Genomic DNA, 144,179 nt, shown 5'->3' on the forward strand with positions numbered 1-144,179 from the left:
GATTCCAAGTGAGGGATAGATACTCCCATAGATTTCTCCTTGGTACAGGCAACTGGGAGAGAAATGCCTCATTAGCTGTTCACAACGCAGCCTGAGGCACTAGTGTCCAATTCACATGAGAATCAGCCCTATGCAACATTTGGCAAAGTCTTTTAAATTGAAGAGTCTCAGCCTTAATGAAAAAAAATTTTTCTGGGGGCGCCTGGGTGGCTCAGTTGGTTAGGGGTCCAACTTTGGCTCAGGTCATGATCTCATGGTTCATGGGTTCGAGCCCCGCGTCGGGCTCTGTGCTGACATCTAGCTCAGAGCCTGGAGCCTGTCTTCAGATTCTGTGTCTCCCTCTCTCTCTGACTTTCCCCTGCTCACGCTGTCTCTATCTCTCTCTCAAAAATAAATAAAACATTTTAAAAAATTGTTTTTTGTAATCTAAAAACTAAAGTGAACTCTTATACAATAATTACTATAAAATATACCAGACTTATTTTTATCTGTAATAAACACCTAGATTTAATTAATACTAGTGGAAGAAAGAACTAGCAATTAACCAAAGAAATACTAATTAAGAAAAGATGGTAGAAAAAGTTCTTTAAAAATACTTCTAGTTGGGGCGACTGGGTGGCTCAGTCAGTTAAGCACCAGACTTTGGCTCAGGTCATGATCTCATGGTTTGTGGGTTCAAGCCCCGTGTCGGGCTCTGTGCTGACAGCTCAGAGCCTGGAGCCTGCTTCAGATTCTGCGTCTCCCTCTCTCTGCCCCTTACCCACTTGCTTGCTCTCTCTCAAAAATAAACATACATTAAAAATTAAAAAAAAACCAAACTTCTAGGGGCACCTGGGTGCCTCAGTTATCCATCCAACTCAATCTTGGCTCAGATCATGATCTCATGGTTTGTGAGTTTGAGCCCTCACCAGGCTCTGTGTTGACAGTGCGGAGCCTGCTTGGGATTCTTTCTTAGCTGCTACCCTGCTCATGCTCTCTCTCAAAATAAATAAATAAATAAAGTAAAAAAAAAAAGCTTCCATTGGTCTGGTTTAAACTAATGTCAACTAAGAAAGTCATTTCTTACAGTTATGGTCGAAGTAAAAATGAACCAAAATGAACTAATTTGTTTAGACAGCCTCCAACTTCTTTATCACAGTGGTATAATTTATGACTAGTTGCCTCTGGCTTTCTTGAGAGGTTAGTTGTCTGGGGTTTATTTCCTTTACACACTGTCCCAAAAATAAAGATTTCCTAAAACAGCACTGGAAAGCTCTTACTTGAGATGGCTGCAGAGATTAACCTTAATTTTGGCCAGAGTCTAATCTTGTCTGGATTTGGCTCAATAGGACAACAGCTGTGCTTATAAGAAACATCAAAGTTTTGTGTTTAACCACTACTAGGAACAAACATACCAGAAGTATTTATAGTCTTTTACTATAAAGAAAGGAAATAGGCACTCAAGTCAGCATAGTACTAAAAATGCAGTTGGCAAAAATGCTTTATTTCATACATCTTTAAATCTACTGGGTTACTCAAATTGTTTTCAACGGTAGAGAAACTTGGTACCATTGTTCCTATGGATTTTATAAGCTTATATAAGTGTTACAAGTTCAAAAACAGAGTGTTCTGTTAAAAATTAGTTGAGAAGGCAAATAGCTATATAACAAACATATACGTTAAACAGAAATATGCTGATCCAAAGAAATTTCCAGGCAAATTTAACTTGATCCTATATACGGGCAACAACTGTTTTTACTAAGGTAGTTCAAAGAAAAGTAGAAAGGTCAGAAAGGAAATTCAGTGCTTTCGATTTCTCATGTCCATACATGCAAAAGAAATTGGTTATGTTGAGTTTGAGTAATGGATATGTCACCAAATGTGTGTTTTTCCTTTTGTGAAAGGAAATCTTCAAAGCCTGATATCCTAATTACTTTGTTGTGTTATTGTGCTTAGTTGACGAATGGGTTGCTATAAAGTCATGTTAGTAACAACAAAAGAAAACTACCTATGTTTAAAAGGCATATTTCTTTAAATGTATAATTAGAAATGGATGTTAGCTGTTTTGAAATTCTTTTCCAATGCCTGTTAAAATAAATGTTTTTGAATCAGCAAGGTGTTAGATTAAAGAAACAGAGTGTTCTCTCCTGTCTGTGTTACTAAGCACACCGACAGCTTGATAAAGATATATTGGAACAGAATGCTGCTTCTGGGGACTGGACCATGCTCTCATGAGGAATATGTGGAAATAGACCATCATAATGGTGATTTTTATTTTTGCACATTTTATTTGGGCTCAAATTTAAGGCAATATATTACTGGTATCATATAAAGTTGGGTTGAGTTTAACTTTTTGAGCACAGAAACATGAGGAATAATCTGGAGCAAACACATGTTCTCTCCAAAGAAGTCAGTCTTGGGCATAATACCGTCTCATAACTTCCCAATCAGCATTTCTGGGATAATGTCGGATTTTGGACAATTACAAAAAACCAGACACAAATGTGCAAACCAGATTTCATTTTCTTCTCCACTGACATGAGATTTAAAACAGCAACAGGAACATTTCTAGGTCAGTGTCAATATGTAGTCACAAATTACCAAAGAAACAAATTGGAGAGCATGGGTGTATGGTTTTGTGTTTTGGCATGGGAGAGACACTGAAATATTTACAATGTACAAGCCAAATCATAAAAATAAAATGGGACTTATGATTCCATCATTTTGAAAGAGTAGGACTGAGTTCTGACATCTTACAGATTTGTGATATCCTGACTTTTCCTTCAACAGCTCTAAATAATATGAATTTTAGAAAACAAGTACTACTTTTTTTTCCTTTCTACAATTTTTGTAAGTGAAGCAATCCTCAGAAAAACTTATTTTCAACAGAAGAAAAACCCTCTTAGAATAAACAAACATGGAAACACTAAAACTAAATGGGACACACACACACACACAAAATCAGAATTCATGTTATTTATCAGGAATTAGAAGTGATGAGCAATAACTCATTCTCCATTAAACACTGCTTCCTGTGTTAGTCTAATTTAAACATAGTTTACTAAGAACAAAGTTTCCCATGGAAAAAGAATATCATTATACCATTTAAAGTCATTGAACATAGAAAGTTTAACAATGCTTACTCAGGATAACATACCACTACTGAAGCTAAGGAATAAAAAAATTCCTCTCATTTCTTGAGACTTGAGTCTTACAGTTACTGTATTAATTTACTAATGAAACAACCATTTTCTCTCTTTAAGGATAACACTTCCTGCCTCTTGGCATAAATAGCATAAATTTAGTATTTACATGACCACCATGGGTTCTCTTTCCCCCAAGACAGCATCCCCTAACAGGCAGTAGTCCTACTGGGTAATTTCATTAGATAACTTATATTTAGGTAAGCCCTCATTCCAAAGAACCTATTTCTAAAACACCCAAATATCCAAGGCCAACCTACCAATCTCCACCCCACTCCCCACCTTTTTAAAGTTCACTTATTTATTTTGAGAAAGAGACAGCGTGAGTATTGGAGGGGCAGAGAGAGAAGGAGAGAGAAGAGAGAATCCCAAGAAGGCTCTGTGCTGGAAGCACAGAGCCCAACGGGAGACTCTAACTCCTGGAACTGTGAGATCATGACATGAGCCAAAACCAAGAGTCGCTTAACCAACTGTGCCACCCAGGCTCCCCTCAATCTCCACCCTTAATAACAACCCATTCAATTCCTAAGTCAACTTCCCTAAGTATAAGGCAATTTTCAAATGTACTGGCTCAATCTGACATTTCAGTATGTATTCCTTATTTTGAGGACACATCTTGAAATGTGAAATTCTTACAAATTCTTTGATCTATCCTAATGCTTTTATGGTTCTCTGTCCCATCACAGAGATTGTTAAAAGGAAACATGTCCAAATTCCCTGCTCTTTGCCTTTCTAAGTTATAATCTGCTTATTAAGGGGTAAAGGAAATCACTTCTACTTCTACTATTTTGTAATAATTTATTATATCAAATAATTGACTTAGAAATTGCTATGCTATTTTTCATCTATACTTTAAAGCATGTTAATATTTATACTAAGTATCTACATGATTAAAATGTTTCATTACATTAAACAAATTACTCCCAACATTTCTTTGTCTCTTAGAGCTAATTTTTTTTCTTTTTTCTTTGAGAGAGAAAGAGAGGGAAGGAGGGAGAGAAAGAGAGAGGGAGGGAGAAGGGATAGCAGGGGGGAAGGTCAGAGAAAGACAGCAGGCTCTGTGCTGTCAGTGATGTTTTACTGCCGCTAGGTGACATCTCAAAAACATCTCAGTTTCTTGATAAAAATGGTGAAGATTCATAAGAGTCAGAGGCTGTTAAAGATATTAATTATAATTAATTTTTCAAGGTAAGCTTTATCCCATACAACAGATGTTCTAAGAATGTTGAGATCTAGTCAAAAGAAATCTGTATATAGTCAACAGGATTGAGTCAATCAGTCACATTTTTAAGAAAGTGAAAATCATTCTTTATATTTAGTTGAATGACAATCTTTTATAATTACTGAGTAAGTTGTAAGACCCTTACACATAGAGACTGCTAACAAAGATGCATATACCCACACATATCATTTGATAACCTCCAGAGTAACACTGCAAGGAAAGACCTTTTCTTACTTTTGTAAATGTTAGTGTCTCTGAGAATTAGGAAAACAGCATATACTTAAAGTATAGAGGACAGGATATACTTTAGATAATTTGTGATAAAATCATCTCTGTTCTGGAGCTGCTGAGTCAATTATAGTCTTGAAAGATGATTTTAAAAAATATTCTGTTTGTGTATGTGTACATATATATACGTATACATAAACACACATACATGCACATACAGAACAGAGCTAGAAAATGATTTTTCAAACCATTAACATTTTATTTAACAAAACCAACAACTGGGACATTTCTAGAGCTTATAGTATATTTGATATAAAAATAGGGAGTTCTCCAAAATATGTATTAAAAGTACAAAGTTTATGGATCTAAGGTACGCAGAAAATTTGTTTTACATTTCAGTTACCCAAAACAATAGCTTGTGGTCTCCTCCAATTGCACACAGTGGGAGAGTTCTATGCCAGGAAAGGCCAGATCCAACGGCTACAGAACCAATGAGGACAGGCTACAAAATATGTGAAAGATTAGAGAAACTCAATAAATCACCAAAATTAATAGGTAAAAACCACCCTTCAAAAATAAGAAATGCAGTGCGAATTTGTCTTTGTTTAATGTAGCAGAAACAGAATTAAAAATATGCTCCCTCATAGGTGAAATACACATTATTTGTTTGCAGCTGGCTAGAATGAAGGATACAAACAATCTACAAATAACTGGAGCAGCTGAGATTCAATCATTTTTGTAGCCTAAACCAAGCAAGCAAGCAAAATTACTATATTTAAATGAAGAGGGAAATAAAACAGAAGAAGTAAAATTCTTCTTACATGAATACTGGCAAAACGTCTGTTACTAGTGGTGGTTTAAAAATCAAAAAATGCTTTCTCTTTCCAACTATTTTGAGCAGATAAGACATTCACAAATGTCTTTAGTTACACATTACAAACTTGGGGGTTATAAGTAGAAAAGTAAGAAACACAAATGTAAAAACATATATGCCACAAAACAACTCCATATTACCTGAGGGTGTCCTAAATGATGAATTTGAAACTGGCTTGTCATTTTGCCAGGATAACCAGTGGTTGCAAACAAATTTTCGTTAACTGTAGACCACCTAAGAAAAGACAAAAAAGAAGTAGAGTATTCTACAGATAACTACAAGCTTTTCTAAAACAAGTTATTTCTTTTTGCATAAAACCAATAATTTTTAAGTCTAAATTTGTTAATACAGCTTCACAGACTGGAAATTCCAGGGAAGTTAGCTATAAATATTTTCTCATTTTGTGAATATTTATTAAGTGCTTACATGTGCCACCTTATTAAGTTCCAAAGTTACACAAAGTTAGCAGTTTCTTTCTTGTAACCAAAGGGCTGACGGTGTGGTACGAGATACAAATACGGCATCAGAGATATAAAATATTTCGCAGTGCAATATATTCAAAAAAACATTTACTGTTCTTACTGACATTTGCTGTAAAATTATCAATAAACTCATGCATTTAAACTCCTTAGGATGATACAAACACCTATTTAGATGTTTAAGCATTAAAGTTTTAAGATCTCATAGACACTGAAATATAATGAATTAATGAATCGACAAGTATTCCAGCAACATGTCCAGTACTACCGTTAAGGGCACTAGGGAAGATATAAGAAAAAAGAAAGAGTTTGTTGATAAACAACAATAACAGCAAAAATCAAAAGGCTAGTTAGTATTTTCATATGGGCAGACATTATTAGTTGCTTGCCCTACAGCCTTTCTGCCCTTTTCCCATGCTAACTGAACCCCAACTACATTCTGGCAGTGTGTCCGACCCCAAGGGATGAGGCACAACTGAGTGAGGGTAATGACAGTAATCCCTCGTAAAAGAGGAGTGCTCTTTCCTCTCCTCTTTGGACAAGCATGTATGAGGCCCTGATGTTGGAGCCCTGGTGTTCATCTTGTGACTGTGAAGCAACAAGCCCAAAGCCCTGCCCTTGCAGAAGGCAGAGGGAAAGGTCTGAACTCTCAGTTGGCGCTGATGAGCTACTAAGCTCATCGCAAGCTGCCTCCTTCCGAAGCATCACCTCTCTGTGATGTGCTCACATTTCTGAAATCAGACTGCGTCTTATAATCTATGGCATTTTTACATTTTGTTGAATGTAGTTTTTTCTAAGGTGTACAAAAAATAATGGTGTCCCTAAGTTCTAGAATTTTATTGAGGGTATTTTAGATTTGATGAAATACAGCATATAATGAATGTTCTACTGGCTTTATTCTCTTTTAGTAAGTCTTCATGTCACTTGAAACTAAAAGCACCCTAATGGAATCATGGAATGGAATATATAAACATAATACATATTAACATTAACATAATAAATACACAATGGAATATATTATTATTACATAATAGTAATATTATTATTTAATAAATATATTTTATTACTAATTTTAATTGATTTTATTTAATTTTATTAATAGTAAATATGACAATATACATAAACACACATAAATACACATAAAACATAATAAATATACAATGGAATATTATGTAAAAATCAATAAGAAAGAACAAGGTAGACATATATTAATTTAAGTAGAGAAAAAGTCACAGATATATAATATAGTGTGTTCTCATTTGAAGCACAGCAATGAAGTTTATATGCATAAACATGGGTCCACCTACATTTTATATCTTTATTAGAACAAACAATAAGGACGCATATACTCCAAATCATTGGAGTGGTATTAGTGGAGTGGCAATGTGTTTTGTATTTTATAAAATTTTTCAAAGAAAATATTGGGAAAACAAATCACTTTCTCACCCAGACAAAAAGACAAAAGCAAAGAGTTAGTTAGGAAAGCAAAATAACCATTTATAAAATAGTCAGAAAATAAAACCAAAAACACCCCCAAACAACTCAGAACAAAGGATAGGACTGGGAAAGTATTCCAGGTGGGGTCACGGCATGCAACAAAGTAACCAAACTAAAAATATCAAATACAGCTCCAACAAAAATGGTACATTACCTGAATAAGCAGGCTTGGTCCATGTGGACAGGTCTCTTATCTTGAGGATAACTAAAAGGTAACATTTTGCATTTTATGGATTTACATGCTTGTCTCAAGTAGAGGAACTTAAACCAAGATTTAAAAAGTATTCTCTCTTTAGAGGACACAATACCCAATGTACTTAAACTGTTATAAAATTTCAAATAAGCACTGGATTAACAAACGAAATACATTAGAGACACAGACATAATTTAGAACTGTTACAGAATGCCGTCATTCAACAGAGTCAGTGTTTTTCTGTTGTTGTTCTTTTTTAACATAAGTAAATATTGCCCAGGTCTAAGAATTCTTCCTTTGCAATGTTCTTTCTGGGTTACTCTCAAAGGAATCTGTAAAGCATGGGCATCTATCTCTGTTATGTGAAAACCCATAGCTCTGCTCCTTCTACAAGAGGGACTTATTTTTGATTACAGTGAGGCTTGGGTATACAAGAATGGCTCAATGGATCCTTTAGCAATAGTGACTGACTTTTTGGGTAAGCAGCAGATGAATAATATGCTAAGGAAGTACCTGGATCGAGTAATATCCCAAATTAACCAGTCATTTCCTGCGACAGCTCCAACTTTGAAGGTGTTTTTTAAGCACCAGTGGGCTGACATTAATGGCATCTGTTCTGATTCAAGAGATAAAATAGCCTGTTGAGCCAAAAGATCATAAAACCGGATTGTTCCATTCTTCTCTGCAACCATCAGCTGTAAGACAGAAAAAAAATCACCTAATTCACTAGCCAAATCTGAGGCAGAAATATTATATAGTGATATGCAAACATTTGCATATATTACAAACAGGACATCAAATGCAAATAAAACGGGAGAAGCCTATGTAAGAGTCTCTATCAAATATAAAAAAGCTTACAGAAAATCGGCAAAAGAAAGATTCAAGAACATTGGCTACAATTTTAAATGATGATGTATGGTTACCAGGAAAAAATAAGCCCAAAGAATCATTCTGGAAAAAGTTATACCTTTAAGTTATATTGCCTATAAAGGATAGCTAAGTGCGTATTTTGCAACAGAGATGCGTATGTGTTACATATCCTTATGTGATGTGAGTTTCTTTCCAGAATGGAACGCAGAGCACATATAGGCCTGGGGAGCAAGGCTGTTTCCCTCACCTAAAAGCTGAATGACTGGCCAAGTTACAAGTCTTTGATTGGCAACTTTCTCATCTCCAAAATGTATATGTGAGGATAAGAACAGTTACAGCATTGCTGTGTTGATTAAATGAGTAATATCTCTAGCTGTAGCATCCAGTACAGTGCCTGACACCTACTAGCCACTCACTCAATAAATAGTAGTTACTCTTACTTCAATATTTCCTTCATTCTAAAATACTACTGATTTAAGATGTTGGGTAATGAGTTTGCTTGCTTGCTTCCCCTATCCCTCCTTCCTAAGAAATACTTTATCAATGCAAAAAGTTATAAATATCAATTTTATAAAATATTAAAATGTGAAAAAATCTGTTTCTTAGACTTAAAAGAAGGGCATTTGGATACCATTTGTGGGAATTAAGGTAAACAGACTGCTATGAATATATAAGTGCATAAGCAGTTGTTGCCCAAACGAAATAGTTTAAAAACTCTCTACATTTTCTGTAAAGTTCTCACTTTTACAAAATGTTCTTGTAATTCTAATTATGTTAAGGTGAAAACCTCCCTGAAGATGTGAAGTAGCAGCGGTAGCCTGGAAAGAATGAGAGACTTAGTGTCAATAATCCTAGGTTCTACTAATCTGTTGAGTGACCTGGAGTTTGCTCTTATCTATAAAATGCGGGATAATTACATCAGACTCAAAAAGTTACCATGTAGTATGGTATTGGCACAAAAACAGACACATAGACCAATGGAATAGAATAGAGAACTCAGAATTGGACCCACAAATGTATGGCCAACTAATCTTTGACAAAGCAGGAAAGAGTATCCAATGGAAAGAAGACAGCCTCTTTAACAGATGGTGCTGGGAGAACTGGACAGCAACATGCAAATGAATGAAATTAGATCACTTACTTTTTATTTATTTAATTTAATTTTATTTTTTTATATGTATCCCTATGTAATCACTTACTTTAAAAAAAACATTTTTTAATGTTTTATTTATTTCTGAGAGAGAGAGAGAAAGAGACAGACAGACAGACAGACAGTGTGAGCAGGGGAGGGTCAGAGAGAGAGGGAAACACAGAATCCGAAGCAGGCTCCAGGATCTGAGCTAGCTGTCAGCACAGAGCCTGACACAGGGGCTCGAACCCACGAACCGTGAGATCATGACCTGAGCTGAAGTCGGACGCTTAACCGACTGAGCCACTCAGGTGCCCTGAAACTAGATCACTTTCTTATACCATATGCAAAAATAAAATCAAAATGGATGAAGTACCTGAATGTAAGACAGGAAACTATCAAAACCCTAGAGGAGAAAGCAGGCAACTGACAGAATGGGAAAAGATAGTTTCAAATGATGCACCGGGTAAAGGGCTAGTATCCAAAATACATAAGGAACTCATCAAGCTCCACACCCGAAAAACAAATAATCCAGTGAAGAAATGGGCAGAAGACATGAACAGACACTTCTCCAAAGAGGACATCCAGATGGCCAAAAGACACATGAAACGATATAGTCACTCATCAACAGGGAAATACAAATCAAAACCACACTGAGATACCACCTCACGCCGGTCAGAGTGGCTAAAATGAACAAATAAGGAGACTATAGATTCTGGTGAGGATGTGGAGAAACGGGGACCCTCCCTACACTGTTGGTGGGAATGTAAACTGGTGCAGCCCCTCTGGAAAACAGTGAGGAGGTTCCTCAAAAAATTAACAATAGAACTACCTTATGACCCAGCGATAGCATTGCTAGGGATTTACCCAAGGGATACAGGAGTGCTGATGCATAGAAGCACATGTACTCCAATGTTCACAGCAGCACTCTCAACAATAGCGAAATCATGGAAACAGCCTAAGTGTCCATCAACTGACGAATGGATCAAGAAGATGTGGTTTATCTATACAATGGAATACTACATGGTAATGAGAAAGAATGAAATCTGGCCATTTGTAGCAACATGGATGGAACTTGAGGGTGTTCTATTGAGTGAAATAAGTCAGTCAGAGAAAGACCATATGTTTTCATTTACAGGTGGATTAGGAGAAACTTAATGGAGGACCATGGGGGAGGAGAAGGGGAAAAATAGCTGGGGAGAGGAGGGAGGCAAACCATTAGAGACTCTTTGAATACTGAGAACAAATTGAGGGCTGATGGGAGGGGGGAGAGGGGAAAGGAGGTGATGGGCATGGAGGAGGGCACTTGTTGGGATGAGCACTGGGTGTTATACGGAAACCAACTTGACAGTAAACTATAAAAGAAATAAAAAGTTAGCATATAGCTAAAACATGATACTGTATATACAAGTACTTTCCTAAACCCATAAAATACTATAAAAGTATTGTTACCATTTCTAATAAAAACATAATGTCTAATAAGACACACATGCTCAGGACTATTGGCAGTCATTCTATTATTTATCTAAGAGACCTTTACCAAGCATCTACCCCAGCTCATCTGCTGCTGACACACAGTTGAGTCTCATTATTCATGTTACTTAGAATCTATAAAGTTGCTGCAAACAAATTAGTGAATACCGAACATTGATCCTAGAGAAAATAAAGGGTTGGGTTCTAGTGAGTCTCTGGGCATAACATTTTTGTCAACTGATCAATATGTAATCTTGTCTTAGGTATGTTTAAAGATACCTTATTTCATATATATGCTTCATTAACATAGAACTCACAGCCAACAGCACTATAACTCACTCCTGAACAAAACTTACCTAATACATGTATTTTTTCCATAGAGCACATCACAGTCTTCTGACACTTAGGAACCCTAGACGGTACTTCAGTGCTTATGCTTGGGGGACTGTTTTACATGGTGAAATTACAAACAAAAACACAAAAATGTGGCACTAAACAGACCACAAACAGGACACCTGTTTACAGTATGAGAGCTAAAACAAGAAAGCAGATCACTAGCCTCTTTCACCCTTAGGTGGAAATATGCACATTAGCTGCCTCAAATTTCTTGTTGCTCTGAGCAGGTCTGTGACTGAAATGCCACTGAGTATTGACTTTGGGGTTATAAATAAATTTTGATGAGCAGACAAACTTGCAAATATGGAACTGTGAATAATGAAGATTACATACACATGTGTATGCAAAATACTATGCTAATTCCTAAAGAAAGTAGAAGACATGATCCTTGATATCAAGAAATTTCCACCTCAAGATGAGAATTATGAAAAAAGACTAAACATAGAATATAGGTAGAATATTGGTAGTCTTTGCAGTTATAGGATTCTTAATAGAAAAAGTGGAATTTAAAATTATTCTTTAATAGGCAGAATGTTTAAATAATACTAACAATAACATGAGGTCAATGACATATACAACAAAACCAAATGCAACAATGATCTTTATATGCCCTGCCTTATTGAATCCTTTTAAGCACTGGATGACATAATTACTATCATTAATTCCATTTTTCAGAAAGGAGACTGAAGCGTAGTGTCAAGAGTAACTTGTTTAAGTCTCACTGCTAGCCTGTGGCAAAGCCTCCATTTGAACTCCGGTCTTGAACCCAGGTCCGACTGACTATAGAGTACATGTATTTCTTACTATGAGCTAGACTGTGAAGACTGGTGAATGGTCAAGTGTGTGGGAATGGTGAGGATTGGGAAGAAGCAGTAGAAATGAGAGGAGACCAAGGAAGCCTTAACAGGACCTAAAAAAAATATTTGGGATTTTGAGCCTGACTCTAAAAATCTTAAGGATTTCAGATGTAAATTATGCACTGTGGATGGGCAAAGTCTATCTGGGCTTAGGTCCTAAATTAGGAGGGGCAATAAAGTAGTTGGGTTTAAAATGGGGCCTTTGTTAGCGAGACTACTTGGGTGGGTCCTAGTTCTGCTCTATGATCTTGAGCAAATGACCTCGCTGTGCATCAGGTCATCATCAGTAAAAGTGGAGATAATTATAGCACTTACTTCCTAGTATAAAGATGGTATGAGTTAACACATGACAAGCACTCAGAACTGTCTTAGCACAGAACAGGCACTCAGAAAACATTAGCTATTACTATAGGTTAAAGTCAGATTTAAAACTCATCTCTGTTATTTATCCTTAAAAAATTTTTATTTTAATGTTTATTTTTGAGAGAGAGAGACAGAGCAAGATCAGGAAAGGGCCAAAGAGAGGGAGACAAAGAATCCAAAGCAGGCTCCAGGCTCTGAGCGGCCAGTGCAGAGTCCAATGTGGGTCTTGAACTCAGGAATGGTGAGATCATGACCTGAACGAAAGTAGGATACTTAACCAGTGACTGAGAGCCACCCAGGTGCCCCTTATTTATCCTTTTAAAACTGTGCTCAATTATGATGATAGTGTTTGGGGTTTTTTGTTTGTTTGTTTGTTTGTTTTTTTGGTTGAAAGCAGATAGAGTAAAAAAATTAAATAAGTTTGGGAACTGCTGGAGCTAAAATGTACAGAGGAATTTTTCCTTTAGGACTTCTCAGAACCTTAAACAGAATATGTACTGAATTTTCACAGAGGAAATATCTTTTGCAGCACAGAACATGAGTACTTGAACCAGAATGAGGTCAAATCTGTGCCTGTGTGGCCTTGGAAAAATTACTTATTAACCTTTTGGTGCTTCAGTTTTCTTATCTATGAAATGGACAGAATAATGTTATCAACTTCAGAGTGCTTTGTGAGAATTACAAGAGAACACATATAAAATGCTCAGCACAATTCCTGGCACTCAGCATTCAACAAATGTCGGTTGTCACACCTCATTTCATTTAGCAGTTCTCTATTCTCTCAGAGTCAGAGACTGAGATGTCCTTAGTCCCAATTCTCTGACTGCATGACATCTTAAACTCTGGTTTCTGTTATTACTACCTAGTAAAATCCTAGTTCCAATTGTGGTTAATTGGATTTAAGATCTTAATTTCTCATGATCTTTTGACTTTTGTATCTTTTACTATTAAACACTAGAATTGCATTTTTTTTTTTTTTTAACATTTATTTTTGAGAGACAGTGTGATCAGGGGAGGGGCAGAAAGAGAGGCAGACACAGAATCTGAAGCAGGTTCCAGGCTCTGAGCTGTTAGCACAGAGCTCGATGCGGGACTTGAACCCACGAACTGTGAGATCATGACCTGAGCCGAAGTTGGATGCTTAACCGACAGAGCCACCCAGGCAGCCCTAGAATTTGCTTTGTACTTTCCAGATTACATGGCTCTTTAAAAAAATATTTTTTAATGTTTTTGAGAGAGAGAGCGAGAGAGAGAGAGAAAGCGAGCATGAGTGTGAGAAGGGGTAGAGAGGGAGACAAAGAAACCAAAGCAGGCTCCAGGCTCTGAGCTGTCAGCACATAGCCAGACACTGGGCTCAAACTCATCAACTGTGATATGATGACCTGAGTTGGACACTTAACCCACTGAGTCACCCAGGCGCCCCAACATGGCTCTTTCTGCATAGTTCACACCTCATATGATTTTCCTATGCATCCTATGAGTCAGGTAATCATGGACCTATCTCTCTTGTCTGGCTGCTTCATTTTCATCCAGGCTAAGCATATCCAAACAAAAAATCTGGGCTTGAATGGATATGGTAGCCCCCAGAGAACCACTAGCTTTAGTAGTAATGGTGTCAATAATGACAAGCAGCTAAAATTGACTGAGTGCTTATTATGTGCCAGGTTCTCTTTTAAGGACTTTATAAGGGTTCACTCATTTAGTCTTTATGAGCTTCCACTTTACAAGAGGAGGAAGTAAAGGCAGTTGAGAGCTTTTGTAACTTACCAGAGATCACACAGCCAGTAAGTGGTGAAACTGGGGTTTGACTCCAGGCAGTTATCTTAAGAGTCCATATTCTTAATCACTTCTGTGTTGTTTTTCTGTATTTTAGGTTTTTGAGTTTAGGGGTGATATGATGAAACTGATATTTTAAGATTAGTCTAACTAAAGTAGGCAAGAAAATCAAAGAGTGGAGAGCCAAAATTTTTAAAACAAGCTAAGCCGTGGCAAGAGTTACATATGAAAACAGAATGGTGAAGAATGTACCTTAATGATGGAGGAATGTGTTTTAGTAACAGGGAAGGAAACATTAAAAACCTGGAAATTTTTGCATATAAGGGCAGGAAGACATCAAAAGTGATTTCAGAATTTTGAGTTTATGTACTTTACAACAGGGATTTCTAAACATTCTGAAGTCATGGAAACAATAAAAAAAGGAGATGAGGTGGGTTGGAGTTTTAATGATATACAGAAGAAAAACAGAAATTAACTTAAAGCATATGAAGGAAAGGGATCTGAATCACAAGCATTAAGCTGTAAGTTTTGGGACAGAGGTTGTAAGAAAAATTCTCATTTCTCATCTAAGTCATATATTTTATTTTTTAAATTTTTAAATATTTTTTTGGAAGAGTGCAAGTGGGGGAAGGGCAGAGAGAGGGGAAGAGAGGATCTGAAGCAAGGTCTGTGCTGATAGGCTGACAGCAATGAGCTTAAACTCACGAACCACAAGATCATGACCTGAGCCAAAGTTGGATGTTCAACTGAGCTACCCAGGTGTCCCAGGTCACAGATTTTAAAAAGTTACCTATTGTATTTATACATGATGATATTAACATTTAGGTAGGATCCCTAATTATAATCCAAGTAGACTTACTACTACAGGGGAGAAATTTGGCATAAAATAAATATGGGACCTAGCTTCAAGAATAATACTTCTACATGGAATAATCCCTACATATGTAATATGAATAAATTGGAAAATTTTATTCATGTACATAAACAGTATATAGTTGTATTGATGAAAGATCCAATAGGCCTGAAACAAGTTTTCATGGCATCCCAAAGTTCAAAGAACACAGTTATATAGTCTGGGGTATCTCAGCTCAGGATTACCTTCTCTGTTAAGGCTATGAGCAGATCTGATTAATCCTTTTTTAATGTCATCATTCTACTTATTAGGTTTTTTTATTCAAACACTTAAAATGTGTTATTGTGTTTACCTACATGTTTTTTTTTCCTCATGTGTCAGTCATTGTGTAACTTAAGGGCAAGGGCTTTATTCATTCTTTTATACTCTCTTACAACAAAGGGCACAGGATAGGTGAGAATTACCTCTTGCAACAATTCACAAATACATGGTAAAAGAAGAGTTGTCAGAGAAGAAAGAAAAAGGGAAGATACATGTAGAGATGCTCAAGAGGACTAGAATAATACAGCTTTAAAGATCAAGTGAGCAGAGTTTTAAGACAGAAGTGGTCTCCTTATCTGTAAAATGAGGATCATACTTGTTTGCTATCCCATAAGGTTGCCATGAGGATTAAGTAAGGTAACATGAAATGCTGACAAAGGGCCAAGTACATACAAATACTGTGTAAGTGTTTGCCATAATTAAGTGGGCTTATATTTCTTTTCAAGTATGAGGACAGAAAAGAGCCAATGGAGAAGCACGAAGACATTAGAGAGATATAAAATCAAGATACCTAAGGAACTGGCATGAGCTCTACACAGCTAGAGAATTAAGTTTAAGAAGATGAACAAGGGAACTTCTATGGTTCTAGGGAAAGATAAAATAGAGTGATGCCCAAGAGAAGATACTGGGAAATGAGAGAATTCTTACTGAATGTAGCTGATCTTCTCAATGAAATAATAACTAAGGTCAACAGATAATAACTTGCAATATATTTTTAGAAGTTTAGAAAGCTCTGCTTTGAATAAGAATTGAATACCGCTGCAGCTAGGTCAAATTTGCCTTACGCCACTGATGCTTTCTGATTACACGTTATGGCTCACAAGAATGGATTTTAACTTTTTTTTTCCCTAATGAATACTGCTACTAGACAGTCCAGGCATCAGTGTTTTTTATTGCAATCTATCAAATGTACTCTGAAAAAAATGCTATTTATGGATGATGGCTGTAAAATAAAAAACTTAATTACAGAGCTTTTAAGTTACAGAATTCTGGACTAGTCCAAATGCATTTATGACAAGTAGAGTTCCTGAGGTGGAAAAAGTAATTGATTTTTCTCTTCTATGTATGCATGTAATGATAGGGAAAAATCTGTTATAAGATGGCCGGCAGGACTGATAAGGAAATACGTGTCCCTGATCAAAGGCTCCCTCTTCTGGGTTCTTCTTCCCACACTGCTTGTCTCATGCATTAATGACGAATGGAGAAGTTAAAAGGCTATAAATTACTCCCTCTGCTGATGCTCTGGGGTCAGACCTCTGGAGAATGATCTCCTCTGAGCCCACAGGTGTACGATAAACCTCCTCCCTTCCAAGGATCTCTCAGTACCGCTTGATTCTTCCAATAGTGATCCAGACCAGATTTCTGCAAAAGCATTATACATGTATATGTCTTTTCAACTTGATAAAAGAAAGCTAAGTTGTAAATAACAACCTTAAATGTTTCCTCAGGATGCCAGCACACACTCATTCCAGGGGAATGAAGAACAAAATGAGCTGTCTGCATTCCTTCCAAGTTCCAAATCCTAATAAAAGAATATGAGTACAAAGTTAAATATTTTTGCTATATCACCACTAAAAAAATGAAACCTCCATGAATTCAAAGCTATTAACCAGAGATTATAAGGTCGACATTTATACCTAAAGTATACATTTTTTTTAAAACCGTAACATAATTATAATTGTTTTAGAAAATGTGAAAGTAGTATGAAGGATTTGCGCTTTACAATATTCAATCACAGAAAAATTTAACACAGCAACACTGAAACACAGTAACCAAATTATTTTGTGGCAGGAATCTTCAAGTTTCCAGTTCACTAAACAGGTTGCATTCTTACTTCAGTAGTCATTTAAATAACAATAATTTCTACTGAGGGTGCTTAACACACACCAGACATACCCAATACCACCATTTAGGTGGCTTTGAATTAAAAATTACCAGATTAAAGGGTGGTTCAAGGAACAGATTCGTGGCTCCTCCCACTCTTTCTAAGACTTAGAAATCTATAGTAACAAGGGCAAAGTTACTCTGTGAGATGGCTTTCTATCTCCATTTCTTTTCTTTCCCCATAGTATAGAGATCAAGCCTTAGAAATCTCAGTAATGGCACTCTGTTGTTAAGAAGTGTGACTCCCCCACTCAGATCATCCTACACACTCGGCCATGCTTATATCTCCCTGGTACAGAGTGCAGCAGAGACAGCATGACACTTGGCAGAAGTGGTGAGTGGTTGGCAAAGTATTCACAGAATTCTGGTCTTTAAGAATTGAACTTACTCATTAGAATGCCTTAGACCTTTTCTTTTAGGGATTATGGTTCATATCTCACTGAGGATGATAAAATAATTTTAACAAACTTAAGGAATATATGTTTAAAGTCTAGGGAAAGATTTGCTTCAAAAAAAGTAGGCATATTTATTGGGCAATGCTCTTTTCTGTGCCAAATCACATTTTTTCAATTATTTTTACTTTCTTGTAGAAATTATAGGGTCTCCAATCATGAAATATTATAGTCACATATAAACATAAATGTTTTTCAAAATGACTACCTACTTGATTAAATACTTTAGAAGCATACTCTTCTCTTGCCAAAGCAACACTTTTCGTCTATATTTACTATACAAGGGCAACAACTATAATATAATTTAAGAGGGGAGTCACATTTACTAATGGTTTATGCAATTGTGTTTCATTCCCCACAATGAATAAGATTATTAATTATGGCAACTGAATATTTCTTTCTTCTCTATTGCTTCTTGCATAATAAAGTGCTGGGCTAGCATATATTTTTTACCACTACTGAAATAATATGAAGGTCTTGCAAATTCAGTGAGTCTCATGAGAGAATGGTTTAAAGGCTTCTTTTGATCTTATTCTAATATGTATTTGATTTTAGTTTGCCATTATGTAAATTGAATAAATGTGTACCAGAATATTTTCATGATTTCTTCCTTTGAAATGAGGAAAATCAGAGGTAAAAATTGTCAATAAAGACATTCTAGTTAATGAAGTTAATGAAGTGTATTTCTGTCCAGTGAACCAAATTTCAATCTAATTTTTAAATAGTATTTTATCCTGAACAGAACTTAACACTTAAAAAAAATGACTTAAAAAGGAGGAGGGCAATCCAGATTACTTTACAGGACTAGGATAAAGTGATTTATGGTTTATATTTATCTGCTTATTAAATAATTCTCAGTGGTTGCATAATTCACATACTAAGTATGCAAAATACAACAAATTGGCCTGAAATGAGTTATCGTAACTAAATAAGCTACAGATGGTACACTTTAAGTTGTTAACTCTTATTTCCCTTTTTGATAGATTCCATAATTTAGCTCTTCTCAAATCCCTTTGTAGAGTTCAACTCATTTTTGTTATTACTTCATGGTTCATCTAGTTAATATTATTTCCATCAGATAAAATCATATTCTTTTATTTTTTTTTGCAGCTCACCATACATAATAAAAACACATATATCTTCAGCATACAGCTCAAAGAGAATAGCACCCAAATTAAGAGAGAGTATTTCCAGAACTCCAAAAGTCATCTTGCACTTCCTTCTATTCACTACCTCCTTGTTCTCTCACAAAAAGCACACCATAGCTTACTTTTGCCAGGTCTGAACATCATACAAATGGAATCATACAGTATGTATTTTCTTGGTCAGGCATTTTTCACTTACAGTTAGATTTTGTGAGATTTACCAACATTACTGCATGTTGTTGTATTTTGTCCACTCTCATTGTTGCAGATAGTATTCCACTAAGTACTGTAATGTGTTTATTCATTTACTGCTGACACTTGGGCTGTTTCCAGTTTTAGCCATCAGCAATAATGTAGCCATAAATCTTCTTGCATATTTTTTAGTTAATATAGACATCTACATGCCCACCCCCCTTGCATACACATACACATACACACATGCACACACACCTCGGCGGGGGGGGGGGGAGTATTGACAGATTATAGTTTACAAATAGTTGAACTCTAGCAGGTGTTGTCAAATGGCTTTCCAGATTGCCTGTACCTTATTTTTCTTTTTTCTTCTCATATTTTTTTAAATTACCAACTGAAAAAAACCTGTATTGTCTCTGACAAATTTTCTGACAAAAACAATTTTAACAATCATCTGACTGGCAAAAGGTACTTTCAGTTATTTGTAAGAGATTTTTTCAAATCATCCCTTTTATCTTGCATGTTATTTTCATGTACCTATATATGGAAAAATTTGCATCAGTTTTAAAACGTAGTGAATACAGTATATAGAAAAAGGTCTTAACTGACTTCCTTCTGACAGGCTCTTCTTTTTTACCTCTGTAGTATTGACAGGAACAGGAAGTCTACTTTCTAATAGGCTTACACATGCATTTGTTGTAGACTTACCAAGGGGGATTATTTTGCTTAGCAAACCACTGTTTGTAAGTGGTGTAGACACATGCTTAATTATTAGTGTAATTACATAATTAGTATTATGTAAGCTGATGAAATATGAATGTGAAAGAGCTGTTACAATGAAATTAAGTTGAAGGTCACTTACTAAAGGCAAATTTATAACTTAAAAAAATGATCTTAAATTAGGCAAGTATGTCAGTAACAAAAGATTAAGCAATAAAAGTGAAAAGTCTAGATAATTTTGAATTAAGAATGCCTAGCAAATGTTTTCATTGTAGACGCTGTATTATGGGTATGGTTCATGCCAAAAAGAGGTCCAGTGCTAATCAACAGACTCAGAAATTAAGGGGGGGAAAGGTCTTGGCCTAATACAAAAAAAAATTGGCAACTAGCAAATTGGCAAATTTTCACATATATAGTATATTAAAAAAAGGTAGGTAGACCATCTCTTAAAATGATTTCCTGAGTTTACTCACTTTTTGAGACTAGCTTAGTTTAATCAATTAATTAAATTTAAATTCTAGTGTAGTTAACATACAGTATTACATTAGTTTCAGGTGTACAATATAGTGATTCAATACTTCCATATATTACTCAGTGCTCATTACAAGAAGTGTACTTTTAATGCCCATCACCTATTTCATCCATCCCCCACTCACCTCGCCTCTGGTAACCATTAGTTCATTCGCAATTTTAAGAGTCTATTTCTTGGTTTCTTTCTCATCTCTCTTTCTCACTTTTTTTCCTTTGTTGATTTGTTTTGTTTCTAAAATTCCATATGAGTGAAATCATATGGCATTTGTCTTTCTCTTACTGCTCCATCCATGTTGTTGCAAATGGCAAGAGTTCATTCTTTTTATGGTTGAATAATATTTGCTTACTTTATCCATTCATCTATTGATGGACACTTGGGCTGTTCCCATGGTTTGGCTATTATAAATAATGATGCGATAAACACAGGGGTGCATATATCTTTTCAAACTAGTGTTTTTATATTCTTTGGATAAATATCCAATAATACAATTCTTGGATTGTACGACAGTTCTATTTTTAATATTTTGAGGAATCTCCATATTCTTTCACAGTGGCTGTAACAGTTTGCACTGCTACCCACAGTGCACTAGGGTTCCTTTTTCCCCACATCCTCACCAACACTGTTTCTTAAATTTTTTATTTTAGTCATTCTGATAGGAGTAAAGTGATAGATAACTCATTGTGGTTCTGATTTCCATTTACTTGATGATGAGTGATGCCGAACATCTTTTCATGTGTCTGTTGGCCACTGTATGTCTTCTTTGGTGAAGTATCTCTTCATATCTTCTGCCCATTTTTTAATTGGATTTTTTTAGTAACCCTTTATCAGATATATCACTTGCAAATATCTTCTCCCGTTCAGTAGTTGTCTTTTAGTTTTGTTGGTTGAGTTTACTGGCTTTTTCATTGTTTAACAAACTACAGGTTTAGACCATGTCAGATAAGGGAGTTTCTATTGTAACAGGAAAAAATTCATAAATTTGAAAGTTCATATTAATATTTCAAAACTTATTGCTATTAAGTTTGTTTTTAATGAATAAAATTACTTAAAGTTAATTATAACCACAGATGCATACTTTTCAGGAAAGTGGTGCATCACAATAAAAGTTGTAAGGGTTCATAGGCTTTTTAGTTTTTTAATTAATTATTAGTGTAATTAGTGTAATTATTTGTTTTTGAGCAGGAGAAGGTGCAAAAAGGGTGAGGGGAAGAGAGTAGAGAGAATCTTAAGCAGGCTCCACACCCAGTGTGGAGCCCAATGTCATGACTGTGAGATCATGACCTGAGCTGAAATCAAGAGTTGGATGCTTAACTGACTAAGCCACCCAGGTGCCCCTCATAGAGTTTTTAATACACATAATCAAGTACATGGAAAGATAATGGACTATTTATAAAAACATAAAAATGTAACGTTACCAAGTTAAACTAATGAGCAAAAATCAACAGCTATATGAAATATATTGTATACTTATTTAAATGTTTGCAAGGGAAATTTCAAAGAAAAAGTTTTTAAAGTAAAATTAATTTACTGACATATTAAGAAGCCAATACTACAGATTAAATCAAAGGGCACTGGAGTATAGATAGCATCACTCTTCAAGGAAAATAAAATAAATGACTATAATTGTAACAAACACCTCCACCCCTCCCAACGCTGTGGACCTCAGTTGAGCTCTTAGATTTTAGCTGTAACATGTACAGATGGAGAGCTGTCCAGCTCTAAGGTTATGAATTATACTTACTTTACTTTTGGCAGTTTATTCTTAAAATTATTACCTCATTTCAGGCTGTGCTTTTTAGCTGAACATTAAGTATCCCTATTAAATTAATAAAAAGATCCCATAAATTGGGTGTTGGCATATTGCAGATATCCTAGATACTCTCAAGGGTCTTTTAAATTACAATTAATAGAGGGAGATGTTCCCTCTGAGATTCTGAAAGGAAATTTCCTGGGTAATACTCTGTTCTTTTATTTGTTTGTTCTCCATTTTGAATTGGCAGCTCATTGTGTGTTAAGGAGTTCATTATGGGAGGAAATTTCTGCTACCAAATGTTTCTGACAACACAGACAAAAGAAGGAATGGATGACATTAAATGACACATCTGTATGCATTTGGCTTTCTCTAAGTAGTAAAGTAAAAAATACTAACCGCAATCTTTCTAAAAGACTTGACTGGATCACATGAATCGCTGTGCTGATTAATATGAAAGCAAGAAAAAAAAAAAGGAATGCTGAGATGTAGTTATGAGGAGGAGAAGATACTTTACATGTTACTGGGTGCAAGAAAGGGACTTCAAATATTCTTTGACAACAAACACTTGTTTCATTGAGTTTTGTGATAACAAAATGAAGATTTTCACCTACCATTTCCAAATAATCACTAAGTTACTCATCACACTATGGATAATTTAAAAACGGGAAAAACATAGTAAAATTCCTTAGTAAGTGAATGCAGAATTAGGAAGAAGTGAAACAAATTACAAAGTAACTTAGTGCTAAAATGTCTGGTTTTACGTGCAAAAGGAGTTCGGAAGGGGGAATCCATATTAACTGAAAGCACAAATCTAGGGATAAGATGGGCCAATCTCCATATTGGGTATGGCAGGTTAGAATGGTGAATAAATAAACTGTCATCTGGGCAAAAAGCCTTTAACAGTGGAGGCAACCAAAAGGCATGATACAAAAAAATAAGAATTTTGTACAGGGTAATTTCAGTATTTGTCTATGTTTCAAATATAATCAGAAATAAGATTAGACTAATTCTAATTAGTCTAATTTTTCTTTTTAATGTTAGAGACTACTAAGCAAGTAGTATTAAAGTACTAGTAAGTATTAATGATAAAATAAATGGATAACCAGAAATTTTATTGACTTGAGAGTAAGAAGAATTTTAAGGGTGAAAATAAGAGATACTTGCATATGCTTATTTTACCCTTCAATAACAAAAACTAATGAGTCAAAAACAGAGTCAATAATCAAAGACTGTGTGTTTTGGAGGGGAGACAAAGGTGGCCTGTTTCAAACATAATACTAATAAACCAACTACACCATACATAAAATAATCTATCTTTGTAAATTTTTACGAAGCCTTGGAAGAGTTAAATATTACAAGCTCACATGTCGCTTCATTTTGTTTTCTTGAAATTACAAATTCAGGGGAAACTACAGGTTTATCATCACAGAGGTGAGAAACTAGACGAGGCTGCCCCAAGGGAGAATTAACATCTTATTTAACTTACATAGACAGATTTTTGAAGGATAGGAATTCTGAGAAATTTTGTCACATTTAAAAATAAATTCAAAATTAAACTCTCAACTGCGAAGAAATACCATATGGTAGTTTTCAAACAGATCATACAGACTGATTTCATCTTCAAGGAATTCAGAATAAAAGAACTTTTCCTTTAACTAACATAAACACCAGTCATACCATCCAGGAAACATTAGCATTTCATTATTTCCAAGAAAAATTTTTATATACTTTACAACCTTAAACTTAACTATACATTATAACTAAGGGAAAGTACTCTTTTTTAGTGACATAAATGGACTTTCAAAACAAATCTGAAAAATGTTTATGGATCTGATTCTCATTTATAAACTCCACTTCCTGCAACCACACGAGGGCCACATAAACCAGCTTACATTCCTGCAGTCACTGACATGGTCATACATCTTATGAAGTACTGGTTTTGGATTTCATGTACGAGGGCACATGAGAGACAACAAAGAGTTGAATATTAAGAGAGAGAGGTGACCAGTACCTGTTCATATAAAAGTTTAGAAAAGTCTTATATCACTTTCTAACTTTTACTCTATTATAATCTTGCATACTATTTCACTGCACTGAATTGAAAAAGGTCTGCAAATGTGATCAGCAGGTTTTAGTATGACTTTTGGATAGTTCTTATAGAGAAACAGATCCTTATCAAGGATCCACAGTTCCACACAAGGGAGGTAAACTATTACCAAACCCAAAACAAACTGTTTATTTTATCCCATTCTTAAAGCTCTTGTTGTAACTGTGCAATAATTGATTTTGATTTAAAATGTTACAAAAAATTACATGGAATTTTGGAAGGCAAGCAGGGAACTTTACTTCTGGACTTATTTAACCATAACATTATAGTAAATAATAAAAATTCTCCTGATTTCACTTTATACCCGGAATTACTTAGGCAAAGTTTATTTGCTCCTGAATAGGGATTCATTGAAGGCTCTCAGTCCCCTTCTTTCTGTTTCCTGCAAGGACTATTTTTAAATAGATTGCATATTCTGTCATCCTGGTTGGGGTAGGGGAGGAGGGGTGGGTAGGAACACTGCATCGTAACTATGGATTATGAAGATTCTCAAATGTACATGAACAGAAGTAATATGGAAAGAACTTGGCTGGCATGGGGTTCACAGAAGACATTTGATAGACATTCTTTTTCCTCTTGTATAACTTTTCAAAAAACAATACAATTGGTGTGAATATCTTAGGTAATTTAGTATTCCCTTGTCCCATGATTTAGTTACAGTCCTAAAAAAATCTTATTTATTTTTTATATGCTACCCCTTCTCCCATTCTTTTTTTTAATAATTAAAAAAAAATTTTTAACATTTATTTATTTTTGAGAGACAGAGAGACAGAACACAAGCAGGGGAGGGACAAAGAGAGAGGGAGACCCAGAATCTGAAGCATGCTCCAGGCTCTGAGCTGTCAGCACAGAGCCCAACGTGGGGCTCGAACCCACAAACTGCGAGATCATGACCTGAGCTAAAGTAGGCCACTCAACCGACTAAGCCACCCAGGCGCCCCTTCCCATTCTTTTTAAAAATGATGACAGCTAGAACATGACAACTACTAATATCCCATGTTTTATAGACAAAGAATGGCACATTACATGCTTCTATTATTTTAGTCTTAAACTAAGAATTCCTTGGTTTCTAGAAGCCAATTTTCCTTCACCATAAATTTTATCTAATATTTAAAAAGACTGTTGTGAGGGGAGTGGAGGAGGAAAGAGATTTACTTCTGACATCCTTTGTAGTTACAGTGAGTACTGGGTCTTCTATTTCTTTTGTATCCCCCAAAGTACTAAATGTTGGCTATACTAAACGTGTTTAATAAATACTTGTTGATCTGACTTGTTCTTACAGAACGGTACTGTTTTTAATATACAAGAACATCTGTTATTTGGCACTGACTGGGAATGAGATGTTCTGTATTAGTGAGTTTTTAAAATAATAAGCTTAACCCATTAAATACTTAAAGACCATTTTTACCTTTTTTTAGAGGTATGGGATAATAAGTCCTTCTAAATGAATATGTACTCATTTACTTCTCAAATATAATAATAATTTTAACCTTCTTTTGATAATGCTGGGTCCTAATTATGAACACCAGTATTGACATTTTCCTGTGCATATCCATACACGTATATACATGTATATGTATACATATATATATACACACACAAGTATGTGTATATATGTACATATTTACACACAGTGGACATGATAAGGGCCATAAAGGAAATGGTACCGAACAGCAGGCTGAATGCTACAACCCACGGGTTACTTGGGAATTTCTTTTCTTAAACACATCTGTTAGATGCTTTGTTTGGTGGTGGCAAGATGCTGTGACAGGTACAGAGTTGTATTCATTCCTCACATACTCACTCACTGAGTACTGCCACAAGGGCATTCAGATGCTATGATGACTCTAAGGTAGTAAAGCATGGCTGACTCTGAAAAATAACTTATTAGTGCAAAGTCCATAGCAATCTCCTCGAGAATAATTTTCCTTATCCTCTAGAAAAGTCTGTTTCTCTTTACTCTTCCTCATCTGAAAACTGCAGTAGGAAGTAAGAAGAAGGACCATGACATCTTCTTTTCAAGAGCTGGTATAGAATGTTTTAGCAAAGGTACTTTTTAAAAATTATAAATTCTATATAAGCAGAAGATAACATTTCTGTAGACATGACAATTCTGTCAGTTTTGTTAAGCTCTACAGAATGCTCGATTTTGAGCAGAATACACAGGTTATTTGAACACTTGCTTTTTCAATAATATAAAAAGACTAAAACTTAAAAAGCATTCAAGTAGAAATAGTGTCATGTAGTGAGCCAGGATCTGGGATTCCCCTCTATAAAACAACAAAAGCAAAGAAACCTTCCACATAAGGTTTTTGAGGATTAAATGAGTTAATCCATTAAATGAGAATGAAATTTAGAAATCCCACAAAAGGTGGGAGCATTTCAAGAGAGAAGACAGAGTTTTTGCAATGTTAGTATTCCATCCCATGGCATAACAGTGATTTTGTTATTATCCACATAAAAACTGACTGATTCCAAGAATGTTATCCTTCCTTAGTTTTTCAACTTGACATCCTATAATTTTTCTTATGTTATTTTTACTTTGAAAACCTTATTTCCTTCTTTCACTGTTTTCTATTAATACCAACGTGAGTTTTAGTCTAATACGGTAGTTTCACTCAGACACACTGAGCTATGACACTGCAGAACTCCAGATGGCACTATTTACATTGTACTTGATACAAACCATAACCCTGAAATCCTGAAATTTGGCAACCTTGCCTCTGCATTACATTTTCCTATCATGTTATTTTTCTGATATTCAGTATTATTCATTGTAAAGAGGGACAAAGACTACCTGAGTATCTACACACTGCACTGTTATTCTGTACCAATTAGTTCTCTTTTTTACAGAAATGTATAGTACAATTAAGGCACTAAAATAATTTTTTTATGAATATATATTTTGATAGCTTATATTTTCTATGAGCTAAAATAAATAAAATATTTATTTTAAAAAGGAGGTATTGGGACTGATAAGGAACTGCTGACTTAAATGAGAATTCAATTTTCTTATAAACCTACATAGATCATAGAATATTAAAGCTAGATGAAATCTTAGGTTACAGTATAATCTCTCACATTCTATAATAACATTTAAGATTATGAGTAGCCCTGTGGTTCACTGTTTAAATAAAGTTGTATCACAGAATGTAGAGAAGTCAGAAAGAGCTAACATAGTTTTAGATACAAATACATCTTCTCAGGATAAATGTAAAAACCGTCACTCAGACAGGTGAATATGAATGCAGGTACTAGGGTCAGACTGCCTGATATTCCTGTTCCTCTACTTAACAGCTCTGTTCCTTTCCACAAATTACTTAGCCTCTCTTTCTTATATTCCCATCATGTAAATGGGCATAAAAATAGTACTTATCTCAGAGTTGTTGTAAAAATTAATTAAATTTACATAGGTAAGGTAAACTTAGAGTGGTGGTTAACATACAGTAAAGCACTCAATAAAATATTTAGTAATATTTTTGCTTATTAATATTATAATTCATTTATAGAAAATAAAATACCTTTGTCAGTCTTGGAGAAGCCTGAAATGGCTTCCTGTGAAATTATTTACATCATGATTATTAAAAATAAGTCAATGATTACCCATCACTGCCCCCCCCCCCCCCCACTTCCCTCTCTCTCAACCCCTCAAAGAAAAAAAAAGTCAGTGCTTGCCAAGTACCTAGCATGGTGCCTGGCACAGTATACACTTGATACTTGTCAACTGAATGTACTAGTCTATACATTAATTGATTCTCAATACATTTATTTGTTCTTTATAACAAGTGACAACTTTTCAACAGATTGACATGCTAGTACAAGTAAGAAGTATCTTTATTTTGTCTGATACAGAATTTGGCAATTTTCAATATAATACATAAACTTTATGAACCTGTTCAGGGGATGTATTGTTTTGAAATGATGTCCCTAAGGCCATAAATCTAGCTAATTATAATACTGTCTCTCTCTTGGAAATGACAACAAACAGTAGAAAATATGCATAGATCAAAACACTTATTTTAAAAATTATTTAAGTTGGCACTGAGTCAGGGCGAAATATTCATTCTACTCTTTATAGTACAAAATGTTATTTTTAAGAGTTTTCTAGTTTTAGCTAGATATTATTGAGGACTTTTGCGTCAATATCTGTAAGGGATATTGGTTTGCAGTTCTCTTGTAATGCCTTTGGTATCAGGATAATACTGGCATCACAGAATGAGTTAGAAAATGTTCCCTTCTTTTCTATTATCTATAAGCATTTGAGACACTGGTGTTGAATCTTCACTAAATGTTTAATAGAATTCACCAGTGAAGCATCCTGTCCTGGGCTTTCTGTGCTGGGAAGTTTCTGACTACTGATTTGATCTCTTTGTTACAGGTCTATTCAGATTTTCTCTTGGAGTTTTGGGAATTTTGTGTTTCTGGGAATTTACCAGAATTTTATCTATGTTAATTTGTTGGTGTGTAACTGTTCATAGTATACTCCTAAATCCTTTTTATTACTGTAAGGTTGGTAGTAATGTCCCACTTTTTCTGATTTTTCTAATTGGAGTATTCTCTTGGTCTAGCCAAAGGTTTGTCAATTTTGCTCTATCTTTTCCAAGAACCAACTTATGGTGTCACTGATTCTCTATGGTTTTCTATTCTCTGTATATCTCTGCTATAATCTTTATTTTATTTATTTTTTTAATGTTTTTTATTTATTTCTAGGAGAGAGAGAGAGAGAGACAGCGTGAGCAGGGGAGGGTCAGAGAGAGAGGGAGTCACAGACTCTGAAACAGGCTCCAGGCTCTGAGCTGGCAGTCAGCACAGAGCCCGATGCGGGGCTCAAACCCACGAACCGCAAGATCATGACCTCAGCGAAAGTCGGACACTTAACCGCCTAAGCCACCCAGGCGCCCCAATCTTTATTTTCTTCCTTCTGCTATCTTTGCATTTCCTTTGTTCTTTTTCCTTTTTTTAAGATATAAACTTAGGTTACTGATTTCTTATTTTTTTTTAAGGTTTATTTATTTTTGAGAGAGAGAGACAGAGCGTGAGCAGGGGAGGGGCAGAGAGAGAGGGGGACACAGAATCTAAAGCAGACTCCAGGCTCTGAGCTGTCAGGGCAGAGCTAGATGTGGGGTTTGAACTTGTGTACCATGAGATCATGACCTGAGCAAAGATCAAGAGTCAGATGCATAACCACCTGAGCCACCCAGGCACCCCTGAGAAGTTTTTCTATTGTAGTCCTCTCAGAATTCCTTCTTTCCTCTGTGACTATAAAGTGTATAATAACTACTAATCTTCTTACTTTAAACTTCTTGATTTATGCTGTTTCTTTTAAAAGTTTTAATCTATATTGCTTAGCTTTTGGCCCAAGAGGTCTGACTTTAATAGCCAATTGGAATTACCCTTTAATTCTGATTGAATTAAGCTGATTAATTCTAAATTTGGGTCCCTAGCTATTCCTAAAATAGTGTTATCAACCCCCAAATCTCAATGGCTTACAAAAATAAGCATACATTTCTCGCTCATGAATCTGTGGGAAGCTCTATTTCATAATGCCACATGGGTCCATATTTGTTCTGTGTGTTTTTTATTCTAGGACCAGTAGCTATTTATGCCACTCTCATAGAAGACAGAGGACAGTAGGTCAAGACAAACCAGGTACATCATCTAAAGTGTCTGCTGGTATCATACCTGCTAACATTGCATTGGCTTAAACAAGTCACACAGCTAAGCCCAATGGAGTGGGAAAATCTCCTCCTTCCATGGGAAGAGGGGCGGGAGCGTATTTGTTGAACAATAACATCACTGACCACACTCAATAACATCACTGACCACAATCTAGCAAAATAAGGCAATTAGGTACAACACAGCAAGTTTTTTTTTTTAAGTTAAATTTATTTAAAGGGGTTACTTTGAAGTTAAGTCTTTCTCCTTTTTAGAGCAATAATGTTCTTACTTTCAGAAAATGATGGTAATAATAGAAGGCAGTAGACCTTTTAAAATTCTTATTACTTGACAAAATAAGAATTTGGCAACCCTTTTTCAGTCCCCAAAATTTTAGGACAATTTTACTAGTTTACAAAAACCCCAAATTCTACAATAAGAAAAAAAAGTAATCACAGACCACTGGATGTAATCCCAGGTCTTTGGCTATTGTTCACTACTCAGATGCTATTCCTTGGCGTGCAAAGACACTCATTTTCCCGCTTCTCAGGTTTCATTATTCCAAATGCTTGTGATTAGGAAAGTCCATGTGTTAGAGAACTAAAATGTCATTATTTATATCTAGTGATCTATTCTAACTTTTACCTTAAATATAGTCCCATTTAGTCTTCAGCTCTCTATACAAACTTGGTTTTGTTAACACTTGAGGCCCTAAAATCTTAATGGCATGTAAATCTTTCATGTCCTTGACATAAAAATTTTAACAGGCAGTACATAAAGAATAATGGGCTATGACTCTGTAACTTTAAAAGGATGAGCTGTTATGATTAAAATTAACACGTACCTAGTGGCTTTACTTCCAATGTGAAAGGACACATTTAATGGTTTTATATGTATACAAGTGTTTACGAATACTAATGATTTTGTTCTAGCCTTATCAAACATTAAAATACCATGCAAAATAAGCTGTGGGGTATTTTTCCTCATAGTACTGTTAAAGCAAATGAAGCGATTGGCACTCCTATTGAATTCCCTCATTTAACTCCTTACTCCTCAGCTTATTTCCACCTCCTACTCTTCATCTTGTTCTTTACTTGTGATAATCTCCAGCTTTAGGCACTATTAAAAAATGTTATAGCTATCTCATCCATTCCAAACTTGGGGTGAGGTGGAAGAATGTGATATTTAAACACATTATATCTATAGAAAACCTTTACCTTTTATCTTAAAACAATTTTTTTACTGTTTATTCTTGAGAGAGATGGAGAAAGAGCGAGTGCGAGCGAGCGCACAAGGAGGGGAGGGGCTGAGAGGGACGGAGACACAGAATCTGAAGCAGGCTCCAGGCTCTGGTGTCAGCACAGAGTCTGAGTTGGGGCTTGAACTTATGAACTATGAGACCATAGATGAACCATGAGCTGAAGTTGGTTGCTTAACGGACGGCGCCACCCAGGTGTCCTTACAGAAAGCCTTTAATATAGAGACTTAAATTTGTCAAAATAGGAAATTTCCCATGAGTCTTAGTTTAGCAAATGACATTTGCAATCCATTACTAAACATTAACTTATCAGACAGGATCTGTGAAATAACTTCATACTATAGCAATTGCCTTTTAGTATCCTAGTCATCTTACCCATTATTGGAGAATTTGACCCATTAAACATTTAAATTTCCAGAGTGTACACATCTAAAATAAGAGGCATAGAGGCATCCATGAGTCAGCAAGGGAGAGTTTCCAGTAACTGGGATGAGAACTCAACTTACCAGTTACGAAACTCATGTTTGTGTCATGCTTATAGTTTAAACCCAGTATACTTATTTTACATTTTATGGAGTATATATACAAGTTACATTTTCTCTAATTTTTCTAAGGTAATTCTCATTAAAATAAGATGAATATTTAAAAACGTGGCTTTAACATAAGCAACATACCTGCAGGTATGATCATCACTCACACTTGCAAGTTCTTGGCCCTCTTTGGGCTCAAACACCAAACCATTAATGAAATCTGAATGGCCCTCTAAAACCTGACAAGAGGGGAAAAGTTAATAAGTACACAGGAAAATAACCTACAATATTCCTACCTAATATTTTTACTTCACCGCCTTAAAAGCTTTCACTGCATGCTTCCTTTTTCTATAAATATTTCTTAAGCAATTTGCTATTTTTAAAGCATGATTTATACACCCACTTTTCTGGAAGGTTTATCTTGGAAAGAAGCTGATCATTCAACACACAGCTATTAGCTTGATCTTTCTTTTCTAGTATGCATTTCTTACAAAAACACACACACATACTTTTTTTTTTTTTTACTGTACCTGTCCTCGTATCACCTCCTCTTATTACATAAAGCTTAAGCAAAAATTAAAGCTAAGAACTTGAATTGAAGAACTTTCTAGTGGCACTGATATAGAGTCCCCCTCAACTTTTTAACTCACACCTACTACTCTGCACGCTCACTATCTAATAAACACATATGGATTTCACCTTCTAATGTCTTTATTCACTTCCTCAATGTGACTGCCATCACTGGAGACAGCATTAGAAGCCCATAATTACAACAACCCAGAAATCCAGTTTTATTTTGTGGCGAGAACATTTAAGATCTACTCTCTTTTTAAAAAAAAAAACTTTTTTTGTTTTTAAATGTTTGCCTTTTTTTTTTTTTTTTTTTTTGAGAAAGAGAGATGGAGCATGAGCAGGGGAGGGCAAAGAGAGTGGGAGACACAGAACCCGAAGTAGGCTCTAGGCTCTGAGCTATCTGCCCAGAGCCTGATGCGGGGCTCAAACTCATGAACCATGAGAAGATCATGACCTGAGCCAAAGTTGGACACTTATCTGACTGAAACGCCCAGGAGCCCCTAAGATCTACTCTCTTAGCAACTTACAAGTACGTTAACACATACTGTTTATTATATTCATTATGCTGTATGTTAGATCCCCAGAACTTATTCATCTTATAACTGGAAGTTTGTACCCTTTGACAAATATCTCCCCATTTCCCTCACCCCCAGCAACCACAATTATACTTTCTGTTTCTGTGAATTCGGCTTTTTAAAATTCTACATATAACTGAGATCATACAGTATTTTTCTTTGTCTTATTTTACACGCTTATTTATTATACTAATATAAAACATATACATAGGGCTTACTATGCACAAAGTATTGTTCTAAATGTTTTACGTGAATTAGCTCAGTCAATGCTAATAGTCCTATGAGGCAGATGCTATGATTATCCCCATTTTACAGATAAGGAACTGAGCACAAAGAAATTGGGAACTTGAACAGTCACACTGTTATTAAAGTGGTAGAATTGGGCTTCAAACCCTGGTAGTCTGGCTCCTGTATCTGTGCTCTTAGATACCTTGTAATCTCACCTTGCCCTATGCTGTGCTGATTCTGGTTCTCCTCAAGTCTGACTCTCAACTCTATGTGTGTTCATATCTATTATACTCCTACTATACCCAAATGTGAATTTCTAATTTTCATTCATTTGCTGTGCCTATGTAATATTTTAATAAATGCTATCATATATATAACCTATAGTCTTTACCATACCTAAAACAGAGTAAAATAGAGTAAGATGACCAGTAAATGTCATTTTAAATTGAGATAAATTCAATTAAGAAAGCAAAAATAAAAAATGTTTTCAAATAAGAATTACGAATTATACTTGTCAACATACCTTGTATTCATTTTTATCTTGAAGATCTGAAGTAAATAATCTTATTTTCATATCAGCAGCTGAAGTACAAAATCTGGAAGTAAAAAAACAAAAACCAACACAAATCAGTAATTAGAGCTACAAGTAGAAACAAGGACGTATCTCACATATATAACATCAAGTGAACACAGCAGGGTAAAAGAAGGATATTATTATTCCATTTGTATGAAAGTTCTTACGTAGGAAAAAATAAACTATATTGTTTTAGAGATATATACATAGCTGATAAAACTACAGGGAAACAAAGCAAGAAAATAAATGATTGCCATAATAATCATGAGAATAATTATGTTTAAGAGGAAGGGAGGGTAATTTAGGAGGGACAGTGGGAGACCTTGGGTACTGGCAATGTTTTTTATTTCTTTCCCTGGATGATCATTACATGGGTGTTTCTTTTGTCATACTAATGTTAAACTGCATATGAATTTTTTTCCTTTTGCACTTTTGGGCATGTATGCTATATTTTATAACATACAAATTAAAGAAAAAAAAAACCAACCAAGCTTATAGTACCTAATTCTTCTTCTTTGAATTTGTCCCATTATTGTTTTGGGTATTCATATTTTCCCACTCAGAGGAAATTCTAGGACAGACTTACTATAACAACATTACTACTGTGAGGGTCTCCTAAAGTAGATTTCCTTATAGTGATGTCATAAGAAAGCATTTAAAAATCTCTCACCAAAATATCACTTCTAAAATAGAAAAAGGCTATTTTAGAAGGTTTTTAAAAGAAACATCCCAAGCAAAACAGTTTATAAAGAAGGTATTAGTAAGAGAATAAGGTCAAGTTCAATAAAAACATCAGAAAATAGAGGCCTTAGAGGGATCAAAGGTTATTTACTTAAAAAAGAATTAATGAAAGAATCTCATTAAGATTAAAAGAGGAGGCGCTTCGATGGCTCAGTCAGTTGAGCATTTGACTCTTGACTCTAGCTTGGGTCATGACCCCAGGGCTGTGGAATCGAGCCTGGCAGTGGGCTCTATGCCCAGGATGAAGCCTGCTTGAGATTCTTTCTCTTTCTCCTTCTGCCCCTCTCCCCAAATTGTGCGTGTGCTCTCTAAAAAAAAAATTAAGAAATAAATAAAACTAAAAGATAAAACACACACATACAAAACTTTATGGCAAATCTTGTGGTGTTCTACTTTTCTCCAAACTTTGCTGCTTAAGTTTATACATGGTACGTATATTTACATCATCCTTTAATTAAACCATAAAGACTGAGAGAACAGAGGTAAGGTGAAAGAAAAGCAAGTGGGGATGAACAGAGACAGAGAGAGAGAGAGGCAGAGAAAGAACTGAAAGTAACTAAATGCTGAAGATAAAACATTAGGAATGGGTTCTTTCTAACTGTAAGTTAACAATGGTAGGACAGACACAAAGTTATATACCTCAGTCATTTTGATAGACCACTGTTCAGTCATGAAAAAAATGGTATTTACCTTGGATTATAAATATAAAAAAGTAAAGTTAAAATATATCAAAACTTACAAATACAGTTTAATCACAATTGTGCAAAACTATTTATGAAAAAATAGGGTCCTAGGTGTGTAGATGGCGTTTAAAAATGTTTTTGTATATTCCAAATTTGATATAGTAAATGTGTATTATTTTTATAATAAAAATAATTTATTTATTTAAAAACAAAATTATGCTGTCTACCTGCTCTAAAAATACTGTCTTTAAAATTAATGGCTGGTTAATGTGCTGAATTTATTATACTATTTGTAGAGTTCTCCCCAAAATTTGAGGCTGCTTATCAAAAAGCAACAAAAAAGATGAAACAATATAGCATATCCATTAAAAGGAGGACAGGAAAACAGGCACCAAGGAGAACCATGGGAAGAAGACAGTTTCTACAGCTTTAAAAATGTGCTAGCAAATGCAAAGAGACTGCCTGACTTTTATTTAGCTTCAGATTCTGTGAATACTTCTTTTTAATATAAAAAGAAATAAACAGCAAACTGGCTGCTGACAATGACCTATGTATATTAACAAATGCTGTTGTGTGGATTATTTAAAATTCAGTTAGCTAAAACCTGTAAAGCTTCTAGAAGAAAATAAACATCTTTGTTGCAGGCAAGCATTCTTTAGTTAGGAAACAGGACGCATATGAAAAGGTGCTCAACCTCTTGAGTCGTCAGGGAAATGTTGTGATACTAACCAAATTAAAGACTGACAACAACTAAATGTTGAAGAGTTGGTAGAGGAAGTTGAACATCTTTAGATTATCGGTGGGCATAAAAAATGGTAGAACCACTATGGAGATCGGTACTTTTTTAAAAATGTTAACTTACGTCTACCCTCTGATTCTACTGATTCTCTTAGGAGTAGGAGCAATTCTACTCCTAAGAGAAATAAAACCATGTATCTACTAAAAGCTATATATAGGGATGCTCATAGCAACTTTAGTCATAATAACTAAAAACTGGACACTGTCCTGGTGTCTATTTACAGAAAAAGTTACAAATAGTGGTATTTACACAGTGTAATGGAATACATTACAAAGTAATAAAATAAATAAAAAGAAAACCACTGGTATTCCTAACATGGATAAATTTCAAAAACATTACACTAGACTCAAAAAATACATTCTATACAACTCCATTTATATGAAGTTCTAGAATAGGCAAAACTAATTTCTGAAAATTAGATCAATGGTTGCTTTGGCAGAGGATGGGGTACATGGATTGACTGGGAAGAAGCACAAAGAACCGTTTGAAGTGATGAAAATGCTATGTATTACCAGCATATGGTTATACAAGTGTATGCATGTCAACACTGATCACAGTACCCTCAGAAATTGAGAATTCCATTGTATTTAAATTATCCTTTAATTAAAAAAAATTAGGTTAGCTCAGTAAGAGCTAATCTGGCTGCTAAGCTGTTTACTAAAAGAAGACATATCTTTTAGATTAGATAGCTGCAGAAGCAAGGTTAGCGTTTTGTGATAAGCATTAAATAATCTGACATATTATTATTGCCTTTGTGAAGAAGGCCTAAGCAGGTAGTGTCAAGATTTTTCTCAAAAAGCAACTGTTCCTTTCAAATATTTTCATAAAAACTGAAGCTCAACTATTAGAACTGTAGTTTTAAATACTGTTAAACATGTACATGTGACATTGGCCTGTGTGTGCAGCAGTAAGTTTGATTAATGACTCAACCACATTTACTTATTTCAACAGGGTTGTACTTTCAGTAAGTAGTGAACTCAGTGAAGAATCTGTGAAGACCACAAATGATTTAGGTGAAGCTCAAGTAAAAATTTATACAGTCAGGCCCAAACATATACTCAAGGCACCACTACCATGTTGCATATTTAAATCACATATTCAGATATCAAGAATAATTACAAAATAATGGCCGATGGGGAAAAAGGGAATGGGGGAAAAAGGTCCTTGTGATCAAACACTTCAGATCACTTAAGACAAAGGACATTAATAAATACTGCATTTAATAGTTTTAAACTTACTTGATTACTGGAGGCAATGAATCAAGTCTAGTTTCTGGGCTCCAAGCTATGCCATCGACCCTGACTCCATGCTGAAATGTACGTAGTGTTTTATACTGAATTCCGGCAATGTCTGCTTCTTCCTCCTAAACATACATAGTAAATGATTTAATAAGTTATGAGAACAAACACTATAACACTTTGATTTCATTATGATGAAGAATTCATCAGGAGGCCATATATATTCTTTTGTAAGTTCAAAAACAGATTAGATACTGAGATTTAAGTGGTTTACTGAACAACAATGACAAAAATCGCTATAACTTTCTAAGCCTCATAGAGTATCTCTCTAGAGCAACTAAAACCAGACAGTAAACATGTTATACTTTATCTTGCTTAGAAGACATTTAAAAAAAACTTTTTCTTAACATTTATTCATTTTTGAGAGACAAAGACAGAGCACAAGTGGCGAAGGGGAACAGAAAGAGGGAGACACAGAATCTGAAGCAGGCTCCAGGCTCTGATCTGTCAGCACAGAGCCTTATGTGGAGCTCAGACTCATGAACCATGAGATCATGACCTGAGCTGAAGTCAGATACTTAACCGAATGAGCCATCCAGGTGCCCTAAGACATTTTATTCCTAACAGTAAACATATTTCACAGTAAATGCAATGAGAATGGAATGCTCTAAGAATCAAAATATTCTAGATAAATGAATTACCACACATAGATTATCAACTGACAATATTAAAAAATACATACCAAATATAAAGTTTTGATTATGTTGCCTCAGTCATTACAATGAATATCAATAATTTTCACATAGTATTATATATGGCACTATACATGTCTAAGATGTTACAAATTGTTCATCTAATACTATTACAGTCTATGAATAGTGGATATGTTGATACAATCTGGTTAATTTAGCCTTTCAGATATTGGATGCTTAATTAAAGTCAGCTTATTTACCTGCTCGGTACTAGTAACATGATTTCAGTTTATCTTCATGGGAAGATGAGGAAGAAAAAATGAATTTTGAAAAACCAAGTCATCTAGGTCTGGCAATATGGATATTCACCTGAAAAGCTTTCCCATTACAAAAATAATGTAAAAGTCCAAATCCAGGGAGGCAACTGAGCACTGAGGCATGCAGCTATCTTAAGTATTTCTGCCCACATCCAAGAACTAATGGCTTCAGTTTACAGGGCAAAAAGACAAAGCTTAGTGTCTGCAGAAGAAAGGATGATTAGAGACTTCTGCATATATCCAGGACTTTTAAAGGTGAAGTAGGAGTAAAACCAGAAAACCAAAACTACTCTGCAAAATATCTACCGTGAGTGAAGGCTAAGAAAGAGAAATGCCACTTACAAGAAAATCTCAACCATAAACTGGTCTTCACATGAGTTTGGGGCCTGAATTCACACTAACTATGCGCTTCAGAAAATGACATTTTAAAATGGTCATATGTTGGTAGTGGCCCTGAGCGCTTGACAGACAAAGGTACATTCTCTTTGGATGAACTACCTCTATCCAGGTTTCAAAAAGTTCCGCCATAGTTCAATCAAATATGACTTTACACGCGTGCACTCATATATGTGGGAAAAAAAGTATCACAAACACAAGTATGAGTAAGCAGCAAGAGATTACCAAAAACGATTAGGCATTTAAAAAAGAACCAAACAAAACTTTTAGATGAAAATACCATAAAGGAAAAAACCCCAATGCTTAGAGCAGCTGGAAGACAGACTTGAAAAAATTACTCAGAATGGAGCAGTGAAGAGAAGAGGGATTCAATGAAAAATTCCACCACATATCTAATTGAGGTTGTAGAGGAGTGAATAGAAGGAAGAGGCAATATTTGAAGAGATAATGTCAAAGGATTCTCCACTTGATGACAGGCACCAATATGCACATTTAGAAAGAACAATACATCCCAGGTAGCTTAAATAAAAAAAAATCTGCAGGCAGATACAACATAGTGAAGCTTCAGAATATACACACAAATCTCATGATATGTGTATATGTGTATATACATATTGAGGGAGAGAATGGTGGGGAGGCAGAAGGCCGGGTGTGTGTAGGGGGTGAGGGGAGGTGTAAGCAACAGGAGCCAGAAGAAAAGACAGGTTTCCTACACAAGAGATTTCCTATAAAAGGACAACCATAGACTTCTCAGCAGAAACAACAAATGTATGAAGACAGTAGAATAAGATCTTCAAAATGATGACAGAAAAAACTCTAGAACACTTCATTTTAAGAATGAAGCTGTATTAAGGATATTTTCAGAAAAAAAAAAAACCAAGACTTAGCATCAATAAACTCTCGCTAAAAGATCTCTTAAAGCAGAGGGTGGCAACCAAGGACAGGCAAAATTTGACCTATGGCTTGGTTTTGTTGGCCCATGAGCTGAGAATCATTTTTAGATTTTAAAGGAGTTGTAAACAACATAGAGTAACTTGTAACAGACCCTTAGAGTGGCTGGAAAAATCTAATATATTAGAAATTATTTAGTAGTAAAAATTTAGTAGTAAAGTTTTTCTTATAGTAGAGAATGTACTTCCAGGTGAAGAAAAATGACCCTAGAAGAAAGGCCTGAGATACAAGGAAAAGTGAGTAAAAAAATCAAATGCAAGCAGGTGGATTAATCTAAACAAATGTTAGCCACAGAAAACACTTAAATTCATGTGTTAAATTGTAAAGAAAAATGACAGAAATAAAATATGACAGTAATGTAAGTCTGAAGGGAGTGGTAATAGTTCAAGAGTCAAAGATCCTTATTTTGCTCAAGAAGTTAAAGATATTAATTTTGACTTTGTCTAATTAAGTGTGTATGTTAAAGTGTTTTTGGTAACCATTAAAATAAACAGTATATACAACCAAATTATCAGGGAAGAAAACAATTAAAGGAGGAGGTAACAAAACACAAACAGAAGACATAAAAATATGCATATTGGCAAGGTTTTCAAGAGTAAAAAACAAAAAGTAAGCTAAATCGCCAACAGAATACATTAATCATGCTATATTTGTATATCATATAACAATGAAAGTAAATGAACTCTGACAGGAGGAATCTAACAAATACATTGGTAATAGGAACATACTGTAGAAGAAATTTCCATTGAAATAAAGGTTAAAACATGAAAAATATACTAATTTGCAACACCTACATATACGGTAACTCTATAAAGAAAAACAAAGAATCTCCAACACAAAATTTCAGATATGGTTACCTCGTTGGTGTGAGAAGGAAAGGCGGTAAGGGGAGAACACCCAGAGGGCTTTGAAGTAATTGCTAATGATCCATTGCCTAAGCCAGGTTTTGGGCATAAAGGAACTTATTATTATTATTATTATTTTAAAATATTCGTTTAAGAGAGAGGGGGGAGGTGCAGACAGAGGAGAGAGAATCCCAAGCAGGCTTTGCACTCATAGCCCCGATGCAGGGTTTGATCTTACCATGAGATCGTGACCTGAACTGAAATCAAACACTGGATGCTCAACTGATTGAGCCACCCAGGTGCCCCTATTTTATTATTCTTTACACCTTTTACAGACAATACATATTTTAAAATAATTTTTATAAGCTTAAGATATTATAATTTAAAAATAAGTAAATTCTTGTCTTCTTATTTAAATCAATACTGAGTCTAGAAACCATAGCAAAAATTTTCATGACAGATTTGCCCAAGGAATCCTCTGTATTAAGTGGCTATAGTTATCTTTTATAAGTTATCCTTTATAACACTTTTATAAGTTTATAAAGTTATATCATCAGGGAAAAAATCTGGAGCAGGTGAAACTTATTATTTAATGGAATACTTATGTCTACATAGATAGAAATATTACCTAAAGGCCTGTTTTAATAATTCCCTTCATTCTGAATCTAAGTACAAAGTTTTAGAATGAGTACTTTAACTGAATCCTATGGGATGTGTAGATTTTTCCAGGATAGCCTTCGGGATCCTAGAAAAGCCATTTCACAGATAGATTACACAGGGCTTTCTCCACATTATTCAGATGGCCCTTGAAAATAACTTTAAATTTCAGATGAACTTAGAGTTAACAGCAAAAAATTTTTCCATAGATGAAAAAAAGGAAATAGAAATGCACTTATCAAGGAAAGAAAAACACTGTCAACTTTTATTACTTCATAATCTGTGCGTATAATAACTGTATAGTTAACAGCCAGATGTGCCAAGGCAGCAACCACTAAGCAATTTTAAAATAAGGTTAAGAGCCTAATCATAGCTGACTTCATAGTTTGGGTTACGTCTATTTTTCCACACTGGACAAATCAATCTTCTAAAAATGAAGTTTTCACCATCAAAACACACATTACTTTGCTACTGTAACAACAGTGTTGACAATTGGGTCCTACAGTTTGTTACCCAAAGTATATACAGAGTTTTTGGGTGGCGGATGGAGATAAAGAAGTTCTAGGGACTGTATAGCCTGAGCTTTATGTATTACCAGTGAAACCTTTTTTCCTGGCAGCAATGTCTGCCATGGAGCCAACTAAAAGGCAAGGGTGTGTGTGTGGTATAGGCAGAGACGAATGCTATTTTAAGTTTAGTTTCGGGTGTAGGCAGTATTGTATAGACAGGAAATTAAGATACTTTGGAAAACTTGCTACAATACAAATCATTATATAAGGCTCTGGCGTATTTGAGGTTGGGGCAAAGCCAGGTTGGTTGAAAGGGCTATTCTAAGGGTTTGAAATTGGCAGGCCTTCCCACCACACCCTTTTAAGGCCAAATACAGAATTTTAGTCAGATGAGACTTTGGGTAACAATTTAAGTCCACTTCTTTCATCTCACACTTGAATTTATAGAACATCTGAAGAGTCTGCAGACAGTGACAGGAAATTAGCTACTTTTGGGGGGGACCTTATTCAACTCAGGGGTAGTTCTAATTAGAAGAGTTCTCTTTAACATTAAACCTAAATCTGTTTCCCTATAAATTCTACTCACTGCTCCTGCTTTCTGAAAACATATGGATGAAGCCAACTTCAGTGATGGTGTCTGACCACAGCTGATCTCTCCTTAGGTGAACACACTCAAAGAGCAGACTCAGCATCAGTCTTAAAGCACTATTAAGCCATAACTCCACTCAGACAGATTTGACAAGTAACACACAATACGTTTACCATTCAAAGTCTAATTTCTCTTTCACATGACAATTTTAAACATTTTAATAACATTCTGAAATCCGTCTTTGAATACATCATCTCCTTTGCACCATAATATACACTGCTGAGAACTGAAGGAAACATTAAACAACCCTGACAATTTATACAGGAGAATATAGAGCTACACTGTCCAGTATGGTAGCCACCAGCACATGGGGTGATTAAATATCTGAAATACAGCTAGTTCAAACTGTGTATACTATATAAAGTGCAAAATCCACATCAGATTTCAGACTTAGTATAAAAAGCATATAAAATATCTCTTATTTTATATCTCTTAAAATATAGAATATTAATTTAAAAACACCCCCTTTTTAAAAATGTTTGTTTTTGAGAGAGGGAGAGGCAGAGCATGAGCGGGGGAGGGGGCAGAGAGTGAGAGACAGAATGGAAAGTAGGCTCTAGGGGCTGACAAGGGGCTTGAACTCACAAACCGCGAGATCATGACCTGAGCTGAAGTCAGATGCTTAACCAACTGAGCACCCAGGTGCTCCTCATTAATTTTTTATATTGGTCACACATGAAATATTTTGGCTACCAAATGGGTTAAAAAAACCCCACATTATTAAAATTAACTTCTCCTGGTTTTTACTTTTAATAATGTGGTTACTATAACACTTAAATTTATATATTTGTGGCTCACATTGTATTTCTACTGGACAGCATTGAATTTGGCAGTTAATCATTGCACTGATTCATGGTGAACATCCAGGCGACTAAAAACTGTAAGTCACAATTGTCTCTTCTAGCTTTAGGAGACTATCATTTCAAGACTTTATTAAATTTTAGCTTGTTCAACTTGGCCCATTAATCCAATCTATTAAATAATAGTTGAATTCTAAGTACACTGTCTGGCATACAACAGGTGCTTAATAAATACTTGTTAAATGTAGTTTATCATCCAAAGCAATAGGTATCCTTCTCAGCTTCATGTTCTATATAAATTCAATGAGCTTGCTTAAATCAAATGTTTTCATTCAAATCCCAGTAAGGGCCCCAGTGCACTACTGGTGACCATTTGAATAGACTTAGAAACTTTCATGTTTCCTCTATCCTTTGCACAGAGAACTTTTTATAGCAGTTTTCTTGCTGCATTGTTTTATGTTTAACCATCTTGAGGTCAGGGTCCTTGCTTTTTTAACATGTATTACCAGTTCCCAGCACCTGACTTGCAGTTAATACTTGACAAATATATGACATCAATTAACAGTACTATCATTCAGCTCAAATTTCCACCATATTCAAAAGAACACCAGAAGATTCTGAAAAATGCTTTGTTGAAATTTAAACCTACTACATTGACTGTTTTCCTACGAGTCTTAGAATGAGGACTGCCTTTCCAACAGGAATGTGGAAAACCTTTAATTCAATTTACCTTTACTTCACTTTCTCTCAGACGAGAGGGAGGCAGGAAATTGGATACTATGGGACTTGAGGATTCTAACATAAGAAAATAGAATCAATGTTTAATAGTGTTTAATTAGAGTTAAAAAAAACTTAAAAGGGAAGCAATTATTTATTCTGAATCCTCAAATGCAGATTATTGGGACTCAATTTTCATGCAAAAATATTTGAAATATGGTTGCAACCTGTCTGATTGGCAGCACAGAAGGAAAAGAACAGGGGTTTAGAAACAAGGTCTAGATCTTGTTTTTTCATTTACCAGTCATACAAATCCCTGAAACTCTTTGAAGTAAAATCGAAACTCTATGAGGTCAAGGACAGTTGTTTAATTATATCTCCAATACTTGGCACAGAATATTTGTGTTCACTACTTGCCAAATTGATAAAATCCAATTCTTTCTTAAGGTAACTTGGCCTAGACTGCCAATCTGACAGGTCTGAGGATCAACAAGGACAATGTGCAAGACATGACAAAGCAATACAAATGTTTTTGTTAGTTCTCATTTTCTGTCTTTTGCTTCCATTTTCTCTCTGCCACTCATCACCTCTGCTTTTTAAAAAATTTTTCTCCCTTCTTGACTTTCTCATTTCCTAGCTGAACAAAAGAGAGAAAGTATATTTTTTCAATATTTTTTAAACACAATTCTATGTTCACAGCTATTTTAAAAATAATGAAGTAAAAAGTTCATCTGTAGGGAGCTGCTTTATTCTTTTGTAGGTTAGTAGCCTGCACTAGATAGTTTTTTCCTTTTTCAAGAGTATGTTATATTATTTCTCCTAATCATGTGAACTTTTTTTGATCCTAACCAAGAAGTCCAGCTAAAGTCAGGCCAAGGGTCACTTAGTCTGCAAGCTAGCAATTCCTATCTCAACCTTAAGAGACAACGTGGGACAATGTAAGAGTTCCTGTATTCGACTCGGACACCAAAAAACTAAAGCCTTTAATTCATACTTTATAAGGATAGGATAAAAATTCATGCAGTCTAACTTTGTATAACTTTATATATTTACTGTACTGTAAAATGCTAAATTGCATTTATGATGACCAAATACTGTAAGATATTGAACTGCCTCCTGAGTCAAAGAGGAAATCATGTTTAAAAACAGTATGTTAGTGGTAAAGTTACTTTAAATCTTTGAAAACTGGTCACTGCCAAATCACTTCATTGATTAATCTTGAGAAATATTGTCCTATGAATAATATTCTGGTAAATAAAGGATTAGCCAAGATTTCTGAGGGTTGAACTCTCATTGTTTAGACTCTTCCACACGTGGAACTAGCTTTTCTGTGAGAAAACATGATGTGTGCTCACCGCAAACAATTTTGCTTTGGTGATTAAATATGCGCCTGTGCTAGGGGGCAATGCTGACCAAATCAACAACAGGTAAAACATGCATATATGCACATGATGCATTAAATGTGCCAGATGCCTTCTAGAAATTTCACATGTACTAACTCACTACATTCTCATAACACCCCATTAAGTATTATTTTCCTCATTTTTAAAGAAGAGAAGTACCTGGTCAAGCTATTAAGAGGTAAAGCAATGCAGGAGTAAAAATCTGGGAATTTTGGTGCCAGAGGTGTCTTAATGACTGTGCTAAATTGTCTTTTCAATATGGGCTCATACTTTGTATACTCTGGATATATGCTTTAGATGTATGAGAAGCAAGACAGCATATGAATAGAAAAGCTGAATATCCTGACAGGCTGTGAAATCTCCTGGAGGATCATTTTTAAGGCTTGTTTCCCACGTCAAAGTAGAATGAAGAAAAATTGGATTACTTAGAACTCATGTTTCCCTATATATACCTAATGTTCAGTTAATCACAACCTTCAATTACTAGAATATTCCACTTCTAAACATGAGGCAAAAGAGAAGCCTTATAGTCTTTTTTTCACTACTTATTTAATGTTTTCACAAATCTCAGGCATATAATACTGGGAATATCTTCCTCTGTAGTTCTTCATATTTTTCCTTATATTCAAACTCAATATGCTTTCCAAATTTAGCCAAAGTTTACCAAAGTTTTTTTTAACCAGTGAAATAGCTGCACTGTCATTCACTGAGTTTTGTACACTAACCTGAAATGTACACGTGCCAATGACCACATAATTACTGCCACCGTATGCAATTAGGTTTCCTGAATCCCCACTCTCAAAGGGATTAAATTCTACCACATGCACATAATCTTCACAATCCACAGTGTAGGCAGCATTTCTTGTGGCATCTTGCTTCATCTTGTATGTCAATATTTGAACACTTGGAAAAATAAAATAGTCTTCTACTGGACAAGGTCACGAAACTGTGGATGACAGCACAGACAGATAGAAACCATCAAAGTGTTAGTCACTTTCAGCAAATAAATCAAAATAAGGACATGGTGTTTCAGATGCCAGAGACAGCTAAAAAAAAATGTCAAGTACTTCTTTAAATACTTTAAGAGTGATACCTGCAGAATAAATCATCATATCCTGTTTAGATGAACTAAAAAATATAGTAAGTACATGGAAGATGTAACCACTGTAGTAGTAAATACATTCATAAAAAATTAATGATACTAAATATTTACAAGGCACCACTTGTAGGTTCCATGTTAAGGATTTTACTTACACCAGGACACCTAGTATTTCCAAACTTAAGAGTAAGGTACTACTTATGGTTCCCATTTTACAGACAAAGAAATAGAGATTTAATATGTTAGCTGCCAAGATCATAAGACGAGACAGCATTTGAAATACTTTACTATGTGTTGGACACCAGTGCTAGAGAAGTAAAATACAGCCCTCCGCCTTGAAGATTACAATATTCGGTAACAGTCATGATTCAGTGCTCATGAAAGGAGCAATAACATAAGCAGATCCAAAATAGAGGATCTGGAGGAAGGAGTGCCGAAATGTGTGATACAAATATTCAAAAAACCAGGCATAAAACTTCAACCAGCCTGTCACAGCCTGGTGTGCACTGTGGAAGTAGTATTCCCAGATGAGACTTAGGGAGCTAAAGAGGTCTTTTTTTTTTTTTCTACCTTAATTGGATGCAGTCGTCCTGAGAACAGTTGGGCTCAGTAACACATCAAGAACCTGGGAAGTATTTACTGAGAATCAGATGAATCTCACCTCAGGGAGCCTATAAACTAGGCTAGTAACTAGAGGAGAGGGGATCCGGGACTGGGCGTTTGTTAAAGGTGACTAGCAGGTGGATGCCCTCAGAGGCAGCGCGGTGTGGGAAGTGGAAGATTCGAGGTCCGGAAACTCGGTCCCCTATTCCTCATTAAACTAGTGCCCAGTTTCATTATATTCTCAGGATTTTACAGTACAACGCGGGCTGGACTTGCTCTCTAAAACCGGAGGGGAGAAGAGGGAAGGAACAACCGAAGTCTTCTTAAAGAGCCCCAACACCTCTCCTCAACCAGGCAAGTCCCGCGAGACCCCGCTACCACCTCCGAAGCCCTAGGTCAGAAGGAGGAGAGGTGGAGCACGGCCCGGGGAGAAAAGGAACTCGCACGAAAAGGATGGGAGCGCGGGGCGGCCAGGAGCAAAGCAGCGCGTCCCCCTGATTTTCCGTGTGATACGCACCGGGGACGTCGGGAAGTGGCCAGAAGGAATCTGGTCTCCGTTAGGGGCTGCTGCGGCGCGCTCGGATTTGCTTCCGGGTCAGAGGGCGGAAGCAGCCATTGGCTCCCGAGCCTTCCCGCGAGATTTAAAATTAAAATGGACAACTTCGAGACTGCGGCGCGGCAGGACTTCGCTTCTGTTGGGTCGGCACCTACCGGGGTCTACTTTGAGCCAGGTGAGTCTCGTCTCTTCCTTACCCTACTGTCGTACTTAATTTGTGATTCAGGCTGCGGCTGGTGAGGGGTTTTCGGTGACAGCTAAGTAACCGTCTAGGGTATTATTTGTTCAGTGGCTTTGCGTCTGGGGGTGTTGAACAGAGTTCACAATATCTGGTGATGAATAGAGCTAGAAGGTCCTGAGGGATCATCTGCAGACTGGAAGACTGAACCCAGTAGAGGCGTATTTAGGTTCATTAGGCTGGCAGGAAACCAGGTCCTAGTACCAAGACATGCGCAGGCTCCAGTTCTGAGTCTTTTCGCCCTCTCCCTATTATATTCTCCTAAGGAATATTTAAGATCTGCGTTCTGACGATGATAGCACCGACTGCCTTCTTTTTTTTCTTTTTTCAATTGAGCACCTATTAAGTGCGCAGGAACCAGGTGGGTTGTCTCATAGTTTTATGAGGTAGGAGATCTCTTAACTTCTACATTTAAGGAAATTTATGTTCATCAGTGATTTTTAAATACTGAAGGACATACATCTCATAAATTGGGGAACCTGGTTGTGGACCCTGAAATGTCTGACTCAAAATTTCTTTTACCATCTTACACTCTCTCTAGTGAGCTACAGTGCGGTTTGGAATCCAGTTTTTAAAAAATGGGTATTTATCATCTCTGGCACCTTCTACTACTGTTTTTGTATAGTGCAACCTGACATTCATAGTGCTTGCATATTCATTGTCTCATTGACTTCTCATAACTGGCTGGAAGGTACAGGTAGTCAGTTGTAAAACTTATTGCCTAGGCCCAAACAGCCAGCTAGTTGCTGAAAAAACGGAGACTAGACCAGAGTTGGCAAACTAGGACATTACTTGTTTTTGTGCAGTCAGTTCCTGAGCTAAGAATAGATTTTACATGTTTGAATAGTTGAAACAAAAACAAGAGAATAGTATTTTGTGACATGTGAAAGTTATATGAAATTTAATTTTAGTTTCCATAAAGTTTTGTTGAAGCATAGCTATGCCCATTTGTTTATGTATTGTCTATGGCTATTTTTGCACAGCAAGGTCAAGTTGAGTAGTTGTGACAGACTGTATGCCTTGCACTCCTTAAATATTTACTATTTGGTCCTTTTCAGCTTTTATATGTGCCAGACACTGCTAAAAGCTGAGCTTGTATTTATGTCATTTATTTTTCACAAAATCCTGTGAGATAGAAATTATTATTTTCATTTTCAGTACAAGGAGGCTGAGGCAGGAGCGGTGACGTAACTTGGCATAGATCTCATAGCTAGTAAGTTAATTCTTGACTAGTTTGCTTTCTTAGCAAACTAAGAAACTTGGCAGAGCCCGGTAATTGCATAAAACTTAAACCTTTACTATCAGAGGTACAACTCCTCCAGATGCCAGGTATAGTTCCAGTATAGAAAATCTGAACTTCTACTTTTATTTTTATTTTTTTTTAATGTTTTAGTTATTTCTAGGAGAGAGAGAGACAGTGTGAGCAGGGGAGCGTCAGAGAGAGAGGGAGTCACAGACTGAAACAGGCTCCAGGCTCTGAGCTGGCAGTCAGCACAGAGCCCGACGCGGGGCTCGAACCCACGAACCGCGAGATCATGACCTTAGCGAAAGTCGGACGCTTAACCGACTAAGCCACCCAGGTGTCCCTGAACTTCAACTTTTAAATAATACCCTAAATAATTTAATACTGAAGATTTATTTCATGCCAACTGATATCACTGAAAATTTACTTTTTCATTTTCTTTTTTTTTTTTTTTCTTTTAAGAAATGAGAGTGATGGGGCACCTGAGTAACTCAGTTGAGCATCTGAGTTCAGCTCAGGTCATGATCTCTTGGTTTGTGAGTTCGAGTCCTGCATTGGGTTCTCTGCTGTTAGTGCAAAGCCTGCTTTGGATCCTCCGACCCCCTCTCTTTTTGCCCCTCCCTGGCACGCTCTCTCTTCCCCCTACCCAATAAGCTATAAAAAAAAAATGAGGATGATATTTTGAAGAGAAACATAACTTTTAGCTATTTATTAGTATTTGTATAGATGTAGATATTTTATAGTTTTTTACCTGTATCTTTAAATTGCATCACTGATGCAACTATGAATTATTGCTTTGTAAATATTATGTACCCATTTTCTTGATTGTATGAACCCAGATACCTAGTAAATATCTAGAATTCTATTTATGCCACATAAAAAAAGAAAAAACGTAACTGAAAGCTAATAAATGGGATATATACAGTAAAATATACCCAAAATAAAATAATGGCATATGAATATGTTAGAAATGAGCATACTTAAAAGAAACTAGGAAAAAAACATCTTTTAGTGGGCATAACTGTAAACTCAAGAGAAAGGAATTGCTTCCTTATTTAGACTTGGGTATATAAAACATTGGAACTACATATGATTATTTTGAAAGACTTTTGTCTATCAGGAGAAGTTATGTAATACAGTGTATTATGTAATACAGCATAGCTTATGGAGTTAAGCATCTTGGGTTTAAGTCTGTTTTGCCATTTACTGCCTGCGTGACATAAGGCATCACATTCTTCAGAGGTAAAATGAAGGTAATAATAGACCTTCCTCATAGGAGTCTTGCAAAGATTAAATGAGGTAATAAATATTAAGCTTTTGAAAAGTTTCTGGCACCAAGCAACTGCTGAATATTAGATATTGGTTATCTACTGCTGTGTAACAAACTGTTCCAAAACTTAGTGGATTTAAAACAGCAACCACTTTGTTTGCTTGTGATACTATGGACCAGCAATTTGGGCTGGATTCACCTAGGTGGTTCTGCTAGTCATGCCTGGGCTCACTAATAGGGCTACAGTTCATCTGGCAGGTTGATGGTGGCTGGAAAGTCTAATATAGCCCCACATGTCTTTAAGTTGGTATTGTCTTTAAGTTGGTTGGTATTGTCAGCTGGAGTGCATTGGTTCTCTTCTATGGCCTCTTGAACAGGCAAGCTTGGACTTTTTCATAAGTAGCAAGAGAGTAAGAACTAAAGCTCCAAAGCCTTGTATCAGGAGGTCCCTAAGACCACTTTCAGGTTGGATGTTTGCTAAGGCTCAGAGGACCCAGCATCTAGTTGTGCCCATACCTCTAATTTATTACAGCAACAAGATGCTAAACAAAATCAACCAAGAGAGAAGCTACATGGAGAGAAGGTGTATAACAGAGTCACACAGGATATGCTTAAGTCCTCCAGCAAAAAGTCGTGACAACTCATGTGAAATATTGTCTATCAGGAAACTCTTTAGAGACTCAGTGGCCAGGGTACTGATGTAAGCATCCTCTGTCTATGTTCTAAAATTTCAAACTCAGAAAGAAAGCATTGTGTTGAGCATAAACTATATTATTTGTATAAACAGTTTAGTCATAGTAAGCCACTCTTACTGGAAACCCTCCTGAATTCTAAGTTCCCAGGTGCAGCCAAGGGCCAGCCTTGTAGGCAGGACTTTCAAAAGATAGATATCAGGCCTGCTGTAGTAACTCTTTTCTGCATGAGCCTTTTGAGATCTTTGCTTTGAACTCCCAGGACGTCATTCTTGCCATATTCACTTGGTAAATTAAGTCACTAGACTGACCCATATTTAAAAGGGTGGAAAAATAGACTATTTCTTTTGGGACAATGTAGGAACAGGAGGAAATTGGCCTTTTTTAAAGAGCTCTTTTTACTACACATTTAGCATCTATCTCAAAACAAATATAACAAATATTTTGAAACTCCTGCTTTAATTAGCTATGTCCGTACCTATAATTATGTTTGTAGAATTTACATATTTGTTTTGTATGAGTTATCAGATTGAAGGTTGGATTTTGTTATTTCAAAAGATTTGGCTTAAGAAAACTAAAGGAGAGGAAAATATGATTGGGCAGAAGTTGTGTTATTCTGTTTTCCTAAATTTAATTAAAAGCAATCTTAGTAAACATGAAATGACCTCTCATTCACTACTTATTTTTCTCTAACTCTGCTTTCTTACACATGTTAAGTATTAGTTTCCAATTAAAATAAAGCTTTTTAACATTGCATTCTGTCCTACTTTCAGAGGATGGCTGTGCTTAATCAAAAGTCTGTCTTGGATATGATTAAAGAGTTCAGAAGGAGTTGGCGCATTTTTTGTGACTCCGAGAGAACTACTGTATGTGGTGCAGACTCCATGCTTTTGGCATTGCAGCTTTCCATGGCGGAGAACAACAAACAGGTTAGTAGACTATATTTAGGTCTACTTATTTTTTAAGTGAATTTTGGTAATTGCTCATTTTAATTATATTAATTTCTTTCCAGTATATGCTTTCCTATGATAATATGAATATACTGTTTTCAAAAATGCCTCTGCATATGTAAAAATGCTTCTGTATATGTATGTCAAAATATTACAGTTGGATTTGAAATGGCTTGCTTCAAAATTGAGGCCTTCATATGTATAATTTAACGTAGGACATGCACATTCAATGTTTAATTTGAAATCATGAGATCAACATGTGACTATTATTATTAAAAATATTTTTATTTATGACTTATTTAAAAAGTTGTAGAAGGTATACATGAATAATGTTTATTTTAATATAATTGAAGTATTTTATGACTAATTTCAGACTCTCTGGTATAGATTGATTATTCTAAGCCAGGTTATGAATCAGAATCACTTGGGAATGTTTTTAAACAATACTGGCTTCTGTACTCCAGTCTTGGAAATTCTGATTTTCTAATCTACACTGAAATTCTGAAAATTGTCATTTTAAAATCTTTTCTTAATCTGGTTCTTATGTAGTTGGCTTGGAACAAACTAGTGTTTGGAACGAGCTGTGCTTAAAGGTGTTCAGATGAGAGAAGGATGAATATAGGATGGAGTGGTAAGAAAATGATTTAAAAATTTTGGATTTTAGGTAGTAAAACTTAAAGGAGAGGGAAGTCTTTGGATGGGAAGGTTTTAAAGAAGGGATGAAGGAAGGGAGAAGTTAGGAAGTATCCAGAGGGATCAAAGTCTTGATGGTTCGAATAGAATAAGAGTATCTCCTTATATGAAGGGTGGAATAGTTTCAGTGGGCCTGTTGGGCAAGATAGTGAAGTGACATTCTGATGAGTTATTTTAATCTGTTATGTCAATAGTTCCCAGATTTTTAGATTTTGTGTACCAATAAAATTTCCAAAACAGCATTAGACCTTAACAAGATTTGATCATTTCTCACATTGGCAAATAAGGCCATTGAGAAAAACTAGTTACTTGAACCATCATTTGGAAAAGGAAGAATATTTTAACACCTAAAGATTAGGAATTATATAATCTTAAAACAAGAGATAGTTTTTATTAGACATGATAATTGGAAGTTTTGCGTGTTTCAAACATATATATTTTGGTGTATATATTAAGATAAACTTTGAACATATATTTTGACAAAATTCTGACATAGTCATTCTTTTAACAAATATTTGAGTTTTGACCAAATGCAAGATGTTATTCTAAACATTCTAAGCAGGACACCTGGGTGGCTCAGTCGGTTAAGCATCTGACTTCGGCTCAGGTCATGGTTTCAGTTTGTGAGTTCGAGCTCCACATTGCGCTCTGTGCTGGTATTGTGGAGCCAGCTTGGGATTCTCTCTGTCTCCCTCTTTCCTTGCCCCTCCTCCATTTGCATGTGCACATGCTTTCTCTCTCAAAAATAAATAAACTTTAAACATTTTGAAGGAAATCTTTGCTCTTACAACATTAATCTTCTAGTGGGGAGAGACAGAGATAATACTCTAAATTTTTTTTTTTAATGTTTTGTTTATTTCTGAGAGAGAGAGAGACAGCATGAACAGGGAAGGGTCAGAGAGAGAGAGAGAGAGAGAGAGAATCTGAAGCAGGCTCCAGGCTCTGAGCTAGCTGTCAGCACAGAGCCTGAGGCGGGGCTTGAACCCACGAACCCGTGAGATCATGACCTGAGCTGAAATCGGACGCTCAACCAACTGAGCCACCCAGGCGCCCCTGATAATATTCTAATAAATAAGATATTTAGTATTTTATTTTAGATCAACTACTCTAGAGAAAAATAACAAGATTTGCAGTTAAGGAATGTATAGAGTTTGAGGTAAAAGAGGTCTTGCAGTTTGAAAAAGGATGGTCAAGGAAGGCCTTATCTACAAGTTGCCATTTAAGCACAGATTTGAAGGGGGAAAGAAGGAACTAGTCATGGGAATTTTTGTGAGAAGGGACTACCAGACAAAATGGAAGGGACTTCCATTTTTCATGGTAGGGCCCTAAGGTAGGAATATGCCTGACATGTTCAAGGAACAGCAAAGAGGCCAACACAGCTGTTTATATAAATGTTAAATGTTAATTTCTAACTTCCCCAGATTTTTTTTCTTTTCATTTTTTTTTCCCGTTTTTAGCTTCTGTGTGCCAAGCATTGTGATAAGTGTTGAGGTTAAAATGATGAGCAAAACCAGACATGGCTCCTTCCTAGCTTATTACCTAGTGGACGAGGTAGACATTTAGTAGGGAAAAATACAAATAAATGTAAAACTATGGCTGTGAGAAGAGGTTTATGAGGTCATGAGACCAGGGAATTGGCCTGGTTGGAGAGATCAAGCTGAACTGTAAAGGAAGGAGAGCAGTTAACTAGACAGAGACTCGGGGGCAAGATGATGAGGATGAAGGAACAGCATATGCAGAGGCCCTGGGTAGAAGACTGCAGGTAGAGTTTGAGAAAATGCAAAAGAACCAGGGTAGCTGAAGTGGTGGTGGTGGTGGTGGTTATATGACCCATTTGTCTGTTTTTTATTTTTAATCATGGTCATTGTTAAAAATCAGTTTTATGTAGATATGTTGAAAAAAAATGGACATAGCACTTTTCGGAGTTTGTGTTTAAAGAAAAAAAGTTAAACTTTGAGAAAAGTCACAAGAATAGTATACTGAACTCCTTTATTCCCTTCACTTAGATTCACCAATTAATATTTTGCTACCTTTGCATCATTATTTTAGTATTTTTGTATGTGTATATAATGTATAAATATACATACAAATATGGCACACATACATATTATTCATATTGGTCTGTATGAACCATTTGATGATAACTAGCAGACACCCTGAGTCTTTATGCCTAGACACTCTTGGTGTTGTACATTTTGTGGATTTTCACAAGTATATAAGACATGTATCCACCTTTGTAGTACTGTACAAAATTGTCTCCCTGCCCTAAAAATTGTCTCTATTCCACCTATTTCTCCTTCCCTCTCCCCAACTCTTGGCAACCACTGATCTTTTAATTGTCAGCATAGTTTACCTTTTTCAGAACGTCATGTAGTTGGAATTGTGAAGTATATATAGCCTTTACAGATTGGCTTCTTTCACTTTCTTTCAGATGTATTTATGGGTCCTCCATGGCTTTTCATGGCTTGACTGCTCATTTCTTTTCAGCAGTGAATAATATTCCACTGTATGAATGTATCAGTTTATCCAGTTATCTTTTACTTTTCTTCCAAGCAATATTCAATAAGATAATCAGTATTTAATATGTTTTCTTTTTAGTTTAATAATTATTTGTTTTTCTGTTATCATTCTCTTTTTTTTTTTTTTAAGATTTTATTTTTAAGTAATCTCTACACCCAATGTGGGGCTCAGACAACCCTGAGATCAAGAGTCGTGAGCTCTACCAGCTAAGCCAGCCCTGTTATCGTCCTCTCAGTTTCCAAGAACTCTCTTTTTTCTCTTTTTGAAATACTGTTCTGATCTTTCTGCAAGCATATACTGTTTCTCCTTTGAGACTATTAATAATTTTTTTTGAGGTTTTCTTCTTATGTAATGTTTCCTCCAAGTTCCTTGTTTTATTAGTCTTGTTTGGGAAGAGTTTTCTTTCTTCCTACTAGAAACGTTCTTCATGATGATCCTTGACCATCCATATACATTTAAGTAGAGCACTAAAATGCTTTCTGGAGACTCTTCGTGGAGGGTTAGGGTTTGTCAGTCTGACTTGACCGGGCTATTTGGCTGGGGAACATTTGATGCCTATCTCGTTAGGGTATCCCTTTTAGAACAGTTTTCTCAAAAAAGAGTCTTCTTTGCTCCTGCACAAATAGTATAAAGTTGAGCTGCCAACGTGTTGGGTATTTGAAAGAAGTATCAACATTTAGAATATAAATGGTCATGTGATTCTTATTGTTTGCATTTGGGTACTCTTCAACTGAAGTCTTCAGTCCAGAGACTTTTTCCCTGTCCAGAGAATAAACCCCCAATTTTCTGCCAAAGTAGATGACTGTTCTCCCCTTTATCAACAGAAATTATTAGGCAAAGTCTAAAAGATGATTATCCAGAAAGGTGAGCACAATACTGAGGCTACTTCAGAAATCTCTCCACTGGGGGCGCCTGAGTAGCAACCGACTCTTGGTCTGCTCAGGTCATGATCTCACAGTTGTGAGGTTGAGTCTTGTGTTGGGCTCTGTGCTGATAGCATAGAACCTGCTTGGACTTTTCTCTCTTCCCCCTTATCTCTCTCCTCTCTCTCTCTCTCTCTCTCTCTCTCTCTCTCAAATAAACAGACATTTGAAAAAAAGTCTCTTCACTGGCAAGTATCTTCATCCTCACCTTTTGCTGGGCAGATTTTTTTCTAGTGGACATAGTAAGACTTGTTGACCTCTAGATCATTTATGTATTTATATATATGAGAAAGAGAGTGAGAAAGAGTGTGTGTGAGTGGGGCAGGGGCAGGGAGAGGGAGAAAGAGAGGAGGAAAGAGAGAGCGAGGGAGAGAGAATCTTAAGTAGGCTTCATGGCCAGCGCTGAGCTCAACCCAACGTAGGGCTCGATCTCTCATGACCCATGTTATGTCACGACTAGATATCGTGACCTGAGCCAAAATCAAGAGTCTGAAGCTTGACTGAATGAACCACCTAGGTGCCCTGCCCTGTAAAAAGTGTTGACCTTTATAGGCTTTGACTTTCTTTAGGAGCTTGTTTGGAGGTTCTAGCAGGGGAGCGCAACAACTCATATACCCCGACTGAAGAATGGTCCTCCTCTTTCAGAGAGGGTCGTCCTCTTTGACTGAGCATGCAGCTTTGGGAGGGATGCACATGGAGTGGTGAGGAAGGAAGGGGACACCCGCCTAGGCAGCGAGATCAGCCAAATCAACCCTGGCGATCAATGGGGTGACAGATGTTGCAGCCAGATCACCCTCACATCTTAGAGGCTTTGACTTTCTTCGGAAGGGTGGGTGGGGAGGGTCTCTGATGCAACTTTCCACCTTTTTTATGCTTAGATTTGTCTCCTAAACTTTGTGCTCAGGGTTCATAAAAACCAAGTTCTTTAGTGTCAGGGAATGGTAGTTACCAGGGAAATCTACACCCCACCATTTGCTTACCCCTCTATACTGGCACTTTCTCATTGTTTTTGAGCTTTTGGGTTTTTACTTTCATTTTTTAAAATTAAATTTTAGTTAACATACAGTCCAATATTGGTTTTAGGAGTAGAATTCAGTGATTCTTCACTTACATACAACACGCAGTGCTCATCACAAGTGCCCTCCTTAATACCTATCACCCATCTAGCCCATCTCCCACCCACCTCCCTCAATCAACTCTCAGTTTATTCTCTATCGTTAAGAGTCTCTTGTGGTTTCCCCGCTCTCCTCTACCCCACTCTTCCTTCCCATATGTTCATTTGTTTTGTTTCTTAAATTCCACATATGAGTGAAATCATATGCTGTTTGTCTTTCTTTGATTGACTTAATACACTCTAGCTCTATCCACACTATTGCAAATGGTAAGGTTTCATTTTTTTTAATGTTTACTTATTTTTGAGAGAAAGAGAGAGAGAGAGAGAGGGACCAGAATGTGAGCAGGAAAGGGACAGAGAGAGAGGGACACACATTTCAAAGCAGGCTCCAGGTTCAGAGCTGTCAGCACAGAGCCCGATGCAGGACCTGAACTCATGAACCAGGAGATCATGACCTGAGCTGAGGTTGGACGCTTAACCAACTGAGCCACCTAGGCGCCCCAAGATTTCATTTTTTTGATGGCTGAGTAACATTCCATTGTATATATATCCCACATCCTCTTTATCCATTCATCAGTCGATGGACATTTGGAGTCTTTCCATAGTTTGGCTATTGTTGATAATACTGCTATAGACATAGAGATGCGTGTACCCTTTGAATCTGTATTGTTGTATCCTTTTTGGTAAATACCTAATAGTACAATTGCTGGATCATAGGGTAGTTATATTTTTAGCTTTTCTTGTTTTCCAGACTGTCTGTACCAGTTTGCATTCCCGTACCAGTTTGCATTCCCAACAACAGTGCAAGTGGGTTCCTCTTTCTCTGCATCCTCGCCAACACCTGTTGTTTCTTGTGTTGTTAATTTTAGCCATTCTGACAGGTGTGAGGTGGTATCTCATATGGTTTTTTGATTTGTATTTCCCTGATGATGGGTTATATTAAGCATCTTTTTTTTTCTTTAATGTTTATGTGTTTATTTTTGAGGGGGTTGGGGGAAGGGCAGAGAGAAGTCAGAGAATCTCAAGCAGGCTCCGTCCTCATTGTCAGCCTAGAGTCCATTGTGAGGCTTCATCTCCCCAACCTGAGATCATGATGTGAGCTGAGATCAAGAGTCAGACGCTTAACCAACTGAGCCACCCAGGTGCCTCAAATGAGCATCTTTTCATGTGTCTGTTAGCCATCTGGATGCCTTTGTAAAAGTGTCTATTCATGTCTTCCCATTTCTTAACTGGGTTACTTGTTTTTTGGGTGTTGAGTTTGATAACTTCTTTATAGATTTTGTATGCTAATCCTTTATCAGGTATGTCATTTGCAAATATCTTCTCCCATTTAATAGGCTGCTATTTAGCGATGAATTTATTATTTCCTTCCTGTACAGAAGCTTTTTATCTTAATGAAGTCCCAATAGTTGATGTGTTTTTGACCTTTTGTAATTTTCTTTATGGACAATTCAGTCATGAAAAAGTTATTTCTTATTTTCTTTTGTAGTTTTAGGTATTTTATACCAGGAGGGGATTTTCTGCATATCCGGTCAGGTAGATTTCCCTGTTAATGTGTCTACTTTAAAATTAAAGCAGATGGTATACATTCTTTCTGCCTCTTATATTGGTTTCAAGGCCTCTTTAGGTATAATAGAAAAGTTGATTTAATTCATTCATTTTAACAATCATCCTTTGTGTGACTGATACATTTTACTCATTGATGGACCTTTGGGTTGTTTGAAGGTTTTTTGGTATTGTAAACAATTCTGCATTGAAATGAGATGTCTGTGCATGGAACAAGAGTTTCTCTAGGCCCCATACACAGCAGGTCATATACATCTAGAGAGAGAGAGAGAGTGAGAGCGAGAGACACGAGAGACGGAGACCTCAGGAGGGGCAGAGAGAGGGAGAGAGAGAATCCTAAGCAGGCTCCACACTGCCAGCGTGAACCCAACATGGGGCTCGAACTCATGAACTATGAGATCATGACCGGAGTCTAAATCCATTGTCAGATTCTTAACTGACTGAGCCACCCAGGTGCACCTAGAATTTACATTTATATCAACAGTAGAGGAGAGTACCATTTGCTTTTCTTTCTCCATATTAGATGTCATACTTCATTGGAAAAGAGAAAAAGTGGTATTTCATTTTAATTTTTCTATTAACTAGAGCATTCAAACATCTTTGAAAATGCTCATTTGACTATTTAGATATCCTCTTTTTATTGTCTGTTCATGCATATTCTTTTGCTTTTAGTTGTTTTTATCTCCTTCTTACTCTTTAAAAAGAGTTCTACATGTTCTTTAGAAACTCTCTTTGTTATACACATTGTTAATGTCTTCCAATATGCTACATTTTACCTATTGGCCAGATATACTTGCCTTACATTGTTTCATCAGCATTTATATGCTAGACTTCTCTACTGAGTCTTACGTGGTATGATCAGGTACTTATTGGACATTTTACCTTGATGTCCTAATACTGTCTCCACATCAGTTTTTTTTTTTTAAGTAGACCATATTATTTCCTCCCTCAGCTTACCTTCTTGTTCATATTCTGAGTCTCAATTGTACATACCATTGTTCACTCAGTCTGCAAAGCTAGACACCCAAGGATCATTGTAAAGTCTCTTTCCTTTGCTCTCTATTGCAATCCACATTCAAGTCTTTCCAGTTTACTGCCTGAGCATTAAAAAAAAAAAAAAAAAACCTCTCCTTTTTAATAACCTGAAGAAATGGTACTAAGGTAAGTAATAGATTCTGAAGATATTGTAAAAATGGAATAGACTAACCAAAGGTTAAGCCATGCACTGGAAAATAAGGACAGAGAAATTGAAGCAATTATTAGGAATCATTATTGTATAGTAATTGAGTATTTTGGAATTAAATAGACCATGTTCATATCACCTTTTATTGTTAATGAATAATTTTTGAAACATAAATATGTCGAAATGCTAAGTAAGATGTACTGTGAAGAAAATTTAGGTTTTATTGTAAAAATCTTGATATATTGAAATACTCAAATCAAGTCATTTTTTCTTTAGGACTTATCTGTGTAGCACTCACTCAAGATCTCTTTATACTTGCTAATTTTCTACTTGCTAATTCGCTTAATTCACAGTGAAAGTTCAGACTCTGGGTGGGAAAGAAGAGGAGAGGTGAATTGCAACTGAGCTTTTCACAGTTTGTGTATATGTGTTCACACATGCGGTGGAGATGGTGGGTCGCAGTTCTGTTTGACTCTCACTCTCCATGTTGCGTTAGCTCAGGCATCCCCAACTGTGCTGAGACTTCCAAGTCATTCAGCAATATGAAACAACATACATATATGCCTGCAGGTGCATTCACAAGTAATAGTAATAAAAAGATAGAGTTGGTTGTATATATGCTTCACCTGCACTTCTCACTCTCTGAGCTCTGTTTAGCTTTTTAATTCTCTGAAGTTTGTCTACTGGCATGTTTGTTCTCTTAGTTGCTTTAATTGGGATAAAAAAAAAGATACAGTAAGAAAGAAAATAATCTTTGAGTTTTAGGTTTTGGGAATGTTTTCTGAAGGGAAGTTTTTTTTTTTTTTTTTTTTTTTTTTTTTTTTTTNTACTGGCATGTTTGTTCTCTTAGTTGCTTTAATTGGGATAAAAAAAAAGATACAGTAAGAAAGAAAATAATCTTTGAGTTTTAGGTTTTGGGAATGTTTTCTGAAAAAAAGTTTTACAGTAAGAAAGAAAATAATCTTTGAGTTTTAGGTTTTGGGAATGTTTTCTGAAGGGATTTTTTTTTTTTTTTTTTTTTTTTTTTTTTGCTTAAATCATCTGACCTTTAGGAGTTTTATACTGCTGAAGATTTAATTTATTATAGATTCATTGAGGACCATATGGCAAATATATAGGACTTTTATTAGATTACCTTTTCCTTTCTTTAGAGTTGGCTTCATTATTTGAATCTATCTGACAATTATACATGGTATTTTTCACATTAAATAGCCTTAAGAACATTACACATGTTCCAGTAAATGAAACAAAGATAGAGAGTCACAGCCTGTGGTAGACTGTCAGATTTGAAAATGACCTAACATTGACATAACAAATAAGAAGAAACACTTTTTACAGTTGTATTGCATTTATTTAATACTCCCCTCAACAAATAAACAATTTTACTTTGAATAAGAAAAGAGAAAGCAAACTGACATTTTTTTAAATCCCCTACCATTTATCAGGTGTTATTTAATCTGTATAATCTCATTTTGTAACCAAGGAAATGTACTCACAGGAATTTCAGTATTTTACCCCCGGTCACACAACCAATTAATAGCTATTAAATAGATCTATTTTTTCTCTTTTGATAACAACAAAAATTCCAGGTAGTTAAAAATGGAGGGTTTATTTAAATTTTTGAATAACTATAAAAGTAACTGCAGTAAAATATACAAAATATAATGCTCTGATTTTTTTCCATTTTTCTCATTTTATTCTTAAGAAATATAATCTTTCTATGTCCATTAGAGAATTAAAGCATTGACCATCTTGGACTTCTTCAGATATTAGCCAGTTGGCATGTTTTCCTAGCAAAACATTTTCTGATTTGACCACACAGTCTCTGAATCAGTTGTTACTGGTTTGAATAATAGAATATGCCGTCATGGTGGGCACCTGATCATGAAAACTGATATCTGGAGTACATTTTTATTTGGATTTAAAATGTTTTTACAATCCCAGTATAAACACTGTTAATCTAGTCAAAACCTTTTCTCACAAGATCAAGAGTTTGCATAGTTTTGCTTTAACTAGTTATAGTTAACAGAATGAGAATAAATTGTACATTTCCATTAGGCATAATTTTAATGTATTTTTGATATGAAGAATGTCATACCAAAATAGTTTTAGAAATTTTTGAGATAAAACAACTTAGTTTTGAAACTCTAAATAACTAGATTTATTTAACTTAAATAACATTTGGAAATTTTATTGTGTAATTTTTGTGGGATTGGGAAGTGAGGTATACAATTTTAGATTCAATGCTGAGAAATTACAAATCTGTCTTACATTTGAGTTATGGATTCAAGGTTTGAGAGTTACTGGGTTTTTTTGGTTTTTCATTGAATTAATTTCATGGAGTATAATTAATTTTTATAATTTTGATATAACAGGTTGCTCCAAGGATAGTAAGGGTAATTTTCTTAGTTGTTTCCATGCAGATGAGTAAAAAATTAATTATTTTAAGGCAGTTTGGGCATACTGTCTTAAATTTTGATAGTAACTAGATAATGTGGCTGATTTTCATAAAATAAATATAAAAGAGAAATATAGGCAATAAAAATAGTGTAGTATTTGGCTCTATTTGATCTTGTTATTCTTTTTTGGCTGAAGATAGTGTTACAATTTTCATTCCAGTGAATTATAGTTTTATTTAAATATCCACCCATCTTTCAGTGCAATTAATGCAAAGATCTTGGTGTTATCAGAAACTACTAATGTATTAAAGGGACTTAACTGTGGAAGAGAGAGCAACATAATACATTTCACAAAATCACGTATGGATATTTAAAAATATTTGTTACTCATGTTGCTTTGGAAAGGAATAGTTAGAATTTTTTTACTGAATTAGGGCCGGCATATTTTGGAGGGCACCATTATTAATATCTGAGATGTTAAGTGGGAGCAGAATGCAATAAATTAAAGAAAAAAAAATTCAGTGTGTCCACTGACATATATATCATGTTGATATTAAAGAAGAGAGAAGGACAATTTTGCCTGATTAGGAGCATCCAATAACTTATAGAAAGAAACCTTGGCTTTTAAGAACTTGTTTGTTTATAGTTTAATGTGTCCATGAGCAGGGAAGAATCAAAATTATTTTTTGACCCAAGGTTTTAGCACTGATATTTTGTCTTCCTTGGAACAGTAATGAAAAAACCCAACAATATGATGTTTAAAAATTTAGTTTTTATGATCATGTTTTAAGACTAACAGTTGGAATAGTGTGGTGTGTAGTAATTCACTATTGCATTGACAGTTTTGAATAAGAGATTCAAAATACATTAGCTAGAAGAGCTGAAGGGAACTAAGTATTAACAGAATGAAATGTTTGCCCAGTCAGTAGTACTTAAGTACAGATCATGCCCACCCATTCCCTGACTTAGGGTAGGAGAAATTTAGTGAAGAATGACTGTATATTTGCCAATTTTGTCATGCACAAACTTGTCATAGTTGTTTATATTTTATAAAACTTTCAAAATCTTTTTATATCTGGTTTTAAACTTATTCCACAGTTGAATTTGGATATCCTCTTCAAATCCACAAGAATTCAACGTAGACTTGTATGACAAAATTCAGTTTGTACCTCCCATCTCAATTATAAGTTAATGAATATTCTGGCATCCAACTTTATTTTTTAAGTTTTGGTATTGTCTCTTTCAGCTCAATGGAGAATATACAGTTTCTCTCAGTGATGTCTTATTGACCTGGAAATTCTTCCTACATGAGAAGTTGAACTTGCCAGTTGAAAATATGGAAATGATTGACCATTATGAGGACATTAGGAGGACTTACGATGATTTTTTAAAGAATAGTAATATGTTAGATCTGATTGATGTTTATAAAAAATGCAGTGTTTTGAATTCTAGTTGTGAAAATAATGCCATCATATCCCCTGTAAGTATTTTTAAGTCTATCTTAAATGAAAATATGGCTAGATTTATTTTAAATTATGGTGTCAGCGTTTATAGTAACATGATAATGCTTTGCTTTTCAGATCATGTTAGAAAATGGAAAATTTAGCTACCTGAAAGCTAGTTATTACTGAAAAGAAATATTTCGGTGATAAATTTTGTTAAAATTCTGTCGTTTTTTGATTGAAGTATAAGAAAAGCTTCTTACTAGATCAAAACATTTTAACAAAGAGATCAGTCCCAACTGCATGATTTCCTTCTGAATTCATGTCAAAGATTGCTTTGCTATTTTGCTTTCTTGGTTTAATGTGCATCTGTTCATTTTGGCATATGTTGTATAAATGCTATGACTCTTTCTATGGATTAATAATGTTATTTTACTGAGATGGGATATCATTTTGTGAGGATAGTATGATGCAGTAAACATGAGGTAATACATTATTCCTTTTTTTAAACATATACTCATATTCATTGCTTTATTTTTTATTGAATGTAAGTTTTAAAATTAATGGAATGTTATCCTTTGCAGTTTGGTTTCATCTACATTAGAATTGATAAACTGTTTTCAGAATATATTTGGATGTATCTAGTTTGTTTTAAAGTGTTGAAATATTTTTCTTTATTTTAGCATTTACTGAGTACCAGTAAGGTAGTAACTAAATAGTAGTGATAACTAAATAATTGTAGATTTATTCTGTTTTCTAAGATGTTAAAATATTTTATAAATATTTCTGTCTGATACTTGGGAATAGTGTTTTGACTGCTTGTGATAGAAACTGCCACAATAACAGTGGTTTAACAAAATGGAAGTTTATTCCACTCTTCTATAAAAGATATCTAAGGGTAAGAATCTGGGACTGATGTGATAGCTCTGTTATTAGCAGATACTTAGGATTTTTTCTGTTATTCTCCTCTTCCATCTTAGTTCTTAACCTCTGCCTTCAAAGTCCTTTGTGATCCAGAGAGCTGTTAGAGCTCCAGATCCCATACTTGCGTTTCTTGCATCAGGAAGTAGTAAGGGAGCACAGCATTTTTCAGACGTAGCTCTTTTGCTTCCATGTCCTTGCCTAAAGCCTAGTCACATGACCACACCAAGATGTTAGGGAAGATGGAGAATATAGTCTTTTTTTTCCTGCATAACATGCCAGAATAAAAACAAAATCTGTTACTAAGGAGGAAGGGGAGAGTGGACATTGGCAGGCAGTTTGCTGTCTTGGCCTCACTGGGCTATAATGGAACCCTTTGCCCCATTGTAACTTCCTAAGATGTACATGCATACGTGCACATGCATACCCACACATGCACACCCACACTATGGTAAAGATACTTGTGAGGGAAGATAGTTTTTTTTTATTCCTTCTTTACCTATATTTTATTTGCTTGTACAGAGAATTTAAAAAAAAATTTTTTTAATGTTTTTATTTATTTCTGAGAGAGAAAGACAGCGTGAACAGGGGAAGGTCAGAGAGAGAGGGAGATACAGAATATGAAGCAGGGTAGAGATGATTTTTGACTGCTTTTCACATAGTTAATTTAGAGAGGCTAATCAAACATAGTCTTGGATTATAAGAACAACAAAGAGAATCTCCAATAAGCCAATGAGAGTATAATCTGCCTGAGGTTTTTGGGCATGTTGTTTTCATCTTATCCTTTGCCTCTAAGTCTTATAATAAGCCTCTTCATTTTCGTGAATTATGTATAGTATGAGATATATAGGTTTACATTAGAGGGCATTCTGTGTCTCCAGATAGCAACATGTTCTTCCTCAGGACATCAGGAATGGAGTGCAAGCTGCTAAGAATAGAGTGTGTGAAGTTGAAAATTTTCTGCATTTAAAATGAAAGGTTTGATCTCTGATACTTGTTTGCTCTAGGAAAATTTCCAATGAGAAAAAAGTGAACAGGAAAACCTATCCCTATATTCATTTCTCAAAAATGCACTAAATATAACCCTAATTTATGGTAAAAGTGTCTTTAAAGTTACATATGCTTATGTATCTTCTTTGTTTTTTTCTTTATTATCACCTAAGAAAGGCAAGAATTATGAGGAATTAAGATCAAGACAGGGAAGTTTTGGGAACCTGGTAACTTGAACAATGCTCCTTTCCCCTATATCTCAGACATTACAGTTCCTCTCCTGGAGAACAAGGATGCAGGGACTGTGGACATCTGTAGGATAGAAGGCCTTGGATTCTAACTTGAGTTTAAGTAGAGACAGTTGGTACAGAGTTTGCTTTCTCATGAAGTGAGCAATTATCTGGAGGACATTGGAAACCTAGGCTGAGGAGAAGAAATGGTAGATCTTGAGAAGAGCTTAGCAGCCCTCAGAAATCTGGGGACCTTCTGAGGAAGGTTAACAAATGCCCCCTGTGAGTATGCCAGGATTCTCTGTCTCTGAGGAAGCCGAGAAGTAGCTGAGTAGATGGGTATACTGTTGGTGACCCTTTGAGACCAGAAGAAGACTCTCCTTTGGCCTCAGTAGGTGACTGGTATCCTGTTTATTTCTCCACTGCTGTTTCATAAAGAGTAGAGACTTTTTCAGCTTCCGTTACTTAAAAAATTGTCAACACTTGAAGTACCTCAACAGTCAAGGCTGACCCCCAAAAAGCCAATGAGGAAAAGCAATAGCCACTTAAGGAGTCCTGGCAGCCACAGAAAGATGAGTTAACTGAGAACACACATGCCCTATAGAATAGAGTTGCTAGTGGAGAGTGATGATTTAAATCCATAAAAATAGTAGTACCTGAGGAAATTCAAGGATAAATTAAACGTAAGACTTTCTAGATGAGAAAAAGAAGAAAAAAGTTTTCCCAATGCAAGACATGAACTCAGATACAAATTAGTGTCCTGATAGTCAAATATAATAAATACTTAAAGTACAGAGAGAAAAATCTGAAGCTCAAGAAATTATGAAGGAAAAGTTAAGAAATTTGGAGGTTAGATCTAGAGGATTTAACATACAAATGCTAGGAGTTCCAGAAGAGAAAAAAGAACAGATGCAGAAGAGACCATGATTAAATAAAATGTTTCTTCAAACTACAGCTGTTATAATAAATATTTCTCTGAGTCTGCTAGTTAAGGATGTTTATGAAGTTCCAGCCTGTATTCAAGAGAAAAGACACATAGCTACGCATATCCTGGTAAAATTCCTGGACTCTTTAAGGATAAAGATAAATATTATAAATTTCCTAGTGGAAAGAACAAGTTATTTAAAAAGAACAAAAATTAAATAGAATGTCTTGATCCTCAACAAGGTTATCAGTTACTAGCTAAGTTAAAGGGAGGATATGGAAAAATTTAAAGAATGTCCTTCAACTGAAAACTTTGCCTTTTCAAAGACCATAATAATTAAACAGATGAACTGGAGCAGATACTATCTAGAGGAAAGAGGTAGTGAGCAATGAAACTTGTATATATGATAAGGATGGACTGGGATTATGTGTGCTAAAATTGAAGGCTTATATTAAGGGAGATTCTGATATTAGTTTAGAATTAAAATGACAAAGTGTTGTGGTTTGTTGGGAGTGAGCAATTTATTTTAAATTGCTTTATTTAATTTCTTAAATAATTTAATAAATAATTTAAATAATTATTTAAATTTATTTTAAATAATATAGAGAAATGGGTTCTGATTTGAGTACCAGAAGGTGAAGGTAACCATTAATGGAATGGAAAAATATGGTTAAAAAGAGGATAAAAATAGAATAAATAACTTATCCATAAAGTAAAGGTATAAATCAGTAAAATTAATAGTGTGTCACAGAAAATACATTGTGATTTTTATGCTTACTTCAGAGCTTTATGCCATATTATCTAGAGTCCTTGTTAAAGTTTTAAATTATCTAGAGTCCTTGTCAAAGTTTTAAGTTTAGGAATGCCTTTGCACTCTTAAAAATTAATTAGGGGGATTCCTGGGTGGCTCAGTTGGTTTGAGCTTTGTGCTGATGGCTCAGAGCCTGGAGCCTGCTTCAGATTCTCTGTCTTTCTCTTTCTCTGCCCCTCCCCTGCTTGTGTGTGCTTGCTCTCTCTCTCTCTCTCTTTCTCTCTCACACTCTCAAAAATGAATATACATTAAACATAATAAAATTAAAAATAATTAGGAAAAGGAGATTTTGTTTATATGAGTTATATCTGTTGATTTATCATATTAAAGGTTAAAACATATATTTAAAGTATTAAAATATTGATAATAAACTAAATATGTGTTTATGTTAATAGTACTATGAATAAGAATAAATGAGAATATGTTTTATATATTTTATATTTATTACTGTTTTACATTTTTATAAATATCCTTAATGTCACGTATGATAGAAAATAGCTGTTTTCTCATGTCTACTTCTGTCTGATATGTTGTTGTTGTTAATGTTTTTTATTTATTTCTAGGAGAGAGAGAGAGAGAGACAGCATGAGCAGGGGAGGGTCAGAGAGAAAGGGAGTCACAGACTGAAACAGGCTCCAGGATCTGAGCAGACAGTCAGCACAGAGCCCGACGCGGGGCTCAAACCCCCGAACCGCGAGATCATGACCTAAGCGAAAGTCGGACGCTTAACCGACTAAGCCACCCAGGCTTCCCTGATATGTTGTTTTGATTGAAGTATATCAAGAAAGTTCAGATTCACATTGATACATAGTTGGAAAAGGGTGAACTTCCTGGGTCTCCTGAATGGGTCTTAGGGACATCAGAAATCCATGGATCCTCCTTACTGAACTGATCTAGAATATTGTACTTTACATGTTATTAAACATGAATATAGTTTTATTTATTAAAGTTAATTTCTTTTGAGAGATAACATGTACAGGATGGGCAGAGAGAGGGAGAGAGAGAATTGCAAGCAGGCTCTGCACTGTCAGTGTGAGGAGCCCAAAATGGGGCTTGAACTCATGAAACCTGTGAGATCATAACTTGTGCTGAAATCAAGAGTCGGGCACTTAACCGAATGAGCCACCTAGGCACCCCAACATGAACATAGTTTAAACCAGACAGTAATATTATCTGATTAAAAAAAAATAAAATTGTGTTTATGGAAGAATAAATCTTTGCTTTTACCGTCTCTCCTGAAAACATAAGAACCATAAGTGTGAGGACTACCTCTATTCAAGATTTGTTAAATAGTAAATTATTTTTTTAAAAAAAGACAAACCAAGAAACAAACTCTTGACTATGGGGGACAAACTGATGCTTAGCAGAGGGGAGGGGGAGGTAGGTGGGAGATGGATGAAACAGATGATGGGGATTAAGGAGGGCATGTGAGATGAACATCAGGTGATGAATGGAAATGTTGAATCAGTATATTGTACACTTGAAACTAATATAATACTGTATGTTGACTATACTGGAATTAAAATAAAAGTGAAAAAACAGTAATTGTCAAACACAAATTCTCCTGAAACAATTTATCTATTTAAAAATAATGACCTTGAATTATTTCATAAGATTACTTTTTTAAATATTGAAAAGTTACACTGTATGTAGTCAGTTGTCATTAAATGTTTCTGGCTAATATTTAGAAAATGGGTATCCAGGGGCACCTGGGTGGCTCAGTCGGTTGAGTGTCTGACTTCAGCTCAGGTCATGATCTCATAGTCTGTGAGTTGGAGCCATGTTGGGCTCGTGCTGACAGCTTGAAGCCTGCTTCAGATTCTCTGTCTCCCTCTCACTCTGCTCCTCAACTGCTCATGTTCTGTCTGTCTCAAAATAAAAAAGAAAGCAAGCAAGCAAGCAAGAAAGAAAAGAAAAGAAAAAAGAAAAGAAAAGAAAATAGGTATCTAAGTTGCCCTTCGTAGCAAAGGAGTAAAAGTCAAAACTTACCAAAAAAGTAAATTCTTTTTTTTTACTGAACTTGAATTTTGAGATTCAAGTTATGAACAACAAAATCCCAGGCTTTTTTTTTTTCTCTTCCTTTTATGATAAGCTCTGAGTTCTAGCTCAAATAAGTATATATTAGGGAGTTATTTTAGTTTTAATTTTATAGTGGCTGAGAGGGAAGTGGTTTGTAGTCTCATCAGGTTTTGTTAATTCAGTTTATACCTTCCCTTCAAGTTTACTAATCAGTAATGAGGTGTGTGAATACCTATATAATCTTAGATCCCTTAGAATAAATAATAGAAAGCAAATCTATATTTTTTTCATTGAAATTCTCACTTTGAAATATTATGCTGTTAGGACACTAGGTTTACTTTTGTATAATCCCAAAATGAAGTATTTATTGTGTGCCTTAGGTAAGCCTTTTCTTTGTCTTTAGTTTCTTCTATAAAAATAAAAGACTGATTAAATTTCCAAGGTTATCTTTTAACTCTAAACTTGTGACCTCTGTGAGTACAGCCATTAGAAACAGAAGCATTTTGTTAGAGTTTAATTCCATGTATACTTACTGCCAACAAAGATCAGGTGATAATATCTATGCTGGAATATCATTGACACTATGTAGTGCTCAATGTAAAGTATTTTTTATAGTTGGCATAGCATTTTATTATTTGCAATGGTCCTGTGTTTTCTCCAGAGTCAACTACGAGATTTTCTGCTTGGGAGACAGTATGCAGTAGCTGATGAAACTGATCCTTATGTACCAATATCACCAGTGAGTAAATACAACCAGGATAATGAAAAGGTACTGATAAATTGTGAGTAAATTAAAGCAGGAGATGATCCTCTTCAAATCACTATAAATGTGATTGTACATTTCCTTTAAAAATTTTTTTAATTTGCTTAAATCTATATTTGCAAAAAGTAATACATTAGAGACTGGCAAGATCTTAGCAGTCAGTTTCTTCCTAGTTTCTGGCCAGGGTCACAGGCACTGCACAAAAATAGGTTATCACTCTAAGTTTCTGAAAAGTAGTTGGAAGGTCTAGGTTGCCAGAATTCTCTGAATCTTTGTATTTGGTAAATTTCACAATTATGGTTTTAAATGACTGATTCTTGGGAGGATACATACAATGGAAAAATCTGTTCTGTCTCCTTTGTGGTAGAATAACTGATACATCACAAATTGTGATAATAGAGTTTGTTGTACAAACAAACCATGGTGAACAAACCACCTGTTTCATCTAATATAATTTACCTTTAGCTAAATACTATGCTAGGCACCTAATTGAATATAGTAACCCCATACTAACTATGGGAATTATGTTTATGAAAGTTCCTATCGTAAATCACCGTTGACAAAGATAAAAAATTTAGGAGTAATGGAAAAAACAGTAAAATTACATTCAACATATCTAAATCCATCTTTTTCATTAAGTTAACATATTTGATGAATCACCTTCTTCATTTTGTAGGAAGCATTGCTGAGGCAGATTCTCCCATAAGTCCCATGCCATACAGACAGCTTTTAAGAAATATATTTATTGGACCACCTGGGTGACTCAGTGACTCAGTCAATTGAGTGTCCAGCTTCAGCTTAGGTCATAATTTTGTGGTGAGTTCGAGCCCCTCATCAGGCTCTCTGCTGTCATGCAGAGATCACTTCAGATCCTCTGTCTCCCTCTCTCTCTGACTTCCCCTGAAAAATAAAATAAAACATAAAAAAAAAGAAATATATGTATCGCTGCCCTCAAATAAATACCTGTGTACCTACTTCCTAGATTTACTAAGGTGCTTTACATTTGCATTTAATATTTTTTCTGGCTGATTTGAAAGTTAAGTTTCTGACATTATGACCCTTAATGCCTAAAATTCTTTAGCATATTATTTCCTGAAAATAAAGGCATAACCATAATATCATTATATATAAGAAAACTTAATTATTCTCTAATATCATTTACTGTTTTCCCTATTCAGATTTCTACATTTGTCGGCCAAATGGTTTTATATTTCTTAAGACTCTTTTAATCTAGAAGAATTCCCCTCAGGTTTTTGTTTGTTTGTTTGTTTGTTCATCTGATTAATTTCTCCTGGTATTATTTATCTTGTTCTTCTGTTTCCAGTAAACTGGAGGTTTCAACTAATAGCTTGCTTAGATTGAGGTTTAACATTTCATAACAAATACTTTTTAGCTGATGGCAAGTATCACATCAAGAGACAAAATCTCAAGTTGTCCCAAATAGCCAGATTAGTCTAGGAAAAAGATGTAGTTTTCCCTTTGCTGTCAGCAAAGATCTGTGGGGTAACACTATATAAATATCCTGTTTCCCAACAATCTTACATATCCATTGATGATCCTTGTCTGACTTAGTTATTTCTGTAGTGTTTGCAGAATGGTGAATTTCTAACCCTGTCATGTCTTTACATTAGTTAGCTTCCATTTTTCAGTAAAGAATAATTTTGTCTTATCAATTGAGAGGAAGTATAGAGTTCCCTAAAAAAGGCAGAGTCACTATTTAACTCTTTCTATTTCATTACTAGCTTAGGAGTTGGGATAATAGTTATTTAAGATGCAAATTAGATTTTTTTCTATTTATCTTTCTCATTTTCTATGAATTTATTATAATGGACTCATGAATTTTTATTTATTCAGAGTTTTAAAATCAGTTACAGTCATAAGTCCTTGATGCTAAAATAGAAGATTCTCTTCAAGCTGGCTTCTGTGTCTTTTTTTACATGCTCTATTAGGCTTCTGAGGACTTAACTTTTTTCTGGTAAAAGAAAAATATTCCAATCCCATCTTTGAATGTTTTCTTCCCAGATGTGTTTCCATTTAGTGATTTGTAACTATTTTCTCTTGCTTGAAATTAATTTTTCACTTACATTGTTTTTCTCTCCTGTCCCAAATATTGATAAAATGTTTAACAAATCTCTGGTCTTTTCTCATTGGTACTTAAAGAGTACATTCAGGGCACCTGGGTGGCTCAGTCAATTGAGTGTCCTAATTTGGCTCAACTCATGATCTCACAGTTTTTGGGTTTGAGCCCCACATCAGGCTCTGTGCTGACAGCTCAAAGCCTGGAACCTGCTTCAGATTCTGCATCTCCCTCTGTCTCTCTCTCTCTGCCTCCCCCCAGCTCTGTCTTTCAAAAATGAATAAACATTAAAAAAAATATAGAGATTCTTGGGTGCCTCAGTCGGTTGAGCATCCGGCTTCAGCTCAGGTCATGATCTCACTTTCATGGGTTCAAGCCCCGCGTCAGGCTCTGTACTGACAGCTAGCTCAGAGCCTGGAGCCGCTTCAGATTCTGTGTCTCCCTCTCTCTCTGACCTTCCCCTGTTCACACTGTCTCTATCTCTCTCTCAAAAATAAATAAAACACTAAAAAAGTATAAAAAACAGTACATTCATATATCAAGAGACTGGATCACTTACAAATCTCTTTAATTTATCTTACAGGCTCTATAGGGAAGAAACAGTCATTGTTAATTGTGCCTTTTAATGAACAGAAGTGAACTATATTCTACGTGTAAAACACCTAAGTGTTTATAATTTTGGCTTAAGATATAAAATGTTATATTTTAAAAGGATGCCCATGAAAAAAGATCATAATATATATAAACTATATGCAAGCATATCGTTTTCTCATTTAAAAAAACAATGGTAGTTTCATTGGGTTAATCTTCTACTTCTATCTTTTGCCTTCTTGGATTGTTTTTCGAGAACAGTTAGCTGACTGATTAGATTTTATGAGGACATTAAAATTGCAGCCATCCTCTTAACCATTTTGCATTTTACTTACAGATTTCTAATTTTTCTTTTTGCAGAGTATTTTTGGGAGGCAATATATTTCTATTAAAATTCCAAAGTCTTTTTTTTTTGGGCTGAAGTCTTGCAAAGATATATTTTGATCACAAAATGTACCTTACTAATGCCACACTAGAGTCGTCAAGTAGATGAATGGCATGAATTTGAGAAAAAATATTTTTGTTTCCTTATTTTATTTTTCCTAAGGTATTAAACTGCATTAGAAATTCTGAAGCAAGGAAGGGAAAAATGGAATAAAGGCCCAAAAAGAAAACTTTCAGTTTAATAAAGAATTCTACCAGTATATTAGCTCTAGACCAACTTTTTGTTGTTGTTGTTATATGTAAGAATTTATGTGTTGGCAAAGAAAGTAAAAAATACCTGTATAAATTGTTAATGTCAATCTAGCAAAAGTAACTTTCAAGCTGAGATTGAATATCTACATTTTAGTAATAATTAAGGGATAGGAAAAGAAGCTTGGACTTGGCAGAAAGCTTAAGTAAGATTGTTCAACTTCTAAACAAACATTGCAGATACTTTGTGGTATGGATTGAATCGGTTTATTAAACAAATAAACAGAACATTATCTTTATTTTTGGTATCTTGGTAAAAGCTTCAATCTTGTGGATTTTTTCAATTTAGGCCCTTGCTTCTGGACATCATAACTGTATTTATGTGGAATGCTTTTTGAGAGAGCCTCTTTAAAACACACTTGCAAATACAAGAGCAGGGAAACCATAACTGCCATGTTATATGACCATAATGATAGGGATAGATTTCCAATTGTAGCCATGAGTTAAAAGAAACACTCTAACTGTGAGGACTCCAAGATGTTTTTCCCTGATGTTTCCCTAGCATCACAGATCAGAAGGGCAGAATTTGCTAGCCTTAAAGAGCAAGTTGTAGATGTGGTAGTGTAAGTCCTGGTTTGTACCCACTTAGGATCAGATCTATACATACTGTTATATTCTCATTATTTTTGAAGAGCAGAGTCATGGTGAAATGGATTGAATGAAATTAAATCTAGAAAGAGTAGAACAGTTTCTGATTACAGTAGAAATGTCCCTATTTCTGTAATTTTTGACAACTGTGTTATTCTTTTGAAATGTGAAGAGATGAGGTAGAGATTCATATGTTTTAGACAGACTATTGCACTATGAAGTTAAAATGGAAACTTTTGTTTTATAGATTCATATGAAGTATTATGATTTACACTGAAAATAAAAAATAAAAGAACACTTAAAATATAAGCAGAAAACTATGTTATGCTTTATGTTATAAAATTTTAGGATGGATCTAAAGGTGATTTTAATTTACTTGTACCTTAGAGTGGTTTTCTTTTTAAGGCAATGTAATAAAAATATGTGAGTGTTTATTTGATCCCAAATAAGTTTTTATCAATAGTTTTCATTTTGAAATATCTAAAAGGGCTTCATATATGTATTTTTTTTTTCCATTTATCATTGAACAAAAACTGAGAACCTATTAACAAAAATGGACTGGTTACCTGCTCTAATACCAGTCATTCTTTCAGGCTCTAAGAATACATTATTTGCTTTCCTGGAGCTCATGAGGTAGTAGTACAAAGATTAAGAAAACACACAACGTCAGAAAACGTTAAGATCTATGAGGAAATTATAGTTTGCTGATATGCAGAAATATTACATGGAAGTAAGAAAGGGAGTACATGAATTGCTGTTTTATATGGGAAATCAGGGAGCCTCTCTGCAAAAGTAACATTTGCCTAATATTTTTAATATTTAAGAAAAAAGTTTCATAACGTTAATATTTAAACTTTATTTAAAAAATCAATTTTGTTTAAACTTTGAGTCCATGTTTAAGGTAACCTTCTCCTGTCCAATAAGGTTTTTTCTAAGTATTTTTTTTAAGTTTATTTATTTATTTTGAGAGAAAGAGAGTAAGGGAGGAGCAGAACGAGAGGGAGAGAGAGAATCCCAGGCAGGCTCTGTTGTCAGTACAGAGTCCAACACAGGGCTTGAACCGACAAACTGTGAGATCGTGACCTGAGCTGAAACAAAGAGCTGGATGCCTAACTGACTAAGCCACCCAGGCACCCACAGTAGTTTTTTAAAACTGACCCTGACTGCCTACCATGTTTCAAGAATTTAAATTCATGAAATTTAAATAATCTGAAAGAAGCATGTCACCTTTAAAAGCACTTTTAATATGTATATGAACTTGAGACTTTCTGAGTAATTGTCTAAGACACTTCTTAATGATTTGTAATTTTTATTTTTCAGTTCTGATAAGTTTTGGCTCTGTACACTTAACACTTCAAGCCTGTCCAGCTTCAGTGTTCTGCTGCTTAAGCTATATGCAGTTGAGGAATGCACTGTTTAGCAAACTTTCCAGCTCATAGCTCTGGTTCCTTATAGCTCAGTCTTTACTGAATATATTTCTTTCTCCTTTCAACCTGCATTTTTGATGGGCCTTCTGGAGTCTCCCCCATGCTTGTGTAGTTTCCCTGTCAACTAGGGATTTTGGCTCTTTTTACTCTCAATTTTTCCAGGGTTTTCCCCTTTAAATTTCTAGCTGCTTTCCCAGCCCTGGAGTCTAAGGACACCTTTCTAGTCACTTCTACCTTTTGTAGACATAGTCATGAAATTTGGGCCAGTAAACCACAAACTTAATTCATACCCTTCTTATTTCAGTTCCGTTAAAATTAGTCTTCCAGCTTCTGTCTACCTTCTGGACACCTTTCAGTGTCTTTATAAATAGTTTTTAAAATTTATTACCATTTTATGTTTGTTCTCTGTAAGGTTCACATGATCACTTGAAGTGGAGGAAGTTTAGGGTCTTGAATAATCACAGGCTTGCTATTCTTACCCTTCTTGTTGTAGTTCTTTTTTTTTTTTTTTAATTTTTTATTTATTTCTAGGAGAGAGAGAGAGAGAGAGAGAGAGAGAGAGAGAGACAGTGTGAGCAGGGAAGGGTCAGAGAGAGAGGGAGTCACAGACTCTGAAACAGGCTCCAGGCAGAGCCTGACGCGGGGCTCGAACCCATGAACCGCGAGATCATGACCTAAGCGAAAGTCGGACGCTTAACCGACTAAGCCACCCAGGCACCCCTGCAGTTCTTTTAAAATTAAATTCTCCTCTACCTTGTGTCTGCTTTTTAGGTCCTTTCCAGTGTCTTTATGTATTTGTGTTTTTAAAATTTTATCTAATATTTTATACTTATTTGTGGAGTTCACACTATCACTTCCCCCATACTAGAAGTTGCAAGGTCTTAAATAGCTATAAATAGCTAATTTTAAAAATAAGATAATTGAATTCCCTGGTTTATTATTTGACTATAAAAGACAAGTACAAAGTACAGTATATATGAAAGAACCGATATCCATATTAAATTTTTGCAAATATTTATCTTATGTTTCAGCAGTCATAGCTCTGTTTTAGGCCAGTTAATGTCAACATCAGCTACTTATTATTATTTTTTTTTACATTTGCTTGAATCTCTTCATTGTAATACTTACTTGGTTATTTGGTATTGTCAAAGCCAGTATCTAATAATTTCCCTCTGAATTTAACCTTTAAACTTCAGCCTATATCTAGCCCTATATGGGTAAAGAACCAATACTGCCAGTTGGCCCATTCCCTAAGCTTCAGGGAGCATCATTACTCCTTGTTATTTAGTGACAGTTGTGTGTAGGGGAAAGAGATCCAGCCTTATCAGAAATACAGACTTTGGACTTTATGTTTTTATATCATTTTTTAAGAGACATTTTCAACAATTACGATAATTGTTATTTGCTCATAGATGCTCACTGGTGACAAGTTGGTTTCATGATCAAGAATCAATTGTCCAAATCAAACTTTTGTTTTCTGACAGTTCTCTTTTCCCAAAGAGTCGAATGATATATTGTTATTGGATGGTCATAAGTATTTTTACTGCATATTTAAAAATACTGATTTAGAACAACTTCAATAAAATAATATTTTGTTGTACAGGTGCAGTTACTAGCAAGGAAAATTATCTACTCATATTTAAGCCTGCTAGTGAATTCAAAGAATGACCTGGCTCTGGCTCATATTCTTAATATTCCTGATAGAGGACTTGGACGAGAAGCCTTCACTGACTTGAAACATGCTGCTCAAGCAAAAAAGATGTCTATCTTTTTGGTATGGACATATTACATTTTCAGGATGTTTTAAAAGACTATTAATGAACAGTGGATATATGTACATTAATATAGAATTCTTAATATAGAATTCTTATGATAAAACAACTTTTAAACTGTGAATATATGTTCTTCCTTTGTTTTGAAAATCTGTAGTACTTTTATTTATTAGCATATTCTTCAAATTTGACAAGGGAGAATATCTCTAAAACACGTTTCATGTGTTCTGTAGTCCTGTTAAATTCTCCTTGAATAAATATTTCCAAAGGCAAAAGTGCCTGTTAAATGCTCTTTGAATAAATGTTTCCAAGGGCAAAAAGTTTGGAAATAGTATATACCTTTATTGGATGTTTATATATCAAAAGCTCAGAGTAGTCCTACCATTAAGAAATATGCTTAAATTAACCATCTTATTTAATCTGTTGTTTTCTAAGTTATTTATCCTTGGAACTTTTTTCCAAATTACTGAAATTTCATAGAATTTGTCTTAGGATTTACTTTGGAAAATACAGCTTTAGAACATTTGATCTTTGATGGAAATGCTCTTAAGTATAGCCATCGTATATATAATTTTATCATTGTAAAGATAAATCTTTTGAACTACACATGATTAAATAATCCTAAAATGTGAAAGCTAGATAGGACTTAGTGATTAGTTTAAGTGTTTAGTTTATAAATAAGGTTTGGAAGAGTTGAATCAATTGCCTACCCTTGAATAAATCAACATAGTTGTTACTTAAAAACCCTTTTGATCCATATAAGAATTCCAGTTCAATCTATATAAGAAAATATTTGTATACTAATATTCTAGTCAGTGATATTCTCTTATGAATATATTCTTATGCTCTTAGTTGGTTGCCTAACTAGGCTCCTCAGTCTCCACTTGCATTGTTATCACCCTTGCTGGCATGAATTCTGCATGGCATCTGTTTCTTTAATTATTTACTTCTGAATCAAAGTGACCTGAATTGTAAAAAGTGTTTATCTCTATATCCAGAAATAATATAAATGTACTTAGGTTCATAAAGTTTTATTTTTAACTCATTAAATCATGAAACATTTAAACATTAAATCATTTGTTTTAATTCATAGGTGGCCACATCATTTATTAGGACACTAGAGCTTGGAGGGAAAGGATATGCACCATCACCATCAGATCCTTTAAGGGCACATGTAAAAGGATTGTCTAATTTTATTAACTTCATTGACAAATTAGATGAGATTCTTGGAGAAATACCAAATCCAAGGTAATGACTTTTCATAAGTTAACAAATGTTTGTTACTAATCTAGCTTTAAAACTTACAAAATCAGAAGTAGATTTGAATATAGGAGCTATTGAAATGACCAAGCATCTAACAAAACAGTGGGGAGAAGAAACAAAATGTCTAGATGAGTAAATTATAACCTCATGGCCTGTCCCCCTAAGTTTCTGCCTGTCTTTGATTCTAAAAATTTTGCCCAAGTCAGATGGCATGTTCAAATTTTCTGTTTTGTCTTTTTCTGGAAGAAATAGATTTTTGAGGACTGGACATAACTGAATAGATAATTTCTTTAAAATTTTTATTTAGCAATAAAGGAAACTTATACCTGGAATGAGTAAGGAAATTGACAGAGATATGATGAAATCTAGCTTCTACTTCCTGCTACTTTTTTTTCTTTTCTTGGATGTAAATCTTTGGTTCATCTGGAATTTGTTTTTACATTATATTGGAAGTAATATCTTCTTATCGATAGAATCTCATTTATAATATATGCATATTGGATTAGTAATTTTGAGAGCAATTTGGTGGAACAGAAATACATTGTATATGTTAGCAATCATGGTAGATTACTGTCAATTTGGTTGGTATACTTTAGCATAGTACTAATAAAAAGAGCTGGTATTTATTAAACACTTTTTATGTGTCAGGCATTATACTCAGCTTTTTATGGGGGTTATCATTTGATCATTACAACAGCCTTCCATTATGGGTACTATATAAACATCCAATTCAGAGAGGAAGAAACTGAAGTACTGGGACTAAGTAATTTACCTCAGTCACATTGTTATTTAAGTAGCAAAGATGGGATCTGAACTCACTTCTGATCCTTGAACCCCTTAATCTCTGTGTCTTATTTCATGAAACTTCTTTTCATCATAAGATTCCAAGAAGAATTTTTTTGTCAGGATTTTATTCTGAATTACGTCCTTTTTGTGTCTTTTTTATGGATATCTGTTACAAGGAAGTAAATTTGGAAAAGGTTTTTTGAATATGACTTATCGTCAATATCAGTGATATCTTCTGAACTTTCAAATATATTGGCTGGCTGTTTCTTCTGAGATTGCAGCTAATTTTTAAAAAATATTTTATTTTTAGCAAAGCAGATATAGGTATGTTAAAGTCAAGTGGTATATAGACTTAACAGTAAAATAGTTCTCTACAGATGAATTGACTCTAAGTTTTTTGCTTTTATATTTACCTCATTTAAATGAAATTTTCATGAAGCTATGTTTTTTCAATTTTAGACATTATTAACTTCCTACCCATTTTTAAGTTCCTCACCAACCTCCCAGTCTCCCCTTTTCTGTCTTCTCCTTCCTGATAGGCACACAGACACGCACAACTTTGTTCGTCCTTCTAATGTAGCTATACCACAATTTCAGCTTAAGTTACATTTTAGAATTCTTTTTATTACTGTAAATACTCCCTATACCTAAGCTATGTGATATGCTGTGATTATACTTCCTTTCATGTACAAATTTTTGGGGTTTTTTTTCTAGAGTTAATATCTACTTTTTTCTTTTGCTTTACTTCCTATATATTTATTATCAAATTTTTATCAAGCTTTCCACAAAACCATACAATTTCTGGGTTTTGCCCTTGAAGACATTCCTTCTGGAGAATGCACTATCTTCTTCATTCAGTGTGCACTTTTTCTTGTTAGTTCTATTTCACAGTGGTAACTATGAAGTTTCATTACCTTATGAATTTTCTTTGCTTCTGCCTTGTTTTCTGAATCTCATGACTTTATTTTTAATTGGTAGGCCTCTTATTTTGTGCACATGGCTTTCTGAGAGAAACAGGAGACATATTTTTATTGTATTCTCTCATTTTATTGAATGTGACCTTATATCATGTTTTATTTATCTGAAAGTATTAATTTTTTAAGATTATTTTTGTCTGCATCTTGGATTGTCTTTGTTGTTATCTAAGTTGAATGTTTTCTTTTTGTTTGTTTTGCCCTCTTTAATGTTAGAGGTGTTCCTAAAATGTATGGTGATTCTGAATAGCCCTTTCATCATATTTAAGAATGAGACCCTATAGAGCTGATTAGTAGCTCTGCACAGTGGATTTCTTTATAGCCTGGTAGCCAGTTAGTTCCTTTGTTGGGGATTCTCCAAATGTTGGTAACTAAAGGTCTTTTCTTTAGGACTTACCCCAAAATTTCCACAGTTGCATCCTTAGGTCTCTTTTGGAAAGCTCTAAGTCTAGCCAGTCTAGTATTATTCTGAGATTCTAGTAATAATCTAGCTAGTAATTACTAGCTTGTCTAGTAACATTCTGGGATTTGAAGTAGGATAGGAGTTGATCCAGTTCAGTCTATAGACTTTTACTCAGTCCCCGTTTTCAGTCCCCACTGCCTCGAGGTCTAGAGCCTATCTAGCTTACTTTCTTCAGAGTAATCTTGCTTTTTATGCTGAGCGGGGATAAGTGCACTGGCTTGACTACTTAGAATAGTAGAGGAGATTTTGGCGTTCTGTTGTAGACTGTCAACCAGCTTTCTTATTTGTAACCCCTTTATCATAGCCTTCAGTATTGAATTCAATTTCTGAGAATTTCTAGAGTTGCTTCTTATTGGAATCTCTTTTAGCAGTTACATATGTTTTAGCTTTCTCTGTGCTGAGTAGTCAGCTACCACATGTCCATCTGCTTTTCATCTTTCAGTCCTTTCGTTATATGTCTCTGCTGTCATCCACTATTGTCTCCTCTTTCATTCTTTTTCTTCGTGGATTTAAAACATTTGCATTTCTGTCATTTCTCTGCAGCTTTAGGAGGGAGCAGACATAAATGCATACATTCAATCCAGTGTAGTTTGTTATAATTACATTCCCTTTGGAGGAATTTCTGGTTTGGATAAGTTATCTACAGGATAGAAGTACATTTTAGAGGCATTTAGGATGAGAGAATAGAATAAACTTAAATTCTTTAACATATCAGTGAGTTATTGTGGATATCCTATCTTGCAACAGTGAGTAATTCACTCTATGTTCTTGAGAAGACACTGAAGAAGAAGTAGGTGTTCAAGTAGTGGGTATATTTATGTGAGTGTCTAAATAGTCCCCCTAAGCAATCTTTATTTTTTCTTTATGGTGATATTTGTATATATTAAGTATGTCTTCATTTCCTAATTAAAAAAAAAAAACTATTAAAAGCTAAAGCCATATATCCTATTTATGCAGTAATAAAAGGATGTGTACAGAGGAAAGGACAATTGACCTAGTTGTGGGAGCCAGGGATAAAAGGGTCTGGAATGCTTACCTGGGTGATGTTACAGTTCAGCTTACCCTTGAAGTATGAACTTGAAGGAGTTAGACAGACATGGAGAATGGGTATGATATGAAGCCCAGATGGGGAGAAGGGAGGATACTTCCTACAGATAATAATGACTAGCCTATTGGGGCATTGTTTCATTGGTTATTCATTTTGTCTTATAATTTCAACTCCTACTAGTATTTTTGCCGCAGTCCATAAAGATTATAAGAAAAAAAAACAAACCATTTTCTGTTTTTGTCACTTCCTTCTCCTTCCTGAAATTCTTTTTTTTTTTTTTTTAATGTTTATTTATTTTTGAGAAGCAGAGAGACAGAGCTCAAGCAAGGGAGGGGCAGAGAGAGAGAGGGAGACACAGAATCAGAAGCAAGCTCCAGGCTTTAAGCTGTCAGCACAGAGCCCGACGTGGGGCTCGAACCCACACAGATTGTGAAATCATGACCTGAGCCGAAGTCAGATGCTCAACCAACTGAGCCACCCAGGTGCCCCTCCTTCCTGAGATTCTTGAAAAAACAAAATGCTATTCTTTATTCCATTTCCCAATTCTAATGACTTAATATGTATTTCTCACCAGACTGTTAACTCTGTGAGGGTTTTGGTGATTTTCTTCACTAATATCCCTTAGAGTTAACATGGTTTCTGGCACAGAGTAAACACTCAATATTTATTTACTTGTCTGTACTTAATTGACTGACAGTCATTTGCCGTTCCACTCTATTGAAGCTATTCTGCCAAAGATCACTTCTGATCTAGTTGGTATGGTCTTTTTGGACTCATAAAGTCCTTAACTTTGATCATTTTCTCTTAGAACCCTTTCCCCCATATTTCTGAGATTCCATTGTCTTATTTTCCATCTACTCCTAGGACTGCATATATGCAAATTCTAAATCTGTATTTCAGTGGGATTCAAACCTCTTTCCTGAATTTCAAAAATACATCTTTGTCTATAGGTTGTGACCATAAAGGCAACTAAAACTTAACATGTCCCAAACTAAGTCTTCATCTTTATCTGCAAACCTTTTTCTCTTTCTAAAGTAACCCAACTTGTTGAAGCCTCTTTCTCAACTACCTAAGCAGAAATCTGGAACATATCCTAAACTTTTTTTTCACTTTCCCTATCCCTTCTGCCACCAAAACCCATTAATTCTTCTTACTTAACATTTTTTATATTCTTTCTTCTCATCTCTATTACTATAGCTACTATCTTATTTCCATTTTTTATGGAAAGTCTGTTTTCTGATTTTTATCCTTTCTTGCCTGAACTTCTTCACTTCTCTCTGAATTGTTCTTACTGCCTCCAGTCTTGAGTTGCCCCATCCTGTTGTCCTCACTACTGCCAGTGGTCTTTGTAAAACAACAAATGTTACTCCCATGATTAAAATCCTTCACTGATTTCATATTAGGTACAGGATAAGACTCCAGAAACCTCAGTATGATATACAAATTCTAAATACTCTAACTCCTGCTTGTACCTTCCTCTCGCCTGTCTCTCAACCTTAAAACTTAGAGATAAAAATGTATTTAACCTTGTAACTGAGTATAATAGGGTGGAAGTGGTAGGGAAATATAGTGATCTTTGTGTCAAAGGGAGGATGGCGAATAGGGAAGAAATGAAAGAATTGATTCTCACGCTTCCCTCCCCACTGCCAACTTTTCATCAGGCCATCTTAGCTATATTTTGGTTGTATTTCTACATTTTGCCAGTAGGTGCCACTATAAAATGCATGTACTTTCCTGAAAAATATCTTAAATTAGGGGTTTCAGGTTACATAAATTAGTTCTCTGTTGTTCCAATATTTAAAATTATGTATTTCAAGTTTATGACACAACTTTTAATGGTTTAATTTCGGAAAGAGAGAGACAGCGTGAGCAGGGGAGGGTCAGAGAGAGAGGGAAACACAGAATCCCAAACAGGCTCCAGGCTCTGAGCTAGCTGTCAGCATAGAGCCCGATGCGGGGCTCGAACCCACGAACCACGAGATCATGACCTGAGCCGAAGTCGGACGCTTAATTGACTGAGCCACCCAGGCGCCCCATATGACACAACTTTTAAATGTATACTTGAGTTATACTTATTGGATTATTACACATTCATAGGATGTTAAATCTAATTGAAATCTTCTGGTCCAAAATCCTAATGTTACATTTTTCTCATTTAAAAATATTCTACAAGCATTTTTAATATATCTTATCTAGCAGATTTAATCATACTTAATTTTTAAAGATATGTTTTAGCAAATAGCTTTCTAATTCTTGGAGATAGTAGAGGAAAAGCAGTCCATACAGTAAAGTAAGAATATTCAATAATTACACTAAAGTATTACCAATTGTTTGTTTTACTGCTTATTGTTCTCCTTCAGTCACTATGTTTTGAGGGGATTTAATTCTGTTTTCCCTCACTAGCTTTATTTGTCATTTTCCTCCCCAGAGCTCTAACGTGATACATTTGGTCGTCAGTAGCTACAGCTTGCCTCTTTTTCACTTAAATTCTTCCTTTTTTTTTTTTTTTTTAAGTTTATTTATTTATTTTGAGATAGAAAGTGCAAATGGGGGGGGGTGGCAGTGAGCAGACAGAGAGGGAGAGAGAGAGAATCCTAGGCAGGTGCCACACCATCAGTTCAGAGTCCAGTGTGGGGCTCGAACTCATGAACCATGAGACCTCATGATCTGGGCTGAAGTTGGATGCTTAATCAACTGAGCTATCCAGGCACCCCTAAATTCTTCTATTAATGTTTACCCAGCTTTTTCATACGGTTAATTGTAACCTCTTGAAGAGAAATATTTTATTCATTGTATCCCCGTTGCTTAGCACAAATATCCTGGTATCATTTGAGTTAAAACTTCAGAGATTCCAGGCTCTAGAAGCAAGAGTCTGGATTATACCACCATGTTGCTGAGCAGGTATTTGAAGAGCTGACATTTGGCTCTAATAGAGAATGTATAACAAGCAATAGACTAGTCATAACACTAGTGTTTGAGGTATTTTGCCAAAGGTCAAAATGTTCAGCTTGGCAATGATCTGAAACACAAATCATATACACTTTTTTCTAATATAATTTAATCAGGGGATTATATCATCTTTAGTGTATTTGTTCTTGTCGAAGGAATTGAGAAAAGGAAGCAAAGGTGACTTTTACCTAATATCATTGAAAGCATTTTTTTTGCTCTTGTAATTGACATTACAACGCTTTTTCATATTTTATTACCCTTTTGAATCTTCCAAAACCCTTCCATTAGATTATTTCCCAGAAGAAGCACATGATGTTGTGCTTTCATTTTGACTTCATTTCATCCAATTACTTTCTGTGCATTTGATTGAAAATCAAGGAAAAACCATTGAAAAACAAAGTGACATAGTTAATAATGTTGGATAGCATATCTTTTAAATACTTCTTGAATGCATTGATAAGTAGGCATATGTAATGAAAATACTGGCCAAAAACTAGGGGAAGGAAGAACATCAGAGGGAAATCCAGAAGGGAAGCCAGCTTTTATTTTGGGAGTATTAGGTGATTTGGAAGGTCTATTCTTATGCCGCTAACCTCTGAGGGAGCAGGGACAAAGCCCAGGGGCTGTCTAAGATGAGTCTACTGGGACACCATCACTTACAGGGCTACCCACTCTGTAAAATGAACTGAGAATAAGGGCTTTAGCCTGATAAAGGGTTTCTATAAAGACCTCATTACTGGTAAAATGTTTTAGCATTCTATTTAAGGTTTAAAATAAGAGTTCCTACTCTTATCATTTCTTTTTAGCATATTATTGTATGTTTAATTCAGTGTAGTAAGCCAAGATAAAGAAAAGGGAGATTCAACAATTGAAAAGGAAGAAATAAAATTCTGTTTGATAATGATTGCATATGTAGAAAACCCCAGAAAACTAAAGGCACATCATGCATATTAATAGTAGCATTTAACAGTGTTGTTGGACACAGGTCAGTAAACAATAAGCAATTGTATTTCTATGTTATCCCCAAATAGAAAAAAATTTAAAAATTTTTTTTTAATTTTTTTAATTTATTTCAGAGAGAGAGCGCGAGCAGGGGAGGGTCAGAGACAGAGGGAGAGAGACACAGAATCTGAAACAGGCTCCAGGCTCTGAGCTAGCTGTCAGCACAGAGCCTGAGCCGGGGCTTGAACCCATGAACTATGAGATCATGACCTGAGCCAAAGTCAGACGCTTAACCGGCTGAGCCACCCAGGCGCCCCAAAAAAAGTGTTTAAAAAAGAGCTTCAGGGGCGCCTGGGTGGCTCAGTCGGTTAAGCGTCCGACTTCAGCTCAGGTCGTGATCTCGTGGTTCATGGGTTCGAGCCCCGCGTCAGGCTCTGTGCTGACAGCTAACTCAGAGCCTGGAGCCTGTTTCAGATTCTGTGTCTCCCTCTCTCTCTGACCCTCCCCTGCTCGCGCTGTCTCTCTCTCTCTCAGAAATAAATAAAACATTAAAAAAAAAAAGAGCTTCAAAAGTAAAAAATACATAAAATAAAAGCTATACTAGTTCCCTCAGAAGGTTCAGACTCAGTGTGAAATTCTCTGGTTGCCCTCTCCCACCTAAGGCTTTGTGTCCTGATCAAAGTACTGCTAGAGATTTTTGCCTCCAGGAAAACCCATTCATTCTGATTGCCTCCCATTTATAGCTCCCAACTTTCTACTCCAGCTCTTGTCTGTTCCTTTTTTGGGGGGAGAGATTAGGTGGTATTTAGAGATTTCCCTCATTCCTGCCAAACTCTGTGAGATGTCCCCCCAGGGTATTTAGTCTGCCAGAGTGTAAGTGGAAAGCAGAAAGCCCCGAAGTACTTTTGTATAACAAATTATATGAATAATCATAAAATATGTATTTTTTGTCTTACTATTAAAAACTTCTTACTGTTGTGTGTGATAGTGGTCATTTATTTAATTAACGTATCAGTCACTTCTTTGTGCCGAGTATAAACTGGTAGTATAAAGATTAGCATTGTTCCTTTCTCAAGGAGCTTTTTCTTTCTTTTAATTGAAATGTTTCCCAAGCTTATATAGTTGTTAGAATCACCTGTGGTACTTTTAAAACAATACAACTATTCAGTACTCTTCTCTGCAGTTTATGATTCAATAAGGTGGGATCTGGAGTTGATTTTTTAAACAAATGTTGATATGATTCTGATAATCAGGCAAATTTGGAAGACACTGGTCTAATCATACATTTAAGTGTTTCTGCAATTTTCATATAACTTTCCTTCTGTATTTGGACCAGCTGTTTGATTGTAAACAATCATATTTCCAGTGTTTCTTAGGAAAACTGACTTCTTCCCTAAAACATAAAACCTGGCAATAAGGCAACGTGGATTAGAACTTTAATTCATAATTTCCTTTATGCTACTATAAAAGTCACAGAAAAGTTTGGGGCGCCTGGATGGCTCAGTGGATTAAGTTTCCAACTCTTGATTTTGGCTCAGGTCATGATCTTATGGTTCTTGGGATTGAGCCCTGTGTCAGGCTCTGCACTGAGAGTTGAGCCTGCTTGGGTTTCTCTCTCTTTCTCTCTCTGCACCTCTTCTCTTTGCATGTGCGCAGGCACCCGCTCTCCCTCTCTCTCAAATAAACATTAAAAAAAAAAAAGGTCACAGAAAAGTTAAACAGAATACCCAGGGTAGAAGGGGGTAGGAGAGGTGCTTTCTTGTGCTCAGGTATTCTGACTTTATAGCCAGGCCATACAACCTTCTCCTTTAGCACTGCACAACCTTCCCAGGGATATCTCCAGGAATGGAGATCTCCTGACTTAAAAAGCCCTCTTCTATTGTTGGACACCTCTAATTTCTTCCTTGTAATAGATCAAACTCCTTCTTCCTATATATTTCTCACATTTTTTTAGGTCAGGCTTCTAGAGCAGGAACTGCAACCTTAAATTCATTCAGGCTCAGGCTTAGTATAAAGAAATAATTGATTTCAGGTTTTTTAAACACTTGTCTATTGGACATAGTTGGTCCAGTCTCTGGTTTGCTTTAGATCGGTATTAACTAGCTTAATTTCCCCTTCCACATGATAACAGTTCTCATATTAGAATGCAATACCATGCTTCAGGTCAGTCCTCACTACCTCCTTCCTAGCTCAGACACTGTGTTCTTGGACAAGCTATTTAACCTTTTTGAGATGCAATTTTCTCATCTGTGATTTAAGAGTAATAATACTTAGTGAATGAATTTTTAAGATTAAAGTAATGTAGGATTCTAGGTATAAATTGAGAGGTAGTGTTTCTATTACCTTGTATCTAAGCATACATATTTTTAAGTTTATTATGTATGTATAACTGTATCTGAAACTGTTATTATATATCATATTTAACTAAAATATTGCCCTTCAGCTTTCAAATCAAGAAGTAACTTACTTTATTGAAATGACTTGCTTTTAGAAAAACTTGTAAATTTTGTTTCTCATGGTTCTCATCCTTTTCTTAATTGTGTTAGTTTGCTTTATAAGACCAGTGTCCTATTTTTTGGAAAGTGTTGATTAACTCTGAGAAGTATATTTTCAAGCTTATAAGCATATTGTCATTTCTAATACTATTATAAAGGTGATCTTATTTCTATTTTCAGCATTGCAGGGGGTCGGATACTCTCAGTGATAAAGATGCAGCTGATTAAAGGCCAAAACAGCAGGGATCCTTTTTGTAAAGCAGTAGAGGAAGTCACTCAGGATTTGGATTTGAGGATTAAAAATATTATCAATTCTCAACAAGGAGATGTAGCTCTTAGTACCACTGACATCAGTCCTGCACGGGTAATGAGCTTTTTATTTTTCATTATCCTTCTATACAAAACATTATCGCATCTACTTGTTATAGAAATGGTTTACTGTTGCTACTTAAGTCAGAAGAATGTGTTTCCTGTGTTATAAGATGTTGAAAATTTAAGTTTCTCGATAGGATTATATAGGATTATGTCCAACTTGAGTAAATCATAACATCTTTGGGCCAGTTGTCTGTGTTTGTTAAAGAAGGCATTGGATAATCTTCACTATCCCTTGTAGCACTAGAAGTTTATAATTCATAATGGACATTACGGTATTTTGTGATGTTTTTCAATAATTATTCTTATGAAACCATTATTTTCCCATTCAAATATAAAATAAAAGCCAGGTTTCTCAGGTTCTGATCCTTATACTAGGTTCTCTGTAGAACAGCAAGAGAAATGTTTTCTATTCAGTTTATTTTTCTTCAATAGAATTTTTAAATCTTTATGATGTGTTCTTTTCTACCTCTTACCAGCCTACTGCAAATATTAGGAATTTCTCCTATACTTAAAAATCTTGTAGCTATATATTCCCCGAGCATTTATCTGTTTCTTCTTGTTGTTGTTGTTTTAACATAGGGAATCAAACACTGTATGGTGCAATAACTATAGTGTTATAGGAGAATTTTTTTTACCATCTTTTCAGCTCTAGAAAAGAATTTTGGGTCATGTGTTATAATCTATTTGTTGCAGTTATTCAAGCAACAAAAGCCCCTTTTTATTAGGTGTGACTCTAATAATCAGAGCATGAGGAAAGACTTTTGCTTGTATTTTATTCATCTGTTTATTCATAGAACCATTTTTAATTATTTTTCTATAAAAATGCATGTTTTTAGATTAACTTGAAGGTGGGACATAGGGGAGATTCTGGGTTGTTGCTCCATGTGTCTCATGTATGTTAACACCTCCTGTGACTAGCTTGGCTCAAATGACATCCAGGTTATTACTATACGTCTAAGTCAGGAACTGTCACAACTCAAGTAATTAAGAGCACCAGTCTCTCCTATTTCCTGTCACAACAACTAAAGATCCAACCTGATTCTTAATTTTATGTTTTCAGCCAAATCAGAAATCTTTGAAAAATACTGCCCAATAATTCTTAGTGAGTTAACATTAAACAATGTGGACTTCTCACTGGTACCAATGAAAAATCTGTGTTAAGCACATATTATTGTGAGAGGCACATAAAGTGTGATAGCAGTCATTATTGTGATAAGCAATTTGTTAAGATTCTAGTGCAGCTATACAGGAAGGTTTGGTCAAGCCAAGTAGAGAAAGGAGGCCAACACCATGTTGATGGAAGCTGATTATAGCCGCACCACAACCGAGGTCTCCGGGTGACTTTGATATTTAGGCACAATGTCCACCATACCATATGGGTTAGGCACTGTCATTACCCCTATTTTACCAGTGATATAACTGAAGCACACAGCAAGGCTAAAGAACTTTTCCAGAATAAGGCACCTACTACTAGTAAGTTGGTATCAAACCCAGCTAGAAATATCTTCAGTTTGTGTTTACATGTGTCCATATATAATGTTGTATTATCATATATTTTCCCTTATTCTGTCTAGTCACTAAGTTTTTCTAGCTCTCCTCTTTTAATCTGCTTTTTTCTTTATCTCCACTCTTACTATCTTAGTTCACTGCTACTACCTTCTCCTTTTCCAGGCTGGACTATTACAGTCTCTTAATTTGTGTTCCTATCTCCAGACTTTGTAACCTTCTTACCCTGGAATATATTTGATACATTACCATCATTTTTCTAAAATCTTTTTTTTTAATTTTTTAAAAAATTCATTTTTGAGAGAGAGAGAAAGAGAGACAGTGTGAGCAGGGGAGGGTCAGAGAGAGAGACACACACAGAATCTGAAGCAGGCTCCAGGCTCTGAGCTAGCTGTCAGCACAGAGCCCAATGCGAGTCTCGAACCCACAAACTGTGAGATCATGACCTGAGCCTAAGTCAGATGCTTAACCGACTGAACCACCCAGGCATCCCCATTTTTCTAAAATCTAAATAGAATCATTGATGTCCTTGCTTAATAAAGCAAAAGATTTTAACTATGTAACAGACTGACTTATAATTTCTTTGCCAGATATACAAAGCTTTCCTAGGTTCATCCTGCATAACTCTCCCTCTGTTATTCTGTTCTTCAGCCATATCGTTACCTGGTTCTTGAAAGTACTAATATCTCTCCTACCCCTATGTGTCTCCTCCTCCATGAAGCCATCTTTGATTCCTGAGTAAATTGTTCACTACCTTTTATGTGCTCCTATTGTACCATGTATACCTTCTGTTAGAAATAGCACATAAGGGTGTGCCTGGGTGGCTCAGTTGGTTAAGCCTCATCCAACTCTTGATTTCAGCTCAGATCATGATCTCATGGTTCCTGAGATCAAGCTCCTACGAGCCCCGTGGCGGGCTCTGTGCCGACCGCTGTGGAGCCTGCTTGGTCTTCTCTCTCCCTCTCTGCCCTTCAGCTGCTTGCATGTGTGCATTTTATCTCTCCTTTTCTGTCTCTCTCCTTCCCCCTCAAAAATAAACATGAAAAAATATATAGCACTTAGTACTTTATAGTGCACTTGTTGGTTACTTACTTATTTTGTTTAGAAGACTATGGGTTCCTTGAGGCAGTGGCTTTTACCTTTGTAGCCTTAGCTTCAAACACTGCTTGGGACTTGCTATGTTCTTATCAGTGGATTACTGAGTGAATGAATGTCAACTGATTTTTATTTTTTACATTTGAATACATCTTTATGGCCATCTGTGGGGTTGGTATTCAGATCAACAGAACCCCATCTCTCTTTGGTATAAAAAAGAAAAATACACAAGGAGTTAAGTCATGAGGCTGGGGTCACATAGCTAGATAGTTACTAAATTTTTCTGACTTAAAGCCTGGGATGTTATTTTGTTCAGAACCAATGTCTTCCCTGATGATACTATTTTCTATATTCTTTTGTGCTTCTGGAAGGTGTTAAGATTGATTTTAGTATGACTTGAGGGAGTTGCCTTAAAGCCCTTTCCCATGGCTGATTCTTTTATTACTTGAACTATAAGAAGAGGAGAACGGTGGCATGAGAAATGGAAGAGAATGGCTGATTGACCCAACTTCGATTGTTACATTTACTTAATATTATTTTTTGCTGTAGCCAAAATCTTATGCCATAAACCATGGCACTGCATACTGTGGCAGAGATACTGTGAAAATTTTACTAGTTCTTTTGGATGAGGAAGCAGCCAGTTTGCCTACCAAAAACAAAGCAGAGCTTTTATATGATGATGAAAACACAGTTCATCATAATGGAATTTCTGTTCTTACACTTTTTAGGTAAGTAATGTAGAAGTTATATGTATATGAATGTTATCTCTAGGCTATAAAAGGAATGTTTGAAAGAACACTTCATTAAGTAAAAAACACATGCTCTGGTAAGAAACTTGTAGACTACACAAAAGTGTGAAGAGAGAAGACAAAAGTTAAAGGGAGATCGAACATTTGGATGTGAGAAAGTTATATATAGAGAGAGACACATAGTATCTTCTGAGAGTATGACAGGTAGTTTTGTTTTGTTTTTTATTTTTTTGTGCTTGTTTTTTACTTCGGAAATACCTATTTTCTTTGTCATGTGTGTCGGGAACTTTGCTAACTGCTTTCACTTACATTATCTCAGCTCTCATAACAACCTCTTTCAATAATATCCTCACTTTATAAGTGAAGAATTAGACACTTGAGAGAGAAAAAGATTAAGTAATTTGCTTAAGAGAGCACAGTTAAGCAAGCAGTAAAAGTGTCTTGCTCCAAAACCTAAGGTGTCTACACCCTCCAAGGATTGTGCTGTTTTTCATGAGAACCAAAGAGAGCATATATACCAAACTTAACCTGGAATTGGCATCTTTTGGTTCTTCCTCACATTATGAAGAAAAACACTTACTAAATTAGTGTTGATATTCTGTGCAAGACATTGATATGCTCTAGTTTTAACAACTAGGTCAAACATTGAATAAGTTGGTGATGTTTTTCATTAATGAACATTCATTTATAGAAACATGTAAAACTTTAGAGCAGTGATTTTAAATTGTATTTAGTACATTGTGGAGAAACTTTACAAAGTCATTGTATTGTTTGATTTCTTCTATTTTTCTCTTCCCTTTAAAGAGAAATTTTACAATGGTCTGTCATTCAGTGTTGTCCTCCAATTTATTTAAACCCTTTTCACCAGCTTTCAATAATTATCTTTTACATTATGATATAATTCTTCCATATTCTACCTCAAAAGTGTCCAAATATTTTCCTAACAATGAAAATGTATCAACAATTTTTGAAAAAATTATAAAGAAAATGAATCTTTATTTTTCTCTTCTCTTACCTTCTTTTCAGCACAGTTTGCTTTTTAGGTAAAATCATAAATGATTATTTTCTCAGATTCAATTCTACCATTTTCATAAAGTTATTTTGTGTTTATAGAATTTTTTTTAACAAAATTAATCCCTACATCCATTTTAAAGAGGTGTTTTTCTCAGTCATGTGGCCAAATATATTTTTTGATTTTTCACTCTTTTATTTAGTAGGAGAAATCTGAAACAATGGGTAATATAAAATATAGAGTTAAAATCTCAGAATCATAGTCCATGAATATATTTTCCTTGCCAAACAAAATCTACCAATCTATATTAAAGCATTAAGTTTTAGATGATTTTGAAAAATATAGTGAGTAAATATAACCATAACCATAGTGTTTTATCTGATTGCTAATCTTTGTTTTTTCCTCCTCTTCATAGTGGCCAAACATACTTCATTTGTTTATAGTTACCTTAGTATTTGCAGTTGTCATTGTGCAGGCAAGTACCAGTTCTTGGTAAAGTGAATTTTTAGTGGTCTGCATTGAAATGATAAAATTAAGGACAATGTGGTGTATGAATATAAGTCAATGTAAGGTTATAAACGAGTATTTCTTAGAATAGACTATTCTTTATTCTTATATAACAGTCTTTTGAGTTAAAGAGGTTATGACTCTGGCTCTATTAAGCCAGAAAGGAATTTATTGAGGAATCCAGGTTTGTCTGGCTCCAAAGCTCCAGCGTTTCTTTCTCCATTGTGCCTTCTTTGACCGTCCTATTTCTAAACTGTATTTTTCTCTTGAATTCCCCTGCTATGGCACTTGTCCTTTTTTATTTTAAATTTTAGTTGTATGGATGTCTTATTTCCTTTACTTTAGGCTTCAGGATGCCTGAATTCAGGGCAATGAATGAATCACTTTCTGTCCTTCATAATATCTTACACAGTACCTTACATAGATCAGAAACTCAGATATGTAGTGCCTGTATTAGTTAACTTAGCAAATTATTAATACTTAGAACTTTCAATAGTAATACTGACACTTTTATATAATATTATAAACAACTAAATTAAGTTGTCTTTATTTCATTATTGCTTTGGGATGGGGAGGAGCAAAAACAAGTTTAAAACCTTCTTTGTTTATAAATTTTTGCTTTTTTTGCACATAGATCTCCCATACAAGTGATTAATTCATCAGTGAAACCCCTAAGAGAACGCATCCATAAGTCAGTGCAAGAGAAAAAAACTAAGGTACAGTTTAATGTACTGTCATAAAAATGATTAAAAAAGTCTTTTGGTAGAAGATATAAATATAGAAATCTGATCTGGATATTGTAATTATACATGGAACAATAGGAATTAAATGGAAAATGAGTTAAGACATTGACATACAGAAACTTTCCTTTTATACAATCTTGGCTAATTGTTCCTTGGCTTATTCTATATGCTGGACCTAAAAGAAGGAAAGGAATAAGCACTTGCTCTTCTAAGTGTTCAATAAATGTCTGTTCAGTGAATGAAGGGGAAAACGAAGAAGACACGGTTTTCTCATTTCCATTACTCACATTTTATTTTTTATTTTTCTTAATGTTTATTTATTTTGAGAGAGAGAACAAGACAGGAGGGTCAGAGAGAGAGAAAAAAAGAGAATTTTGAGCAGGCTCTGTGCAGAACCCAATGTGGGGCTTGATCTCATGAACTGTGAGATCACGACCTGAGCTGAAATTAAGAGTCAGGTGCTCAACTGACTGAGACACTCAGGCATTCATTATTACTCAGATTTTAAACTGAATCCCAAGAGACTATATATTCCATTTTTTCCTGCCTGCAGATATTACGACACAATATAATTAATTGTAGATTGAGACATGGAGGACATTTCATACTGTTTATTGACTAGAGCTATTCCTTATATCTTTATTTGGTTTGAACTAAGTTTTCCTGACCTCATTTTAGATGCTAGTGCCTATAAGTAGCGAGTAATGCATTTTTTAAGTGTTTAAAATTTTCTTGGTCTTATTTTTCGAAAAGAAACTGGTCCTAACTCATTTAGCATATTTGTTGAGTATCTACTATGTGCTAGATATGCTTCTGTGGTTGGGAATTCATTCATTTGTGCAACAAAATTTTCATGTCAAATTTACAATTAACCTTAAATTATCAAACAGTTATTCATCTTGATACAACTTGAGGAACTCTAATTTGTATGCTGTTTATATTCCCATTTGGAAAGTTAGTCCCAGTTCACAAAAGTTTTAGTTATCGGTTTTTTCTACATACTCAAAACCCATTTAGTTTATATTAATAAGTCTTGTCTTTCTTTTGGTTACTGTTAGTTGTTAGTACTTAATACGTGTAGACGACATCAGAGAGTTTTATATGATTTTTCTGTGGATAAAATTTGTCAACCTTTTGTTATAGTACTTAAGTACTTGTAGTCAAGGCATAAGATTTTAAACAACAACAACAAAAAAAGTCCGTTTTTTGGACTTGATTAGAAACAGAAATGTAATGTATACATTCTTTAATTTTTTTACCTGCTATGGATACTGACAGACTTTAATATTTTCATTTAAAGATCATTGGGATATTTTGTTAGAACTAAGTAAATCAAAATGAAGAAGTCTATCTGAAGAATGAAAAGTCTTTTTTGTTTCTTTTTTTAGAAATTGGTAAGTCAGCTAATTACTATAAAATTTATATACAAACTTAGAAAGTTTGGGAAGTAGAGGAGAGATTGTCTAATCCAGTCTCATTTATAGATATGGAAACCAAAATCTTGAGAAAATACTTTATCTAAGATTTCATAACTACTATGACATCTTTTATACCATGTGCAAAGCCATGGGTAAATACTAATGAAATTAAAATCACATTATTTCTGTTACCTAATAGTGGAGCTGTCTTAGTCTACATAGCTCTGAAACCAGATGGCAATAGAGAGGGGGAGGAATTGTTTATGATAAATATACTGTAAAAAAGCAAGGTGTGAAAGTAATTGGTTTAGCCAGGTATATAGCTGAACCATAGCCAGGTACAGTATTTTGTTGGAATAGCACAAATGTTACAAATATTTACTACTAAGTAACTATGGAAAAGCAGTTTAACAGCTTATTACCTATTATTCTGTAACTTTTGCTCTTTTGGTGTATAGTTCTTTTTCTAGTCATGGAAACAATATATGATCTACCCTTGAAATAGTGTCTTGGAAAGAGCACTTCAAAAGTAGAAAATATTAGGGAACTTAGAATTTTGATGTCATAGATGATAATAAATTGAAATATCCATGTCATTATTATTTGGAGCAAATTAACTTTTCTTAGATTTTAGTTACCTCATTTGTAATAAAAATAGATATGCCTCTAATCACAGAATCTTGTAAAACCATATTCATTTTAAGTCTTTGAGTTTTATTTCCTACGATTGCTTTTAGAAACTTGTCCATGCCAGTCAAATAAGTTCCCCTTCAATAGAAAGCAGAAGGTTCTTCTGAAACTACATGGTTTTGATAGGAAGCTATTGAGAAGCTTCCCATTGTAACCCCCAGTTCCAAGTAGTTCAGACAAGTATCCTCACACCTCTTTCTCAAAAGGTTTCCCTCCTTATATCCCTGTAAATTAATTAATTTTATTCCTTTCAGCTTGGTTTAACAGATTTCTGCACATCAGGCACAACTGAAAAGTCACATGTACAGGTCTTTTCCTTATTTTAAGTCTAATGTTTTTGCCCATATTGAATGTATGTCACACAGATGTATAATAGTACATACATAATCATCAGCATTAACTGATTTCATAACTTAAGTGAGCTGATCAGGAAAATACTGGATCTTTAAAACGTGGAGTAGCCAGAGCAGTGAAAAGTAGGCCTCAGGTAGTGTGAAAAATAGACTGGCTGTAACTCTGGTACCTTCATAAGCAGCCAGGTAGTCCAGTGCTCATACTGTTAGAAAATTCTTAACCTAAACCTCCAACCTTAAACTTTAGAGTGTTACAAACCTCTGAGTCTATCCAGATTAAAATGGTAGATTGAGTTTAACTCATAGAATTTCTCTCCCCTCAAAATGACTATAAAATAGTAACAGCTAGCAAAAACCTTCACCAAGAGCAAACAAAAAGAAAAATGCAATTAGATTCAATAACTTAAAATACGATGGCTAAGGAAAGAAACGGAAAATTTCAGAGTGAAGACGCACAGCATGACTTAGCAACTTAATATGGCTCAAGTTCCCACATATTACACTAGTCAGCTGACAAATCCTGAGAATTATCACAATTATTTCTCAAACTGAAAAAAATTTTTTTTTCTCCTTTTCAGAGGAATAGTAGAAGTGGCAACTAGATAGTAATGTGGTTAAAATGTAAAAAACAACCCTGGAACTTATACACTTAACACAAATGAAACCTCTAGTGTTACATAGTGAACTGGGGAAATTATCTAAATGATCCCTTTCCATTTGAATGAGTTATAGTCTAAGTAGAGAGAGTGAACTTTCTTATAGTACATAGAATGTATAATAAACTCTTAGGAGAGAGTGTAGAACCCAGAAATGTTTTCAGACTGTCTCCTCAGCTGAACACTACTTCTGCCTCCACCATTCCTCAGGCTACTAAAAACTGAGGAATAACAGAAAGTATGCAGCCTTCAAAATGTAACTGAGGAGAAAGTAAAAGGCTCTCAGAGAAGGAGGGAACAGAATCAAGAAATCACTCACCTACTTGGACGCTTCTGTTTCGAACTAAGATATAGTAGGCCGTGAGAGAATACCATTTCTGCTACAATAACAAATAAAAAGCAGATAAGTTAGGAAGAATATATTTTAAAGACATAGAAAAGCTATGTAAGCAAAGCAATTTAAGTAAACTAAAAGTCTGGGGAGAGTAAAGTCTTTCTGAGGTGATTGATGTTGGCCCACATAAAGGAACTCTACTGAGGGAAGTAGTAACCAACAAAGACTGGATGTCTTGAGGGGCTGGCAAAAATTTGAAAACTTTAGGAGCCCTGAATGCATGGTTATTTCTACCTAGTGCACATATGCTAGACTTTTTGTTTGTTTTTAGAGATAGGGAGAGAGATAAAGAGAGTGCGAGCAGGGGAGAAGGGCAGAGAGAGAGAGAGAATCCCAAGCAGGCTCCATTTTCAGTGTGGAGCCTGCCATGGGGTTCAGTCCCACAACCCTAGGATCATGCTGAAATCAAGAGTCGGATGCTCAACCATCTGGGCCACCTAGGCGTCCCAACATATGCTCAATTTTGATTTTTTTTTTTTAATGTTCTGTCCACTTTTGAGAGAGAGAAAGAGAGAAAGCATGAGCAGGGGAAGGTCAGAGAAAGAAGGAGACACAGAATCCGAAGACAGGCTCCAGGCTCTGAGCTGTCAGCACAGAGCCTGACGCGGGGCTCGAACTCACAAACCGTGAGATCATGACCTGAGCCAAAGTTGGATGCTCAGCCGACTGACATATGTTCGATTTTGAAGCTAAGTGGGTGCCTAAGAAGCCTCAATTCCATAGACCAAAATCACTGATGATCTTGAGATAGCTAGAAGACAAGGCCCTGCTTGAGGAGTGGGAACTGCCTTTAATACATGGCTGTCTCCTTTTCAACCTATTTGTCATATTTGGAAATGGAGTAAGTAAGAAGGAAGACAAAGGGGACAGTGGGAAAACCCCTGAAAGACAAAACTGAATTCCCCACACTTTTCAGGTCAGAGACAATAAAGATCCATTGAAAGCCTGAGAAGGACATTCCTGAGGAAGAGATAAGAACCAGATGGCAAATGTAAATTATGATAAGTGCAACCTAGCTCTTATTCAACTTAGTCCCTGACTGCATTTAGGTTATCAGCCCTTTGCTGTGTCTGCTTAAGAGACAATGAAAACCCTTGTAGACAGAGGAAGTTTCTTCATCTGGAGTCTCTAAAGTTTCTTTATACACAATATTCAGCACGAAATAAAATATACTTGACATGAAAAGAGGTAGAAAGATTTGTCCTTTAACTAAGAGAGAAAACTAACAGTAGTGGCAGACTTACAAATAATCCAGATATTAGAACTAACTGATAAGGAATTAAAAATTTTTCAACATGTAAAAGCAATTGTAGGAAGAGATGGGCAAAATAGATGAAGATTGGGGAAATCCAGCAGAGAATTAAAATCTATAAAACAGAACCAAAGAAGCATTCCAGAACAGTTTAACATTATCTGAAATCAGGAACTCATGAGATGAGCTTAATATTTGACCAGACATAGCATTATTAGGTGACAAAAGTAGACTTGGAGATAGGTCATTAGAAAAATCTCCAAACTAAAGCAAAGAGAGAGTAAAGAATTTAAAAATCGATAGAAAAGTGCAGGACACAGAGAAAAAGTCTAACATGTACCTAATTAGAGTCCCAGAATGAGTGGAGAAAATAGGAAAGAAATAGTATTTAAAAAAAAAATTTTTTTTTTTTTTTTAATTTCTGAGAGAGAGAGAGAGAGAGAGAGAGAGAGAGTGAGCAGGGGAGAGTCAGAGAGAGAGGGAGACAGAATCTGAAGCAGGCTCCAGGCTCTGAGCTAGCTGTCAGCACAGAGCCCGACATGGGGCTTGAACCCACGAACCATGAGATCATGACCTGAGCCGAAGTCGGACGCTTAACCAACTGAGCCACCCAGGCGCTCAGAAATAGTATTTTTAGAAGACGTGGAGAACAGATGCGAGGTCTTCTCTACTAATATAAAGTTGCATATCGTTTCAATATTATGGACCCAGCAAACAAAAAATGTTCTAGAGTCCTATGAGAATCCATTTGTAGCACATAAAAGTGCTATAGGATATAGATGATAATGCTTTGTTCTGGAACAGTGTTGGAACTTTCTGTGGAAATGTTCTGTAACTATGCTAACACATGTTGCTATCAAGCACTTGGAATGTGGCCACCGCAATTGAGGCTCTGGATTTTTAGTTTTATTTAATTTTAATTGATTAACTCCATGTGGCTAGCATATTTATTAAGAGTTGTAGTTCTAGTGGATTAGAGATACCCCCAAAAAGAATAACTAGAGACCAATAAGTAGAGGAAATGGTGCCCTGACCGTGAGAGATGAGAATAAGATTTAAATAGGCAGAGAGAATGCAAGAGAGACTTATAAACTGAGCAAATAACCTGATGAAATTATTGGGTTATCTCACTAGTATAGACTGTGTACTGAGTAGTTGTACAAAATAAGTGACTAAATAGTGTGGGGCAAGGTTAAGGGAAGTGTGTGTGACTTTTGTGGTTTTAACAAACAGCTATTTTTTGTAGGGCTTATTGTAGGGATATGTGTGTGAGAATCTGAGAAGGATGGACTATTTAAGAACTTTAAAGGAACAGTGGATATAATGGGGCTTAAGGACTCTGCTGCATGGTTTTCAGTACTTAAATGTGATTTAGGTTTTCTCTGCATGTATACATTTCTCTTGTTTCTTTATCAAATGGTTTCATTACTCTGCTGAACAGAATAGGGCTTACTTTGTCTTACGTGTTTTTTTGTCTCAAAGCTTGTGTTCTTAGGGTGATTAAGCTGTTCTTTGCCAGTCTCCTTCTCTCATTTCTGGGTCACATGGTTTCCTTTCTCTCTATTAAAGAGTAAAATCCATTCTTTAAATCTTTTTTCTACCTCCAAGGCTTTGCTTATGCATGTTTCTGTTCCCTCATACTTTCCTCTTGCATGTATCTGTTATAGTTTTGTAATTTTACTTGATTCATTCAACAAACATGTTTTATATTCTTCCTGGGTACTAGGCTATATCCTAGGTATATCCTAGACACTGGAGATACATCAGTGAACAAAACAGACAAAAACCCCTGCCTCCATGGACAGGTCTTCCCCAAATATTTGTGGGGCTGGGGCATAAGAATATAAATGGAAGTCCATACATGGTCCACCTCCAGAGTCCCTTTCAACCTTTGTTCTGTTCCATACTCTTAGGGACACTCCTCAAGAGGTATACACACTCCCCTCACTGTCACCCTTGCCATAAACAGTCTGCCCTTAAGCCTAGAGGAAGTGGCCAGCACCACCCCAGTACCTAAGGTAGTTTGAACAGGGAATTCTGGGATCCCAGAATTTGGGATTGGAATAGGATCTAAAAGCGGGTCATAGTCTCCAAGTGGGCCTTATAGACTCCTCACCTTGTGGGGCAGGGGAAACCACGGGAAGGCCAGAGCCAAACTAAGGGTTTGCCAAATTCAGGGTTTTGTTCATAGAGCTTACATTTTAGTTGGAAGAGGCAAACAACAAAACAAGTGAATTATGTGGAACATTAGACGGTTTTTAGTGCTGTGGAGTGAAATAAAGCTAGGGAGGGGAATAAGGAGAGTGTGTTCCTTTGTATGTGTTTTGATTTTAAGTTAGGATGATCAGTAGAGGTCTCTTTGAGAAGGTGACATTAAGCAAAGACTGAGAAAGAGCACCATTTTTCATTAGAATGAAAATGGGTTGTTTGTATTAGACTCAACTAAAGTTGAATTAGTTGGGCTGAAGTAACGAGATTGGGATTTATTGAATACCTTCTAAGTGTCAAATGTTATATTAGACATTTTATATCCTTCATCCCAGTATTGAACTATCTCACTAGTATAGACTGTGTACTGGGTAGTGGTACAAAATAAGTGAGCAAATAATGTGGGGCAAGGTTAAGGATGTTCAATTCTAGAAGACATCATTTTCTAGACCTTACAGTTAGTTAGTAACAGAACGAAGGTTTGTATTTAGGTATAAGACTTCAAAGACTTTATGCTCTTCCCAAAGAGTAGATAAAGGTATAGTAATTATAGTGAAGAGTCATAAGAAATTAATGCTACTATAAGTCAAAAATATCTTTCTGCTATTTAATGAAATAAATTGAATTTCACTGATGAAGCAATGGGTTATTTGATGTATTTACAATTCATATGCCATTAATGGTAACAAAACTGGCCTTTCTGAAAAGGCAGTAATGTAAGAATGAAAAGATAAGTTTAGAATATTTGTTTTCAGTTCCATATTTAATGAGTATGTTGAGAATAATTTCATCTTTTATTGATTTATTTATCAGCATAATGGGACTTAGCACTTTCATTATCTTATTAATACACCTAACTCAGAGAGTGACTGCAACTTTACAGTATTTTGACTCATTTGTCTTAATTTAACTAGAGTCAGGCTTTCCTATGTGAAGTACTATTTTCCTCAAACTGGGAACCTACTAATAATTCCAATTTAAAAAGAGCTTGTGGCAAAAGGACTTTTCCAATTCTTGGCAAGTTTGAAGTTCATTGCAATTTTACTGTGGATAGAAATCTTTCCAAAGGGGGGAAATCACTCTACAAAGGAAAATGTTCAATCCTTTTCTCTCATGTGACTTGAACATAGAATGATTTTAACAGCCATGTATGAATCTGGACATTATTCTCAGTTGTTTAGTACTTCAAAAGCAGTTTCAAGAGGGAATTATTTTGCTTGTTTGTGATTCCAAATGAAATACTCAGAGAGATTTGGAAGATTTGCAACAGGAAGTAATCTCAATTCTATGTAGCCACTAATCCTGTGCAGAAAAATTCAACTTTTATGAACAAAAGAAAAGCAATCTCTTTTAACTTATAAATACAAGCCAACACAGCTTGTATTGTTTTGATAACTAAAATGAAGATGTTGATTGTAAGTTCAGTTTTTGAGTTGCATTCCTAGAATTAATTTTAGAGTCGTCCTGGTCCTGAGAACTCTAACAGATTTCTTACTGTATAGGAAAACTGTCTTCATATATGTTACTATGTTAATTAGTTGCATGGCATCTACATGGATCTGTAGAACTTATATAGTCCTTTCCTATTTTTAACTTTACTTAATTCTGACAGTTCTGTAAGATTAATATTAATCTCATTTATGTGTGGTTCAGAGGTTTACTGGAAATCATCTGGTTTATAAGTAATAGGGCCAGTTTTAGAAGGCAGGTCTTTTAACTGCAAATCTGGAGCCTTTCCAATCACATCACTGTTTTTTTGTGCTTTTTTTTTAAGCTGGACATAACATTGTTGGCTCCAGTAAAGTTCATGATCAATGAAAATCTCTAGGTCTTTTTCATATGTTGCATTTAAGTTAGGTTTTCGTCATCCTCATCTGTAATTGATATTTTGAAGTTAAATCCAGGACTTTGTTTATCCTCATTCATTTTCATCTTCTTATTTTCTACTTATGGTTCTAGTGTTCTGACATCTTTTCAATCTTGAGTCTGTTATCCAGTTTACTTATTATTTCTTCCAGCTGTGTGTCAACAGCATGTTTTATAAGTAGAATACCTTTGTGATTATAGAAGCCATCTAAGCAACCTCTTTAGTATTCTGTGTGCCTATTTATCACATAGTTGGAACTTAATAAGTCATAATTGATAAAAAAAAAAAAAAAAGATTTTTGTACAGGGCAGGAAAGAAAACCCACATTTAATCTTTTACAAAAAGAAAAAAAATACCTTCATTGTAACTACTCAGTTATTTCTTTTGGACATAAGTATTCCAAGATTACCATAGAACTATTGCGGTTCTCATGTTTTGATATTTTTATAAATAACATTTTTTTTTATGGTGGATATAGTGGTTAACTATTTCCTTTCACATCTGAATCTATTCTCAGTATTTTAGGAATCCATTGCCTTGTAATTCTGGTTTCTGAAATTACACTACTGTCACTAAGCCTCAAGATTTCCTCTATAGGGGGCCTGAAGAGAGGAAATCTAGTTGTAACAAGAGCAAGGGCACTTATTCTGTAATTGTATTTACGTAGCAAGGAAAGGTTTTTACTTAGCTGTATGTCAATAATAAAAATGACACTGCTTTCTGGGGCGCCTGGGTGGCTCAGTCGGTTAAGCGTCCAACTTTGGCTCAGGTCATGATCTTGTGGTTTGTCAGTTCGAGTCTCGTGTTGGGCTCTGTGCTGACAGCTCAGAGCCTGGAGCCTGATTCAGATTCTGTGTCTCCCTCTCTCTGCCCCTCCCCTGCTCACAACTCTGTCTCTCTACCTCTAAAAATAAATAAACATTTTAAAAAAATGACACTGCTTTCTAAAGAAATGTTTATTTTGCTTAATGTGAGACTGAGAAAACATCAGTTGTCTGTACTAAATAATGTAATTATTGTATTTTTATTTGGAGTGTTTTATGAGTGGAGGTGATGAAGATTTTGTAGTGGGATGCTAAAGTGGTCTAAGCCACCCACAGGTGCTATCACTATCTGGGTACTATGGAAATGATCCTAGCCAGCCACCTAGCATCCATTTGCCTTCATGGTCTTACTGTACTCTTTATAACTCATTATGGGCAATAAGTTTATAATTCTTTATAAGTAATAACTCTAGTGAAACAAAAGAAATGTTGTATAAAGATATAATGTCAATTGTTAATACTGGTTTTGTAGATAAAAATAAAAGTTTTTGATAATGTTACTAGATTAATGATGTGATGTAATATAAACTTTACAAAGTTCATTTTATTAACAAAATATTTTAATGGCTTTCTCATTTGCTTTAATTCTATATTTATAGCCTTAATGAAGTCCAGAAAGGGCTAGTTAAAACCTTTGGTCGTATTTTAGGGCATCTCATAACGGAAACAGTATAATGGTAGTTATATTCATGTGGATTCAGGAAGATACTGAATTATAGTTCCATCATTCATAAATTAAGAGCTACTCTCTTGCACTATTTCAAATAGTTTTTGATATTTTACATTTTCACGTTTTTTTAATTTTGTGAATTTTTATGTTTAAAATGGAAGATATCAAACCCCAATTATTTAAATTTTCAAACAAATTTAATGTAATTTTTAGCGATAGGGGAACTGGAGCTCTTATAAACACCATTAGAAGCACATAAACTTGTCATTTTGGGAACACTTGCTTTTATGAAGCAACTGGATTAATCTAATTTCTTTTAACCATAGTCTGGATTTCACTGCCATTATCTCTGCAAACATCTAAGTGAGTTAATGCAGTGATCTCTCTGAATGTATAACATCATATTTACTGACTATCAAATAAAAAGTTATACTGTTTTAGACTTTATGAACTGTATCAATCAATATTTTGTAAGTAATGTTCTGCATAATGTAGTTTTTGATGTGTTTAATTTTTAAGTTAAGTCCTCTTTATTTACTCATTTATCTGAAATTTCTTAAAATTTTTTTTAAATGTTTAGTTTTAAGAGAGAAACAGAGCAAGAGGAAGGGAGGGACAGAAAGAGGAAGACACAGAATCTGAAGCAGGCTCTAGACTCTGAGCTGTCAACACAGAGCCTGACAGGAGGCTCAAACCTAAGAACCATGAGATCATGACCTGAGCTGAAGTTGGCTGCTTAACTGACTAAACTACCCAGGCACCCCTCATTTATCTGAAATTTAAACATCTGTTTCTGAAAAGGATTTGACATCTCAATTTGGAGATATCTCTCAATTATAACTAATTGTCATTATATATCTACTGTAATTACTGAAATTTGCATTGTCCATATAGATTACTTTGTTCTGAAATAAAACAGCCACTGGTTTTATGTTTGGAGAGTACATTTCCAAAACTACTTCCTTGGCATCTGTTTTACTGGTTAAGAATTAAATTTAGCTTTCTGATTTTCTCCTACTTATGATCTTTGAAGATAAATCTGAGTTTATGTTGAATATATGACCATTAAGTCTCTTCGTGAAATCTTCTTAGAATGATATGTTTGAATCATCTTTCTTATTTTCCTAAATATTCAAGTATTCACATATTCTGGAGTCTCAAGTTGATTTTTCTAAACTGTTACAAAAATTTTTTTAAATGTGCATAAAGAACAAAAATGCCAGTTGTTGCAAAGAATGAGTTTGCAGATTATGAAATATCAAGGGTTAAACGTTCCCAGTGAATAATGGAATTTTTAAGGGCAATTAAAAAAATTATTTTAGCAAGAGAGTGAGCAGGGGAGAGGGGCAGTAGGAGAGAATGAACCTTAAGCAGGCTCAACACTCAGTGCAGAGCCTGACATGGAGTTCGAACTCACAATTCTGAGATCGTGACCTGACCCCAAATCAGGAGTAGGACATTCAACTGACTGAACAACTCTGGTGCTCCAAGGGAAATTTTTATGATCTCTTGATTAAGATAGAGTATATTTCTATATAGATGAAAAAATAAGTCAAAATAAATCAAATCAAATAAATTTATACTTTCTTCTTTCTTTGTTTTACTAGATGAAGCAAACCTTAATTAGATCCCAGTTTGCTTGTACTTATAAAGATGACTGTACAATAAGCAAGGATAAATGGAATGATGTTAATTCAGCATCAAAGCCTTTGTATGCACTTCACATGGAAAATGACCTTCCTGGTAATTGACCTTATTTGAGTAATTAAATAACAATTTAATTCTAGTCTGTTCATTAGTTTTAACTTAAATAAAATTAGATTTTGTTTTGCATAGTATGAAATGTGAAATGTAAAGGTTTATGTTTTAAAACTTGAGTTTCTTTAAAAAGTTACATCTATATATAAATCTAGGAGGAATAGGACATAGTTTGATTTAACTAAATGAATTTAAAAAATAACTTGCAGTATTTATGGATTAAATGTCATGCATTCAAACAAAGCAAATATTTATTATTTATAGGGATAAAAAGTGATATGGGGAAAATGAAAATTAATGTGATAATATAGCTATATTTATTAATCATGTAATTTATGGTGTTATGTGTTTGCAAATCAAAGTTTTTAATATTCTTTGATTTTTAAAGTGTATTATAAAATTTTCACATGTAATAATGCTAAGTATTATGTAATCTCTTTCCTCTTTTCATCTTGCATAACAGAAGGTGTAAATTCATCTGTTGGAAGACCAACAATTGGAACAAGTTCTGGAAATGTTCATCTGGACAGAAGTAAAAGTGAAAAAGTTGCAAGGAAATCAAGTAGTCAGACAGGAAATAAAAGCTCAAAAAGGAAACAGGTGGATTTAGATGATGAAAATAATTGTTGTGATAATGGAAATGAACCATCTCAGCATAAAAATGTTAAGATACCTAAGACATCAAACAATTGCCAGAATAAATTGTGTGGCAAAATAGCCAGAGTAACAAAAATCAACAACTGTACAGCCAAGGACAAATTGATTACGGGCCAGACAAAGTTAACTCAATTTTTTAGACTATGAATTTGGTTTTTATGTGCTTTAGATTTCTGTATATATTAAGCCATTCACCAAAGGCATCTACTTAATTTTTAAGAGATCGAGGTATAAGTTACGATTCTTTATTATATTGGTCTAGAATATATGTATAAGGTTCGTATGTTAAGCATTTAAAAAATACTAGTAAACCATAATTATGCAGAATATTCACAAAGTTTAATGCACAGATAAAGCATATCTTTGAAGTTACAGATATATTTTATTAACTACTTTCTTTTAAAACAGACATTTAAAATAATACAAGTCATCATAACATTAAAGGCTTTTTTCTTGACAGACAAGTAAATGATTTTGTTTTCTTCAGAAAAGATGATGTGGTCCAACAGGTTTCAGACTTGCCAACAAGGTCGATAGACTCTGCCCAGCATGCACCTGAGCACTGAAGGAATAAAAAGTTTAAACTGTGTAAAGGACTATTATTATCATTACACAAAATTTTTTTTAATGTTTTATTTATTTCTGAGAGAGAGACAGAGTGAGCATGGGAGGGTCAGAGAGAGAGAGGGAGAAACAGAATCCAAAACAGGCTCCAGGCTCTGAGCTGGCTGTCAGCACAGAGCCCGATGTGGGGCTCGATCCCACAAACCATGAGATCATGACCTGAGCTGAAGTCGGACACTTAACCGACTGAGCCACCCAGGCACCCCTACTATCACACAAAATTTATTAAAAATATGAGAATGGATTTTATACAGCTAAATCTGAATAAGTCAGAATTACAATAACTCTTAAATTCTTTTTAACCCCACATCTTTGGCAGGGGTCACTTAATGTCAAGAGTATTTGTTTTTGTTTTGTTTTGTTTTTCATTTTATTTATTTCTAGGAGAGAGAGAGAGACAGCGTGAGCAGGGGAGGGTCAGAGAGAGAGGGAGTCACAGACTGAAGCAGGCTCCAGGCTCTGAGCTGGCAGTCAGCACAGAGCCGACGCGGGGCCCGAACCCACGAACCGCGAGATCATGACCTAAGCGAAAGTCGGACGCTTAACCGACTAAGCCACCCAGGCGCCCCTGTCAAGAGTATTTGAACCATGGTCTTATTTGATTTTGTTAAGATTGGATCTAAATCCACTTAAACTCAGAATTCTATTTTATGGCATTAAGATATAAGAATTGAATTTTAAAGAGACTACTCACTGTCAAAATCTCTCCTTCCTATAGGAAATTTAGCTGAGTTTTCTTCATCCCCAATTTCTCTCTTTTCTTGTGTTGATTCAGTATTCTGAACTCCATTATCAGCTGGAAAAGCTACAGATCCTTTTAGTGCAAGATAAGGTTTTAAAGCCATATTCAGTGGCAGACCATGATTTAAGAAATTATGTTTGGAGCCTGTGTTCTGTAAAGAAAAGGTTGATTTGTATTTTAGCTGTCTTATTGGGAATAGAACTATAATATAGTTGTATAATATTCTCATTAATCATTTCAAAGATGGCTCTGTACTATTTTGACTCTTTAAAACTACATTAGAAACATGTTTTGGGGAATAACCTTTTGGATAAGAGGTGTTGTCCAGAATGGAAGAACAACCTGGTATGTATGAAATTTCATCAGTTGTCCTAAAGCATAATGTGACTGCTTGCATATACTTCTGTTTATGAAATTTTACTTTCAAAGGCATTGTAAACATCATTCTAATTTCCACTGAAAAACAGATAAATCCCATTACCACTTACCTTAAAATTTTTGTTTTCTTCCTCGTTCATGAAACTGCTCTCATCATTTTTATATTGTTCCAGAGAAGGAGCAACGACTGATTTTTGAGGAGTATCTTCCTTCTGAAACGCTTTCCCCAGCCTGAATGTATTAAATACCATGTCATCTTCTAAATTTCTTATGGACTTGGATGCTGAAAATAAAATGCCTTGAGAAAACAGAGAAAAAGTTAGTATTAATATGTAGGAAGAGAGACTCATTTTTGCCATTCTTAGTTTGATGTTTGCATAGAGTCAAATAAGAGTATGTAAAAATGAAGGAAAATTTCTCAACCTGCTTTGAAAGTGATTCCTACCTTTATATATTTTCCAGTTTGAATAGAAAGCACTTCAAAGATGTAGACTTTCATCATTCTAGAAATGACACATCAGGTAGAGGCTAACCTCTTGTCTAGCTGCTAATACCTACATTGTTTGGTTTTAGTGGCATATTGTTTATTTTGAGTGTGTATTTTCTCAGAATCTGATTAAGATCCTTGGTAGAATGCTTTCTGTTGAGTAGATTATAGTCTCTTGAAAATGGATTGTTATTAGGAAGACCACAGGGCACCAAGCTGTCCATATTCTTATTATTTTCTTCTCTTTATTTTCTGATTAGGTATGGTATTAAAGCTAAAGTTATTTTATTTAAGGATGATAAAGGTTTTATTTACTTTTAATCCTGATTAAGTTGAAGTAGTCTTCAAAAAGGATTTTCTTTCATAAATGCTCAATGTAGTCTTTGGTAATTTAAGTATATATGCCTGTCAGTGTGAACAAAAAGTCATTCATGCCTTATCAAAAATTGACTTGTCATGTTTTACCTCTGCATTTACAGAAGGATATTACTGATACTTATTAATGAATTTAACAATGAATAAGAAGTCCATGAAAAGAATGTTTATGTGTTCTATAAATATTAATTTTGGGTTATATGATTGTTAATGAAACATTTTGCAATTAACTTCTCATTTTGACCCCTCCAAGTAGGAGAATACATTCTTTTATTTGTCTTCTGGTACGTATGTGCAAAAATTTTCTAGGGTATTCCTAGGTGTGGAATTACTCAGTCATGGAATACATGTGTTCAGCTTTACTAATGCCAAAATGTTTACAGAATAGTAGTCAATTTAAGTGCCCACCAGTGGGGGTTTGACAATTCCCATTGCTCAGCTTGGGTATCTTATTGTCCTTTTAATATGTGCTTCTCTAATTACCAAAGAAATTGAGTGTCTTTTCATATGTTTAGGAGCCATTTGTCATTCCTCTTATGTAAAATGCCTCTAAAAAAATCTTTGTCCATTTTTCTTTTGGTTTGTTTTTTTAATATTGATTTATGGGAGGTCTTTATCTATCCTGAATGTTATTCATTAGTTATATATGTATTAAATATCTTTTTTTCTCGTTTTGTGACTTGTCTTCTCAACCCTTTATGGTGTCTTCTGGGGCACCAAATTGCTAAATTTTATTGTTTAGATTTTTCCCCTCATAATATGGTTAGTACTTTCAACGTGTTTTTATTTAGAAATCTTTCCCAACCCTGAAATAATTATCATATTTCTATACATTCTAAAGTTGAAATGTTTCTTTTTTTATTTTATAGTTTTTATTTATTTTTGAAACAGAGACAGAGCGTGAGCGGGGGAGGGGCAGAGAGAGAGGGAGACACAGAATCTGGAACAGGCTCCAGGCTCTGAGCTGCCTGCACAGAACTGGATGCTGGGCTCAAACCCATGAACCACGAGGCCATGACCTGAGCCAAAGTCCTATGCTTAACCAGCTGAGCCACCTGGGCGCCCCTAAAGTTTAAATGTTTTGACATTGACATTTAAATTCTTAATTAATCTGAAATTTTGTGTATGATGTAGAATAGAGATAGAATTTTACTTTTTCCTGATGTTTTTACATATTTCTTGAATGATTTGTCCTGTGTCCACTAATCTGCACTGCTGTCTCTGCAGTATATCAGCTTTCTATATACATGTGGATCTCTTTCTGAACTCTTATTTCACTGCCAAATCTACAGTGTTAATTATTATAATCTTAAAATAATTTTTGATATCTGATAGGTCAAGTTTCCTAGCTCCCTACTTACCCACCAGTTTTTCTTCTATAACAGTTCCTTGGGTATTTGTCCATTTCTTTTTCATATAAATCTTAACATCATCTTTTCAAATTTTGTGAGAAACTTTGGTGGAATTTTGAAGGGAATAGTATGACTTTTATAGATTAATTTTGGAGGGTAATCATCCTCCAAAGATAAGATAGTTCATTTTCTTATCTATGAACATGCTACTTTTCCATATTTATTTAGATTTTCCTTAATCTTTTAATAACATTTACTATTTTCTTCATAAAGTTCTTACATATTTTTGTTGAAAGAATTAAAATTCTATATAATTATACTTAAACTATTTTATTGCCAATGGTATTTTTAAAAAATTTACCTTTTCTAATGTTATTGCTGGTTATACACATGCAGTTGGCTTTTGTGTAGTGCTCTTACAAATAAAATACTTCCTAAATTCTTTTTAATTCCAACTAGTTTATAAAGGTATTAATTCTTTGGGGTTTTCCATGAAGACAATTGATATAAAAAAAATAATGGCATTTTATTACCTCTTTCCAAGTCCTACTATATTTGTATGTGTGTGTGTGTCTGTCTTTGCTGTGTCTTTGTAAGCATACACACTGATACTGACCAAAATGCCCAGTAAATGTTGTGAATAGAGATAACAGACATCTTTGCAGTATGACTTGATTTTAGAGAGAGTGCTTTTAATGTTTTGCCAATGAGTATATAATTTTTCTCCTTCAATCTTTATAAAGGAAATGAACAGATTTTTCTCATGTTAAATCAACCACGTGTAAATGAAACAAACCTTTTAAAAATATAATTGGAGTCAGTGTGGTAATATTTGATTTAGTATATTTTGCATTTATTATCATGAGTGAGATTGATATGTACTTTCCCTTTCTTATGTTGCCTTTGTCTGGCATTTAGGTTGTGCTAGCTTCATAAAATGAACTGGGGAATATGTTTATTCCATTTCTTTTCTCTCCTGTAAAAACTATTTGAGTATGGTGTTTTCTTATTTTGTTTTTAATGATTCTCTTTGTTCAGTGACTGTAGGAGCATTCAGCTTCTCTGTTTCTTTCTTAGTTTGTTTCAGGAATGCATATTATTATAGACTTTGTCCATTTCACTAAAGTTTTCAAATTTGCTAGTATAAAGTTATTAATCATATTTTCTTCTAAATATTTTAAACCTTCATCTGTAGTTGTATTTCATTCTAATTATGTTTACTTGTAGTCTTATAGTCTCCGCCTGTCTTTCTTTCACCCCTCATTTTTGATCAAGCTTCCTAGAAGTTTATCAGTTTTGTTAGACTTTTCAAAATTGAACTTTTGGTTTGATGCTCTTTATTATATTTTTCTGTTTCAGTAATTTCTGCTTTTCATTATTTTGGGGGTTATTTTTTAATTTTTATAACTTCTTAAATTAGAAGAATAAATCATTAATATTTAGACTTTAAGAAAATAAGCTATATATTTCCTTTTATGTATCGTATTTGCTAGTTCCTACAATTTTGATAAGTAGAATATTTAGTGTTTAATTCTAAGTTTTTATTATTTTCATTATTATTTCTTCAGTTACTTAGGTATTTTTAACATTCCAAATATATAGGAATTGAAATTTGGAGGCAGAGAGTACCAATTTTCAACAAAATTTTGTCAGAAGTCTTGGTCTATAAATTATAGAGTATTTGAAATCTAGATTCAACAACATATAATTTTCAACTGTTTTTGACATATAAATGCAAATTTCATATAGTTCAACATATAGAAACTTTCCTATAGCCTATAGTATCTTCACTTTACATAAAAGTTCTGTCTATTCTTTTTTTTTTTTCTGAGAGAGAGAGATAGCGTGAGCAGGGGAGGGTCAGAGAGAGATGGAGGCATAGAATCTGAAACAGCCTCCAGGCTCTGAGCTAGCTGTCCACACAGAACGCTACACAGGGCTCGAACCCACGAACCATGAGATCATGACCTGAGCCAAAGCCAGACGCTTAACTGACTGAGCCACCCAGGGGCCCCAGTTCTGTCTACTCTTGAAAAGAATATGTATACATTATTGTTTAGAGCAGGGTTCTGTATGTGTCCCTAAGATGAAACATGATAATACGTTGTTTAAATCTTGTATGTTTTATTCATTTTTTGTCTACATGAACTATCAATTATAGGAAGAGATTCACAAATCACTGCAATGGACTTATCTAATTCTTTTTATAGTTTGCAATAAATTTTTGCTTTATTTATTTTGAGATTATGTTATTAGGACACTCATGATTTGAAATTGTTTCATCTTCCTTATAAACCGAATTATGTATCATGACCCTCTGCAGCTTTAATAATGTGTCTATTACTATTATTTTTCCTGTATTTTTATGTTTTAGGTGTACCTATTATAAATACCATGTAGCTGAGTTTGGAATTTTTAGTCTGACAGTCTTTGTCTTTTACTTAAAGACTTTAGTCCATTTACATTTATTCTGTTTACTGAATTACTGAGATTCATTACCATTGTCTTATTTTGTGATTTTTATTTGTTCTAATATGATTTTCTCACCCCACTCTTCGTTTCTTGCCTTCTGGTTAAATTTAATCTATTTTTGTTCTTTTAGAGGCAGCCCTAGACATTTTAATATCATCTTTAGTTATTTATGTTTTAATCTGTATTTTTGTCTTTCTCTCAAATAATATAAATATCTTAGAATCCTTAACTCCAGTTAACATTATCCCTAATTTATATGTTACTATATTTTTTTAATGTTTATTTTTGGGAGATAGAGTCACGTGGGGGAGGGACAGAGAGAGGGAGACACAGAATCCAGAGTAGGCTCCAGGCTTTGAGCTGTGAGCAGAGTTTGATGTATGTGGGGCTCAAACTCACCAAATATGAGATCATGTCCTGGGCCCAAGACAAATGCTTAACTGAGCCACCGAGGTACCCCTGTGCTGTTATTTTCTAACATTTAAGTTCTCTCTTGATTTTTTTAATGAAATAGAGACTATTCTATTGTTTTATACAATTAACATATGTTTAGATTAACCTACAAGCTTACTGTTTTTTTCTCACCATTCCCTTTTACATCTAAGATCTTCATTTGACAGTTGTCTTCCTTCTGAAATACAAGTTTCTGAAGTATACTTAGTTAGATGCTAACTTAGAGTCTGTTAGTTATGAACTGAGTTTTGTTTTGTTTTAGTTAAGTGTATTTTGCTGTTCTTAAAAAATAGTGTCAATGTCTATACAGTTATTCAGTTGACTATTATTTTCTCTTAATACATTATTATTTCAGTTTCTATTTTCAGTGTTACTGGTGAGATACCAATGCTGTCAGTTTTAATCATGATGTCTTTATAGGTAATCTCTATATTCTGTCTGCTTTTAAAATATTCTCTTTGGCTTTGGTGTTCTGCAATTTCACATGATGTTTGGATTTCCTTTAATTTATGCTAACTTAGATTCTTGAATCTGAGGGTTGAGTGTTTCTTATGAATTCTGGAAAATTATTAGTTATTATTCCTTTGAATATTAACTCTCTTTTCTGGAATTCCCAGTATAATGGGCGTATGTGCTTACTCTGTCCTCCAGATCTTGTAACCTCTCTTTCCTGTTTTTTCTTTCTACCTCTGTGCATTTTAAATAATTATTCAGAGTTATATTCCAGTTTCCCAGTGCATTTTCACTTTTATCTAACCTGCTGTTTAATCTGTGTACTGAGCTTTTAATTTAATTTCTTATATTTTTTATTTTTAAAAATTCTGGTTCCTTTTTAGATCTCCCCTGTCTGTACGGTTTTCCATTTTTCAGCATTTGAAATCTTTTATTGCTTTAAATCTATTTTTAAACATTTGTTTTAGATTTGTGTCTAATAATTCCAGTATCTGCTGTCTTTGCCTGTTTGATTCTGTAGTTTCTTATTTCTGCTCATAAGGTCGTCTTCATGCATTTAGTGAATTTTCATTTTTTGTATATATTCATTGAACTGTATCCAAAGGAGTTCTTGAAATTCCTGTGTTGGCTTCTGCCAGGTCTCTGGAGCACTAGCAATTCAGGGCCACTTTAAAATTTCTGCTTGAGGCTTTTCAGGGCACAGTGTCAGTACAAATATCAAAGTCAGTATGTCTTTGTCATTAGGAATTCTCAGGACAGTATATATTTTTTCTCCACCCACCCCATCTCTCTCCCCCTTCTTCTCAGAGCCATTCACAACATAGGCTTATTTCCTTTTACCGGCTGGATTTTTTTGTAGTTTACTTCCTTATGTGGTTCCCAGCTTTACGTGGGATTTCCTGATCTGAGCTGTCATTTTACTTGGGGTCCTAAGGTTTGTCTTCTGTCCCAGCATATGTGGCTCATTAAAACCAGGTGTTAGGCCACCAGGAATTCACAGAATCTCTCAGAGCAAATACTGTTTGTGACCCTCGTTAAGTCCTGTGAATTTTTTTTCCTTTTCTAGCTTTGTATGGTTTTTTTTTTTACCTTTATTTTACCATGAGTAAAATACCACCTTACTTTATAAAAGATGTTTTTGTCAAGCATTTTGTCAAGATGTTTTTTAGAGGTGGTCTTTACATAAGTAGTCTGCCATATTGCTGGAGTTGGATGTATTCGTACTTTAGTGCAAAATTCTCTCTTCAAGGGAATCTTTGTGCAAAATGTATATATAATGCATATTAAATTATTTTCTTTTTAACTTCTGTCTTATAGGGCTATATTTTACATTCTTCAGTGATACTGTTTAATATTCCAATTTCTGTAAATATATTTTGTTAGAGATTGGAAAGAGATAGCTGCTGATTCTTTTGGGGACTGTTTAAACCTTACTAGGCATATGTTTTCTGAGAATATTTTTAATAAAAGACTCTGAAATCCTCTGACTTGCTCTTAGAGCTTCCTTATCTTTTTAATGTTGTTAGTTGTGCCTTTATTTTCCTTAGAGTTTGACCCTGATTTGGAGGTGCTATTTAATCTACAAAGTCCTTGTTAATGGTAACTTCTTTTTTAGCTGCTGTTCTAGAAGAGTAATAAATATTTATAATTATGTATTTTGTTTTAAATTTCCACTGGATGAATTGGTTTGGGCAATCTCCATGCAAAATTTGGACTAAATTCAAGCCATTTTAACAGTTTAGAAAAGTTAGTTAATGTTTTCCTTTATTTTGCTTAAATTGTCATAGACTCTGAACAGTATGAGATTTTCCCATACCCATTTAATTATGGAGATAGTTTCCAATTTTCTTAAATGATAACTTTTTTTATAACAGTGGTTACTCTGATGTGCAGTGGAGCATAGTAGATTTCTTTTCCACTGATGCTGAAAATTAAGTGTCCCCAAGTGGTAGAAAGGAACTTTGAAGAAGAAAAACTCTTGCCAGATGGGCTTGGGTAGTTCAGAAAACCTTGGAAAGGCAAATGTGATCTTCATTTTCTGAAGGACTACTAACACCATGTATTGTAAATTGCTTTATCAAATTTTTCTTTTCTTAACACATCTTTGCCATATGATGTCAGTTAAGTGCAATGCAAATTGAAGGGATTGGTCATTGTTTTATTGAGATCCCTGAATTTCTTAATGGCTAATTTTATGAGTCTAAAAGCCAAGATTGCTCACTTATTACCAAAAGATACAAGAAAACTTAAATTCCTCCTCAAATTTGTACCGTGAATAACCCATATACTCCTACCTAAAGTCTGCCATTAATATTTTACTATGCCTGTTTTATTATCTATCCATCTATCTCTCCGTTAATCACCTTATTCTTTTTCTTAAGTTTATTTATTTATTTTTGATAGAAAGCAAGGGAATGAGCAAGCAAGATGAGCAGGGGGAGGGACAGAGAGAGAGAGAGAGAGAGAGAATCCTAAACAAGCTCCATGCTGCTAGCGTGGCTTGAACTCACAAACCCTTGAGATCATGACCTGAGCAAAAATCAAGAGTTAAATGCTTAAACCAACTAAGCTACCCAGGCACCTTAATCATCTTATTCTTCTAATGCATTTCAAAATATATGTATCAATATTCTTTCTACTAAATAATTCAATGTGCATATCATTAAGTAGAATTTAATATTTGTTTATAAATTTTTAAGGTAAAATTTACAAAAGTGTACAATTCATAAATGTGCATTTGGTAAGTTTTGACAAATCTATATATCTATGTAACCCAAACTCCTTTCGAAGTAAGACATTGCCACCACCCTGGAAAGTTATCTCTTGCCTCTTCATAGTTAACTGTCATCACTCCCCCACCTGCATGTCTTACCCCAATCGTCTGCTCTGAGGCCATCTTTGTTCTGATTTTTTGCACTGTGAGTCCGTTTTGGCTGTTTTGTAATCACACAGTATGTAGTCTTTTGTGTAAGTTATTTTTCACTTAGCATGTTTAACATTCATCTGTGATGTTGTGGGAATCAGTAGTTCCTTCCATTTTATAACCATTGTTTGGATAAATCACTGTTGGTTTATCCATTCTCCTTTTGATGGACTTTTGAGTTCATTTTGGTTTTGTTTTGTTTTGGTGCATGCGTGTGTGTGTGTGTGTGTGTGTGTGTGTGTGTGTTTGCTATTATAAATAAGGCTTCTATTAACATTTTATACAAGTCTTTTTGTGGATATGTTTTTATTTTCTTGGGTAAATACCTAGGAATGGAATTGCTGGGTCATAGAGTATGTATGTTTGATTTTATAAGAAGTTATCAGGCTGTTTTTTAAAGTAATTATACACTTAAACCAAGAATTTATTAGTGCTTCAGTTGCTCCATATCCTCACCAACATTTGATGTTGTCAGTCCTAATTCTAGTCATTTTGGTAGGTGAAAAATGAAATCTCATTGTGGTTTTAATATGCATTTCTATGTTGATGAGCACTTTTTATGTCTTTTTTAGCGATTCACATATCTTCTTTCGTGAAGTGTCCTTTTAAATTTTTTGCTCTTTTTTTATGGGAGGATTTTTTTTTTAATTATTGAGTTGTAGGAAGTTTTTAAATATCCTGAATTCTAATCTTTGCTCTGTTTGTGTGTGTGTGTGTGTGTGTTTGTGTGTGTGTGTGTGTGTTTTTTTCTCTCTTGACTATTCATTTTCTTACTTGGATGTTTAGATGAACAGAAGTTTTTAATTTTGATAAAATTTAATTTATCAATTCTTTCCTTTATCATTACTTTCTGTGTCCTAAGAAACCTTTGCTTACCTCAAGATACAACGATACTCCCCTAAACTTCCTCTAGAAGCTTTATGGTTTTAGCTTTTACATTTAGGTTTGTGATCCACCTCAAATTATTTTTTGTGTATGGTGTGAATATGAAGTAGGGTTTTGAGTTCCTTTTTATATATGGATACACAACTGTTTAGGGACCATTTGTTGAAAAGATTTTCCTACCTTCATTGTGGTGTTTGGTGCCTTTTTAAAAAACTAAGTAACCGAAAGCACATACGTATTTTAGGATCCTCTAATTTGTTCATTGATCTGATTGTTTATTCTTTTTGCAGTACCATATTATCTTGATTACTGTAGCTTTATAGTAATTTTGGAGTCAAGAGTATAAGTGGTTCAAATTGTTGTTTTTCAAAACTGTTTTGGATATTCTATTTCTATATTTCAGTAAACTTCATGTTTGAAATTGTAGTGTACATTCTTTTATCACTCTGGAGTTAAGCCAGAAATCATTAACAGAAAAATAGCTAAGACTGTCTATAGATATCTACATATTATACAACACACTTTTGAATAATATATGGTTCAAGAAGGCAATCACAATAGAAATTAGAAGATATTTTGAACTGAAGATAATGAAAATATGGGAAAAGGTGGGGTTTAGTTATGCAGTGCTTATAGAAAATATGTAGCTGTAAAATGCATATTTTTAAAAATAAATGAAAAATTATATAAGCTTATATCTTAAAGAATTAGTAGAAGAACAGAGTAGTCTCAATGAAAATAGAAGGGAGAGGTTACTAAATATAAGAATAGGAATCAATAAAATAGAAGGCAGTCATAGAATAAAAAAAATTTACAAAGTTGAAAGAATAATAATTAATGACTTGTTGCAAGACTGATTAAGAAGAAAGACAAAACACACAAGTTACTAATACCAGGAATGTAAAAAGAGAACATTGCTATAGATCTTGCAGATTATAGAAGATAGTAAGTGAATATTATAAAAAACTTTTTGCCAAAAAATTTAGATGAGTTGGATGAGGGATTGGTAAACTTCTGCAAAAGGCCAGATAGTAAATAGTTTAGGCTTTGTGAACTGTACAGCCATTATCTATTCAGCTCTGCCATTGCAGCATGAAAGCAGCTGTGCATGATGTTTTAAAACTGGGTATGGTTGTGTCCCAGTAGAACTTTATTTACAAATACAGGTAGCCCAAGGGACATAGTTTGCTGACTCTTAAGATAGACAAATGCTGTAGGAAAGAAAGACATAAGACTGGCACGAGAAATAGGAAATCTAAACATTTCTGTATCTACTAAATGAATTGAATCCATAATTTAAGACCCTTCATCTCAGAGAAAACTCCAGGCCTAAATGGCTTCATTGGTACATTCTTCCAAACAATAATATCAATCTTACAAAAATTCTATCAGACAATAGAAAAAGAGGAAACAGTTTCTGTGGTAGCTTTGTAACATCTCACCTTACCTAAGCTGAACTATATTTTCCAAAATTTCCTTCCCTTCGTCTGTATATTTCTAGTTCGAGTTGACCACAAGAGACATTTTTGTATGAGATTTAGAGGACAGAGGTGTGAATCAGCATTCCTTTAGCTTACACATGATGCTGCTTACCTGCTGGCTCATCTGGTTGGCTGAGGCAGCATTCAGGCAGCAGTCAGGATCCCCTGGATCCACTTTCAGTTTCTCTAATTACTGGGCACATGTGTGTAGTTCCATGATAAAGAGCACTAGCTCTCCTACAGGACATGTCAGATGCAGTAAGATCAGATATGAATTTCAGTCTGTTTTCACTCGTTTCAACTCAAGCTTATGGGTTCCAGCTTACCCTGTTCTTCTCTACTTTACATCTATCTTCCCATCCCAGTTGTCTGCCCTGGGGACTCCAGTATTGGATGCTACAATCTTAGGGAAACTGACTAATTAGCTTCCACAATGCATGAGATCAAATCCCTGTAACAAATCCTATATGTGTGTGTATGCATGCATATATGTATGTCTACGTGTTTGGTTCTGTTTCTCTGAATCCTGCTATTTCCCCAACGTTTAGTTTGAATCTAGCATAAACTAGGCACCAAAACCTGACAAGGATATTACAAGAGAAAATTATAGGCCAATCCTTCTCGTTAATAAATATGTAAAAATTCTAAACAAAATATTATCTAGTAGGAACTAGTTATATGGAAAGAATCATAATTCTTGACAAGGTGAGGTTTATCTCAGGAAAGCAGAATGGTTTAACTTGCAAAAAAATCAAATTTACAACGTTAAATTAATAAAGGAGTAAAAACTTGATCGTCTCAATAAACGCAGAAAAGCACGGTGATTAGCTGTGCCAAATGCAACTGGGTAAGTAAGATAAGAACTGAGAATTCATCTTTGATTTGGCCATGTGGTAATCTTTGGTGTCCTTGATGAAATTTCAGTGATGCTGGTAGAGACCAAACCTCTGTAGGAGAGGATTTAGAAAGAATTAGAATAAGTGGAGATGTTAAATATAAACAAAATGCCAACAATTTATGCTGAGGAATGCAGAAAAATTGGGCTGTGGACAGAAGAGGGTGTGGCACCAGGGGAATATTTCTATTTAAAAGTGGAAGATATTATACCATGATAGTGAAGAGAAAGAAGTGACATTGCTGAATCTGTGGGCCTCAAATAACAGAAGGTTTCACATGTTATTGACAGTGTGAAATAAAAAGGGCATTTATTCCCTTTCCCAACCCTTAAGTATGTGTGATGGTTAAAATATCAGTTAAATAGAGGAGGGTATAATTGTGTTTATTACCCAGAAAGCATAGTATAAATTGGAGAGGGAGAAAAGAGAAAGCATAGAGCTGTTTGGAGATGACAGTGTGGGAGAGATGGATGACTGCAGGGCTCCCATTTGGATGGAGAACAAGAACAGCAGGGTGAATGGCAAGGTGGATTTGGCTGGCAAGAGATTTAGTCCTAGCACTTCTTAGAAGTGGGTGGTGTTTCTGTCTGTATGGTGTTTACATAGTAGTTAGGAAAGGGTAACTCCTGGTGGGCATTTAGGCCGCTGAATGCAGCAGTGGAAGTGAGAGGTTACACTTCTGAGATTTTGAATTTAGTTGGTGAGTTGATTACAGTTTTTCTGTGAGGAATCAACTTGAGTCTGTCTGTAATTTGAGGGCTTGGGAGAGATTCAAGTCTCCCAGGACACAGGCTCAGGCTCACAGGGAGGATTTAGAGATTCTTCACGATATGGGGCCCAGCTGAGGGTGGGAGGCTACTATAAAGCTTTTCAGTTTTGCAGATACAGTGGAGGTGAGTAGGGTATCTTATCACCATGCTCAGTGCAGTGGATATGTGGGATGGTAGGTGGAAGATGGGAAAGTTGGTGATGCTCTACTGAAATTAGTCCAGTGAATTGAGACCAGGTGAGTAGAAACATTGGTATCCTCAAACTTTGTTCTACTGTCACAGCTGCTAATTAACTTAAGTATTTATACCACTGTAATATGTATTTGAGTTAAGGGCCTGCCTTGCATAAGGTTTCCTCTTTTTTATTTATGTATAAAGATTTAATTCATCTCTGTCTATGAACACTAGTGGACTGGCTATTTCCCTGAATCTCATTACTGAGTGATGATGTTGCTATTAGTGTCATATAAGCAGAATTAATAAAACTGTTTAAAGAATCAAAGGAAGAGCTTGTTCTAGTGAACTATACATTACCAGTTTTTAGAGCTTAGAAAATTGTTGAGAATTGCCTTAAAACCTTAATGCCATGATTCAGGATACAAGTAACATCAAGAGTTACATGCTTGAGATTATGTTTGTGGCCAAATTTTTCAGTTGCCTTGCAAAGAAAATTCTTGGATATTGTTTTGATTCTTTGCAATTTTGGAGTCATCTGATAGCATGCTTCCAAAATAACAATGTGATGATAGCTTTCAACATTGGGTTACCAAAAAGGATTGTTATATTGTATACATTGATTCATAATTTCAGGTTTCTTCACCATTATGGTAAATACTGCATTGAGATTTCATTGTTGCACATGTTTGGAATCTTATGTTTGTACTCCCATGGCTGCCTTCAACCCTCAGACATTCTTGATTATCACATTGAGAACTCTAGACGCTCAAAACATTTTGAAATGGAGTGGTTTCTATTATGTAGGATGCATATGAGATTCGTTTGTTCTACTTCATTTTCTTCTGTTTGTGATAGAGATGGGATGAGATGGAAACATCTTGATATTGGTATGCATGCTAGTCTTCATTCTGTGTATATACAGTGCTCTTTTTTTACCATCATAACTTTGTTCATGTTATTCTCTGTTCTTAAAATTCCCTCATCTTGTCCTTTCACCCATCTAAAACTAAAATACCTTTCAAGACTCTTTGTAGCTTTCTCTGAGTATTATAGTCAAATACCTTTTTCTGAACTCCTACAACATTTGTATTACATTATTATTTAGAAAATAATTATTTCTTACATTTATTAGTTTGCCAAAGCCTTATATCTCTGCAGAAACTTGTCTTGATGGCTTCAATTGTTCATATTCCCTGTGTCCCTACCATGTAACTTTGTCTTCCCACTGTCTTCACCCTGCTCACTCCTTGACTTTGACCTCAGTCAGGTGACTTGCTTTAAGTAATGAGAAGTTATCACATATTACACAAGCAGAGACTTGAACTTGTCTCGCACACTGGGGATTCTCTGTTGAACCTCTGCTATCACCAGAAGAACATTCATTCCTCTGCTAGCCTGCTGGAGAGAGCGCCACATGGAACAGAGCCCTTGCTACAGCTGAGGCCTTCCTAGATCAGCAGATACCCATTTCAACACCAGACATTAAAGCACATCCAGTTGAGGTCAGGAAGGCTGCCTAACAGACTCTCAGCTGATTCTAGGAGCACAAGCTTTATAAAAATGAAGTTATGTGTGTGTTTGTTACACAGCATTATTGTAGCAGTAGATAATTGATACAAATGTTCAATATTGCCTGGCCTTTGTCTTGCTTACTAAGTTTTTTACTGCTTTTTCCCTCTTTCCACTCTCCAGCCATATTAGCCGCCTCTCTGTTCCTCTGATATACTAAGATAACATTTTTGGCTCTAGATCTTTGCCCTACTCTGTTCTCTCTGTCAGGACCATCTTTCTCCTATTATTTGTGTGGCCATTTATCCCTCATCATCATGAGGCTCAGCTTACCTGTCATGATTTCTGAGAATGCTTCCTTGATTCCACTGCCTGAAGGAGCCCTCTTCCAAGTCATTCCCTATTCTATCTCATTTTTTAATTTTCTTTACTGTACTTGTTATTTTCTAAAATTATCTTACTTGTCTATATGTTTATTGTCCATTTTCCCCAATGTCCACAAGGGTAAGGACTTTGTTTTGTTTACTTTTTTATCTTTGGTATTAAGAACAGAATCTGGAATATAGTAGATTTTCAATAATATAAGAGGTAAGTGTATGCATACATTTTTGTTAATCAAAATGGCAGACAATACAATGTATGGTAGGTTCCTCAGGCTGCTGTAACAAATTGCCATAAATTTGGTGGTTTGAAACTATAGAAATGTATGTCTCGCAGTTCTGGAGGCCAGATATCTGAAATCAATCTGTAGGTAGGGTCACAGTCCCTCCAGAGGCTCTAGGGGAGATCCTTCACTGACTCTTCTAGCTTCTGGTGTCTGTTGGCATTGAGGCTGGCTGCATCTGTCTCTGCTCTGTCTTCATAAGGTCTTCTTTGTGTCTATCCTCTGTGTGTCTGTCCATAATATCCCTCTGCTCCTTACCTCTAAGGGTTCATGTGATGGCATTTGGGTCCCACCCAGATAATATAGGAGTATCTATTCATCTCAGGATCCTTAATTTAGTAACATCTGCAGAGACCCTTTTTTCTCCAATAAGGTGTCATATACATGTGACCATGTATGTAACCTCACTCTCCTTCCAAAATTCAATTATATAAATAACTGAGTTAAGAAAAGTTCTTTCTGTGATTGAGAAGTACTTGCTTCTGGTCATTAGAATGTAAGCTAACTGAGGACAGGGGAATTTGTTTCATTTCATTTTTTCCCCCTGCCCTCTCCCCCTTCCCTAGCAGTCTTTTCAAAATAGCATCCGTTGTAGATCTTTGAAAATGCAAGTCAAATCAGTTCACTTGTCCTTTTAAAAACCTCCAAAAATTTCTTCAGGTTGCATAATGGTGTCCAAACCTCTCCTTGATCTGATGGCTTTAATAAAAATCACATCAGGCTATGTAGCATAAGATGAATAAAGAGTACTAGAGTGTAGTGCACTAGCCACATTTTAAGTGCTTAGATGTCACACATGGCTAGTCACCATCATTTGAACAGTTCAGTTATAGAACATTTCATCATTGCAGAAAGTTCTACTGGACAGCACTGCCCTAGATAGCAGAAATTGTGAAGATTAATCTAGATAATAAGGTAACAGTTATTTTATGTTTTGTCTCCCCAGAGGAAGTATAAGGATTGTGTTTTGTAATTCTTGTGTGCCTTCATTCATTCAACAAATGGTTACTGTGTATCTAATAATACATGCCAGGCACTGTGTTAGCCATTAGGAATTCAGTAGTTGGCAGAATAGCCTCAGGCCCTTCTCTATGAACCTTATATTCTAATGGGAGAGATACTCATTATATAGTCAATCATACAAATAGCTATAATCTGCATAATTCTGGGTATAAAGTAGCTGTTTAAACAACCATTGGTTAATCAATGTTTAATTCGTTAATTAACAAATATGTAGTCTCACCAACTTCTTAGATCCTTACAAAGCATAGGCACAAAAAGTTACATAGTAATGTTTATTTCAGGTGTACATTGTCAAAAGTTTCTATGCAGTCAATAAATTTAGTAATATTCAGACTGCCTTCTGTATTTGTCTTATTTCGGACATAGAGCAAAGATTATGTCAGTTGCCCTGTGGTTTAAAGCCACAGTTATTCTGGGAGTACACAGTTGCCATCATTAAACAGTAGCTGATCCAGAAAAATTCCAGCCAAGATCTTGCCAATGATGGAAACAAATGATGTGTCCTAGTAGTTGCCAAGAAGTATGTTTTTCTTGTTGATGACAATCATTGTGTCTTTGAAGCTTTCATATATTGTGACGTACATATATGAATGTTCCTTAGGAAGCAGAGATCATGCTGTCAACTTCATTCAAACACTACTTACCTTATACAAATGCCTCATAAATGTTTTCAGTACTGCTGTTGCTGCTGATGTTGCCAATAACATTCCATAGAAAGTTCTAGAAGTGCTATGGAGACTGGCACTTTATCATTGTTTATTATTTTAATTTAGTTTTTCCCTTCAAAGCAGCAAGTCTAGTTTGTGCTGTTATGTCCTAGAAATTCTTCTTTAATATGGAAGGGGTTATGAAGTGTAATTCACACCTCTGAGAATTTTCTTTGTGTTGTTGATTTTTGCAACTTCCTTTAGAAGTTCCTTTAGAACTTCTCTAAGGTGGTATGTCTGTGTGTGCTATTATTGACACTGATACTCATAATAATCAAAGGGATTATTGCATTGGTTAAAAATTAGTGGAGTAACAGATTCACAACAGAGGCACTTAAATAAATTGGGAGAGTAGTTTTCCTACAAAAAAAGGAGTTTGGGAATAATCAGAGCAAGGCAGTGTGGTGGCTCCATGATGTCACCAGAAACTAGGTTCTCTTTGTTCTTGGCCATACTTTGTACTGACTTCCATCTCCCAAGATCACAATGGTAGTTGTTGCAACTCTAGTCATCATATCTGTGTTACTGGCTGAAAGAGGTAAAGGGGTGGGAGGGGAAGGCAAAATATAGCACACATCCATTGAAGCCCCACATGGGATGTCTGTCCACCTCTCACAAAATCATTTCTTATTGCAAGGCAAGCCAGGAAATAATTTTTAGGTAGATCTAGTTGGCACCCTGAGTAGTATTGAAAGAAAATCAGGAGTATATATATTATGTTGGTAGCTTACAGTCTTGCTCACTGTCTAGCACGTATTACTGTTGGTAAACTGTGGGCAGGTGGAAAAACTATATTAAGAGTGTGAAATTGCTCATGAGTCCACTTTTATGAACATGACTTAAATGTAGCTAAATGGAAAGCAAAAAAAATACACTTTCTACTTTTATAAAGGAAAAACTGGTTGAGGTAATGAAATATTTTTGGTACATTTTGTTTGACCTTAGCTAGTCAAGTATTGTTCATTCAGGAAAAAAAAAATCAGGCACGCAATAGGCACCCAATAAATCTTACTGAAATTAATAACATTTACCTATCTTTCTTTGGTAGAAGTTCATTATGTGGTTTCCTTATTAATACAGGATAATGTTACACTAGCATGAATGATTAATGCCACTTGATGAAGGATGTCATCATGCAAACTGGAATTATTTCTTTAGTTCAGTTTTTTCATTTTAGAACATGGCAGCAATACCAAAAACCATGATGCCTAGGAGTAAAGCTAACCAAAGAGGTAAAAGGTCTGTACTCTGAAAACTAAAGAACACTTATGAAAGAAATGGAAGATGACACAAAGAAATGGGAAAATATTCCATGCTCACGGATTGGAAGAACAAATATTGTTAAAATGTCTGTACTACTCAAAGCAATCTACAGATTTAATCCCTATCACAATTCTACCAGCATTTTCACAGAGCTGGAAAAACAATCCTAAAATTTTATGGAACCACAAGACTGAATAGCCAGAGCAATCTTGAAAAAGAAAAACAAAGCTGGAGGCATCAAAATTTCAGACTTCAAGGTAGATTCCAAAATTGTAGTCATCAAGAAAATGTACTAGCAAAAAAACAGGTACATAGGTCAGTGAAACAGAATAGAAAACCCAGAAATAGACCCACAACTATATGGTCAACTAATCTTCAACAAAGAAGGAAAGAATATCCAATGGAAAAGAAACAGGCTCCTTAACAAATGCTGTTGGCAAAACTGGGTGGGCAGTGGTGTGCAGAAGAATGAAACTGGGCCACTTTCTTACACCAACAGAAAAATAAATTCAAAATGGATGAAAGACCTAAATGTGAGACAAGAAATCATCAAAATCCTAAACACAGGCAGTAACCTCTTTGACCTCGGCCATAGCAACTTTTTACTAAACATGTCACCAGAGGCAAGGGAAACAAAAGCAAACATAAGCTATTGGGATTTTATTAAGATAAAAATCTTCTGCACAGTGAAGAAAACAATCTACAAAACTAAAAGGCAACCTATGGAATGGGAGAAGATATTTGCAAATATATAAAGGGTTAGTATCCAAAATCTATTAAGAACCTATCAAACTCAACACCCGTAAAACAACTAATCCAGTTAAGAAATGAGCAGAAGACATGAATAGACATATTCCCAAAGATGACATCCAGATGGCTAACAGACACATGAAAAGATCATCAATATCACTCATCATCAAGGGAATAAAAATAGAAATCACAGTGAGATACAACCTCACACCTGTCAGAATGGCTAAAATTAACAACATAGAAAACAGATGTTGGTGGGGATACAGAGAATGGGGAAGCCTCTTACGCTGTTGGTGGGAATACAGACTGGTGCAGCTACTGTGGAAAACAGTGCCGAGGTTCCTCAAAAAGTCAGCAATTGCACTATTAGGTATTTACCCAAAGGATACAAAAATACAGACTTGAAGGGGCACGTGCACCCGAATGTTTATAGCAGGACTATCAACAATAGCCCAACTATGGAGAAAGACCAAATGTCCATTGACTGATGAATGGATAAAGATGTGGTATATCTATGCAATGGAATATTACCCAGCCATAAAAAAGACTGAAATCTTGCCACTTGCAATGACGTGGATGAAGCTAGAGTATATTATGCTAAGTGAAGTAAGTCAGTCAGAGATAGACAAATGTTATATGATTTCACTCATATGTAGGAATTTAAAAAATAAAACAGATGAACACAGGATTAGAGGGAAAAGAGGGAGGTAAACCGTAAGAGATTCAACTATAGAGAACAAACAGGGTTGCTGAAGGAGGGTGGGCAGGGGAATAAGTGATGGGTATTACGGAGAGCACTTGTGATGAGCACTGGGTGTTATATGTAAGTGATGAATTACTAAATTCTACTCCTAAAACCAATATTGTATTATAGGTTAACTCACTAGAAATTAAATAAAAAAATAAATAGGATAGCAACATTTGCTAAGGACTTATAAGGCTATTCATATTTACCATGTAACAAATATTTAGTGGGTTTTTTTTTTTTTGCCATTTTCTCTTACTAATTTATAAAACCCCAAAACTAATGTTTTAGAAGTCTCTTTTTGAAAATAGGTTTCCCCTCCATCTTTTTTGTTTTTACACAATTTCTCTGTTGATTAGCCTATGATATTTGACCTGTAGAATTTCCTACAGTCAGGATTTTACTAATTATGTACTCATGGTGGAGTTCAACATCCTTATTTGCCTTCCTTATTTCATGCAAATTGGTAGTAGGATCAGACTTAATAAAACTCCCATTTGATCCCTTCAGCAAGAGTATAAGTGAGGTTTTTGTTTAATCAAGAAGCACATAATTGTGTTGTTATCAGGTATTTATTCTCAATTAATTGGTGGTTTTAAAATGGTGAGATTCTAATTTATCATTTTTTTCATTTATTATTTGAAATACTTTTATAAGAGATGTCTCCCCTTATCTAATATTTTGTTTCTTGGTGGTACACTGTATATAAGAAATGAGGGATAAATGCTTGATTTTTCTCATTTACAGTGTTCACGAAAATGAATTGGCATCCCTCTCACTCTCAAAAGGTGATCTTTTACTTTCTTTTTTCTAAGTATTAATATGAACTCATTGATTTAAAGATACTTTTCGTGTAACATTCACTGAAATTATTACTCAATTTAGAGCTCAAATTGTGCCATCTTTGGCTAATGGGAGCCTTTTTACATGGGCTTCTGAGTCTGTGATAGCTTTCTTGCCATCTAGTATGGCCTGTTGTTCCAGGTTCATCTTGTGCATTTCTTTTGCTAGACCTAAATTTGTCATTTCTTCAAAAAGTCTTGAAGTGAAAGTCGGAATTTCAATGCTATAATCTGGGTAATAGAGCTCTCATTGCTACTGGGTTCGTCATTTTTTCTAAGCCTCTTCAGTGGATAGAACAAATAAAAACAGTAAATAATTTGATGAACTCATATTAATGCTTCCAGTTCAAATTCAACTATAACAATTTGTAACTCAATCTCTTTTGTGTTATATTTGTATGTTTCTTCTCTTCCACTGAAAATCCTAGTTCTCAGGGACACAGGATATTAGAATATCTCATAATTACTCACGTATTCTGTCCTAAATTAAATAATTTCAAATATTAATATGTTCATACTTCCGCTACCCATATAATGAGGAAAGTTCTAAAAAAGGTGTTTTTTTGTTTGGTTTTTGCATGTGTCCACTCCATTTCTTTGAAGTTGTGCAAGAGTCTACCATTGTATGAGCATATAAGCATAACATACTGTTTTCTGTTTTTTAACACTCATATAGTATTGATTTTATGAATATACATTTATATATTTTTAAAAATGTTTTTAAATGTTTTATTTATTTCTAGGAGAGAGAGAGAGACCGCGTGAGCAGGGGAGGGTCAGAGAGAGAGGGAATCACAGACTCCAAAATAGGATCCATGCTCTGAGCTGGCAGTCAGCACAGAACCCGATGCGAGGCTCGAACCCACAAACCCGGGGATCATGACCTAAGCGAAAGTCGGACGCTTAACCGACTAAGCCACCCAGGCGCCCCTATACATTTATATATTTAATGCACATTATTGGACTTAGGGTGATTTCTCTATAGTCATTTTGAAACTAATTCTCTGGTAGGTCTCTCAGTAGGGCTCATAGGAGCAATATTTCCTGAGGTTTTGCATGTTGCTAAATCATTTGTACCCTTTCTTAGTGAAGAACATTTTGCTGGATATAAAATTTTTAGCTCACAATTTGTTTTCTTGAGTATCTTAGATATGATTGTTTTGACTGATGCCCAAAAGCATTTGATTCAATTCCACAGCTGTTCATGAAAAAAGAAAATCTTAATAAGTTAGAAGTAACATGAAAAAGAACATATGCCACTTACTAACACCAATAAAATAATTAGCCTTAAAACATTTCCATTATTGTCAGGAAGAAGAGCTAACGCTCACTGTTATCACTGTTATTCATCATTGTTCTGGAAATTTCAGCAAATGCATTAATAACAAGAAACAGAATATATTGTGGTATTTACCAGAGTAGAGGAGACAAAATTGCCTTTGTTCACAGATGATATATGAGGGTCTAGCTACAAAGACTACAAAAATCAACAAAACAGAATTGGAAACACATATATTCACTATGATAGCTAGAGCTGAGATCTCCATAAACAAAATCATTACCTCTCCTCTTATGCAGGAAAGGATTAACTCAGCAGGTCTGGGTTGCTCAAACCCTGCACATTCCCAAGAAATGCCCATTTTGAAGACTGGCCTTTGGCTGGCCCCTGGGAGCTGAGCTCTTGGAATGTTCTATTAAGAGTGTTCTTTTTTTTTTCTTTTCTTTTCTTTTTTTTTTTTTTCATGCCTGAGGCCTTGAGCCATGCTGTACCAGTTTGTCCAAATAGTTTATGCTAACAATGTGATTTAAGGTTTGTTTCTGGGAGCTGGAACTTGGGTAACTGATGTTTATCATGCAAGTGCTATGTATCTATATGAATGACCCTCCAGTTTAAAAAAAAAAAAACAGGGCATTCAAGACCTTACCAGGCTGGCAACACTTTGCATATGTTGTCACACATTGCCACTGGAGGAATTAGGTATGGCCCATGTGATTCCGCTAGGAAGGTACATCTGGAATCTCGAGCCTGGTTTCCTCTGGATTGTGCCCTCTGTGTTTTTCCTTTTGCTCCTTTTTATTATTTTAGTGTAATAAACCATAACCATGAGTGTAACAACTTCTAAGTCCTTTGTAGGATCCTAAAGTAAATAATAGAGCTTGCAGATGGTCTTGGGGACCCCTGACACATCTATATACTGGGAATATTGCTATGGAAAATAAGACCCCATTTATCAGAGTGATAAAATAGAATATCCAGAATATATATTTTACCTATAGAATACTCAAACTTTAAGAAGGTTTAAAAGTAAAGACTAATCAATTTTGAAAAGACTTAAAAGACAAATTTCACTTTGAAATTTAAGAGAAGACTTGAAGATATGGAGAGAGAGGGCTTATAAAAATATTTTCCACCAGAATGTAAACTGGTACAGCCCCTCTGGAAAACAGTGTGGAGGTTCCTCAGGAAACTAACAATAGAACTCCCTTATGACCCAGCAATAGCACTGCTAGGAATTTACCCAAGGGATACAGAAATGCTGAGGCATAGGAGCACATGTACCCCAATGTTCATAGCAGCACTCTCCACAATAGCTAAAACATGGAAAGAGCCTAAGTGTCCATCAACAGATGAATGGATCAAGAAGATGTGGTTTATCTATACCATGGAATACTACATGGCAATGAGAAACAATGAAATCTGGCCATGTGTAGCAACATGGATGGACCTTGAGGGTGTTATGCTGAGCGAAATAAGTCAGGCAGAGAAGGACAAATATCATATGTTTGCACGTATAGGAGGATTAGGAGCAACTTGACGGAGGAACAAGGGGGAGAAGAAGGGTGGAAATGGTGGGGGAAAGGGAGAGAGGCAAACCATGAGAGACTCTTGAATGCTGACAAAAACTGAGGACTGATGGATGTGGGGGGGATGGGGGGATGGGCATGGAGGAGGGCACTTTGGGGATGAGCACTGAGTGTTATGTAGAAACTAATTTGAGAATAAACTATTTGTAAAAAAAAAAAATATTTTCCACCAGATTATTAAAAATTTTAACACAGTTCTAATTAAATCATAATTAAAAAAAAAAAAACATGATCACTTGAGAAAATAGCCTGTATATTTTAAAGAAAAAATTCTGAATAGGACCTTACCTCCAGATACTAAAATTTATTTTTGAAGGGCGTCTGGATGGCTGTTGGTTAAGTGTCCAACTCTTAATTTAGGCTCAGGTCATGATCTCAGTGTTCGTGGGATTGAGCCCTGCATTGGGCTCTGTGCTGACAGTATGGAGCCTGCTTGGGATTCTCTATCCCACTCTGCCCACCACCCTCCCACCTCCCCACCTGCTAGTGTTCTTTCTTTTTAAATAAATTAAACATTTAAAAAATAAATAAAATTTTTTAAGTTATAAGAATTAACTAAATAGTATGGTACATACAGAACCAGAAATAGATAGGTAAGTGAATTTAATGGAAACAGATATATCCAAAACATGTATTAGAATTTCGTATAAAGACTGTCTTCAAATCAATGAGGAAAAGTTGTTTACTCAAAGAGTGATGTTGAGAAAATGGGCTAACCATTTGGAGAAAACTAAAGTTGAAACTCTATTAGTCCTTAAAGAAAAATGCATTTCAGAAATAAGTGAATATTTAAATTGTGAAAAGCCAAACTATAAAAGGACTAGAAGAAAAGAAGAAAATGGTTAGATAATCTTATGGTAGGAAAATCTATATGTAATTCCAAAGGTATACTGTTAGAGAATGTATTTAAACTTTGTAAATATTTAAATCTGATTTCTGTATGGGAAAACAGCAAAACTACAAAAACAAGCACAAGTCATTCCACTAATAAAGAAATGCAAGTTAAGCTGTAATAAGTTCCTACAGATTTCTTATTAGATTGGCAATGATTTAGAGTAATGATAAAAGCTTGGATTGGTGAAGAGGTAGGTAAATGAGGACTCTAATATGCTGCTAGTGAAAGTATATATTGATACAATATTTCTGGATGGTAATTTGGAAATCTTTGCTAAAATATGTATCTTTTATCAAGTTATTCCACTTCTAGAAATCCTTTTAAGGGAATAATCAGGAAATGTCCAGAAATATATGCAAAAATATTTTTTGAAAACTTAGAAACTGTTTAAATGACTGTAAATAGGGAATTGGCTAAACAAATTATGATACAGCTATACTATGTAGTCATTAAGAATGATGATATGTATTTGTGTACATGCAAAGATGCTATTAATATATTAGTTTTTAAAAGTTACAAAGCTATTTTTAGATACCTTTAAAAATGCTATGTATATGTGTCAAAGATTATACATTGAAATATCAATAGTTGTTTCTAGGTAGGAGGATTATAGGTAGCTAAAATACATGTATTTACTTTTGTGTTTATCTGTATTTGGGATTTTCCATATTAAACTTTGTTATGGAAAAACAGTGAGCTAAAAACAAAGCAACTCATCCTACCTGTTTTAATTATATCAGGATTCATATGGGGAATATATTTTGATGGAGGAATAGCTTTAAAAAAAAAAGAAAGTTTGTAACACATAATTTTTTTTCTGACCATCCTGTTATTAATTTTATGATTTCATAACTCCAGATTGAAACTGTACTCCCCACCTTGTCTGTACCAATGCATAATTTGATCTACTTCCTTGACTTTTTTTTTAACATTCCTGTTTTGTCTGTGACTAACAAGCAGTTTCCCTTTGTCATGACTCTAGAACCCCCCACACCTGATGATTGCCCTGTGGTCAGTTTTGTTTGAACATGTTTTCCTTCAGAGACTAGTTGGGAATACTGAAGATAATATTTATAAATATTTGAATAAAAGTGTTTTTTATCTCTAGAAATGGGTGGTGAGGGAGACTAAGAATCTGAAATGTATACACCAGCCTTGCCTTGGTTCAACTCTTTAGAAAAATATCCAGATATATTTGGTTATGGGGTTCTATCAGAAGTGAGGAGGCCTAGGTCCTGGTACTTCCAAGAAGGATGTTTAGCAGGGCTTGTAAAGAATCTCATTCAGAATTCGGCTTGCTTACAAATGACTCCTTTATGTTTCTTAAGAAAGAAGCTCTGCCTGGGTCAATACGGTGTTTGTTTATTAAGCAAAAGTTCATGCCAAACAGCTTCAGATGCATTTGACTTCATATTTAGCGACTGTAGATTTCTGTATGAGCAAACTATCCATCACAGTGATGAAAAACTGAGTGCTGATAATGCAGTGGTTATAGTTGCCCTTTTCATCCTTGATTTTGGTGGATCATGGTTGCTTGAAGCTTCCTCTTGACATGGACCATCAGTATAGAACTCTGAAGCTCTCATTTATGGAATTGTTTTCTGAGCTGGCATCCACCTAAGCCAGAAACAGACTGCAGTACACTTACTGATAATGACACAATTGTCGTTTTATGTCTGAACCATGGCTTACATTATCTTACCACACTAAATAGCTCTGCTGTGAAGTTTTGTTTCTCATAGTTCCTTTACTTCTTGAACTTCTTTTCCTCCTACAATTCTACACTGTTCCCATGGATCTGTAGGATTCAATGAATGTTCCAAGCATTCCTCTTTCTTCCAATCAGTTCCTTTTCTATGATGGCATTGAGGATGTTGTCATGTTTGTTTAATACTTAGTTATTATTGTTATAATATGTAATACCTATTTTATTTCAATTCTGAACTTAAGTTGCTGGCTTGCTTTTATCATTGTGCTATGGTTTTTAGGAACATTGCACTCCAATTTTGCCACTGAATGTTTTAATTAAGTGGTAGGTATTAGGAGAATGGAATTTAAGAGAAGCTTTCAGAGAGAATTAAAAAGAAAATAGTTCCAGAGTTGGCCATCTTACAATATTCCTATCCAGGCCTATCTTTTCTCTATGCAGTTAGTTACAACAGTTGGAGGGCTGCTTCTAACACTGGCACCAAAGAGTTCAGTTTTTCCACTCTCTCTCCCAGAAAAGATCAGGAAGTGCAATAAGGTTCATGAAAATTTAAGCTTGAAGTTTAGAAAACTCAAAACAACCCAAACCCTCAAACATTCAGTTTGGTTTGAATCTTGGACAAAAGTTTGCTATGCAGCTAGTGGAGTCATTCCAACTTAAGGGCTGTAGTAACTTCATTTCAGGGCTAGTGACGGGGAAATTATGAAACCATAACTTGGATCTTATTTTAACAAAACCAAGAAACAAAAACACTGGGGAATCTGCATGGGAAAGGGGACCTACCTAACCCCAATTGCTGCTATTTTACTGTGGCAAGTCTTCTTACTATAGGAATTATGAAACCATTCTTTCCAGTTCCTTCAGAGACAGCTGACTTTTGAAAGCAATTGAGTTGTCTGTATCCAATTTTTAAGCCTCCTGATGTGCACAACAGGGAAAGATCTTTCATAGGTGATTAAATCCAACAGGGTTAAGGCCTGTCATAGTGATCTCCCTCATGGTCAGCTTTCATTTCAAAAGTCATCCCAAGAGAACCACTGTAGTTCTTTACCTAGTTGACTTCTGAAACAAATTTTCCACTTCAAAGAGAGCCCAATAATTTAGACCCTATCCTCCTTGGATACCGTTTATTTGTTCCAGGGATAAGAATTCCATTTAATGACTATTTCTTGAGTGGCTTCATGGGCTTCATTATATTTGGCACATGAGAATATATTCCAGGCAGGGGTATACAACATAGAAAAAGAATTATCCTCAAAGATCTTATGGACCAGTCTATGATCAGCAATGAAAACATATTAGAACCAAACCATTACAAAAGGATTCATTCTGAAATAATTAAGAAAAAATTTGGGTTGATTTCTAAACATACCCAATAGATTATCTCACCTAATTTACAATTGTTCACTTATCAAATACTGCAGAGCAAAATGAGGTCAAGCCTCAGGCTCCGCAGATGTGGTAGACAGCCTGAAGGGGCAAAGAATCATAGAGGCTTGCTGAAGTTCTGAAACACAGTCTTAAAGGATTTTGGAAAGATTTGGGGCCCCAGAGATACTGAGAATTTAATAAAGTACGCATTTTCTTATTTAGGTAGAGATATAATGGAAGTGATTAACTGACAAGGTTCTGGTTAGTGAACAGCATAAATATTCCCCCAGAGTATCCATATTTTTATCAAACTGGCTGCTTTTCTTATTTGCGAATATATGAAGTTAGTGATTTAAGTTGGATTATATTAAGCGTTCACCATTCTTTTAAGTGATTATTTCTGCTATTACATGGATTCATGTTGTTGTTAAATCTGAACTAATTCACATGAAATCTGGAATGAATCACAAACCATTGAACTGGTTAATGATATTCGTTACAACTTGAAATTGTTCTTTTTTTTTTTGCATTTCTGTTAAAATATTGTTTAATATTATGTTTTAGTGACATCGGTATCTAATTCTTCTTTATCTTTGTACTTTAGAACTGCAGGAAGCAAGTCTGTTTCTTAGAATGTAAATATATCTAGTTAACTTTCCAAAATTTGGAGATTCTTAGAACTATTTTCTGAACTAATAATGATGTCATAATTCCACAGTTAACAGTGGAAATATAGGATTATAACATTCTTCAATAACTTGGAATTTAAATTTTTATTCTTGGAATATTTATCAAAGCTATTAATGGGCAACCAGTTAATAGTCTGTGGAAAGTCCTGTATTTAGGGAGTGAACCAGTGGTTGAGGAAATGAAATAAACTTGAGTGTTAAATGTCTACTAAGTGGCAGGGACAGTTTCAAACAAGGAAATAATTTCCAGATGGAGATGGTTAGAGGATTCATGGAAGATATGATATTTGTGTTCATCATTGAAGGGTTTATGGATTTGGAGAAGAATAAGCAAGTTGTTTAAGATGTGAGCAAACAATGCATCAGACTGGTAAATGCACAAATTGTAGGGGGGACAGAGAGTTAATGTAGGAGAGTAATGGGAAGGATCAAACCACATTTTGGAAGAAGCCAAGGAGTCTGAGCTTTATCCTGTAGTTAAAAGTAGCTGTTCTAATTTTCTGAGATAGGGAATGAAATGGTCAAGCAATGATTGAGGATGATAACACTGGTAGCAACTGGTAGGATAGATAGATGGAAAGGGGAGGTGGTGTTTGAAGACTGAACACTTGATTAGAAAACTTTTTCACTTACCTAAAAAATAATCTCTGGCTTATTATTATACTTCTTATTATACTTATACTGAACCACTGTAGTGGCTACAATAATGGAAAGAAAATAATTAGGAAGAGAATGAGGAATCAATATAATTTGAGGGTGTTAGATGTGGGAAGTGAGGAACAACTCGAGGCATCTTTTGGTTTAATGTATGACTTGGGACCTGTGTACCAGGGAGAATGGTTGCAGAGCATTATCATAAATGAAAAATCTGTATAATTAATTAGCTTGGAATTAGGGGAGAAAATAGTTTTGCTTTTAGGTGAATTGTTCTTGAGGTGATGGCATGTCCTCTAAAAGCAGTTGGAAATGTAGGACTCAATTTTATTAGAGAAAGTAAAAGACTAAGACTAGTAATAATGATTTTGGGATTATCCATATGTTAGTAATGGTTGAAGAATTGAACTTGGGTAGGTAGAGAAGACCACTAAAGGGGTAGGGAGGAGCCAAGATGGCAGAGAAGCATGGAATTTTTTTTTCATCTTTCATCCCTGAAAGATCACCAAAGGGTTTAGGAATAGAAGAACAACTATCTTGATATATGAGCTGTAGGATACATCCATACTTAGGTGATGAAAGGTGGAGAGAAGACAGTGAAGGAGACATAAAGCAGAGAAGAGAATCAGAATATGGTGGAATGACAAGCAAAAAAAAAAAAAAAAAAAAAGGCAAAGGATTTTAAGAATGGTAGTGGTTATTACCCTGATACCAAAACCATATAAAGATGCTACAAAAAAAGAACTACAGACCAATATGTAGTTCAATGGCCAATGAATATGTAGCCAATATGGCCATCAGATGTAGAAATCCTCAACAAAATGTTAGCACACAGAATCCAACAATACATTTAAAAAATCATTCACTGCAATCGAGTGGGATTTATTCCTAGAATGCAAGGGTGGTTCAGTATTTTCAAATAAATCAGTGTGATACATCATATCAACAAGAGAAAGGATAAAACCATATGATTATTTCAAAATATGCAAATAAAGCATTTGACAAAGTATAGCAGCCATTCATGATAAAAATCCTTAACAAGATAGGTTCAGGTACATACCTCAACATAATAAAAGCCATATATGATGAAACCACAGCTAACATCAAAAGTCAATGGTGAAAAACAGAGCTTTTCCCCTAAGGTCAGGAACAAAATGAGGATGCCCACTCTCTCCACTTTTATTCAACATAGCACTAACCACAGCAATCAGACAAGAAAAAATAAAAGGCATCTAAATTGGGAAGGAAGAAGTAAAACTTTTCACTATTTGCAGATAACATCATAGTATATATAGAAAACCCTAAAGACTCCTCCAAAAAACTACTAGAACTAATAAATGAATTCAGTAAGGTCACAGGATACAAAATCAAAGTACAGAAATCTATTGTGTTTCTCTATACAGTCATAAGTTGCAGAAAGAAATTAAGAAAACAGTCCTATTTACAACTACACCCAAAATAATAAAACACCTGAAAATAACCAATGAGGTGAAAGATCTGCACTATAAAAACTATAAAACATAGATAATAGAAATTGAAGATGACACAAACATATGGAGATATATTCCATGTTAATGAATTAGAAGAACTACTGTTAAAATGTCCCTACTACCCAAAGTGATTAACACATCTATCAAAATAACAATAGCATTTTTTCACAGAACTAGAACAAATAATCTTAAAATTTGTATCGAACAACAAAAGACCCCAAATAGGCAAAGCAATCTTGAAAAAGAAGAATCAAACTGGTATCACAATCCCAGATGTCACGATATACTACAAAGCTGTAGTAATCAAAACTGTATGGTACTGGCACAAAAATTGACAGCTCAGTGGAACAGAATAGAGAGCCCAGAAATAAACCCATGATTATATGGTCAATTAATCATTGACAACGGAGTCGAGAGAATACAATAGGTAAAAGTCTCACAAATAGTGTTGGGAAAATTGGAATACCGTACACAAAAATAAACTCAAAATGGATTAAAAACCTAAATGTGAGACCTGAAATCATAAAAATCCTAAAAGAGATCACAGACAGTAATTTCTCTAACATCAACCATAACAACATTTTTCTAGGTAGGTCTCCTGAGACAAGGGAAACAAAAGCAAAAATAAACTATTGAGACTACATCAAAATAAAAAGCTTTGCACAGCAAAGGAAATAATGAATAGAAGTAAAAGACAGTCTACTTAAAGGGAAAAGGTATTTGCAAATGACATATCTAATAAAGGGTTAGTAGCCAAAATACATAAAGAATGTATATAATTCAACACAAAACCCCCCAATAATACAATTAAAAAATGGGCAGAAGACATGAACAGATATTTCTCCAAAGAAGACATACAGGTGGTTAACAGACACATGAGAAGATGCTCAACATCACTCATCATTAGTGAAATACAAATCAAAACCACAATGAAATATCACTTCACACCTATCAGAATGGCTAAAATAAAAAACAGAAGAAACAACAAGTGTTAGCAAGGAAATAGAAAAGAAGCCTTGTACACTGCTGGTGGGAATCCAAACGTGCTGCTGCTGTGGAAAATAGTGTGAAAGTTCCTCAAAAAAATAGAAACAGAATTTTTATATTATCCAGTAATTCCACTACTGGGTATTTACCCAAAGAATACAAAAACACTAATTTGAAAAGATACTTGCTCACCCATGTTAATTGCAGCATTATTTACAATAGCCAAATTATGAAGCAGCCCAAGTGTCCATCTACAGATGAATAAAGATGTGTTGTACCTCTATCTATCTATATAATGGAATATTACCCAGTCATAAGAAAAGAACAAAACCTTGCCATTTGGAACAACACAGATGGATCCAGAGGGTATAATACTAACTGAAGTAAGTCAGAGAAAGGCAAATACCATATGGCTTCACTCATGTGTGGAATTTAAGAAACCAAACAAAAAGGAGATACAAACCAAAAAGCAGACTCTTAACTATAGAGAATAAACTGATGTTTATCCCAGGAGAGGTGGGTGGAGAGATGGATGAAATAGGTGATAGGGTTTAAAGAGTATACTTACCATGATGAGCACTAAATAATGTATAGAATTGTTGAATCACTATATTGTACACTTGAACCTAATATAACACTGTATGTTAACTATACTGGAATTAAAAAATTGTAAATCACACCTAGAAGATTAAAAAAAAATAATGGTAGTGATTGACAGTATCTCATGCTTCAGAGAGGTTCTGGAGAACAGGGAATGGAAAAAGTCATTGATTTTGACAGCTAGGAGACTTTGGATCCAATTAAGAATAATATTCATAGAACAAAAAGCAGAGCCAAAATGTATGAGTAATAAAGAGTGACTTGTAGAATTAAAGAAAGGCAGGGGTGGGGTAGATGGACAAAATGGGTGAAGGGGAGTTGGAGATACAGGCTTCCAGTTGTGGAATGAATAAATGTCAGGAATAAAAGCACAGGGAATATAGTCAGTGATATTGTAACAGTGTTGCATGGTGACAGATGGTAGCTATGCTTGTGGTGAGCATAGCAGAATGTATAGAGACGGTAAATCACTGTGTTGTACACCTGAAAGTAATGTAACATTTTATGTCAGCTATACGCAAATAAGAAAAAAATTTTTTTTTTAAAATAGAGGCAATAGGTTTATATAACCCCTTTAAATAATTTGACTCAGGAGAAAAGGAGGAAAAACAAGACCAGTCCCAGGCCCTCTCCTTTCCTACTCCATATACTCTCCTCAAGCAGATTCAGTCGGTCTCCTGTAGAATTGCCATTTATATGCCAGTAGCTTCCAGAATTACATCTCAAATTTAGACCTTGGTCCCTAACTCCCATGTATCAATAACTCTACCTGGGTATTAAATAGACATTTCATTTAAACATCTAAAACTAAACTCCTGATCTGCCCTACCTTCACCAACTACAAAAATAAACCAAAATACAAGTAAAATAAACAACCGGATCCTATTTCAGTAAATGACATGGCATACTGCTCAGTTGCTAGAAACTTTGGGTTAATTTATGGTACTCCTTTTCATCCCATCTAACCCATCACCAAATCTTATGGATATACTTCTCTCCATATCCATTTTTCACCCTAGTTGAAGCTACTGTTATCTCTGCTATCACCACCGGAACCACCTTTCCAAGTGGTTTCTCTGCATCTGCTCTTCCTCCCCATAACAGCCAGAAAGATTCTTTAAATTTGCAAATCTTATCACTATCACCCTCTTTTTTAACATCTTTCTATGGCCTCTTGTTTTCTTTAAAGCCAAGCAAGTTTGTTAGGATGGAGGAATTAAGGAAAGCTTCACTAAGAAATCGGCATATGAATAGATCATAAGAGTTTGCAGGTGAAGAATAGTGTTAGGGTGGACAAGGGGGTGAGAGTGGCAGAAGATCATTCCAGTTTAGGAAGTGTCATAGTGCCAAGGCAGGAAGTAAGATGCCAGAGGGTGAGAAGTAGCTATTGAAACCAGATTGTGAAAACCTTTTTGTGTTTTGATTTTATTAAGTTTTTAAAGCAAGGGGTGATGTAAAGAATCAGGCTTTTTGTTAGATAACTTTGTAGCAGAGGGAAGGCTTGAGAGGCTGAGAAGAGAGAGAGCAGTTCAGAGCCTGTTGCTTTGACCCAGGAAAGGTGATAGAGGCCTCAACAAAGTCCAAGGTACCAGAGAGTAAAAGGGGTAGAGACATATCTTAGAGTATGATGAGCACAAGTAGTGCAGCATTTGAGACACTGGTATTATGAGTAGATTTATGTGTACAGCCTATTTTTTGACCCTAAATTGATAAATTATTCTGTGACATCACAGAATCCACTCTGCAGAGTGGATTGTTTTTGCCGTATATAAAATGTCTTGGAGACAAATTTAACAGTTTGTGTCCTGGTCCCATCTGGATTGAAAATTCAGCCCAATAAAAATATTTTTAGAAATCCAGGTACCTGGATTCTCCATGATTTTTCCTCTGGTCAAATCATATACCTTAGTCTGGGGCTTAAATTCCTCATTTGTAAAATGAGGGTGTTGGATTAGAATTATTAGATGAAATCTAAGGTTCTTTCAAGTTTCTTGATCCTAGTGTCAATTTCTAGGGTAGTTCTCTAATTTACTTGATTGACTTGAGTCTTACCAGCAAGGAGCAGACTGCGCATAGTTTCTTAAGGACATAACTCTCTCTTTAGAGATCTGATGGTCCCAAGGGTGTTCTGAGTAGCATTCCTAGACCCATCTTGTTGTGGAAAATGTATTATATTTACAATCTTTGTAGAGGGTTTTTCCAATTTCCAATAGCTGGGTATCAAGAAAAAAAATCTGAGTTAATAAAACCTGGTTGTGATGAATTAATTATAGTTCTACTTGGTCTGTTCTCTTCTCTACCAAAGGTTCTCTCCACCAGAAGAAGCTTAAACAGAGATTCATTGTTCAGTCTTTCTTGATTTTTGGTTTCAAGAACTTGTGTAGACTAAAAAGTATATTTTTTAAAGTACAATCAAATTGCAAAAGGTTGGAAACATATCATTTAATTTAATAAATTTTAAGCTTCCATCAGGTATGAAACATTGTAGAAAACAAAAAGAATAGGTAAAGGAATGTCCTAAGATGAATAAGGTACAATTTATGTCTTCAAGGAAGTATATTGATTAATAGAAGAGCCTGGAGTATAAACAGCCACTCCATGTGAGTGCATGAAAAGAGTAGTCAGCAGACGGAAGTGCCTGGTATAGGATGAGTACAATTCTGTTCTCAGGGTTGTAAACTGGAATAACTCTTCTGGTGTTTGCTGTTTTGAAGTTCTGCCTCAGAAGACAAAGTAACCTGTAAGTGTTACTCAGGTCTTAGGTCTAAAGAAGTTGATCTATCTGTTTGGCATATACATATCTTTATGTATATATGGGTTTTAGTCAATTTCATGAACGAACTTAGATCATAGCCTATCGTTCATGCAAGAGATTAAAAAGGACTGACTCACTGAAAATAGTTGATTGGTTATAAATAGACACTGTCTAAGTTTTTGGCAAGATTGAGGTGAAAGCTTTCATGAAGTTATGTAATTGTGGCAACATATTGTCAGCTGTTACACTAGTAGTCAAATCTTTAGAAAATCACATCAACAGATTTAGTATACTACTTAACAGACAGGCATGCTAGCATAAACAAGTTATCAAGCTACAGACTAAACTGAAGACCCATAAAATAATGATGCTTTACTGTACATTCTATGAGTATTACATTTGTTATGTACATCAGATCTGACTTCTGGATGAATGCCATACTTAGATTTTATGTGTTAAATTTAACATAAAGGTGACAGAATTAGATTTCTAAATTTAGGCATTTATGTCATTCAAAGTGCTTGCTAAAATGTTCTATAATGTCACTCATCTTAATGATAACTGTCTTGTGATGAAAAGGTGTTCTTTCCTGTTTTGTCTTTGAACATTTTTTCAGCTTAACACATCAAATGACAAAATTAGAATACCAAAAATAAGTGATCTTTGGTGCTTTGAATAAACTTTCAGGTTTAAAGAGCATGAGAAAGCTAGTAAGCCAGGAAAGTGATTTTGTGGGGGTCTGGGGGGTAGGGTTGGTTTTATACTTCAGCTAATCATGAAAGCCTTTGAAAGACTTGATTAATATAGGAATAAATCTGTCTAAACTGTGATAGAAGTTCTGATCCCAGATTTGTGTCACTAGGTTTTGACTAGGAACAATCCTACAAATAACTTTCAAGATATGTAACCTGAATGAGAATATTGAAAAGTCTAAGCCACCCATAAGGTATGTTT

The 144,179-nt window shown here is 35.0% G+C and overlaps 3 protein-coding genes across 5 annotated transcripts; 1 reads left to right on the forward strand and 2 right to left on the reverse strand.

The window, feature by feature from the left end:
* Positions 1-4,867: 4,867 nt before the first annotated feature.
* On the reverse strand, positions 4,868-47,566 carry NUP37 (nucleoporin 37). 2 transcript variants are annotated; one of them, XM_039252494.1, is made up of 10 exons: positions 47,508-47,566; positions 46,014-46,234; positions 37,353-37,477; positions 33,841-33,913; positions 32,086-32,180; positions 17,145-17,235; positions 8,189-8,370; positions 7,637-7,687; positions 5,647-5,740; positions 4,868-5,134 (listed from the first exon to the last, which is right to left on the reverse strand). In XM_039252494.1, exons 2-10 carry the CDS (start codon positions 46,167-46,169, stop codon positions 5,021-5,023), a joined length of 981 nt encoding a protein of 326 aa, XP_039108425.1. In that variant the 5' UTR covers positions 46,170-46,234; positions 47,508-47,566; the 3' UTR covers positions 4,868-5,020. The 2 variants fall into 2 exon arrangements, with proteins under 2 accessions (XP_039108425.1, XP_039108426.1); XM_039252495.1 differs by lacking the exon at positions 47,508-47,566 and adding an exon at positions 46,958-47,052.
* A 93-nt stretch (positions 47,567-47,659) lies between these two features.
* LOC120245429 (PARP1 binding protein) lies at positions 47,660-109,203 on the forward strand. Of its 2 annotated transcripts, XM_039252485.1 has the most exons (12): positions 47,660-47,721; positions 51,763-51,918; positions 63,584-63,817; positions 70,337-70,444; positions 77,418-77,588; positions 78,680-78,834; positions 88,687-88,870; positions 92,032-92,210; positions 94,385-94,466; positions 106,433-106,568; positions 107,047-107,183; positions 109,158-109,203. In XM_039252485.1, the coding sequence occupies exons 2-12, from the start codon at positions 51,766-51,768 to the stop codon at positions 109,173-109,175; spliced, it is 1,557 nt and encodes a 518-aa protein (XP_039108416.1). In that variant the 5' UTR covers positions 47,660-47,721; positions 51,763-51,765; the 3' UTR covers positions 109,176-109,203. The 2 variants fall into 2 exon arrangements, with proteins under 2 accessions (XP_039108416.1, XP_039108415.1); XM_039252484.1 differs by lacking the exon at positions 109,158-109,203 and having other exon boundaries at positions 107,047-107,412.
* PMCH (pro-melanin concentrating hormone) lies at positions 107,738-109,716 on the reverse strand. The gene is made up of 3 exons (XM_039252486.1): positions 109,095-109,716; positions 108,559-108,757; positions 107,738-107,802 (listed from the first exon to the last, which is right to left on the reverse strand). Exons 1-3 carry the CDS (start codon positions 109,341-109,343, stop codon positions 107,753-107,755), a joined length of 498 nt encoding a protein of 165 aa, XP_039108417.1. The 5' UTR covers positions 109,344-109,716; the 3' UTR covers positions 107,738-107,752.
* Positions 109,717-144,179: the final 34,463 nt, after the last annotated feature.

Source organism: Hyaena hyaena, unplaced genomic scaffold (genome assembly GCF_003009895.1).
Source record: "Hyaena hyaena isolate Hyena2069 unplaced genomic scaffold, ASM300989v1 scaffold_417, whole genome shotgun sequence".
Lineage (NCBI taxonomy): Eukaryota > Metazoa > Chordata > Mammalia > Carnivora > Hyaenidae > Hyaena > Hyaena hyaena.

Bases quoted from the DNA above. Each gene is read 5' to 3' on its own strand.
- LOC120245429 (XM_039252484.1), top strand. From the start codon at position 51,766: ATGGCTGTGCTTAATCAAAAGTCTGTCTTGGATATGATTAAAGAGTTC. The intron at 63,818-70,336 runs GTAAGTATTTTT...TGTTTTCTCCAG, and splicing joins ATAATGCCATCATATCCCCT to AGTCAACTACGAGATTTTCT. The intron at 70,445-77,417 runs GTACTGATAAAT...TTTGTTGTACAG, and splicing joins ACAACCAGGATAATGAAAAG to GTGCAGTTACTAGCAAGGAA.
- NUP37 (XM_039252494.1), bottom strand. From the start codon at position 46,169: ATGAAGCAAGATGCCACAAGAAATGCTGCCTACACTGTGGATTGTGAA. The intron at 37,478-46,013 runs GTTAGTGTACAA...ATGTATGTTTAG, and splicing joins TTGGCACGTGTACATTTCAG to GAGGAAGAAGCAGACATTGC. The intron at 5,741-7,636 runs GTAATGTACCAT...GTCTTTTCTTAG, and splicing joins GACCAAGCCTGCTTATTCAG to GTGGTCTACAGTTAACGAAA.
- PMCH (XM_039252486.1), bottom strand. From the start codon at position 109,343: ATGGCAAAAATGAGTCTCTCTTCCTACATATTAATACTAACTTTTTCT. The intron at 108,758-109,094 runs GTAAGTGGTAAT...TTTTCTTTACAG, and splicing joins AAGAAAACAAAAATTTTAAG to AACACAGGCTCCAAACATAA. The intron at 107,803-108,558 runs GTGAGTAGTCTC...TTATTCCTTCAG, and splicing joins AGGAAGGAGAGATTTTGACA to TGCTCAGGTGCATGCTGGGC.